General features: G+C 41.0%; 2 protein-coding genes across 4 annotated transcripts; one reads left to right on the top strand and one right to left on the bottom strand.

The window, feature by feature from the left end:
• Positions 1-6,053: 6,053 nt before the first annotated feature.
• On the bottom strand, positions 6,054-8,430 carry LOC147379922 (uncharacterized). The gene is made up of 5 exons (XM_086415526.1): positions 8,335-8,430; positions 8,135-8,267; positions 7,361-7,967; positions 7,135-7,214; positions 6,054-7,001 (listed from the first exon to the last, which is right to left on the bottom strand). The coding sequence occupies exons 1-5, from the start codon at positions 8,428-8,430 to the stop codon at positions 6,979-6,981; spliced, it is 939 nt and encodes a 312-aa protein (XP_086271652.1). The 3' UTR covers positions 6,054-6,978.
• On the top strand, positions 7,673-116,419 carry GPR156 (G protein-coupled receptor 156). 3 transcript variants are annotated; one of them, XM_086404304.1, is made up of 10 exons: positions 7,673-7,882; positions 35,492-35,944; positions 36,154-36,290; positions 86,185-86,320; positions 86,575-86,685; positions 91,652-91,777; positions 92,778-92,873; positions 95,401-95,637; positions 102,792-102,950; positions 113,382-116,419. In XM_086404304.1, the coding sequence occupies exons 2-10, from the start codon at positions 35,849-35,851 to the stop codon at positions 114,708-114,710; spliced, it is 2,427 nt and encodes an 808-aa protein (XP_086260430.1). In that variant the 5' UTR covers positions 7,673-7,882; positions 35,492-35,848; the 3' UTR covers positions 114,711-116,419. The 3 variants fall into 3 exon arrangements, with proteins under 3 accessions (XP_086260430.1, XP_086260443.1, XP_086260440.1); XM_086404317.1 differs by lacking the exons at positions 7,673-7,882; positions 35,492-35,944; positions 36,154-36,290 and adding an exon at positions 70,193-70,304; XM_086404314.1 differs by lacking the exons at positions 7,673-7,882; positions 35,492-35,944; positions 36,154-36,290 and adding an exon at positions 70,825-70,962.
• Positions 116,420-144,179: the final 27,760 nt, after the last annotated feature.

The raw sequence follows: 144,179 nt of genomic DNA on the forward strand, positions 1-144,179 counted from the left end.
TTTTGCCTCATGTATAATACTGCCCTGAACATGAGTATACAAATATCTGTTTGAATTCCTGCTTTCAATTCATTTGGGTATATACACAGAATTGCAATTGTTATATAGTAATTCTACATTTCATTCTCATCAATTAGGGTTTCTTTTTGAGGTAATAAAAGTATTTTAAAATTGACTATGATGATGGTTGTGCATATCTGTGGATATACTAAAAACTACTGAATTGTAAAGTTTAAAATTGGTGAATTGTATCATACATGAATAAACAAATTTGTCTCTTAAAAAAGCAAAACAGAAAAATATTTGCTTAAGAGCACTAAAGCTGCCCTTCTCAACTTCTATCCCCAAGAAAGGCTGGACAACGAGAAAGCTTCTCAACCTCAAAGGACTGGCAGCTTGCATCAACTGTTTTGGATTCTGGACATCTAGTTTCAGGGAGTCTCGTACACGTTAAAACTCTCCCTCTGGCTGTGTGGGGCCACAGTGCATTAAGCATTTGGTGACGAAAGTGGTTTGGAGAATGTCCATTTTATTAATTTAATTATTCTTAATATGATGTTTACTTATGTTTCCCACAGATGTTCCCCTTTGTATCTTGTTTCTGCCTGTCCCATGGAACTGACTGACAAGTAAGGCCTAGGAGACAGGTTCCTTGCTAAGACTCATAATGGCAGCCCTTTCCAATGGCCTCCCATGATTCCAGCAAGCACCAACAAAAGATGTCTCTTACCTTTAAAGACTTGCTGGGGATTGAAAAGTTAACCTAAGTGTCATTTAGGGACATGACTGTAACATGAAAAAATAATCTACTAATTACTATGACTCAGTCCTCCTGTTTCACTCAAGATCAGTATCCATACATGTAAGGACCAGAAATCTTCCCACTTGCTTCATATGAAATTATTCAATTTGTGTTCCTGAAATAGTTCTTGTTGTTGTTGTTCAGTTGCTAAGTTGTGTATGACTCTTCGTGACCCCATGGACTGCAGCATGCCAGGTTTCCCTGTCCTTCACTATCTCTCAGAGTTTGCTCAAACTCATGTCCATTGAGTCAGTGATGCCATTCAACCATCTCATCCTCTGTCACCCCCTTCTCCTCTTGCCTTCAATCTTTTCTAGCTTCAGGGTCTTTTCCAACGAGTTGGCTCATCACTCAGGTGGTCAAAGTATTCGGCTTTAGCATCAGCCCTTCCAATGAATATTCAGGGTTAATTTTCCTTAGAATTGACTAGTTTGATCTCCTTGCTGTCCAAGGGACTCTCAAGAGTCTTCTCCAGCACCACAATTACCTGTTGTGTTACTGGAATTCTGAAGAGCATTTCCCTTCTTTTCCAAAAATGATGCTGTTGCAGTTTTTATTTCTTGGAGTAGATGTCTCACATTAGCATCACCTTTAAGATTTTTTGGTTTGAATATTAACTTCATCTCTCTGAGCTTCTTCATTTTAAAAATAAGAATTTTGAACTAGAAAATTTCTAAAGTCTTTGCCAGTTTTGATATTCTGTAACCGTATAACAAGTAAATTACAAAGGAAAGTATTTATTTGGGGGACAATTTCCCCCCTCTTAAGACATTCGTCTTCTATTGGAAGATTTCTTTTCTACCTGGAGTCACTGACACTTAACCCCATTAGGCTCTAATGCCTCTAATTAGGCCAGAAATCAAGAAACCACACAGTCTAGTTCCAATCTACCTGTCCAGTTATCTTCATTGCTTTCCTCAAAGATCCTTCCAGTTCTATCAAAAGTAAACTGCTTACCTTGATTCTTGCCTCTGAGTTTGTGTGTGCACACATGCTCAGTTGCTCAGTCATGTCCAACTCTGTGAGACCTTCCTGCCAGGTTCCCCTATCCATGGGATTCTCCAGGCAAGAATACTGGAGTGGGTTGCCATGCCCTCCTCCAGGGGCTCTTCCTGACCCAGGGATCAAACCTGTGTCTCATGTCTCCTGCATTGGCACCTGAAAAGCCTTGCCTCTAAGTTCATGCTCATGTTATTTGCTCTACCTGGAATATCTTTTCCCACATTTGCCCTTTGAAATCTTATCCTTCTTAAATGAAGTCACGTTCCCTTTTCTTTCCCTGTTCCATATGGTCTTTGAAAACAGAAACCATAACATCTGTATCTTTAGTATTGATAGCAAAACTAAAACAGAAAATGATTCCAAAATATCTGATGATGACATTCTCATTTGAATTGTTATTGTTTAAATGTCTTAGCTCTACTACAAAAATGCAAATTTTTTAAAGGGCAAGGATCATGTACATAATCCTTTGAATTTCTCATAGCTCTTAGCAGTACATTGCACAAAATAAACACCAATAATTGGAATGCTAGAAGGAGAATCGTCTCTTTTGCCTCTGAGTTCTGAACAATAGAAATATAAATCCAGGAATCAGACTATAATCCAAATATCAGCTTTTTTTGGCTGTACTGTTCAGCTTGTGGGATCTTAGTTTTCTCTTCAAATTGAACCCTGGTGCTCAGCAGTGAAATCATAAAGGTCTAACCACTGGACCACCAGGGAATTCCCCAGGTATCAGTTTTTCATGGAAATGTTAGACTGGAGAACACAGCCTGGTTCAGAAGTCAAAATATACCTTTCACATTCCTTCATCTCAAATTGAACCAAACCACCCAAGCACAGGCAGAACTTATACAAATATAGATGCAGTCTGTTCTAGCTAGTCTACTGCATAAAGACAAGAAGACTGCATATCCCCTGTGGGTAAGATCATTCCACAGAAGGTGAAGGAAGAACATGGCTATGTATATGCAGTGAACCTTTTCTAAAATAACAATTGCACAAATCATTGTATTTCCCATAAGAAACCCTGGGAGGTGAAAGAACAAAAAGGACTGATGCTTTCTCCTTAATACTTCTGAGAAAGCAGAACTATGTTTTGGACCAAAGCAAGAAATTATGGAAAGGGAGGGGTTGTTAGCTCTTACATTTGATAGATAACAAAAGTATGTATGCCATTCTGATAATGGTCCATTCTAGAATGTACCATACACAAACCTGTCACAGCCTTCTACCTGGTAATGCAAATTGAAGCCAACACTAGAAGGTCAATTTGAGGTTAGGCATGGAGCATCTTAAGAAACTGAGCTAGGTGCTAAGTCTCAATTCCTGATGCCACTAGTTGGGTAGAGTGGGAAGTCTGAGAATTCTAATGGTTTTCAAGTCAATGTCAAGGTAAAAATCTAGGGCCTTCTTTTAAATTACAAGTGGAACAAAATTAAAAGGGAGTCAAGATGAGGAGACAAGAGGGTGAAGTATGGAGGCTATCTTTTTTAAAGAATGATTAGCATGAGTGACAGGCAGTGGGGGAGCTTTAGGAGCTTAACTTGGTCAGAGTTCCAGTGCTAACATCAATCCATTTTTTATCTACTATTAAAGGTTTTTAAGTCAGCTATTACATAGTCACAGAATTAAAAGAAATCACACATAAAGAGCTTTTAAAAAAAATGAGAATGATTTCTCACAAAATCTAGAATATCAATAAAGAGATTATTTTACAAAAGAATGAAGTTCAAAGTCTGAAGTTGAAAATTACAATAAGTGAAATAACAAATTCACTAGAGGGGTTTAACGGCAGATTTAACAGGTAGAAGAAAGAATCAGCATACTTGATGATGAGTCAACTGAGATAATGCAATCTGAAGAACAGAAAGAAGAAAAAAGAAAAAGAAAACCTCAGAGATTTGTGTGACACCATCAAGTGTCCTGACATAAGCATAATGGGAGTCCCAGAAGGAGAGGAAGGGGAGAAAAGGACAAAAATATATTTGAAAAAATGATAGATTAAAATTTCCAAAATTTGATGAGAAGAATTAACTTACGTATCCAAGAGGATCAACACACTGTAAGTATGATTACCACAAAGAGACCCATAACTGAGCATATTAGAGTCAAACTTTAGAAAACCAAAGATAGAACCTTTAAAGCAGAAAGAGAAACACAGCTCTTCACATCCAAGGGATCATCAGTAAAATTAGTAACTGACTTTCCTCAGAAACTATGGAAGCCAGAAGGAAGTAGGATAATATATTCAAAGTACTAAAAGGAAAAACCTGTCAACCAAAAATTCTATATCCAGAATTGGATATAAATGAGGAAGAAATTCAACCATTACAAGGAAACAAAAACTGAAAGAGTTTGTGGCTAGCAGACCTGCCCACAATACATGCTAAGGGAAGTCCTTCAGGCTGAAATAAGAGGGCACTAGTGTCACGACTGAAGCGAATTAGCAGCAGCAGCAGCAGTGTGTTAGTCACTCAGTCGTGTCCAACTCTTTGGGATCCCATGGACTGTAGCCTGCCAGGCTCCTCTTTCCTTGGAATTCTCCAGGCAAAAATACAGGTAGCCATTCCTTCCTCCAGGGGATCTTCCCAACTCAGGGATCAAACCTGTGTCTCCTGCACTGCAGGTGGATTCTTTACCATCTGAGCCACCATGGAAGCTAGGCAGTAGCTCAAATCCACATTGAGAAATAAAGAACACTGGTAAACATACTATGTAGATAAATACAAAAGAACACTATAAATTGATTTCTTGTTTGTAACTCTTCTCCTAATTGATTTTAAAATAAACTGAATGAAAAAGTAATTATAAAAGTGAGTTGATGAACTTATAGTGCAAGAAGGATACAAATAATACTTGTGTGAAAATATCACAAAAGAGGGAGGAGGGGATGGAGTTACACTGGAGCAAAGCTTTGTATGCTATTGAAATTAAGTTGGTATTACTCCAAATTAGATTATTTTAGGTATGGATGTTAATTACAATGCCCAGGGCACCCACAAAGAGAATAAATTTTAGTTTTTAAATTCTAAACAAATAAAAATATATACAATCAAAAGAAACAAGGCAGAGCTGAGGATTTTAGTGGTTTGGATTAAGGATAGTCATTTTAAGACAATGTCAATCTAAAATTAAGGATTCAAATTCCTGGAGCATAGAGTCTGTCTGTTCTAGTGTGGGTCATGCCCACCATTACGGTCAAAAGAGGAGTTTCTAGCCTGGCAGATCTTTAGAATTGCATGGGAGGCATTTTCCCAAATAAGTGGGTTTGGGCAAAAATAAATAAGTGATGACCATTAAATGGGTTAACATTTTGTTAAACAGAATATTAAAGAATCAAAATGGTCTATTTAATGTGACTGTGCCAGATAATAATACATAGAAATTTATATTATACTATAAACAGAAGTATATTTGTGAATGGGGCAATTTGGATTAATAGTGACTGAGTATGGGATAAGGATAAGAGAGTAGGATGGTATGTCAAAATTTTTAAATACTGAAATAGAAGATTGATTTCCCTAAGAAGTTTGAAACTTTAAAGTCTATTTTAGTTTTCCAAGTGCTATGTTGACTTGTGAAATTAAGGCATGTGATATTAACTTACCACAAACTGGAATAAGTTGTAGTTGGTTTTTAAATTCTAAACAAAAAGTAAATGAATAATTGGGAAAAGTATTTGCAAATCACATGACATGTTAACCTGTGACATACATATATAGTTACTATCTATAATATGTCTACTGCCATACCACCCTGAACACTCCCAATCTTGTCTGATCTCAGAAGCAGGGTAACATACAGGAAATTCTTACACTTCGAAAAGAAAAAGACCCATAACTCAAAAAGTAAAATGAACTAAGTATATGAATAAACAATTCATAGAACAGAATATCCAAAAGGGGAAACAGAAAACAAACAGCTTTACTAGTAGACAGTGAAATAAAAATTAAAGGAACAACAAATTATCACTATTCATTTAGCAGAATAGCTAAAAAATAAGTAAAGTAAATTGTTATGGTCTTTTAGAAGGCAATCTAGTAACATTTTAAATAGACCAATCTCACACCTGGAAATCAGTCCCTCAGAAATTAAATTACCAGGGCATTTGGATACACATAAAGGATGTTTATTTAAACACTGGTGCCAGTGGAAATTTTTTAAGAATTGAGTTAATTTTGGTACATCCATACTGTGGAACATTAGGCAGCCTCTAAAATAAAAGAATGAATCAGTGCTATACCAGTTAAACTGGAAGGATTTTTATGACATTGTTTAATGAGGAAAGCAAGAAGCAGAGAAGGGTTTACACTATGATTCCTCACTTTGTAAAATACACATATATATGGTTATATTAACATGCTTAACTTTTTTAAAATAGTTGAGAGGGGGAACAGTGAGGGAAGAGTCAGGTAAGAAAAGAGAATAATAAAAAAGGGTGTATCCTAAACATAACATACATGAGATAATTCCATTTGTGGATAAATGATGGATGGACATATGCATAAATATATACATGAAAATATGATCATCAAAACATTAACTGGTTATTTCAGTGTGTTGGTTTATTTCCTTCCTTATACTTTTATTTATTTGAATTTTTACAATAAGCAAAGTTTATATACATCCAAAGGATGGTTATTCATTTTAAAACGCATGTTGCCAATTGCCATGGGATTTAAGTTGAGTCAGAAACATATTATGCCTTGCAGGCTATGACAGTGGGGAGCCAAGAGGACACAGCCAGCTGTAACATACAGACCAACTTAGTAAGTGTTGTAATAGAAGCACAGAGTGTTGGGAAAGAGAAGTTAATTGATCTCTCAGATTTGACTGGGAATTTCTGGAAGAACATTGTTAAAGAAGAAGGCATCTCAGTAGGCTCTTGAAGGTTTGGGAACAATTCAACAGGTAAAGATGGGGATGAAGAGAAATCCAGAATAAATGAACAGAGTGAGCAAATCACACAGGGGCATTAAACATCCAGGATATATTCAAAGAACGGCAATTGGCCCAACACAGTATAACTGGAACACAGGTGTTGAGCAGATAGAAGGTTAGAATGGTAAGCTGGTTTCCAACTGTGAAAGTAGTTCAGACTGTATTCCACTTGCAGAGGGGGCTTACGGAGGGGGTCGGGGGCGGCCGCGGAGGTTTGTGTGTTTGTTTTTTCAGGAAAGCAGCATTCTTAGTTCTGTTTTGGGAGTGGGAAGAGGCAGGAGACAAGAACACCAGTTAGGAAACTTAAAATAATTAGGGCCAAGGTAATCAAGTTTAACAAGAGCAGCAATATGGGAATGCAGAGAAAGGAGAAAGATTCTACAAACCTTTTTGAGGTAAATAGGGCAGGCCTTGGTAGAAGATGTTAAACCTTTTGTGCCTGGCAGCTGAGGGCTTGGGGATACACCTATTTGAGAAAGAGAACACTGGAACTGAAAGTGGGAACCACGCTGGGAGAAAAATCCCACTAACTTGCAGAATATACAGGGGCTGTATATAAAAGAAGGGAGAGCTTCTGAGGTAAAATAAAATTATCAAGTTGGTCCCTCTCACTTTCTGTATGTTCCACAGGAAAGGGTCTGGCTGTAGAGAATGAGAGATCCGGGGAAAGTCCAGGGTAAAATCTCAGACATAATTCCTGCTCTTGGGAACTGGAGCATGGGCGTCTTTCTTGCCTCTCCGCCGCCGAGACCCCCCGGGGCAGCCCTGTTCAGGCGAAGGAGGCGCGGGGCGCGGGTCCGCACAGCCAGGAGCGGCCGAGCGCGGGGTCCGGCGCAGCGCGCGGGGCGGTGCCAGGAGAGGGGCGGGAGGCGCGGCCCCGCCAGAGCCCGGCCCGGGTGGCCCCTGAGGCACCCGACGTCCCGCGCAGAGAGCAGAGCCGGGCGCCGCCGTCCCGCCGCCTCCGCGCCCGCCTCCCGGCTCCCAGCGCGGTGATGGGCGCGGCGCCCTGCGGTACTGCTCCCGCCCCTCCCCGTCCCTTCCGGCCCCGCGAACCCGCGAGAGACCCGGGCACCGCCGGCGTTCTGCCGCCCAGCCGCGGGCCTGGCGCTCCTCGGCGGTCCAGGACCTGGTGAGGTGAGCGGCGCGCCCTGGAGGATCCCATAGTCGGGAGTTTGTAGGAGCGCTCTGTGGGCAAGATATGTCCACAGAACGGCAAAGACTTAAATTCTGAAGTAAAAAGTGGAAAGGGGGGAAGGGCGTTCTCTGCTTTGCAGAATCTGGGCCGCTTCTTTGGAAACGGTGAAGAAACTATCTTAGAAACTGGAGGCGAGCCCGGGGTCACTGACCAGGGATGCCCGTGGCAGTTTCCTGAGGAGAGAAGCGTACTGGTATTTGTCGGGAAGAGGGGCTGCGGCTGTTCTGTTTTGTTAAACAGGCGATAGCCTCCTGAAACGGAGGGATCCGAGAACGGCATGTAGACCCTCCAGAGGCTCTTCACGGGGCTTGTCCCCAAACCTGCCTGTCGGGGGGTGGGGGGGAAGTGCACCCTAAGGGTGCCAGGTGGCGAGTAGGGTGGACTCCCTCACGAGGGTTGTGAAGTCCTGAATACAGAACGTTTTATTGCTCTGCTTTCTGTCGAACTGCCTTGTTCTGGGCAGAGAGACGCCCGGGAGCTGCAGCATCCTTGTAACTCTATCTGAAACTAGAGGCCACTTGTTAGATCGGTGTTTGAATGGTGGATATCTTGGTGTACTTGCGGCGCTGCGGAATATGAACTTTGAAGTTTTTCTTTAAAATTGAGTTTTATTGTTATCATTTTAGAGTAAGAATCTGTGGGGAGAGACGTCATGGCATGCTCTCTTCCCTTTGTTGGTTTCCTAGGTACGTGCGTGTATGAATAATAGGCAAATTATGTCCTAGCCTATAATGAAACATTTTTCCTGGTGTAGTCCTTTAACCGGGGTATGGAGGGTAATATCAAATTATTCCATACCTACGTGAAGTGTGGATTAAAAGCTGGAAAATTTGTCATGTAATTGTATGAGGCAGCTAGGCCTGCAAAGGAAAACTAATTTTTCTCTGCTTCAGTCGTGTCCGACTCTGTGCGACCCCATAGACAGCAGCCCACTAGGCTGCCCGGTCCCTGGGATTCTCCAGGCAAGAACACTGGAGTGGGTTGCTCCAGTGCATTTCCTTCTCCAATGCATGAAAGTGAAAAGTGAAAGTGAAGTCGCTCAGTCGTATCCGACTCTTAGCGACCCCATGGACTGCAGCCTACCAGGCTCCTCCGTCCATGGGATTTTCCAGGCAAGAGTACTGGAGTGGGATGCCATTGCCTTCTCCTACCAATGGCTAAATGCAGCATAGAAGGCCTCCCTTCAGGCTGGGTAGCAGCCAGGCTTGCAAAACAGTAAGTAGCTTCTTCCTTTGCTGCAGTTGGAGGGAATGGATATGGAGATAAATGGCTGAGGATGTGGTAGTACACAATACAAGGCAGTTTGAGTCTGGAGAATAAAATGCCTTGGCAGGCTTTGCTTGAGTTAGAGATCTCTTGGGAGGCGAGTGGTGGCTCTCTGGTCCCAAATTTGCCAACCTAATTCCACTTTAGGGCCATCACTGTCTCTAGACTGCTCCCTGTATTTCCTCTTCTCTCACTCCAGCTTTTAGCGTCTCCCTGTTCCCCATTAAAGTCTAGGGTTGAGCCTGGCAGACGTCGAGTTATGGTGGCCTTGGGATAGAGAACTTCCAAGTCTAGTGAAAGCAGAATTGTGGCCCGGGGGAAACTTGGGGTGGGTAGGGTGAAGCAACTTCCAGCCTAGACTTCCAGCCTAAAAGACTCTCAAAATAGTGGCAGAGTGATAAAGACAGAAGGAAAGAGATTCTCTCAGGTGGACAGTAGGTGCTTAACAGTTTATTTCCTGCTCAGAATTTTAATATTTCCTTTTTTGTTGTTTGACCATAAGGGCATTTCCAGATGGGGTTGGGGGAGTATAGAACTCTGAAAAGTCCCTCCTTCTCCCAAATTTGCGTTTCTTTCTACTCCCTTGTAGGTTTTTAGAGAGTAAGTGGGGACAGGGGGCGAGAGAAGAAAGAAGCAGTGAGGCTCTGCCTTCCCACAGAGACAATGGACCATGGACTGACTTGGGCCCAGAAGTAGGATTTGAAAGTTGAAAAGAATGTTCCATGTTTCATTAAAAATGAGAGCCTTTATTATGCAGAAAGGCATTGAGAACCATGACATTCTCATTTAGTTACTGATGAGTTCTGCTTGATAAGGGATTCAAGTCTCTACTTCTCTTTTATTTTCCCTTCCAACATTTTATTGTGAAAAACTTCAGACATACAGAACTTAAATTGAAAGGTGGTCAAGAAACAGATGTGTGAAGGATATTAACATTTTGAGTAGTGGAGGAAAGGATCTTATTCTTCTGACTTTTCCCTAAGAATTCTAGGCATATCTCTTCATTGCTTCCTTTTTCCCATTCTTAAAACATGTGTGTGCTTAATCGCTCAGTTGTGCCTGACTCTTTTCGACCCCATGGATTGTAGCCTGCCAGGCTCCTCTGTCCTTGGGATTCTCCAGGCAAGAATACTGTGGAGTGGGTTGCCATGGCCTCCTCCAGGGGATCTTCCCAACCCAGGGATTGGACCTGGTTCTCGCTTATTGCAGGCAGATTTTTTACCATCTGAGCCACCAGGGAAGCATAAGTTGGATAATATCACTCCCCTGCTTAACATTCTCCAGTGAAATAAGATCCCTCACACTTTTAATAAAATCCAGCTCTCTACCAGGACTTATCAAAACCCTAATTGATCTGGCCTCTTTGACCTCATATCTTTCTCCTCACTTTACTTCTTCCTTGCTCTTTTCTGCCTGAACACTCTTCCCTCAAATATTTACACTGCTTCTTTCCTCAGTTAATTCAGCACTCTTTTCAAATGTGACCTCCTCCATCAGGTCTTCCTTGACCACCTAATCCAAAACCACGCTTTGTCACTCCCTGTCCTCTGACCCTACTTTAGTTTTCTTCACTACATTTACCATTACCTGGCATTGAATAGTATGTCTCTTTCTTTATTAATCATCTCTGTATTCCACCCCTCAAATGTAAGCTTCATAAGGACAAGAAATTTTTTGTCTTATTCACGGCATATTGTAAGCAATTAATAAATTAATAAATAATTGTCGAATTAATTAGATAATTAAATGACACAGATAAGACATTGCCTCCCATAAGGGTGGCATAACCCTTGGTAAAATACTAGAAGTCCTTGTAAGTGATTCAGGTTAATCAATATTTTATAGGTAAATGATGATCCTGGAGATAAGTAGCCACTCTTATCCCCACAGTGCTTTGAAGCTGAATCCTATGTTAGAAGCTGAGCTAGTTTTGACAAACCCTCATCCCAAACAAGATATAAAAAATTTCAATCCTAGAAATTTCCCTCATGCCCCTTTCTAGTTACCCGCCCCCCCAGAAGCAACCTTTGTTATGATTTCTTTTATCATAGTTTTGCTGGTTCCTGGACATCATATAAATGCATTCACACAGTATGTACTTTTATGTCTGCCTTTTTTCTCAGCACAGTGTCTTGAGATTCATCCTTGTGGTTGTATATTAATTGTTTATTTCCTTTTATTCCAAGATGGTATTCAACTGTATGAATATCTACTTTTTATTTACCCATTCTCTTGTTCATGGATACTTGGGTTGTTTCCAGTTTGGGGCTATTTTAAACAAAGCTGCCTTGAACATTTTATAGAGTCTACCTCATTTTAAGTCCTATGTACTTTATGTGAAAATCTTCATGCCACCAGTGCTGAGAGAAAGATGGCAAGATTATGGTGGCTGTGCCCAGTATGGCAGCCTGCCTGTACCCCAGCAAGCGCCTTCTCCAGACAGCCCCACTGGGTGCTGATCTCTCTCCCACTGCAGAGGGGGAGCACTTGAAAAATGCGTGTCCAGGCAAATTGGGGAGCCCTCAAGCATGCTTTCAGTGTTTCTCAGTCCCTAAAAGAGACTGTAGAATGCTGCCGCCATTGCTGTTGTATTCCCTGCCTCCTCTCAGCTCCCCATCCCAGTACAAATTGACTCTAATCAGCCATTGAGCATTCTGCTCTCAAGAGGTTTAAATATTTAAGAGTAAGAGTCTTGTTCAGAGCCTGATAAAATATTTATGTGTTTCCATGGGGCATTGGTTTTCATCTAGGCTTCTCAAAGTGTTTTTCGGAGACACTTGTCATAATCATGAGCTACTCAGACAGAGATAGATGATACAGCCAGAGAACATTGGTAATACTGAACCCGTCTTGCAGAGTGCCTTGCTTTCTAGGGATGGGGGAGAATGAGCATACAGAAAAACGGGCATTAATAGTATCTGGACCAGGAGACAGGCTGACAATAGTGACTTGGAAAAAGCAGAGTCTGTTAATGGAGTTCCCCTGAGGGTGTGAGCCCAGAGGGATGGTAGAAAGGAGCTTGTCAGCATGAGGAGGGATTATTTTAGATGGAATGCATTCATCCCAAGTAGAAGAATAAAGGAATAAGCCTTTAAAGGACACAGTTCCTTTGACACCAAGGTAGACAAAGCCTGTATAAGATAGCTATGCTGAGTGCTATAATTAAGTCATCACACCTGCTATGAAAATATGGGAGAAGGAGTGGAGGCTAGCGAGTGTTTCCAGGTTGGGGGAGAGAACTAGCTATCTCAGGAGAAATTGTTATTTTCTTCTCCAAGGAAGAAGTGCTTTTTGAGTCAAGTTCTGAAGGAGTTATGGCTCTCTGACTGGCAGCTGTGTGGCATGGAAGGCATTTCCAGACAGAGTAACTTGAGCAGACATTCGAGTCAGGGCTCTAGTGCTGGTGTGGCCTGAGTAAGGTGAAGAGGGGGTGTCAGGGAGGGTTAGGGCAGGTTTGCAGTAAGAGATAAAGCAGGAGAGCTAAAGGCCAACTTGTAAAGGACACAGGAGCATGGACTTTAGTCTGTTTGTTGAAGGGAATCATGTAACTCTTGATTAGGTCAGATTTTGAGCAATTCTTGAGCGGTGCCTGTAGCCCAAGCAAGGCCTTGAGGTCTGTTTATGTCTAAGGCACTTCCAGAATATTCTGCTATGTCCAATCCAGTCTAGAGCCTTTGTAAAATCTACTCTAAAGGATGTAAACAGAAGGAGGTCAGATTCATTCAGTATACTCCTGGGACTAGCCAGAAACAGGTCTCATCCATCACAAATACTCCAAGTCAAACTGAATTCATAGGCTGTATGCTGCATCCTCTGATGGCAGCATACATCCTCTTTCGTGGCCACTTTGCCTCAGTGGGGGCTAGCTGGGAGGGTCTAAGTACCCCTTATCACCTGAACCTAAATCTGAGTCAGTATACTTCAGGCTGGGTTGCAGGCAACAGAGGACCAAGTGATGAGACAGGCAGACCATTGCTACAGAACTCAGACTTTCTTTGACCCGGCTGCTGGTAACAGAGGATTGAGGCCGTGCAGATTGACAACCCATAGACAGGACCGTTCAGCCACCTACCACAAGTGTTCCCTTCAGATTCCTATTCAGAAGTGCCTCAGGATGTTTATTTTAATGAATAATGAAAATAGGGAGGGAGGAAAGGGTGTGAAACCTCTCCATCATCTTCGCTTTATGATGTTTGTAATAAGGAAGAGATAAGTAGAAGTGATGGTCCTGGGGAAGTCAGTCCTCAGCGCAGCAGTGAGGAACTTTGCCTATGTGTAGATTAGCTGCAGAGCTCTGGAATTCTGATGGGGAGAAGCGATTTCTTGGTGTGAGGACAGAAAAAGGCATGGAGGACCCCATAGAGAAACTTCATGATTCTGCTCAGGGTCTTGCTGTTTGTAACTTTTCTCTTGCGGTGGTGGGTACATGTTCCAGAGTGACACTGGAAACACCCAGAAGAGAATGCACTGGGCCTTCCCATTGCCTTCTGCCTATGCTGGAATGTCAGCCTCTCAATCAGTACTGTCAGCTCCCATCCTGATTTTCCCAGGGTAACTGGGAAGACCCTGAGAGAGGAGGCAGAAGCGGAAGTCTTAACTAGGGAAATAACAAGACTTCAGACTAACAATATCCTTCAATATTTAAGACATTCTTAGTTTTCTGCATGAAGTGAAATCTCCCAAGGGCCATGTTTGCTGTGTATTTCCTCCGAACAGGTGAAGAGGGTTCGTGCTTAACTGAGTGCCTTCTCGTAATGGACATTTCAGTGATTGTATGTTGTTCCCTGGCCTGCTTTTGGATGTTGTTTGGAGATTGGAGTAAAAAGGGAACAGGAAAAATGATGGCAGGAGACAGGAAAGGGAAGAGAGTAGTGACTGGCTGGGGTCCTAGGTACCCGATTATCTGCAAGTGAGAGACTGGGACGAAAGGAGATCAAATAACCACCCATGGGAATCTTTATGTGCAAATATTGCTGACTGCCAAAGTCAGTTGTGAAGAGAAAAGAAGGGCTGAGACATGAGGCTGCTCTCAGTCAGTCTGAGGAATATTAATACAGGCTTGACACACCAGAATACATAGCCACACCACAACCATGCAGATCCCAGCAGTAATATACTGTCCAAACCCCTTCACACTTCCATCACGTTCTCTCATATTCATTTATAATATTAGTTATGTATGTGAGATACTTGTAAAGATATACAAATGCAGACCTACTTTAAAAAGTAAGTATAAAGAAGCATTCTAAAATATTAGCAGCAGTGGGATTATGAATGATTATTTTTTTCTAACTTATCTGTATTTCCCATGATTGCTATTATAAGCATGGATTTCTATGATACTCAGTAAAACATTAAATAAAATAATCTTTCAAGGGACTCAGTACGAAGAAAGAAGAAAAGGCATACGTGGAGGACAGTAGGATTTTACCAGAATAGAAAAAAGATGTTGGAAAATGAATGAAAATCACAGAAGTGATTTTGTCAGGAAGACGGAGGGGAGAGTAGGTGGAGATTAGTAATGTTTTCTCTATTTACTGTTATTTACTAGACTTGTTATAATGAGTGTGTATTACTTTTATAATTTAAAAATGCAATAAATTTAAAATATAAAAAGAATTTATTGAGACTATTATTTACAAGTAATACCAGTGGAGTGTATAGTCACTTTCAGGCTGCTAACTTCTGCATATTTTTTGTTCATTGTTGAATATCATGTATTTCTTGCTGCCCCACCCCCACCCCCGCCAAGGATCTGGAAGCTTTTATCAGCATGAAGCCAAGTTGCCAACACTCTGCCAAATGTCACACCTCCAAGGCCTTAATGCCATTCTCTGGGCGACAACTGGAAGTCCCATAATCGGCTTCCAGTGGTCCACCAAGGTGCTAACACAGAGCACTTCGCAACTGGACAGCAGCATCTTTCCCAGAGTTTAATATTTATTCCTGAAGCTGCCAGGCCATCCTTATACATCACATCTCTGAAATATGAAACTGGAGCCAACAAAAGCTGTCAGTAGCTGGAGTAGTGGGATTTTTCCAGACAAAACACTGTTCTTCTCTCATTCAGCTTACTGACTCGAGCAGCCTCTTGGGAACCTCTGCGGCTGAGCTTCTGGAGAGGTGGATGTACTTTTCATTTCACAACCACTGGCCTTTTCCAGAGACATTGTCGAGTCTGTGCTTTAATTGGCTCCTTCTGAGGAACAGGTGGTGAGGCCTCTCTCCAGGAACAAAAGTTGCTGCCTACCTCTGTGTACCAGGATCAATTTAAAGCAAATGCTGGAGAACTGTACCATCCACTGGCATTACTTGTAAATAATAGTCTCAATAAATTCTTTTTATATTTTAAATTTATTGCCTTTTTAAATTATAAAAGTAATACTCATTATAACAAGTCTAGTAAATAACAGTAAATATAGAAAATGTTACTAATCTCCACCTACTCTACCCTCCGTCTTCCTGAAAAAAAAAATTTCTTCTGTCCTTTTCTACATTCAAATCTAGGTAGAGTTATTTTCTATTTCATATGTAAATGGGATCATATAATACCAGTTACTTTATGTTTCATTTTATTTATTATATTAAGTACATTACTATAGGTACATACATATAGTTGATCCAATTTTTAATAACTACATATATTCCTTTGGAGACATAATTTTTCCCATTATTTTTGTATTGATAGATATTCTAAGTTATCCTCCAGTGTTTTTTCTTTTAAACAAAACAAATTATGCTACAATAAATATTCTACATTTATCCTTACACTTTGGCTTGTATTTCCATAGGAAAATTCCCCAGATTGGCATTTCTGGGTCAAAGGGAACACACACAATTTTCCTGCTCACTGTGGGTCTCCCCTCCAGCAGCCGTTTCCCTCCCTCCTTTTGTCTTGCTCTCCACTCTCCCGCTGCATTTCTTCAGGGAGGCCTGTGTATGTAGGCAGGAGAGCCCTGCAGTGAGAACTCATCCTTGCCAAGTGTGGATTATATCAGCTCAATGGGGAGCAGGGTCTGCTGTATCTTGGTTGCATTGTGTGTCTATTGCTTCTGGTTGGCCAAACTATTTACAGTTCCCCTTGTTCATTTATTCCATGCTGAGGAATTATCCATGGTCTTCATCTGTGGCAGGAGCAGCCTAATCAGTGGGGAGGGAGGCGCTTTCAGAGAGAAAAAGTCGTTACAGTGCTTTCTCACAATGCCAAATCTGCTATGTTTTTATGTCCTTTCCTTAATAGTTGGATTGAGAAAAGTTCTTTGATTCCATCCCAGTCTTCTCCCTCTATTTTGAGGGATTTGGGGATTTTTATGAGTATATAGTCAATCAACTTCAGCTGATTACTTGACATGAGGATAATTAGTTGAGAAGGTAGGGGTCTTACACCTAAAGAATCAGTGCCACTCAACAGATGTAAACATTTTTAAACAAGTGATTTTACTTAGCCTGGTATGAGTAGTGAGCTTCCCAGGACTACTTGGTTTTCATTTTTAGTTTTGCTCTTGTTTGCCTGTAAAAATTCAGTCTAGCTCTCAAGACTGGAGAGGAGCAGGATTCTTCACCACACCAGGGCTAGAGAAAATATCAGAGAAGCATTAAGGGAAGCCAGTGAGTATGAACAAGGGAAATGTAAGTAATGAACTGCCAAAGTAGCAAGAAGTATATGGGGTTTTTAAATCCTCAGCTGCAGGCTGCTGTGTGGGCCTGTGAGCTCTTGGACATGCTATGGAGATCTGTGATCCTCTAGTTCTGTGTTCAGAATGCAAACATTAGCTAAGTCATCCTAGATGACTTCAAAATTATGAAGTCCTGTGACAGACATTTTGCTGTTGGCTTCTATAATACATGCTGCAATTTTTGCTTGGTAGCTTTGAAATGAATTTTTATGTCCTAGATTGAAAACTAAAGAAAGAAAAGAAAACCAGAATAGAAGTTATTGTCGTTAATTTCTAAGAAGAAATTTTACTTTCATTTGGACATGTATAAACCTGAAGAATAAGCATCATTCTTTGTATTAATACATACTTTTTCATCAACTTTTCAGATATGTACTGATGGAGTAAAAATGATAGTTAATAATTGACTATAGTCAGTCACTATGATAGGTTTGTCTCATAACTTAGGGATTCTATAATGTATCTTAATTGGTCTCATAGTTAATAGTAGGATAGTTATATTTTATACTGTTTTCATTGTGATTTGAATCTCTAAAGATTATCTTTAAACAGTTTTGTCTCCTCAGTTAAAAAAAAATTAAGGTGAAACATATTATAAGACATTAAGCATCTGCTTCTAGCCATAATGAACCATCTGGTAGTAGACTGTTGCTCCCACAGGGGACACCTAGAAAATCCAGATTTCCGTAATCTGTTTAAAGGCATAAAAGACCTACTAATGCCAGTGCTTGAGATCTAAAACCTCAGAAAGAAGAGAAATTCATTGAGTGCCCCATATTCTGGGTTGCATTTTCCCTTGAGACATTTGCCATTTGTTAAGTAGCATGTAAGGAAAAGCTAAGAACCCAAGCAAAAAGAAGCTACTGAGAGTCAAAGAAGCTGAGCAGAACATTCTGCAGCCTGATAGAGCTGGGGAGGGAAAAAAGGGGGAATTCAAGGACACTAAATGAGCTGGGACATAGAGGTCATGATCGTGGAAAGAAAAGAGACTCAGAGGAATTAGTGCAATAAATTTGAGCCATTTTCCTTACAAGTCATTCGCCAATGTATAAGTAGCACAGCTGTTGTTTAGTCTCTAACTCATGACAGGCTTTTTTGCTACCCCATGGACTGTAGCCTGCCAGGCTCCTCTGTCCATGGGATTATCCAGGCAAGAATACTGAAATGGGTTGCCATTTCCTTCTCCAGGGGACCTTCCCAACCCAGGTATTGAACCCACATTTCCTGCATTGGCAGAGCAATTTTTTACATCTGAGCCCCACCCGAGGAGCCCAAGTAGGAGCCCAAGGATTAAAAAAAAGCCAAACAGAAAGCAATGCTAAAAAGCTAAACTCATCAGAGCTAGTGCAATCTTACTGTGCTGAGGAGATTAAAATGGGAGTGTTGGGTCCACCAAAGTGGAAGGGCCTGAAAAACACTGATGGTTAATTTCATGTGTCTCCTTGTATCGCCAATTTATTTTGGAGGTATACCTGTGAGAGTGTTTCTGGAAGAGATTAGCAGTTGAATTAGTGAACTGAATAAAGCAGTTGGCCCACCTCAATGTGTGACAGAACATTATTGAGAGAAATTTAAGAAGACCTAAATAGACAGAGAGATACATCTTATTCACAGGTGCTATGGATTGAATGTTTGTGTCCTCCCCAAAATTAATAGTTGAAATCTAGTCCCCAGTGTGATGATATTTGGAGACTGGGCCTTTGTGAGATGATTAGGTCAGAAGGATGGGGAAACCTTCATGAATATGATTAGTGCCCTTATAAGGAGAGGCCCGAGAGCTGAATAGCTCTCTTTCCATCGTGTTAGGGTATAACAAGAAGTCAGCTATCTGCAGACTGGAAGAGGGCTCTTACCAAAACACAGTCATGCTGGCACCATGATCTTGAGCTTCCAGCTTCCAGAACTGTGAGAAATAAATTTCTGTTGTTTATAAACCACTTTTAATCTATGGCATTTTTTAAATAGCAAGTGATTAGATTATTAGAACATTATTATTAAGATGTTAATTCTCTCCTAACTGATCTATAGATTCAATATAATCCCAATCAGAATCCCAGATGACCGTTTTATAGAAATGATAATCTCATTTTAAAATTCCCTGGAAAATGTGCACTGTCTAGAATAGCTAAAACAACTTTCAAAAAAGGAACAAAGTTGAAGGATTATCACTCCTTGTTTTTTCTTTTGAATTCAAGAGTGGTTTCACAGGTGTATGGATATGTCAAAATTTATCAAATTGACATTTTAAATATTTGCAGTTTAATGTAATTTATACCTCAGTAATGGAGAAGGAAATGGCAGCTCACTCCAGTATTCTTGCCTGGGAAATCTCATGGGCAGAAGAGCCTGGCAGGCTACAGTCCATGGGGCTGCAAAAGAATCAGACAAGACTTAGTGACTAAACAACAACAACAATACCTCAAGAGAGCTGTTTAAAAGCTAATAGGAAAAGGGGATAAAATACAATTGCAAAATATTTTAAAATACCAAAAAAAGAACATAGGACAGATTGGGAAAATAAAACAAATAGTGACATAATAAATTTTAACTCATTTATGTCAGTAATTCATAAGAATAAATAGAATACAACTAAAAGATTATTGTACTAGATAAAGAGTAGACATATTAAAAAGGATTATTAAAATGTTTTAATTGGTGACAGAGTTTTTCATAGCTTTCATCCTTTTAATGCATCATGCTTTACTTGTGGGTAGCCACAAGTATTTGATTTATGAGAACAATATAAATAGAAACCTTAATTTAAAAAAAGTTTTATCCCTAGCTTCACCTGAGTTGTGATTTGAAATGAGCCTCCTCACTGGACATGAATGGGGTTTGTAGGAGAGGTTGACATGGGCTATGATTCCCCTTTCTGATTTTATATGTAAAATATTACATATTTGTACATGTTTTTCAGAAGAGGGTCAATAGTTTACATCAGTATTTCATGTCCAAAGAACTATTTAAGAATTATGGTTTGAAGAATGAATAAATTGAGTACTATTCTAGGTGTCTAATTTCTCAGTAGTATGTCTCTGAGATTAATTTTTAGTGAATAATTCAAATTCAAGTAGACTCAGATTCTCATGGTATGAATGCCAAATCAACAGGTGCAGCATCACCTGGGAACTCACTAGAAATGCAGATTCTCAGGCCCTACTGAATCAGAAACTCTGGTGGTAAGGGCCTGCAATCAGTGTTTTTAAAGGCATTTTCTAGATAATTCTGATGTGCACTAAAGTTTGATAACCACTGGGTTAAACTGTTCTTAGAAAAGTCTATTCTGTACCTCATACTTCCAAGCCAAATTTAGGACATTTTGATAAGAAAGTGGCTGCAGAATGGAGAAGGCAATGGCAGCCCACTCCAGCATTCTTGCCTGGAAAATTCCACGGCGGAGGAGCCTGGTAGGCTGCAGTCCATGGGGTCGGACACGACTGAGTGACTTCACTTTCACTTTTCACTTTCATGCATTGGAAAAGGAAATGGCAACCCACTCCAGTATTCTTGCCTAGAGAATCACAGGGACAGAGAAGCCTGGTGGGCAGCTGTCTATGGGGTTGCACAGAGTCGGACACGACTAAAGCGTCTTAGCAGCAGCAGCAGAATGAACAGTCTGCTGTTAATAGCTTGCATTTTCCATCTTTTTATCCTCAGAGAGCCTGTATCACTCCAGTGTCCAGATTAAAGTGGAATTTGGAGACACAGCATATAAAGTGAAAACTGAAAGTGTTAGTTGCTTAGTCTTGTCAGACCCTTTGCGAACCCCATGAACTATAGCCTCGGAGAAGGCAATGGCACCCCACTCCAGTACTCTTGCCTGGAGAATCCCATGGACGGAGGAGCCTGGTAGGCCGAAGTCCATGGGGTCGCTAAGAGTCGGACACGACTGAAGCGACTTAGCAGTAGAACTATAGCCTGCCAGGCTCCTCTGTCCATGGAATTCTCCAGACAAGAATACTGGAGTGGGTAGCCTTTCCCTTTTCTAGGGGATCTTCCCTACCCAGGGATTGAACCCAGGTCTCCTGCATTGCAGACAGATTTTTTACCAGGTAAGCCACCAGGGAAGCCCACAGCATGTAAGTTCACTCACAGAAATTCTAACAAAAAGATTCAGGGATGAGTCCCATTAATTCCAAGAGCCTTGGACCTCTGCTTCTTTTGAGGAGTTGGACATGCTTTCTCAATAGACTGAACCTCATGTTTTCACAGCTGTGTGGCACCTTCACAAACTTCTTTTGAAAGAATGCTCAGCATTACCATGGCTCTATTTGAAAGGTAGATTAATGAATTCACACAGCTTATGTTCTGGATACCCAAAAGGGCTGAGGTTTCAGCTATAGCAGCATAAAACTTGAGCCATCCAAAACCAGCCTCTGAAACCTTCAAATTTCCTTCTGTTGCCTGAAGCTTGATTTGTATGACACCTTACTGTTTCGCTGATGAGAAATACCATAGAGCACTTCACAGCAGTTCTCATTAAAGGAGGGCAGCCAAGTGGAATTCATTCTTGGCTCTTAGTAGTTTTCAAATGAGAATTTTATTGCATATTAATGAGCACTAATTGACATTTGTGACTGGTTTTTATGGAAAGCATGCATGTATAATTTGCATAATAGTACCTAAGTGCTTCTAGGAAACAGTGCAACTCTGGGAAGTTGGTGAGGGTTTTAGTATGTTGCTTTTTTTTTTTTTTTTTTAATTCCCAACTCCAGTCCCTGGCAATAGTGTGGAATATTAACAGGTCTCTAAGATCCATCTATAAAACAGTGGTGACTCACGCCCAGTTCATGTGGTTGTGCCAGTTTATACCCGAGTTCAAAAAGAGTCAGCAAACCACATCAGGGCAGGAGCAGGAGATGCTCTCACAGTAGTCAGGGGGATTTTCCAGCCCTTCTGTATGAATCAAACCTCCTGTTTCTGCTGAGTTATAGTAGTATCTAGATGTCCTGAGGGTTGTTCCTAGGAGTATAGTACTCCTATAGAGTTTAGAGTTTTCTAAACATCTCTGGGTTCACATCAACACATATGTACTGATCACCTGCTAAGTATCAGGCACTGTGTTAGGTGCTAGAGCAAAACCTCATTGTCTTGTTCCCTGCATTCCTAGCTCTTAGCATAGTGACCAGGACACAATAGTTGATCAATCAATATTTATTGAATTATTGAACATGGTCTCTACTATCAGGGATCTATAATTTCATCTTACAAAATCTGATCTTACCTAAAATACAAAGATCATTACTCTTCCTGTTAGAAGAAACAATGATTAAGAACTCAGGATTCCATTAGAAACTTTATAACAAGAAAGATCTATAACCTTGATTATATGACCCAAGTCTTCTGTACAGATGACCCTTTCCTCTACTGTGGAGATGAAAGAAGCCAGTACTTATTGACAATCTAGTATATTAGTTACATTTACGAACATCTTGGATATCATATGACTTAATCATCAACAAAACCTATGAGGTACAGATAGTATTACCTCATTTCACTGAGGAGGAAACTGAAGAATTGAAGTTAAGTGACTAACTTAAGCCATCATGGATAGAAAATGATGGAGCTGAGATTTAAATTCAGCCTTGGCTTTGCCCATTGTAATATCACTCATTATACCAAGTAGTCCAAGGATGTGTGAAATGAAGCCAAACTCCATGTACTGAGATGGAGGCTGAATTGGCCCAGGAACCCTGGGGTGTGCCCTGCATTCAGTTGACCTACTGTTTACAGCAAACCTGGTGCTTACAGCAGTGTTTTTCAGGTCCTATGGGGGACCCACTCCAATAGCCAGTCTGATTCATTTTACTTCTACCAAGAAGCCAGAAATGTTTAAACACTGTAAGCAAAGGGAGAAATCAGGTTTACTGGAAGAAAAGTTACAGGTTAATATCAAATTTAAAAGTTGAGTATGTTCTTCTGTAATCTTGAGCAAAAATGTTCTCCAGATTGTGGAGAAATCACTGACTATGAACTGAGAAGCCCTGGAGAGGAGAGGCTTTAGAACACAGGGATTAGGAAAGAATGGTGGTGTGGTCCAAGAATTCATACAGAGCCCCATGATCCAAAAGCTTTGTTTCCTCTAAGTTTCAAATTACAGTGGTGAATCAAATCCACTCTTCTTCCTCCCATCCTGTCCACCTCCCACCTCTGCCAAGGACATCCAGTGATTCCCTTCTGCTTCTAAAGCCCCCTAAGAGGGATGTGTTTCAAGCAGCCGTCTCTTCTGCCCTTGCTCTTCCCTCTGGTGAATCAAGATTCCCTGCATAGCCCTGCTTCAGGGTCCTAGGGATGATTACTCAGAAACCATGCAAGTATGTGGAAAACTTAATTGGAGGCACTTCAAAGGCTTTACAAGGAAACTTTTATTATTTCACCCTCTTTTATAAGGCAAATCTGTGAAGCAGATTAATTCAGTCCATTTTACATTTTGGGGGAGAAAACGTGCACGTTCCCAAACTTATACTGTCCCAGGAGAATGGTCTTTCGTCTTCCACATTGTTCCTTTTCTCTCTCAGACTTCCTCCACAAATGTCTACAGCCCTAGAGCTGTTATCCCTGTGGCCTGGCCTCTCCAATTGCCTATACTGGTCCTGTGCACATTCAGTGTATTCAAATCAAACTTGCCTTCCTTCTGGTCACTATTCCCATCTGGCACTCCCCATATACACACACACTCTCCATCTTCCCTTCCCCAAGTCCAGGCCTTTGCTCAGATATTCCATATACATTAAAGGCTAACTGTAGTTTCCTTTAAAGTCCTTTAGCTCAGTTGGTAAAGAATCCACCTGCAATTCAGGAGACCCCAGTTTGACTCCTGGGTTGGGAAGATCCATTGGAAAAGGGATGGGCTGCCCACTCCAGTATTCTTGGGCTTCCCTTGTGGCTCGGTTGGTAAAGAATCCGCCTGCATTGTGGGAGACCCCGGTTCGATCCCTGGGTAGGGAAGATCCCCTGGAGAAGGGAAAGGCTACTCACTCCAGTGTTCTGGTCTAGAGAATTCCGTCGACTGTATAGTCCATGGGGTCGCAAAGAGTCAGACATGAGCAACTTTCACTTTCAAAGTAATATAGAAAAAGTGCTGAAGTTGGGAGACCAGAGCTCTGTTCCTACACTCACAAGGTGATCCTGAACCTCCCAACCTCTGTGAAGCACTTTTCTGGCCCATAAAATGAAGAGATTGGACTTTATTATGTCTAAGATTACTTCCAGCTCCAGCCTTCTTTCCCTGACTGAACCGTCTGTTCACATACATGGAATATTTTCCCATCCTGATCTCATGTTCATGCTCTCTTAGAATTTACAATGGTGAGCCATCTTCTATGTTGTAGATCTGTGTGGCGTGTGATCTTTAGGAGAGCTTTAATCTCTTCTGCCCTGCTTGTACCTGCCTGTTGTCCTCACGAAGAGCAGTGTATGTTCAGGAAATAGAAATGAATTTTACTGCTAATGTAAGTGACCCATATTCAGCATGTTTGTAAATCTGCTAGCAGAACGCAATACAGTGCAATCAAAAACAGCTAAAATGCATTTTGCATTCCCTGCTGTTTATAATTATCCATATATCTGCTGTCTACATTAACATAGTTAATGGGGAGGTACTACTTCAGACAATATTAGCACCAGAAGGTTAGCGCCAGAAGGAACGTTAGTGAATATCTAGTACAATACTACTGGGGCTTCTCTGGAGGCTCAGTGGTAAAGGATCCACCTGCCAGTGCAGGTTCACAGGTTTGACTCCTGGTTCAGGAAGATCCCCTGAAGTAGGAAATGGCAACCCACTCCAGTATTCTTGCCTGGGAAATCCCATGGACAGAGGAGCCTGGTGGGGCTATAGTCCATGGATTTGCAAAAGAGTAGGTCACTACTTAGGGAGTAAACCACATATTGACTAAACAACAGTGCTCTTGGTGGTGATTTGAATAGATACATTTTTTATTAATTTGCATGTGGTTCTGACTTGCCTCTTCTTAGTGGATAATCTGAGGCTGAGATACTTCAAACAGTGTATCTATTTGTTCACATTGGGTGGAAATATCCCTATTACTTCAGTTGTCCCTTTTCCTGTTTTTAATATAAAGCATGAAATGGGTTGAAAAATGAAGAGGTAATGAAATCCGGACAAAAGGAAATTAGTCATAGGATAATAAAAATGAGCCAGAAATGCCTAACACTGCACAGTTGCTGTAAGTGAACCACATATTTGATTCCAAGCATCCCGGCAGCCAAAAGAGAAAGAAACATACTATTCATGACATTAAAATGTTCCAGAAAAAGATAACTTTTCCTGGTATTTGAAAAAAAAGAGAAATTTAAACCATCTGTCCTCATGGAGGAGCCACCAAGTCAATGTTATCGACCACACCTTCAACAATATTTTTTTTTCTTTTTTTTTTCTTCAACAATATTTTACTAATACCTATGATGCTAAATTCATTTATGCAATAATCATTTATTGTGTGCCTTCTATGTGCCATATATGTGTTACTGTATTAGTTATTTTTTGTTATTGTTCACTCAGTCATGTCCAACTCTTTGCAACCCCATGGACTGCAGCACACCAGGCTACCCTGTCCTTCACCATCTCCCAGAGCTTGCTCAAATTCATGTCCATTGAGTCAGTGATACCATCCAACCATCTCGTCCTCTGTCATCACCTTCTCCTGCCTTCGATCTTTCCCAGCATCAGGGTCTTTTCAAATGAGTCAGCTCTTCGCATCAGGTGGCCAAAGTATTGGAGCTGCAGCATCAGTCCTTCCAATGAATGTTCAGGGTTGATTTCCTTTAGGATTGACTGGTTGATCTCCTTGCAGACCAAGGGGCTCTCAAGAGTCTTCTCCAACACTACAGTTTGAAAGCATCAATTCTTTGGCTCTCAGCCTTCTTTATGGTCCAACTCTGACACTGGAAAAACCATAGCTTTGACTAGACAGACCTTTGTTGGCAAAGTAATGTCTGTGCTTTTTTATACACTGTCTACGTTTGTCATAGCTTTTTTCCCCCAAGGAGCAAGCATCTTTTAATTTCATGGCTGCAGTCACCATCCGCAGTGATTTTGGAGCCCAAGAAAATAAAGTGTCATGGTTTCCATTGTTTCCCCATCTATATGTCATGAAGTGATGGGACCGGATACCATGATCTTACTTTTTTGAATGTTGAGTTTTAAACTAGCCTTTTCACTCTTCTCTTTCACCTTCATCAAGAGGCTCTTTAGTTCCTCTTTGCTTTCTGCCATAAGGGTGATGTCGTTTGCATATCTGAGGTTATTGGTGATTCTCCTGGCAGTCTTGATTCAAGCTTGTGATTTATCCAGCCCTGTATTTCGCATGATGTACTCTGCATATAAATTAAATAAACAGGTTGACAATATACAGCCTTGACGTACTCCTTACCCAATTTGGAACCTGGTGACTGCAGTCATGAAATTAAAAGACGCCTACTCCTTGGAAGGAAAGTTATGACCAACCTAGATAGTATATTCAAAAGCAGGGACATTACTTTGCCAACAAAGGTCTGTCTAGTCAAGGCTATGGTTTTTCCTGTGGTCATGTATGGATGTGAGAGTTGGACTGTGAAGAAGGCTGAGCCGCCGAAGAATTGATGGTTTTGACCTGTGCTGTTGGAGAAGACTCTTGAGAGTCCCTTGGACTGCAAGGAGATCCAACCAGTCCATTCTGAAGGAGATCAGCCCTGGGATTTCTTTGGAAGGAATGATGCTAAAGCTGAAACTCCAGTACTTTGGCCACCTCATGCGAAGAGTTGACTCATTGGAAAAGACTCTGATGCTGGGAGGGATTGGGGGCAGGAGGAGAAGGAGACGACAGAGGATGAGATGGCTGGATGGCATCACTGACTCAATGGACGTGAGTCTGAGTGAACTCCGGGAGTTGGTGAGGGACAGGGAGGCCTGGTGTGCTTCGATTCATGGGGTCGCAAAGAGTCGGACACGACTGAGCGACTGATCTGATCTGTTCCATGTTTAATTCTAACTTGCTTCTTGACCTGCATACAGATTTCTCAGGAGGCAGGTAAGGTGATCTGGTATTCCCATCTCTTTAAGAATTTTCCAGTTTGTTCTGATCCACACAGTAAAAGGCTTTAGTGTAGTCAATGAAGCAGATGTTTTTTGGGAATTCTCTTTTCCAAAGATCCAATGGATTTTTCTTTTTGATACTTAAATTATCTTGTCATTGACAAGAAGCCTGTTGACTCCTACATCCATTTGACATGATTCTGTAGTCTCTGTAGTCTGATAATTTTTTATTTTCTAGCAAGGCAAAATATCCCAGTTTCATCTTGGATATTTCCAATTCTGTAATTTAAACTGGCAATTTCACTAAAGAAAACTGATTTCTTTTTAGTGAAAGTGTTTTGAGAGATTGCAGTCTGGGCACTTGGAGGGCTTATTGTTACAGATTGTACTTATTTCTGAACTTTGGTTGACAAACTGGGAAATATGAATATTTTAGGAAAAGAACACTTTGATTCCATAGTTATATTTCCCATTTAAATAATAGATGGAAAGATTTTACTTATTTTATATGTTTATCTTTTTTCTGTTACTTTGAAAATCTTAGTTTCCAGTGGCATGAACATAATTACTTATTTGCTTTACCTAGTAAATAGATGTGTCTATATGTGTATGTATGTATATGTATATATATAATGTATATGTATATATTTGCTTTACCTAGTAGATAGATGTGTCTATATGTATATGTATGTATATCCATCTCTATAAAATAGGAACAATATCCAATACCCACTTCATGTTGTTTAAGATTTCTTTGTGGTTATTTTTTGTCCTTTGATGTATAATCAAAATACTCTTATTTAAATTAATTCTGGGCTCCCCTGGTGGCTCAGATGGTAAAGAATCTGCCTGCAATGCAGGAGACCTATGTTCTATCCCTGGGTTGGGAAGATCTCCTGCAGGAGGAAATGGCTACCCACTACAGTATTCTTGACTGAAGAAGAGGAGCATGGCAGCAACAGTCCATGATGTCACAAAGAGTTGGACATGACTGAGTAACTTCACACTTTCAAATTAACTCTTCTTTATGTGGTTATATCATCAACTTGTTGATAGGTTGATTTGTTTCAGTTTGTTTCCTAAGTTTAGACATCAATTTTCTTTTTTTAATTTTGTTTTTAAACTAAGTAAACTATTTATATGGTTTCAGAGTCAAAACTATAAATATTAAGAGATCTGTTTTGCCTCTCTGTCTTCTCCTTGTTGTTCTTTTCCTTCTCTTATAGGTAATGCTGGTAATGCTTTTATTTTTTCCATTGTTTCTTTTGGAAAATGAGCCAATGACCTAAATGAGTTTCATCCCTTTTCTTACATAAAAAGCAGCATACTATATACATTTTGTTGCATCTTCCTTTTTTAAAACAATGTGATTTGGAAATCATAGTATATAGAAATTTACTCATTCTTTTTAAAGAATTGAGCTATTATTCATTTTTATAAACCAAGTATTATTTGTAGAAAAGCAGTAGGATGATTTTCTCAGGCGAGGGGGTACTAGAATGAGACAGGTAGATTGGAATGAATATGCCAAGGTATTAATGTGTAATTTTGGATGCTTATTATTTTCTTCCATGTACTTTTCTGAGTTTCAAAACTATCAATTAAAGAATAAGTTTAAATACAACTTCACACCAGAGCAACAAAGGAAAATACTCAGGAATCACTGAGCTATAAACATTTAATGGAATTAGATCAAAGAGGGAAGGTTTAGGTGAGTATGTACATGGGAAACTTCTATAGGTGGTCGTTGTTGTTTTTGTTGAGTCGCTAAGTCATGTGTGAGTCTTTGCAACCCCATGGATTGCAGCATGCCATGCTTGCCTGACCTTTACTGTTTCCCAGAGTTTGCTCAAAAACTCCTGTCCATTGAGTTGGTGATGCCGTCCAACCATCTCATTCACTGTTGTCCCCTTCTCCTCCTGCCCTCAATCTTTCCCAGCATTAGGGTCTTTTTCAATGAGTCATCTCTTTGCATCAGGTTGCCAAAGTACTGGAGCTTCAAGTCAGCATCAGTCCTTCCAATGAATGTTTACAGTTGAATTCTTTTAGAATTGACTGCTTTGATCTCCTTGCAGTCCAAGGGACTCTCAAGAGTCTTCTCCAACACCACATTTCAAAAGCATCAATTGTTTGGTGCTCAGCCTTCTATATGGTTTGGCTCTCACATCTGTACATGACTACTGGAAAAGCCATAGTTTTGACTAGATAGACCTTTGTTAGCAAAGTGATGTCTCTGCTTTTTTAATCTGCTGTCTAGGTTTATCATAGCTTTCCTTTCAAGGAATCATAGGCTGGAATCAAGATTATGGAAAGAAATATTAACACCCCCAGTTATGCAGATGATACCACTCTAATGGCAGAAAGAGGAGAGTGAAAAATCTGGCTTAAAATGCAACATTCAAAAAAAAAAAAAAAAGATGATAGAGATGGGCCTAAACAGAGAGCTCTCAGTACTCTACTCTCAGAGAGCTCTACAGTTACCTAAAATATGAGAAATTGCAGAAGAGAATGGAAGATGCCTATCCTCCCCAAATTTAGTTGCCTAACTGATCATTATTGGATGACTCTGCATAGAGCCATTCTTTTATCCTCAAAACCACTCATTCCCTGCAATAACAAGAGGGAGGTTAGCATGGAAAGCTCTCATAATTTTCACAATAGAATTAGACTTTAATTTTTTTAGGTTTATGTAGCCAAACCTGATATTCTCATTTAAAATGGTGTAACTCTTCCTCTGGCATTCCCAAACACTCTTGCCCAGGTCTGCCTTTTCCTCCATTGTCCTTAATATCTTCTAAATTCTATGTATGTATGTATTATGTCCACTGATTACTGTTTGATTCCCCTATTGTAATATAAATTCTTTAAAGGTAGGGATCTTTTTTTTTGTTCACCAGTGTATTCAGGAGCCTAGAATGGTGCCAGTCATGTTGTTAGTACTCTTAAAAGATTTATTAAGTGAATGGATATTGGAAGCAGTGGAGTTTTGGAGGAAAAGGGAATGTGTAACCATGAAGTTCAGCACTTATGTATTCATCATCCCCTTATCAGAGAAAGCAATGGCACCCCACTCTGGTACTCTTGCCTGGAAAATCCCAGGGATGGAGGAGCCTGGTGGGCTGCGGTCCATGGGATCGCTAAGAGTCAGACATGACTGAGCGACTTCACTTTCACTTTTCACTTTCATGCATTGGAGAAGGAAATGGCAACCCACTCCAGTGTTCTTGCCTGGAGAATCCCAGGGACGGGGGAGCCTTGTGGGCTGCCGTCTATGGGGTTGCACAGAGTCCGACACGACTGAAGTGACTTAGCAGTAGCAGTAGCAGTATAGGTGATTGATAATGAATGTAAAGAATTTGGTATGTGTGTGTTTTTCTAATAGGCACATCTTTATTAGCATAACTTAAAAAATTAAGAAACACAATTCTTTTTTATTTGCCCATACACTCACCATTTCCAGCACCCTTTATTCCAGATTTGCATGTGGTATCATTTTCCTTCGGCCTGAAGGACTTCCTGTAACATTTCTTGTAGTGCATGTCACTCAGACTTTCTTTTTCTGAAAATATCTTTATTTTACCTTGATTTCCTGAAGACATTTTCACTGGGTATTGTATTCTGGATTGACTTTTGTCATTCCACTCTTTTCTGGTTTACATAATTTCAAATTAGAAATCTGTTGTAAGCATTACTGTTGTTCCTCTATACAAAATCTGTCTGAATCAGAGATTTTTATCTTTATCATTGGTTTTCAGTAATTTCATTGTAATGTGTCTTGGGGTATGTGTGTTTGGGTGTTTCAGTGTTTCTTCTGCCTGAGTTTGGTTGAGCTTCTTGAATCTGTAGGTTTACCCTTTTCATTAAATGTTTAAAAAGTGTGGTCATTATTGCTTTCAAATATTTCCCCTCTTTTTTTCCCAGAGCTCCAATTACATGTATGTTATACCACTTTCTATTGTTCAGTATGTCACTGAGGCTACCTCCATATTTATCAATTATATACCTCATTTTGGATAATTTCTTTTGTTTTTAAGCTAAGCAGTGTTTTATTTTTGCAGTGTCTAATCTACTGTATTTTCTATTTTACAATTGTGTTTTAATCTCTAGAATCCTATTTGGCTATTTTTTATATTCTCCATTTCTCTTTTCATTTTGTTTATGTTGTGTTCTATGTCTTTGAGCATATTTATAATAGTTGCTTTAAGGTCCTTGTGTGCCAATTATATAATTTCTATTATTCCTGTATGTTTTTATTAAACTTTTTAAAATGTATTGTTATAGGTCTTTTTTCCTTTTTCTTCTTTGCATGCCTGGTAATTTTTTACTGATGATGGACATTTTGAGTTTTATGCTATTGAGTGCTGGATCTTGTTGTAGTCCTTTAATGAGCATTGGGTTTTGTTCTAGATTGCAGTTAAGTTTTTTGTAGATAAATTTGATCCTTTTTAAGACTTACTTTTAAACATTATGAGGGAAGGTCTAGAGTAGTTTCTAGTCTAGGGTTTATTTGTTCCATTTTTTTCCTGAGAATTTTATCTAATATCCTGTGTATCATGAGATCTGTCCACTCTGGTTGGTGGGAACACAAAGTATTTTCAACCATGTGTGAACTCCAGGAATTGTTCAGCTATTGTCTATCAGTGGTTATTTCTTTCACTTCAGATAGTTTCCTCTCACTAGATCAATACTCAGAAAAAGACTGAGAGGGTCCCCAGCAGATTTCCAAAGCACTCTCTTTCTTGGTATCTCCCTCTTCTTTGTTACTCGGCCTCACAAGTTTGTTTGCCTTGATGTCCATAACTCCAGTCTATTCTCCTTACCTTAGCAAGACTTCTAGGCTCTCTTTGAGTTTCCCTTCTTGTACCCTGGCCTGGAAACTTCCTTCAGGCAGTAACTTGGGGTCAGTTATAGTCATTGGGATAATGTTTATTTATATTTCGTTTTCTGTCAGTCAATTGTAGGTTCACCTCATTTGTTTTCCAAAGTCCTGTGAAATTTGTTATCCAGTATCTGAAAAGAGCTTTTCGGATATTTTGTCTGGTTTTTGAGTTGGTTATAGCAGGAAGGCAATTCCAATAGCAGTTAATGCTTCATGAACAGAAGCAGAAGTTCTACCAACTGCAAAACAACTTTTTAAAGGACAATAATTGTAGGACTAGTTTTTCAATAGCCAGAAATAATGTGTAAAAGGATAGGGCAGATTTTTGTGGAAAGATATGGGGACTGTTGTGGAGAAGGAAATGGCAACCCACTTCAGTATTCCTGCCTGGAGAATCCCATGGACAGAGGAGCCTGGTGGGCTACAGTCCATGGGGTCTCAAAGAGTTGGGGATGTCTGAGTGACTAATACACACACATGTGGGAGCGGTTGAGCGTTGTAAACCTATAAAGCACTGTCTTGCTCTTGGGAGCAGCATAGCTGATACAGTGTCTTTTTTCCTAATGACTGGGCAGGATTCTACATTCTGTCAAGTAAATTGAAAGTCCTGCCATGGTCTTGGATCTGCTACTGTCTGTGAACGAGACAGTTTACCTCTATAGACTTAGTGGGAGAGGCAAGGAAGGGGGTTGTTCTTGGAGGAGCCTGGCACACTTTTCTCTTTGTGCCTTGGATTCTTTATCTGTTTTATGGTCAGATGCCTTACTGTTATCCCCTCTGACATACCACTTCCCACCCACTTTCCCAATCACTCAATACGTTTTTGAAATCATTCAACTCTCTTCTTTCAGTGACTAAGCCATTCACTGTTTCACCAGCTCCTCATGTATGAATCTTTGTGAATGTGTGCTAATATTGAAGTTGAAAGCCTGCCCCATGGTGGAGCCTAGTATCATGGTTTATAAAGCTCCGACACTGGGTAGCCATTGATTGTAGGGGGGCCCAGCACTCAAATTTCCATACCATTGTGTTAGTCTGTCCACAAGTGACCTTTAGAATGTACTCAGAAATCTGTTCAAATGGACAATTCCATCATGTTCACAAAATCTCCCAAGAATGATTTGGGCTTAAGGTTGTTATTCCTTCTGAGATCCACAGTGTTGACCATGGTTTCTCTACCTTAGCATTATTGACATTTGAGAATAGATTAGTCTTTGTTATTTGGACCATTCTGTGAATTGTAGGATATTTAGCAGCCTCCTTGGCTTCCACCCTCCTCTGTTTTGACAACCACATCTGCCAGATGTCCTCTGAAGGTACAAAATTGCCCTAGTTGAGAGTCACTGGTATACACATGCTGTCGTGCGCCACACTCCAGAGAACCCATAGATATGAGACTCTAGAAACTAAACATGAAGAAACTTAATAGGACATTGGTGTCCTCTTGGGTGAGCTCAGTCCAGGTTGTCTGCCCCATCCAGGGTGTATACCAGAAGGACACTGACCTTGCAACGTAAACACCAGATTTGAGTCCTATCTCTGCAGATTTGGAGCAAGTTTCTCCACTTTTCTGCTCTTAAGTTTCCTTTTGTGAAAATGAGGAATGGTCTTGTTTACTTCACATGACACAGTTGCAAGAGCAAAATGAGGTTTTATGTATAAACACACGTCTATATGATATAAGGATACACAAACAAGGACTTAATAATGTTAAGGTTATTAACATTATAACCTTATTATAACATAATAATGTTAAGGTTCAAATATAAGTGTACTTATTTGCAAGTATGATTAAAAGGGTGATATAGGAAAAATGTCTCTTTTAATCCATCATGCAGTATAGTCTTTCCTGTGGTTTCTAATATTGCTCTATGCTAGAAGACATAGTAGGGGATGTCTAGCTTTTAAGAAAAAGAAAAAAAATGTCTTTTCAATTAAAAGACAATTAAATTTTAATTAATTAAAATTAAAATTTCAGGTTAAAATTTCAACTAAATTAAGATGCAAATAGTCATGTTTTTGGAGAAGGAAATGGCAACCCACTCCAGTGTTCTTGCCTGGAGAATCCCAGGGACGGGGGATCCTAGTGGGTTGCCATCTATGGGGTCACACAGAGTCAGACACGACTGAGGCGACTTAGCAGCAGCAGTCATGTTTTTATATATACTTCTTAATTTTCCATTCAGTAATCTGACCAGTCTGCACAAGAATTTAAATGTCTTGACAGGAGGTAGTGGCTTTTAGTTCTCTTGGGATTTCATTGTAATGAGCCTGGTAAATAATTCAGGAATATATGAGAGGCCAATATATGGGCAGCACCTGGTGCTATATTGTTCATGTCTAAGTATGCAGAATCCAAAGATGGCATTCTACACCTGTCACTATTATTCTGTCTTAAACACAAGTCCTATATTCAGTGGCTATTGAAATAATTGATATTTTTTCCTCTCCCAATTTTCCTCCATAGTGAAAGAAAAATGTGCTAAGCTGTCCCAGAAACACAAACCAGAAGTGGCATCCTCTTTAAAATTCCCACTGATAAAATTTCAAATCTGTTTTTCTTAAGAGATAGGTGCTTTAAAGAATTGGGGACATGTCTGCCTTTTCTGCTGGGATTAATTTGAGCCTCTCTGCATTTCTACTTTTGTTCTGCAAGGTAGAGCTTGTTTTTAGATCACAGTGTTCAAATTGTAGTCATCTTCTGAGAAAAGATGGGTACTCGCTCACTCTGTGGGAATTTTTAGAACCCTCAGTTTCTCTCCCTACTATCTGAGTAGCCTTTCTAGTAGTCTGACAGTTTTAAAAACAAATGAGTAAAAAACTCGATAAAGAGTTTGCGTATCCTTCTGAGATTTCATCTGACTAGACAGAATGCTCCTCCATTCGCTGAGTGAATAGATCATCACAGGACCAACCAACAGACAATGTGTGTAGACACTATGGGGCAGCTGAGCCCACTGTCAGCCAGGACCAGACAGAGCTTAATCCCTGAGGTGCATAGAAAGATCTTGGAAGGCCAGGGGGCGTTCCTAGTAGGGAAAAAAAGAAAGATGTGCTCACCTATGTAAACTAAAATTTTTGTGGTGCTGGGCCATGAAAGGATCTGAAGAGGGACTGTAGAGCTTTATATCTATAAATTGTTAGATGTGCTTTATCTTTTTTTTAAAAGTATTGTTTATTAAAGAGGTTTTGATATATATTTATTTAAATATATATTGTATTTTAAACTTTTGTTGTATATAAGGATGTATTATGTATAATTATGGAAAATAAAAATATGCTTCCCTGGTGGCTCAGACGGTGAAGAAACTGTCTGCAATGCAGGAGACCCAGGTTCAATCCCTGGATCAGGAAGATTCCCTGGAGAAGGGGATGGCCACCCACTCCAGTATTCTTGCCTGGGAAATGCCATGGACAGAGGAGCCTGGTAGGCTACAGTCCATGGGGTTGCAGAGTCAGACACAGCTGAGTGACTTTCACTCGCTCGCTTGCCTAAACCTTTGTTATATATAAGAATGTATTATACATAACTATATCTAATAAAAATATAGCTATTATAGTTAAATGTATAAAATATTTTAAAACCTCTGTAATAATCCATTTACATATATGTATGTGTTTATTTGAGTAAATTATATGTATGTAAATAAAACATTTATTTATTAACAGGTTTAATTGCTTTCCTCTCCTTCAGGACCTGTGTGAGAGTACTTGGAGCAGTGACTGCCATCTGGTGGCAAGCTAGAATCATCGCTTTGTGTGACCTAATGGTTACTAAGATGTCCACTCTTCACTCATGTGGTCTGCACTGGCAGCAAGGGACCAGGAGAGCCTGGAAGGTGTCTGATGTAGGAGCCTAGTGAAATAACTCTGTGCTTCCACCTGAATGGATTGTTCATCCCAGATTCTGAGCCAGGATCCAGCTCCAAAATGGCGCCTCTGAAGGAAAGATCTGAGTTGCTGTTGTGTTTTAGTCAAAGATCTGCTGGTTACCTACCAGTGGGTAACCAAGACTGTGAATAGGCACATACCAAGAGGGGCATATGATGACATGGAGCCTGAAATAAACTGCTCTGAATTGTGTGACGGTTTTTCTGGTCAGGAGCTGGAACGTAGACCCCTTCATGATCTCTGCAGAACTACAATTGTAAGTGAGCAGCCATGGGGTGTCAGGGCTGCTGCTTAGATATACATGTTGTTGTTGTTATTGTTGTTAATGATAGTGGTGGTGGAGGGGGGAGGGGTAGATGTTTATGCAGGACACCTGTGTCCCAACTCTGGAGGTAATGGGGGCAGTTCATGTTTGACCTATAGAAGAGCTTCATTTCTAACAGCTTCTCTTCATTCTGTTCTCAGACCTCTTCCCACCACAGCAGTAAGACCATTTCTTCATTGTCTCCTGCCCTTTTGGGTATTGTTTGGACTTTCCTAAGCTGTGGACTTCTCCTCATAGCCTTCTTTCTTGGCTTCACAATTCGCTGCAGGAAGAACAGGTAAGCAGCATGCCTAGTTTCTCATCTTTCATTACCTGAAACATAAAACCCAGAGTGTTGGTGTCATTTTGGCACCATGAACTGCTGGCTGGTGTCAGAAAAGCTTGTGTCCTACTGCAGCATTAAGCTATGTGAGACACTCCCCCTGACGGAGGCCTGGCTTTGCAGTACAGATCCATCTTGAGAAGGTGAAAGATCTTCCCAGTATTGTGCTAACTACAATATCAAAACAGCGAATGAAAAGTTTCTCTTCATGAAGGAAGGTGAGATCCTTCTGAGAAGATGTATTTGTATTAAAAACAGAGATCATGTAGAGAAATATTCCAAAACAACATTAAAGTTTATGGCAGCAGAATTGGAACCAGTCTGGGTAAGCTAAGATTCTGCAAAAATAGTGAAGCCCTGCTCCTGGCTATTCTGCTAGACAATTGTGACTAATTGGAAAGTCACCGGTTCATCCGGGTAAGTGTGTATGGCACCCAAGACTGACAAAAGGGACTTGAAGAGTCTTTCCTTCACTGCCATCCAGTCATTCCCTCAGGACCTACCCCATCTCTCCCGTTCTGCGCCGTCATTCTGCTCCAGCTGTCCCAGGCTGCCTCCCGAGAAGCCTTGCTCCAGCCCTCTCTTCCTGGCCCATAGGCCATTTCTGGTTGGATCCTGTTGTCAGATTTCAGCAACTCCCTCGGAGATGCCAAACTCATCTGGCTCCATATCAGCCTGACATTTTGTGGTAATCAGTGTGTTCTGCTCTATTGCCTGGGCTTGGCACTCAGATGAGGGTCATTTAGTTGGATTTGTCTATAGGTGTTTGGGGCGCCTCTGGCTATCTGAGGCATGGAGGATATGAAACTGTTAGGCAGAAGTGGCTTGATCTGCTGGGTCAACCTCAGCATGGCCATGAGGCATGGCACTCAGCCCTGGGGGTACCCCTGAAGCTTCCCCAGCCACTTTTCACTCTATTCCTTAGATACACTAAGCCTGCTCTCATCTTAAGACCTTTGACTTACTGTCCCTTTACTGTTCCCACTGCCTGAGAGTCTTCTCCAGATCTTCCCATGACTAGTCCTTCTCATCTGATAGATGGCTCAAAAGTCATCTCTTCAGAGAAGATTTCCCTGATCATCCTATCTAAGGTTACCTCTTTACAGAATGGCCACCCAGCCTCTACACCTCATGCCATATCCTATCACTCATTTATTTTCTTCACAGCAAGTCTCAGTCTCTGACATTACCATATTTGTCGATTTACCTGTTTATTGTCTGTATCACCCACCAGAATGTAAAGCCCACGAACACAGGAACCTTCTCTGTCATGTTCACCACTGTCTCCAGTACTTAGAACAGACAGGAACATAATAAATGCTCAGTATATATGCTTTTGCTTCCCTGATGGCTCAGTGGTTAAGAATCTGTCTGCCAGTACAGGAGACATGGGTTCAATCCTTGAGTTGAGAAGATCACCTGAAGAAGGAAATGGCAAACCACTCCAGTTTTCTTGCCTGGGAGATTCCACGGACAGAGGAAACTAGCAGCATATAACCCATGGGGTTGCAAAAGAGTCAGACACAACTGAGAGACTAAACAACAAAATATGCTTTCAGTCATCCTGGAAGGAAGGAGATTTAAATCCCAGCAGTGTCTGCTGCCAAGAAAATGACTAGGAAAATCACACATTTCAAGGTTAGAAAACTATGGAGTATCCTGTTTTCAGCTGCAACATATTTCTGTAATGCAAATTAGTGCCCAGTTGGCAAATAAGAAAATAACATCATTGGTTCATATATAATTTTTTCCCCCAGCAAATCAATAGTTTAAAGAATTGAGTGCTAATTTTTCTTAAGTTAAAGAAGGAAGCCTTAAGTTAAGAATATTGTGGCAGTGCAAGAAGTGGCTGGTTTAATGACTTGAAGAACTGGTATTCTACCTTACAATGTGACCCTATCTGATGAAGTTGTGGGAGCAGATGAAGACATGGAAAAGACATTTCTCTTGATTTTAAAAACAATGTGCTGTTGAAGACAATATAGATTCAAATTAGATTTTGATGACAGTGTTATCTATTGGAGGTATATGCCCTTAAGGACCTATCTCTTGCAGATTTAAGGCTATAAAAATCAACTGTGATCCTGGGTACAAGTGGTAGTGGACATCTACTGAGTACTAACATTTTAATTGAGATTATTATTATTTTATTAGTATTCTGGTTACAAAGTTAAATGTGTTTCAAATGTTATGGTCCCATACTATTTTCCCCATAACCCATTATTTTTATACACAGTTTTGTGGAATGCAAGGTTTTTTTAGAAGCGTTTATATGTCCTGTCAAAATAGGAACACTTATAAACAGTGTTATGCTAGAAGCACCTATATTTCTTTCATTCTGTTGAAGGTTTTGTTGCCTGTCCTGCCTGCAGCAGGCGCATGACTTGGCATAAAGAGACACTGTGAATAAAAACACATTTCACAATTAAGTAGCTTACAAGGTCAGACAGGGAAAGATAAAATAACCCAGTTTCAAGAGCGCTTTCTTAAACAGCAAAATTTGTTCAGAGGTGCAGCATCACAGTTAGATGTCTCATTTCATTCCATTTCTGTGGTCTCTAAATTTCTGCCTGTGATTCTGTGTGTGACAGAGTAAGAAAAACATTTTAATAAAATAAAAATAGTTTAGTAATGTTCAAATTCTGTCACTGATATTGCATTTTTATAACATTTTTAAATGTAGTCTACAAGAGAAAATCAGTAAAGATATAGAAGACTTGAACAATCCCATCAACCAACTGGACCTAATTGACATTTGTATAATCCTACACCCAAAAGCAGCAGAATACACATTCTTTTCAAGTATGCATGGAACATTTACCAAGATAAATCATCTTCTGGGCCATAGAAAAGGTCTTATTAAATTTAAAAAGATTCAAACCATAAAGAGTGTGTTCTTTGACCCACAATGGAATTAAACTAGAAATCCATAACAGAGAAATCTCTGGAATATTCTGAAATATTTGGAAACTAAATGTTGTTTAAACGCTAAGTCATGTCCAACTGTTTTGTTAGCACTTTAAAATGACCCATGATCAAAGACAAAATCAGAAAGGAAACTAGAAAGTATTTTCAACTGAATGAAAGTGAAAATACAACATGTCAAAATTTGTTGGATGCCATTAAAGTAATACTTTAGGGGAAATTAGAGCAGTAAACTCTATGTTATAAGAAGAAAGATCTATCTTAGAGAACAGAAAAAAAGGGTGAATAAGTCCCAAAATAAGCAGAGAAAAGGAATAATAAAGATTAGAGTGGACATTTATAAAAGAAAAAACAGAAACAAAACAAAACAGTGAAACCAAAAGCTCTTTATGAGGATCAATAAGATTGACCAACTTCCAGGTCAGGAAAAAAAGAAGATTAATTACCTAAGTAAGGAAGAGAGAGCTATCATCACTAAAGATTCTATATATATTAGAAGGATAATAAGTTACTGTCATGAACAACTATGGTAGGCAGACTCTAAAATGTTCTCTGATAAGGCCTACCTCCTAGTTGTCACACTCTTGTGAAATCCCTTCTCCTTGTGGGTGGGCTGGACTTGTTGATTTGCTTATTAATCACTTGGAATAAGGTTACAAAAAGGGTATGGGATCCCTTTCACTCTTTCTCTTACACTCTAAGGAAGTACACCTTCCATTTTGTGAGCTGGCCTGTGGAGAGGCCTACATGGCCAGGAACTAATGTTTCTAGTCTGTAGTCAGCAAGCACTTGAGGATTACTAACAGGCATGTCAATGAGCTTGAAAATAGATCATCTGAGGTCTGCTAAGGACAATGTGAATAAGCTTGGAAGCAGATTTTCCCCTTGGAGGACTACAGCCATGGCTCACCAAGAGGTATACTTGTGAGAGACTCTGAGCCAGAGGCACCCCGCTAAACTGTGCCTGTATTGCAAAAATATTACCAGTTTTACAAAATTCTTCTAAGAAACTGAAAATAAAGGAGCATTTCCTAATTCATTCTAATGAAGAAAACATTACCCTGATATCTAAATCTAACAGACATTAGAAGAGAAAAATCATAGGCTAATGAACATAGATCCAAAATTCTAAACACAGTTGTAACAAATTGAGTACAGTTCAGTTCAGTTCAGTCGCTCAGTCCTGTCCTATTCTTTTCGACCCCATGGACTGCAGCACGCCAGGCTTCCCTGTCCATCACCAACTTGCAGAGCTTTCTCAGACTCATGTCCATCGAATCCGTGATGCCATCCAACCATCTCATCCTCTCATCCTCTCTTCCTCCTGCCTTCAGTCTCTCCCAGCATCAGGGTCTTTTCAAATGAGTTAGTTCTTCACATCAGGTGGCCAAAGTATTGGAGCTTCAGCTTTAGCATCAGTTCTTCCAATGAATATTCAGGACTGATTTCCTTTAGGATTGACTGGTTGGATCTCCTTCCAGTCCAAGGGACTCTCAAGAGTCTCCTCCAACACCACAGTTCAAAAGCATCAATTCTTTGGCTCAGCCTTCTATATGGTCCAACTCTCACATCCATACATGACTACAGGAAAAACCATAGCTTTGACTAGATGGACCTTTGTTGGTAAAGTAATGTCTCTGCTTTTTAATATGCTGTCTAGGTTTATCATAGCTTTTCTTCCAAGGAGCAAGCATCTTTTAATTTCATTGCTGCAGTCACTATCTGCAGTGATTTTGGAGCCCAAAAAAGTAAAGTCTGTCATTGTTTCCACTGTTTCCTATTCAATTTGCCATGAAGTGATAGGACCAGATACCATGATCTTAGTTTTCTGAATTGTTGAGCTTTAAGCCAACTTTTTCACTCTCTTCTTTCACTTTCATCAAGAGGCTCTTCAGTTCCTCTTCACTTTCTGCCATAAGGGTGGTGTCATCTGCATATATGAGGTTATTGATATTTCTCCTTGCAATCTTGATTCCAGCTTGTGCTTCATCCAGCCTGGCATTTCACATGATGTACTCTGCATATAAGTTAAATAAACAGGGTGACAATATGCAGCCTTGACATATTTTCCAATTTGGAAGCTATCCATTGTTCCATGTCTAACAGTTCTAACTGTTGCTTCTTGACCTGCATACAGATTTCTCAGGAGGCAGGTAAGGTGATCTGGTATTTCCATCTCTTTCAGAATTTTCCACAGTTTATTGTGATCCACACAGTCAAAGTCTTTGGCGTAATCAATAAAACAGAAGTAGATATTTTTCTGAAACAATTGCTTTTTTGATGATCCAATGGATGTTGGCAATTTGATCTCTGGTTCCTCTGCCTTTTCTAAATTCAGCTAGAGATCTCTCCAAGAAAATTAGAGATACCAAGGGAACATTTTATGCAAAGGTATGCACAATAAAGGACAGAAACGGTATGGACCTAAGAGAAGCAGAAGATATTAAGAAGAGGTGGCAAGAATACACAGAAGAACTGTACAAAAAAGATCTTCATGACCCAGATAACCATGATGGTATGCTCACCTAGAGTCAGACCTGGAATGCAAAGTCATGTGGGCCTTAGGAAGCATCACTACTAACAAAGCTAGTGGAGGTGATGGAATTCCAGTTGAAAGTGAAAGTCTCCCCATCATGTCCAACTCTTTAGAACCCCATGGACTATACATATAAGTCCATGGAATTCTCCAGGCCAGATTACTGGAGTGGGTAGTTATTCCTTTCTCCAGGGGCTCTACCCAACTCAGGGATCAAACTCAGGTCTCCCACATTGCAGGCAGATTCTTTACCAGCTGAGCCACCCGGTAAGTCAATTCCAGTTGCGCTATTTCAAATCCTAAAAGATGATGCTGTTAAAGTGCTGCACTCAATATGCCAGCAAATTTGGAAAACTCGGCGGTGGCCACAGGACTGGGAAAGGTCACATTTCATTCCAATCCCAAAGAAAGGAATGCCAAAGAATGTTCAGACTACCACACAGTTGCACTCATCTCACACGCTAGCAAAATAATGCTCAGAATTTTCCAAGCATGGCTTCAACAGTACCTGAACCAAGAATTCCAGATATTCAAGTTGGATTTAGAAAAGGCAATTTGATCTCTGTTTCCTCTGCCTAAATCAAGTACAACCAATATCAAAAGAATAATTCATCATGACAGTGAAGTTTATCCCAGGAATGCAAAATTGTTTTTTATATCCAAAGATAATATAATACACTATATTTACCAACTGAAAAAGAAAACCATATGATCATCTCAATAGACATAGAAAGAGTATTTGACAAGATTCAACATACATTCCTGATAAAGCCTCAACAATCTAAAATAGAAAAGGACACCCTCAACCTAATTAATGAATCTGTGAAAATCCAATAGCTAACACCATTTTTAATGGTAAAAGACTGAATGCTTGCCCATTGCAACCAGAAACAAGATGTCTGCTCTCATCACTTCTCTTCTACAGTGGAGTGTGAAAAGAAATAAAAGCCACCTAATTTAAAAAGGAGGGCTTCCCTGGTGATTCAGTGGTAAAGAACCCACCTGCCAATAAAGGAGACATGATTCGATCCCTGGGTTCAGAAGATCCCCTGGAGAAGGAAATGGCAACTCAGTCCAGTATTCTTGCCTGGGAAACCCCATGACAGAGGAGCCTGGTGGGTCCAAGGGATTGCAAAGAGTCATACAACACTGAGCATGCATGCATTCAGTGAGTTACTGAATCACTAACTGTTACAGAAAGATGGATATATACATCAATAGAGCAGATAGAATCCAGAAATAAACCTATGCATATATGGGAAACTGCTTTTCAGTAAAGGTGCAAAGACAATTCAGTGGAAAAGGGACAGCCAATCTTTTCAACAAATGGTGCTGGAACATTTGTATACCCATATGCAGAAATGAACTTTGATCTCTATCTTGCACCTATTCAGAAATTAACTCAAAATGGATCATAAACCTACCTATAAAATCTAAAACTGTAAAACTTCACAAAGAAAGCATAGGAAAACCATTTTGTGACCTTGGAATAATCAAAGATCTATTAGATACAACAATAAAGGTAAAATCCATAAAAGAAAACACTGATGAATTGGACTTCATCAAAATTGGAAGCATCTTCTTTTCTAAAGAGAATCTTAAGAAAATTAAAAAGAATGCCACATAGTGGAAGAAGATCTGCAAGTCATGTATCTGATAAAGAACTTGTATCTGGAATATATACATAATGCTAAAAATTGATAATAAAAGAAATAATCCAACAACAACAACAAATGAGTGAAAGATTGAATAGACATGTCACTGAAGAAGATATATGGATGGCAAATAAACATGTGAAGAGAGAGTCATAAGGGAAATGCAAATTAAAACAAAATGAAACACTGTCACACACCTATTAGAATGGTTAAAATTTTAAAAGACTAACCAAATTAGGCAAGGATCTCATTCAGAATTGATGAAGAAATAAAAAGCTTTTCAGACAAGCAAAAGTTAAGAGAATTCAGTACCACCAAACCAGCTTTACAACAAATGTTAAAGGGACTTACATAGTCAAGAAATACAAGAGAAGAAAAAAGATCTACAAAATCAACCCCAAACAATTAAGAAAATGGCAATAGGAACATATATATTAATAATTACTTTAAATGTAAATGGATTAAATGCCCCAACCAAAAGACACAGACTGGCTGAATGGATGCAAAAACAAGACCCATATATATGTTGTTCACAAGAAACCCACTTCAGACCTAAAAACACATATAGACTGAAAGCGTAAGGATGGGAAAATATATTCCATGCAAATGGGAAGCAAAAGAAAGCTGGAGTAGCAATCCTTATATCAGACAAAATAGACCTTAAAATAACGAAGATTACAAGAGATAAGGAAGGACACTATATAATGATCAAGGGATCAATCCAAGAGGAAGACATAGCAATTGTAAATATCTATGCACCCAACATAGGAGCACCTCAGTACATAAGACAAATACTAACAGACATAAAAGGAGAAATTGACAGTAACACAATAATAGTAGGAGACTTTAACACCCTACTCACACCAATGGACAGATCATCAAAACAGAAAATGAATAAGGCAACACAAGTTTTAAATGATACATTAGATAAGATGGATGTCATTGATATCTTCTGGACATTCCATCCAAATGCAGAAGAATACACCTTCTTAAGTGCTCATGGAATATTCTCCAGGATAGACCACATCTTGGGTCACAAATCAAACCTCAGTAAATTTAAGAAAATTGAAATTGTATCAAGCATCTTGTCTAACCACAACACTATGAGACTAGATATCAATTACAAGAAAAAACTAAAAGAAACTCAAACACATGTAGATTAAGCAACACATTCCTAAATAACCAACAGGTTACTGAAGAAATCAAAAGGGAAATAAAAAAATTTCTAGAAACAAGTGACAATGAAAACATGACAACTCAAAACCTATGGGATGCAGCAAAAGCAGTTCCAAGAGGGAAGTTTATACCAAAACAATCCTACCTCAAGAAACAAGAAAAACATTGGATAGACAACCTAACTTTACACCTGAAACAATTGGAAAAAGACGAACAAAACCCCCCAAAATTAGTAGAAGGAAAGAAGTCTTAAAGATCCAAGCAGAAGTAAATGAAAAAGAAAAGAAAGAAACAATAGTAAAGATTAATAAAACTAAAAGCTGTTTCTTTGAGAAGATAAACAAAATTGACAAGCCTTTAGCCAGACTCATCAAGAAAAAGAGAAGAATAAAATCAACAAAATTAGAAATGAAAAAGGAGAGGTTACAACAGATAATGCAGAAATACAAAGGATTGTAAGAAACTATTATGAACAACTATATGGCAATAAAGTGGATTACCTGGAAGAAATGGACAGATTCTTAGAAAAGTTCAATCTTCCAAGACTGAACCAGGAAGAATTAGAAATTATGAACAACCCAATTACAAGCACTGAAATTGAAGCTGTGATAAAAAAAATCTCCCAAAAAACAAAAGCCCATGACCAGATGGCTTCACAGGAGAATTCTGTCAAATATTTAGAAAAGAACTAATGCCTATCCTTCTAAAATTCTTTCAAAAAATTGCAGAGGAAGGAATACTTCTAAATTCACTCTATGAGGCCACAATCACCCTGATACCAAAACCAGACAAAGACAACACAAAAAAAGAAAACTACAGACCAGTATCACTGATCAACATAGATGCAAAAATCCTCGACAAAATTTTAGCAAACAGAATTCAGCAACACATCAAAAAGCTTATACACCATGATCAAGTTGGGTTTATTCCAGGAATGTAAGGATTCTTCAGTATACACAAATCAGTCAATGTGATACACCATATTAACAAATTGAAAGATAAAAACCATATGATAATCTCAACAGATGCAGAAAAAGCCTTTGACAAATTCAGCTCCCGTTTATGATTAAAACTTCAAAAAATGGGCATAGAAGGAACCTACCTCAACATAGTAAAGGCCATATATGATAAACCTACAGGAAACATTATTCTCAATGGTGAAAAACTGAAAGAATTCCCCCTAAGATCAGGAACAAGACAAGGATGTCCACTTTTGCCACTATTATTCTACATAGTTCTGGAAGTCCTAGCTACAGCAATCGGAGAAGAAAAAGAAATAAATCCAGATCAGAAAAGAAGAAGTAAAGCTCTCACTGTTTGCGGATGACATGATACTGTACATAGAAAACCCTAAAGATAGTATCAGAAAATTACTAAAGCTTATCAGTGAATTTAGCAAAATTGTAGGATACAAAATCAATATACAGAAATGACTTGCATTTCTATATACTAACAATGAAAAATCAGAAAGAGAAATTAAGGAATCAATCCCAATTTACCACTGCAAAAAAAGAATTAAATATCTAGGAATAAACTTATCTAAGGAGACAAAAGAACTGTACACAGAAAATTATAAGACACTAATGAAATCAAAGACAACATAAACAGATGGAGAGATATTTCATGTTCCTGGGAAGGAAGAATCAATATTGTGAAAATGGCTATACTACCAAACACAATCTACAGATTCAACTGGATCCCTATCAAATCACCAATGGCATTTTTCGCAGAACTAGAACAAAAACTTTCACAATTCATATGGAAACACAAAAGACCCTGAATAGCCAAAGCAGTCTTGACAAAGAAGAATGGAGCTGGAGGAATTCAGATCATACTACAAAGCTACCATATACTACAAAGTACCATACTGGTACTTTGGTATGTACTGGCACAAAAACAGAAATATAGACCAATGGAACAAGATAGAAAGCCCAGAAATAAACCCTTGCACTTATGGGTACCTTATTTTCAAAAAAGGAGGCAAGAATATACAATGGGGCAAAGACAGCCTCTTCAATAAATGGTGCTGGGAGAACTGGACAGCTACATGTAAAAGAATGAAATTAGAACACTTCCTAACACCATACACAAAGATAAACTCAAAATGGATTAAAGACCTAAATGTAAGACCAGAAGCTATAAAACTCTTAGTGGAAAATATAGGCAGAACACTCGACATAAATCAAAGCAAGATCCTCTATGACCCACCTCCTAGAGTAATGGAAATAAAAACAAGAGTAAACAAGTGGGACCTGTTAAACTTAGAAGCTTTTGCACAGCAAAGGAAACTATAAGCAAGGTGAGAAGACAACCCTCAGAAAAGGAGAAAATAATAGCAAGTGAAACAACTGACAAAGGATTAATTTCCAAAATATACAAGCAGTTCATACAACTCAATACCAGAAAAACAAACAACCCAATCAAAAAGATGTAAACAGACTTTTCTCCAAAGAAGACATACAGACGGCTAACAAACACATGAAAAGATGCTCAACATCACTCATTATTAGAGAAATGCAAATCAAAACTGCAGTAAGATATCACCTCACACTGGTCAGAATGGCCATCATCAAAAAGTCTACAAAACAATAAATGCTGGAGAGGGTGTGGAGAAAGAGAATATTCTTGCACTGTTAGTGGGAATGTAAATTGATACAGTCACTCTGGAAGACGGTATGGAGATTCCTTAAAAAACTAGAAATAAAACCACTATATGATCCAGCAATTCCACTCCTAGGCATATACCCTCAGGAAACCAAAATTGAAAGAGACACATTATCCCATGGTTCATTGCAGCACTATTTACAATAGCTAGAACATGGAAACAACCTAGATGTCCATCTACAGATGAATGGATAAAGAAGTTGTGGTATATATACACAATGGAATATTACTCAGCCATAAAAAGGAATGCATTTGAGTCAGTTCTGAAGAGGTGGATGAACCTAGAACCTATGTTACAGAGTGAAGTGAGTCAGAATGAGTAAGATAAATATTGTATTCTAACATATATATGGAATCTAGAAAAGTGGTACTGAAGAACTTATTTACAGGGCAGCAATGGAGAAACAGACATAGAGAATAGACTTACGGACATGGGGAGAGAGGAAGAGAGGGTGAGATGTATGGAAAGAGTAACATGGAAACTTACATTACCATATGTAAAATAGATAGCCAATGGGAATTTGCTGTATGGCTCAGGAAACTCAAACAGGGGCTCTGTGTCAATATAGAGGGGTGGGATGGGATGGGAGATGGAGGTAGGTTCAAAAGGGAGGGATATATGTATACCAATGGCTGATTCATATTTAAGTTTGACAAAAAACAACAAAATTCTATAAAGCAATTATCCTTCAATTAAAAACTAAATTTAAAGAAAAGACTAGCTAAATTAAATATTGGAAATACTGCTGATGGGAATGTAATATGGTAAAATCACTCTGGAAAATAGTCTGGAAGTTTCTTTAAAAGTTTATCATATGGCTAACTGTAAGATCCAGTCATTCTGCTCCTGGGTTTTTATCCAGAGAAATGAAATTATATGTCTGTATAATTACTTATGTACCATGTTCACAACAACTTTATCTGTAATAGCCCCAAACTGGAAATAATGCATATTAATACAAATATCCATCAACAAGTGAATGGATAAATGAAGTATGGTATATCCATACAATGAAATAGTACTCAACCTTAAAATAATTATTAATACTCGGAACTGCATGGATGAGTATCGGAATAATTATACTGGGTGAAAGAAGGCAAAAAGGATTACATACTATGTAATGTCAATTATACAAAATTCTAGAAAACTAATCTCATTACATAATCTGTAGTGATAGAAATCAGATGAATGGTTGCCTTGCAGGTTAGGAGTAGCACAGAAGAGTAGGAAGGAAGGATGACCAATGGACATGTGGAAACTTTTGGGGTGATGTTTCATACTTTGATTGTAGTGAATGTTTCACAGGCATATATCAAAACTTAGCAAGTCATGTACTTTAAAAAAAATCATAGTTTATTGTATGTCAGTTACACTCAGTAAAGCTATTTCAGTTCAGTTCAGTCGCTCAGTTGTATCTGACTCTCTGCGACCCCATGGACTACAGCATGCCAGGCCTCCCTGTCCATCACCAACTCCCGGAATTTACTCAAACTCATGTCCATTAAGTCAGTGATGCCATTCAACCATCTCATCCTCCATCGTCCCCTTCTCCTCCTGCCTTCAGTCTTTCCCAGCATCAGGGTCATTTCAAATGAGTCAGCTCTTCACATCAGATGGCCAAAGTATTGGAGTTTCGGCTTCACAATCAGTCCTTCCAATGAATATTCAGGACTGATTTCATTTAGGATTGACTGGTTGGATCTCCTTGCAGTCCAAGAGACTCAAGAGTCTTCTCCAACACCACAGTTCAAAATCATCAATTCTTCAGTGCTCAGCTTTCTTTATAGTCCAACTCTCACATCCATACGTGACCACTGGAAAAACCATAGCCTTGACTAGACAGACCTTTGTTGGCAAAGTAATGTCTCTGCTTTTTAATAAGCTGTCTAAGTTGGTCATAACTTTGCTTCCAAGGAGCAAGCATCTTTTAATTTCATGGCTGCAGTCACCATATGCAGTGATTTTGAAGCCCCCCAAAAATAAAGTCTCTCACTGTTTCCACTGTGTCCCCATCTATTTGCCATGAATTGACGGGACCAGATGCCATGATCTTAGTTTTTTGAATGTTGAGTTTTCAGCCAACTTTTTCACTCTCCTCTTTCACTTTCATCAAGAGGCTCTTTAGTTCTTTTTCACTTTCTGCCATAAGGGTGGTGCCATCTGCATATCTGAGGCTATTGATATTTCTCCCTGCAATCTTGATTCCAGCTTGTGCTTCATCCCCCAGCATTTAGCATTATCTACTCGACATATAAGTTAATAAGCAGGGTGACAATATAAAGCCTTGACGTACTCCTTTCCTGATTTGGAACCACTCTGTTGTCCCATGTCCCATTCTAACTGTGCTTGTTGACCTGCATACAGATTTCTCAGGAGACAGGTAAGGTGGTCTGATATTCCCATCTCTTGAAGAATTTTCCACAGTTTGTTGTGATCAATAAAGCTATTAAAAACTCTTATTTAGAAGCATTCTTATTTATCTGAGAAGGTTCTCATGAGTGAGAAAAGTATACCATATTTGGTGTCCTTTTCCAAAGGGCCCTGCTAGGTAACCTAAAACCCAGCTGATAACTGTGCTAGATATTAATGACTGATATGGAAGAATGCACTCTTTTTTTCTAGATTCCTCATGCAGTTTAATAAGGACCAAATTAACTCTTGGAGCAAAGCAGATCTTTCAGTTCCAAAGGAAGGCTCTCCTGGTGCCTCTTCTGAAATGCACAATATAAGGGCAATGTTATAAATTCTGCATGAAGCTAAACTTGTTCAATTAAAAGTCTATCTTTTGTTCTAAAACCTTACCTCACTGTCATTTGTGATAATAATTGTTGATGGTAGTTACTGACATATTGTTACTTCTCAGAATCAAAAGTAACATTCCTCTAACAATCCCTAGTGTCTGGGGTCTGACTTCCTGAGATATCAAGAAGTTTGAGGATTGAGTGTGAGATTTTGAGTGTGAGTATGGGTGTGAGATTTTTCCCTACTTATGAATTAACAGCTTAACCTGTTACTGTTTTATGTTAAAAGACACGAGACTCTTGGGTCAGAAACAAAGTAGTTCATTACTCATGGTAAAAAGCAGTCGGGAGAGCCTCATGTTGACTTTGTGCTGGTTCCCATGCCCCTGGTCCCATGGGGATGATTCAGGGCCCATGATGGATGATGTTGCACACTCAGGGGGCTGCCATTAAAGGAAAGCAACCTAAGCCTGGGGAATTCATCACTTTTATAGTGAGTCATAACAAGCCTGTTCTTTGGTAGGGAGGGTATATTAACTCATCCCTCAAGGTTGCTCACTGCAGACACAACCCTGCAAAATCATCTGGGTAAAGAGCAGTCAGGGCCTTTCCTGTGGGCATACCCAGCAAGAATGTGTGGAGCTGTTCATGCACACGGCAGATTGCCTGTCCCAACACTGGGAACCCTGCATGGAGGCATCTGCTACCTCTGCCGGTACCCCGGGCTGGAGTGGCAGCCAGAGACCCAGATGCTGGTAAATGGCTGGAATATATTCATCCCTGTGGCCTGTTCACTCTACCATATCTCGTTCCTGAGTAGTGTCCTCATACAGGTCCTCTGGCAGAATCTAGCAAAGTTGAATTATGTTCAACATTCAGTGAATTCAGGCAGTTCATTCATGAGTTACTTCTTGTACCCTGCTCTATTTGTTCTCTTTGCCTTCAGAAAGTCCAATTACAATATGAATTATGGTTCTCAAGCATGTTTAGCCTTTCTAAGAATCTCTCTGACTCCCCAGGTTTCACATTATTTTTTATTATCATGAAAAGATCTCAGTATCCCCACACTTTTGAGAAGGATTAGATTCATCCTCAACTTTTCTTTATCCTTTGCATCCCTGAGCTCTCTGTATTATCACCTTAGTGAGTTTTATCTATCAATGTCAATAGTAAATATTTACTGAACACCTACTGTGCTCAAGATACTGTGTAAAATGTGATTAAGGATTCCTGGGAACATCAAAGGGATCACCTGGGTGGAAAAACACAAGCAAGTCCGAAAGGTACATTCTGTTTTTTAAAATAGCTTTTCAAAAAATAATGCTTTGTGGCAGAGATGGGAACTGTGCTCTTCTCATATCAATTGTTTCAGGCCTGTTTTCTGAGTGGTTTGAATAATTAGAGATGAAGGGGAAGTGACTGGCAAGAAAAGAAGGCAGTACTGATCTTGTGGGCTTCAACAAAGTTTGCTTTCATACTATGCCCTACAGGGATTTCTGGGATCTTCTCTATAATACTCAATTTGATGGTTATTGGCCAAGAAGGAAGGAGAGCCAGGTAGGCCTAGAATAAATACCACCCATATAGCTCATTTGGGGGATAGTGTGGCAGGGCCATGAATGAATGAGGCAGAGTGACCAGGGACAGATCCTATGAAGCCTTACCAAAAAGAGAGTTAAAGTTTGTAGCTGGGAAAAATTATGTCAGTCATCACATCCAAAGGATTGAGCATAGAATCAAAAATAGGTGGTGTATCATGTCAGAAGCCACTGGATTTCAGGAATAGTGCTGGAAAAGAGGTGCAAAGCTGAAATGAGGTGAAAAAATCTAGGGTTGTGATCAGAGATGATGTCTTCTTTGCGTACCAGCTATGGGTGAGTCAGCAGAAGATAATGAGGAAAAATCAAGATTAATGCATAGGAGTAGTTTCTAGAAAGTCCTTTCATGCTGTTTATCCTCCTTGAAGTCAGGCCTAAAATATCATCGCCAGATGAAGTAGACACACCCTCCTTTGTGTACCCATAATTATAGATAGGTACATAGTTACCCCATCACAACATACTGGTTTGGGATGAAGAGGGGGCTTTGTCTCTCCTCCCAGATAATGAACTCCTTGGCTTTAGGACCATATCTTATTGACCTTTGTATCTTCATTGTGCCTGAATTATACTCCGTGTTTCTTAATGAACAAATTGAATGGCCTAGAATATAGACTATGGTGATAAAGATAACTTCTTAGAAGACAGACATCTTCATTCTTTAACTTTAGTACATTATCAATTCTATATTAAATGGTGCCATAGATAAACAAGTGCTTTCCATTGTTCTTTCTCTCTCCTGGTGGTTGATCCCTCCAGGAGCCCAGGGAGTGACATCCAAAATCTCAGATTTCCAGTTCTCCTGGTTGTGGCCCTTCATACTGAACTATCCTTTCTGTCTTTGTCATATCACTAAAATCTGTCTGCTTTTAATGCCCTGTTGGCCACAGAGTTCTGAACTTTTAAAAGCCATCTCATAATTGTTTTGTGGTTGAGTCGCCAAGTCATGTCTGACTCTTTTGAGACTCCATGGCCTATAGCCCACCAGGCTCTTCTGTGCATGGAGATTTCCAGGCAAGAGTGCTGGAGTGGGTTGCCATTTCCTCCTCCAGGGGATCTTCCTGACCCAGGGATTGAACCCATGTCTCTTGACTCTCCTGCATTGGCAGGCAGATTCTTTATCACTGAGCCACCTGGGAAGCCCTTTAAATATGGGTTGAAGAACATAGAAAACAAGTTGTAAGGTAAAGACTTTTTCAAGCAAAAGGAACAGAATATGCAAAGGCCCTGAGATAGGAATATACCCAGTGTTCAAGGAAAGCAAGGAGGCCAATGTGACTCTAGCAGAGTAAATGAGGCAGTAAATAGGAGAAGTCAGAGAGGTTGTAGAGGCCAGATCCTGTAGGGTCTTGTAGGTCAAATGACTTTGGCATTTACTTCAAGTGATATAGAGAGTCATTGTAGGGTTTGGGACTGAGGAGTGACATGACCTGACTTACATTTAACAAGAAAACTGGCAGCCCTACTGAGAATAGACCTTTAACATTTAAAAATACCCATAGCATTCTTTTATCAATAACCTCAGATATGCAGATGATACCTCTCTAATGGCAGAAAGAGAAGAGGAACTAAAGAACCTCCGGATGAGGGTGAAGGAGGCGAGTGAAAAAGCCGGCTTAAAACTAAATATTAAAGAACTAAGTGATTTGGCTGCATCACTTCATGGCAAATAGAAGGGAAAAAGGTGGAAGCAGTGACAGATTTCTTCTTGGGTTCTAACATCACTGGGGATGGTGATTGCAGCCATGAAATTAGAAGACAATTGCTTCTCGACAGGAAAGCTTTGACAAACCTAGACAGTGTATTAAAAATCAAAGACATCACTTTGCTGACAAAGATCTGTATAGTCAAAGCCATGGTCTTCCCAATAGTCACATATGGTTGTGAGAGTTGGACCATAAAGAAGACAAAGTGCCAAAGAATTGATGCTTTTGAACTGTGGTGCTGGAGAAGACTCCTGAGAGTCCCTTGGACAGTAAGGAGATCAAACCAGTCAGTCTTAAAGGAAATCGACCCTGAATACTCATTGGAAGGACTGATGCTGAAGCTGACGCTCCAACACTTTGGCCACCTGATGGCAAACAGCCGACTCACTGGAAAAGACCCTCATTCTGGGAAAGATTGAAGGCAGAAGGAGAAGAGGGCAACAGAGGATGAGATGGTTGGATGGCATCACCAATGCAATAGAATGAACTTGTGCAAACTCTGGGAGATGGTGAGGGACAGGGAGGCCTGAAGTGCTGCAGTCCATGGGGTTGCAAAGAGTCTGACATGACTTGGCGACTGAACAACAATAGCACTCCCTTAAATAAAAGCATGCTCCTTGGGATACCTTGATTCAAGAACAGAAGTGGCTAAAAATGGAGTTTAAGCTGAATCAGCCCCCAAAATTGCAAAAACCAATTGTCTGACAAATCCATATATCACTTACTAGTTTTGTTTCTCTGAACCCTGACTAATACACTAGGGAAAGATGCAGTATCTCTACATGGAAAATCATTAAATATTTTGAGAGAATTTAAGTTCTAAATAAGTAAAGGATATATTATCTTTGATATAAGAAGGTCCAATACTGTCAAGATATAATTGCTCCCAGATTGGTATATGGTTTCAATGTAATTGCAGTAAAAATTCTGAACTTTTTTTCTTTTATGGTGAGACTCAACATATCAATTCTCAAATTTATATGGAAATTCAAAAGGCCAAAAATAGCACAGAAATAATGAACCAGGTGAGAAAACTTCTTTTGAATGTTAAGGGTTATTATAAAACTAGTAATTAATAACAGGCTCAGTCTGCTTTGGGGGCAGGGGTAAACAGAGACCAGTGTTACAGAACAGGGAGAACTCAGAGCCAAGCATGTATGGACACTTTTTAATAAATGATGCTAAGTCACTTGGCTATCCACATGGGGAAAATAGGCAACTTGAATCCTACCTCAACAAAATCATCTTCAGGCAGGCTGTAGATCTAAATATAAAACAAGCTTCAGGACGATAATGTAGGAGAATATTTTCATGAACTTGGGTCAGGAAAACATGTCTTAAATAGAACACAAAATGTATAGCTCATAAAAGAAAGACTATTAAATTGGTTTATATAAGTATCAAAAATATTTTCTATTCACTAAAGGACACCCTTGAGAAGGAAAAAAGCAAGCCATAGAATGAGAATATATTCATAATGTGTATATCATCAGAAGATTTTTATCCAGAATAAAAAACTGTGATCAATAAGAAAAACACAGAGAAAACAACTTTTAGATGAGCAAAGATATAAATTAGTAGCCACTTCAAAATAAATTACATCAAGGCAGCCAATGTACAAATGAAAAGTGCTCTACCTCTTTAGTCATTAGGGAAATGCAAAGTAAAGGCAAAATGAGATAACACTATATACTCACTTGAATGTCTACAATTTTAAAAAGACTGAAAACGTGAGTGTTGGGAAGGATGGAGAGCAGCTGGTTGTAAGAATTTACACATTGTTATAATGATTTTAGAAAGCTCTTCAGAATCTACCAAACATGAACATAATCATGTCCTTTGTCACAGCAATTCCAGCAAAAATTACATACATGTTTTCACCAAAATGCTAAAAGATGATGCTGTTAAAGTACTGCACTCAATATGCCAACAAATTTGGGAAACTCAGCAGTGGCCCCAGGACTGGAAAAGCTCAGTTTCCATTCCAATCCCAAAGAAAGGTAATGCCAAAGAATATTCAAACTACTGCATAACTGTACTCATCTCACATGCTAGCAAAGTAATGCTCGAAATTCTCCAAGCTAGGCTTCAACAGTATGTGAACTGAGAACTTCCAGATGTTCCAGCTGGATTTAGAAAAGGCAGAGGAACCAGAGATCAAATTGCCAACATCCGTTGGATCATCAAAAAAGCAAGAGTATTCCAGAAAAACATCTGCTTCATTGACTACACTAAAGCGTTTGACTGTGTGGATCACAACAAACTGTGGAAAATTCTATAAGAGTTGGGAATACCAGAGCACCTTATCTGCCTCCTGAGAAATCTGTATGCAGGTTGAGAAGCAACAGTTAGAACCAGACATGGAACAATGGATTGGTTTCAAACTGGGAAAGGAGTACTCAAGGCTGTATATTGTCACCCTGTTTATTTAACTTATATGCAGAGTACATCATGTAAAATGCTGGGCTGAATGAAGTACAAACTGGAATCAAGATTGCAGGGAGAAATATCAATAACCTCAGATATGCAGATGACACCACCCTTATGGCAGAAAATGAAGAGGAACTGAAGAGCCTCTTGATGAAAGTGAAAGAAAAGAGTGAAAAAGCTGGCTTAAAATTCAACATTCAGAAAACTAAGATTATGGTATCTGGTCCCATCACTTCATAGCAGATAGATGGGGAAACAATGGAAACAGTGAGAGACTTTACTTTTATGGGCTCCAAAATCACTGCAGATGGTGACTGCAGCAATGAAATTAAAAGATGCTTGCTCCTTGGAAGAAAAGTTATGACAAACCTAGACAGCATATTAAAAAGCAGAGACATTACTTTGCCGACAAAGGTCCATCTAGTCAAAGCTGTGGTTTTTCCAGTAGTCGTGTATGGATGTGAGAGTTTGACCATAAAGAAAGCTGAGTGCCAAAGGATTGATGCTTTTGAATTGTGGTGTTGGAAAAGACTCTTGAGAGTCCCTTGGACAGCAAGGAGACCAAACCCATTGATCCTAAAGGAATTCATTGCTGAATATTCATTGGAAGGACTGATGCTGAAGCTGAAACTCCAATACTTTGGCCACCTGATGCAAAGAACTGACTCATTTGAAAAGACCCTGATGCTGGGAAAGATTGAAGACAGGAGGAGAAGCGGATGACAGAGGATGAGATGGTTAAATGGCATCACAGACTCGATGTACATGAGTTTGAGCAAGCTCCATGAGTTGGTGATGGACAGGGAAGCCTGGCTGCTGCAGTCCATGGGGTTGCAAAGAGTCAGACGTGACTAAGTGTCTGAACTGAACTAAACTGACTCACCAAAATACGTATGCTAGAATGTCCTTATCAGCACTATTTCTAATAGGCCCCAACTGGAAACTACTGAGCTGTTCATCAACAGTTGTCTAAATGCATCATGGTATATTCACTGCTCAACTATAAGCAACCATGAGAATCAATAATCTATAGTTACATGCAACAATATGGATGACTCTTACAAAAATAATGTTGAGCAAAAGTAGCCACGCACAAGGATTGTACCCTATATGAGTCCACTTAATGTGAAATATGAAATCAGGCAAAACCAATCTCTGGACCTGTATGAGAAAAAAAAGTCTAAAAAAGAGTAGATATATGTCTAAGTGATATACTTTGCTTTACAGCAGAAAGTAACACAGCATTATAAATGAAATATACTCCAATAAAAATCTTTTTGCCCTCTGCCTCCCTCCCCTCCAATAAAAAATTTTAAAGGGTTAAACCATTTTGGAAATAGATAGTAGAAGTGGCTGCATAACATTGTGAATGTAATTAGCACAATTAAAAATGGCTAAATACAAAAAAACTCTTAGTTATGGAATATAAATATTACTTTTTTATTCTAAAAAAACAACCTTATGATGTTAGAAATCAGGATAGTGATAGCTCTGGAGGTTGAAGGGAGAGTTAGGGGAGCATAGTCACAGAAGGGAGCAAGAGGACTTCTAGCACACTAGTAGTGTTCATTTCTTGACTTGCATACTGTTCACACAAGTGTGTCAAGTTTCCAAAAATTCTCTGAATTGTATACTTATATGCACTTTTCTTTTATAATATTAGTTTCAGGTGTACAAAATAGTGATTCAAAATTTTTATGGATTTCACTACATTTAAAAGTATTATAAATCCCATTTGATCATGTATGTTCGTTTCAATGTATTATTGAATTTGGTGCTAGTATTTTATTGGGGCTTCCCTGGTGGCTCAGATGGTAAAGAATCCACCTGCAGTGCCAGAGACCTGGGTTCAATCCCTGGGTTGGGAAGATCCCCTGGAGAAGGGCATGGCAACCCACTCCAGTATTCTTGCCTGGAGAATCCCATGGACAGAGGAGCCTGGCGGGCTACAGTCCATAGGGTCTCAAAGAGTCGGACACTACTGAACAACTAAGCACAGTATTTTGTTGAGAATTTTTATATCTATGTTCATCAGTATTATTGGCCTGTAATTTTTTTTCTTGTGGTATCTGTCTGGTTTTTGGTATCAGACTGATGCTGGCCTCATAGGATGAGTTCAGAAGTGTTTCTTCCTCTGCAATTTTGGGGAATAGTTTCAGAAGGATGGGTGTCAACTCTTCTCAAAATGCAAAGAATTCACCTATGAGGCCATCTGGTCCTGGACTTTTGCTTGTTGAGAGTTTTAAAATTACTGATTCAATTTTATTACTGGTAATTGTTCTGTTCCTATTTTCTATTTCTTCCTGGTTCAGTGTTGGGAGAGTATACGTTTCTAAGAATTTGTCCATTTCTTCTAGGCTGTCTGTTTACTGGCATAAAAATAGTTTCCTATAATAGTCACTTATCCTTTGTATTTCTGTGGTGTCAGTTGTAATTTCTCATTTTTCTTTTCTGATATTATTGATTTGGGCCCTCTCTCCTTTTTTCTTGATGAGTCTGGCTGCTACTGCTGCTGCTAAGTCACTTCAGTCGTGTCCGACTCTGTGTGACCCCACGGACAGCAGAAGATTTATCAATTTTGTTTATCTTTTCAAAGAACGAGGTGTTAGTTTCATTGATCTTTTGTATTGTTTTTCAATCTCTATTCCATTTATTTCTTCTCTGATCTTTTATGATTTCTTTCCTTCTACTAACATGGATTTTATTTCTTCTTCTTTTTCTAGTTCTTTTAGGTATAATGTTACGTTGTTTGTTGAAGATTTTTTTGTTTCCTAAAGTAGCTGTGTTGCCATAAACTTCCCTCTTAGAAATGCTTTTTCTGCAACCCATAGTTTTTTTTATTGTTGTGTTTTCATTTTCTTTTGTTTTCAGGTTTTTAAAAATTTCTTTGATTTCTTCACTGATACATTGGTTGTTTAGCAGTATATGTGTAGAGTCTACATGTTTATGTATTTTTCAGTTATTTTCTTATAATTGATTCCTATTCTCATAGTATTATGGTCAGAAAAGATGCTTGATATGACTTCAGTTTTCTTATAAAGTAAATTTACTGAGACTTGTTTTGTGGCTTAGCAAATGATCTATCCTGGAGATAGTCCATGTGCCCTTGAAAAGATTGTGTATCGTGCTGATTTGAAATGGAATGTCTTATTATATATATATATATATATATATATAATATATATGTCTTATAATGTCTTACTGTATATATTATATATATATATAAAATCTTTTATATGTGTTCCTATGTTGGGCACATATATATTTATAATTGTTATACTTTCTTCTTAGATAAATCCCTTGATTATATAATGACCTCCTTTGTCTCTTGCTACAGTTTTTGTTTTAAAGTCTATTTTTTTTTTTTGGATATAAGTATTCCTGTCCCAACTTTTGTTTGATTTATATTTGCATGGGATACCTTTTCTCCGCCCCTATTTTCAGTTGTATGTGTCTTTATATCTAAAGCGAGTCTCTTATAGACAGTATATATACAGGTGTTGTTTTTGTATCCATTCAGCCAGTCTGTCTTTTGATTGGATCATTTATCCATTTTCATTTAAAGTAATTATTGATAGGTATGCACTTATTGCAATTTTGTTAACTGTTTTGGGGGTTTTTAGTTCAATTTTTTCCTTTTTTCTTTTGTTGACTTCCCTTTTGATTTGAAGACTCTCTTTAATGTTATGTTTGGATTTCTTTCTCTTCTTGAGAAAAGGAACATATATTTTATGACTTCATTATATAAAATATTTAGAACAGGCAAATGTATAGAGACAGAAAGTATATTAGTGGTTGCCTGTGGCTGGAGAAAAGAAAATTAAAATTGAGATACACATCAAATGCCTTAAATTTTTAAAGATAATGTTAAGATAAAGATGTGAAGCTATGAAATTCTTATCTGATCATGATGAGAATGCAAACTGGTACCACCGCTTTGGAAAGTAGTTTGGCATGTCTTCTTTTTTTTTTCCTATGAAAAGTTTTTTTCTTCCAGTTTTATTGAGATATATTTGACATACATCACTGTATAAGTTGTATAGCACTTTCCATCATCTTGTATAGATAAAAAATTAAAGAAATAGAAAAAGACTTTTCCCTTGTGATGAAAACTCCTAGGAGTCATTCTGTTAACAACTTTCATATGTAACATAGCAGTGTTAATTATATTTATCATGTTGTACATTATATCTCTAAAACTTTTCTTACATGGTGTATCTTCTAAAATTAGCAATTCATATACCTTGTGACCCAGAAAATCCAGTCTAAAGTATTCCCATGAGAAATGTATACACATTTATGCAAAAGGTTGTATAAAGAAATTAACAGTAGCATTATTTTATAGTCACCCTAACCGTCCTTTAGTATTAAAAGAAATAAATAAGTTATGGTATTTTCTTGCAATGAAATACTATTCAGCAATGAAAATGAATAACACCCAGAAACATAGCCAAATCTCACAAAGCCAGCCAGCCACAAAAGAACATGTATTCTTTTATGATTCCCCTTAAATAAAGTTTAAAAGCAGGCATAACTATAGTATTAAAAGTCAAGCTAGTGAAGAAAAAAGGCAGGACAGTGGTTTACTTTTAGGGAGGAATGAAAGAGTAATAATTATGAGTGAAGATTTTGAGGTATTAAAATGTTCTTCTTGACTTGGATGATAGTTACATAGATGTCTTTTATGATAATTCACTAAGCTAAACATTTATAACATGTGCACTTAAAAAATACCTTTCCTAGCCCAAGATTATTTTTTTAAAAAGTCAACCTGTCAGGGATCTACAAGTGTAGGAGTCATGAATAAGAAGTGGCAGTGTCTTCAGGGGAATGTTGAACAGGAGGACAATGAATCAGCTTCCTTCCATAAAGCCAGATGTCCACATGTGTTCAACTGTTTCACCATAATAGCCTTTCTTACTTTGATCAAATTACTGCATCAGGATTTGTTCTTAAACTTCCTGTTCTCTTTGCTTTCATAAATGTAGCTGAGCATCAGATTTTCACTTAATTTGGATGTTAATAAGATTAGACAGTAATCTGACATTAATCAGTTGCTGATCCTATTCTATTCCACTCTTTCCTACTAAAGAGCTTGCTTTCTGAGGGGAGGGAGATTTTCAGATAGTAAGCATTTTTTAGGAATTTTGAATTTTGCCATGATCAATGAAAAAAGATGCCACTTTCCAGCGCGCATGTGTGTGTGCACATGTTGGGAGGAAGTGGTGATCAGGATGCTAATCTATGCACAGTGACCTTTGTTTCTATCTGGCTGAGCAGATGTAGGAATTAATCATTGTCACTCCTGGATGCTATGGCTGCAGCTGTCCCCCACTGCCTCTCTGCCCCTGATAGATTTATTAATGTATTTTGTTTGCTGGAAAACATGCCTCAGCAGAGAAGAGCTGGCAAATTTAAAAAGCTTATCTCTGAATATCGTTTTATAGAAACATGTATTTTTCTGCACATCTTACTTATTCACTAAACTCTTTAAAAGAAGACAGAGAGAAAAGAAAAACAAACTGGTAATATTGTTTATGTAACATCCGAACAATTATGTCTCATCCTGAGAAATTTCACAGTGGACCAGTAACGTGACCGTAGAGCGAAGAACTGATTGTCTTCTAACTTCTGTACCCTTCTTTTTGTAACTGTCCCCCCGCCCTTTACTTTCAGTTTGTTCCTACCCCTGGAATCTAGGCAATCTTTGAGTCTAGGCACAAGAAAATAAGTGGTCTAGATTAATACCAAGTTCGTGTTGTAGCAGCTTCCACTAACAGCTTTCAGATTATAACTAACAGTATCTGAAGTCCAAGAAACCCCAGTGTGTAGATATCTCTAAAGTGAAAGAAAGTGAAAGTGAAGTCGCTCAGTCAAGTCTGACTCTTAGCGACCCCACGGACTACAGCCCACCAGGCCCTCCGTCCATGGGATTTTCCAGGCAAGAGTACTGGAGTGGGGTGCCATTGCCTTCTCCGTTAACAGCAGCAAGGCATATTATATTTACTTGGAGCTGGTATACTTTGTGACACCCTTAGTGCCCTCGGACACGGTGTGCTTGGCCAGCTCCCCAGGTAGCAGCAAGCGCACAGCAGTCTGGATCTCCCTGGATGTGATAGTCGAGCGCTTGTTGTAATGCGCCAGGTGCAATGCCTCGCCAGCGATGCGCTCGAAAATGTCGTTGACGAAGGAGTTCATGATTCCCATGGCCTTGGACGAGATGCCGGTGTCCGGATGGACTTGCTTCAACACCTTGTACACGTACACGGAGTAGCTCTCCTTGCAGCTGCGCTTGCGCTTCTTGCCGTCCTTTAGATATCCCTAAAGCCTCACCAAATTCAACCCAATATTTGCACCAGCCTGAATGGAAATCAGAGTAGCCACACCATTTTGGATGTTGGAAGTCAGTTCCAGAATTTACTGGGTCTGGCTTATCTATTTTCATTTTCCCCATCTCTCTATCAAATCAGCATACCCTAGGGCAGAGGCTAAGGGGGAGCAGCCTGTTCCTGTTCATAATCTGTTCATTCCTCTCTGGTGGTGCACTGCTAGCCAGAATCCTAGACCTCTCCCGTAGATACCTGCACTAGCCTGCAGTATACCCTCCCTTTTTGGTACCACCCCTCATTCACTGGGTCCTCTCCTAATTTTCTGAACTTCCTGACTTGGCTTGACTGACTTTGAGTCTCATGCACAGCTCACTATTTTGTTGACTTTTTCTGTATTTGTCTTCCTCAAAATGTTCTTCTGATTTTAGACATTCTTACATGTTCAATCCCTAAGTTATCATTGCTTGTTCTTCCTTTCATGTTCCCAGTATCTGGTTTATGTGTCTTAAGCTTACTCATCTGCCTAGATTCCTGAATTCAAATTCTTCTGGTCTGACTTTTAGCCACCATTTGAGCCCCAATTCTGACCATCTTTCTGTCTCTGAGAGTGATACTAAGCACCTTATTAGAAGACAGGTTAATCCTCTGGATATCAACTTTAGTGTTTGGCTCCATCTTCCACCCCGAACTCCTCACCCAAAAAAACAAGCCATCCAAGTGTCCATTGATAGATGAATTGATAAACAAAACATGAGATATACATGCAATTGAGTATTAGTCAGCTTAAAAAGGAAGTAAATTGACCCGTGTTACAACACAGTTGTATCTTGAGGACATTAAGTAAAACAAGCCACTCAAAAAAGACAAATGCTATGTGCATCTACTCATAGAGATATTGAGGGTAATCAAACTCATAGAAATAGAAAATAGAATGATTGCTGCTAGGGGCTGAGTGAAGGGAGGGAGAAATAGGAAATTGTTGTTTGATGGATATAGAGTTTCAGTTTTGCAAGATGAAAAAGTTCTGGAGATTTTTGTACAACATCAATATAATTAATACTGCTGCTGCTGCTAAGTCGCTTCAGTAGTGTCCGACTCTGTGCAACCCCATAGGTGGCAGCCCACCAGGCTCCCCCATCCCTGGGATTCTCCAGGCAAGAACACTGGAGTGGGTTGCCATTTCCTTCTCCAATGCATGAAAGTGAAAAGTGAAAGTGAAGTTGCTCAGTCGTGTCCGACTCCTAGCGACCCCATGGACTGCAGCCTACCAGGCTCCTCTGTCCATGGGATTTTCCAGGCAAGAGTACTGGAGTGGGTTGCCATTGCCTTCTCCATACTACTGAGCTTTAAACATGGTTAAATATGTTTAAACATCTTTTAAACATGGTTAAACCACTTTAAACATGGTTAAGATGGTAACTTTTATGTTGTTTTATTGTGTGTAATTTTATTTCCATTTTAACATAATTAAAAATTTTCTAAATTTTAAGCCAAAAAGTAAAAGATCCTATTAGTTGTGACTTATTTTGATAAAATACGCTATTATGGGACCGTTTCTTTAAAACTGTATTTTATTGCCTAGAGTATCTCTCAAGGGAATAATGAGAAGTATCTTCCTTAGATCACTACCTGTTTTGTGAAGTTGTCACTTTATTTTCATGTCCTAATTTTGCACATCTGAAACTTTAAATGGTACTCTCTTTCAAGTACTCCAGGATTTCCCTCCACTTTACACGAGATCTCTTTGTGATTAAATAGGTTTCAATCACGTCCCCATTGGTCTTCCCTCTGCAGACTGCAGAATGGTCTGTCCTCATTCTGTAGAGACTCTGCCATTCAGCTTTCCTTCCCCAGATTTTATTTTTCTCATATCCTTCTTTAGTAATGGTGACCAACGCCAGATGTTTTGTTCTGGCAACCTGTGAGACTTTACCTTGACTTTTGATTCTCACAAGAAAGGGAAGGAGGTGTGAGATATACAACAAACAATAGTAACATAGAAATGTTATTGGCAAGGAGAGGCTTTACTCCATGGGTAAGAATTCCTCAAACACATAACAATAAAACTGTACTTATCCTTTTGAGATATAATTCACATACCATGAATTTCATCTTTTTAAAGTGTACAGTTCAGTAGTTTTTAGTTCATTCACAGGTTGAATAATCATCACTATCTAATTCCAGAATAATTTCATTACCCTGAGAAGAAGCCTCATGCCTGTTAGCAGTTCTTCCTTATTTCTTCCCTCCCCTAGCCTCTAGCAACTATTAGTCTACCTTCTATCTCTATGAATTTTGCCTGATCTGGACAATACATATACATGAAGTCATATAACATGTAGCCCTTTGTATCTGGCTTCTTTCACTTAGCATAATCTAAGCATAATGATTACAAGGTTCATCCATATTGTAGTATGAAGCAGCACGTCCTTCCTTTCTATGGCTGAATAATGTTCTGTTGTATGGCTGTTCCACAGTTTGTTTATCCCTTCATCAGTTGATAGATATTTGGTTATTTCCCTTTTTGGCTGCTATGAACATTCATGTATAAGTTTTTGTGTGGACATTGTGTTTTCCTTTATCTTAGGTGTATATCTAGGAGTAGAATTTCTGGGCCATATGGTGGCTCTATGTTTACATAAGTGCTAAGCTGTTTTCCAAAATAGCTTATTACAATCTCACTAGCAATTTTTGAGGGTTCCAGTTCCCTCCACATCATTGCTGACACTTGTTATTATCTGTCTTCTTTACCTCTAGCCATCCTAGTGTGTAAAAAGTGGTTTTGATTTGCATTTCTCTGATGGCTAATAATGTTGAGCATCTTTTCATGTATTTATTGATCATTTGTGCATCTTCTTTGGGGAAATGTCCATTCAAATCCTTTCACTATTTTTAAAATTAGATTATTTGTCTTAGGAATGTACTTAAACCAGTGATTGGATTATATTAGAATCTCCTAGGGAGCTTTTAAAAATCCTGATGCTCAGGCTTCACCCTAGACCAGTTAAATGAGAATGTCTAGGGGTAGGACAGTAGCAGCAGTTTTTTCCAACTTTCCAGATGATTTCAGTGTTTGAAAACCAGCGCCTAAGACTAGGTAACCAAGCTGTTGATACCAGTATAGAAATGGTAAAGATTTAGAAACTTAGAAATTATGCCAGGTATTAAAAACTGAACTAAATGTGAATTATAAAAGCTTGATCAGGTCAAGAGATAGAAGAGAGCTTTTTAACAAATATTTTTGCTGGAATGAACTTTACTATAACAGAAGATTTCAAACCACCTACAGTTAGAAGAATGTCCTGGCTCTGGTTCTTGTCTTGTGACCAGGTGTTGGTTTTAGGAAGTAACCATGTGTGAGCCAATTATTATGAGTTATCATGACACATTCAATCCATAAGCCAAAAAAAGTGTCTCAATTATCCAGGGTTCAAAGGGAAACTGACAAAATTTGAGGTATTAGCTAGGAGACAATTGAAAAGTGGGCTTTTGAAAAGTCATAAGAAGATTGGAGACTATTTTAAGAGATTTTATTAGAAGTGTAGGAAAAGAGTAACTGAGAATTAAAAAAAGAAAAAATCTAAGCACTTAAAAAATGCGACAGTCATAGTGGCTATTGTGGAGGGAAAAAGACATTTCTCAAAGAATGTAAAAAGCTACCCAGAGGAGATCAGGGAGCCCACAGAGTGTCTGGTTAGGTACAAAATAGGAAAAAAGACTTTGAGAATCACCTTTGAAGAGAGTCCAAAACACATAAAGGGATTATTTAAATCTATTAAAAGGAAAGAGCTTGAATAACAGTCAGATCTTTGCTGTTAATAATGGGGCACAGAAAGTGCTCAGAGACCGAAAACAGTAAGTCTAAACTAATTACGTGCCTCTGAATTTATTGAGAAAGATACCAGAGTGCTTACTACACTCAAATTGCCTCCTGTAAATGGACCAGTAGTAGTTGATCAAATAGTTTTCTGTATTTTGTGTATTTCAGGTCAGGTAGACAAATAAATATTGATTAGCCACAGGGAACGGTTGACATTCCTCTTGAGGCTTTTAAAGGCCTCCAGAAGAAATTTTCCTCTTGGTCATGCCTTTCTCTGAAGCTATTGCCCCAGCCCTCTCCCTCCTATTTCCACCAAGCTTCTTCAAAGAGTGGTCTTCACTAGGTGCCTCCAGTTCCTCATCTCCAGTTCTTTCTTCAACCCATGTCCTAATTCCACTGAAATGACCCTTGACAAGGTCGTTATATCAACTTATTTCTTTTTAGATATCATCCTGTTTAGCCTCAAGCCACATAACACTTAACTATCTCCTCTGTTCCTCTGAAACCTTCTCTGTTCTTAACTTTACTATACCTAATTGTCCTGGTTTTACCTCTCTGCTTCTTACCAGGTGCTGTCACTGGCTCCTGTATTCTACCTACCCATTCACGATTGACATCATCCTGGGTGTGTGTGCATGCATTCAATCATGTCCAACTCTTTGCCATCCCGTGGACTGTAGCCTGCCAGGCTCCACTGTCTATGAAATTTTCCAGGCAAGAATCCTGGAGTGGGTTGCCAATTCCTGTTCCAGGGGATCTTCCCAACCAGGGATCAAACCCGCATCTCTTACATTGGCAGGCAGTTTCTTTACCACTGAGCCACCTGGGAAGCCCATCATCCTGTGTATCAGTCTTACTTCTTATGCTGTACTCCTCACCTGGCCTTAATCCCTCTTATGACATATCCCTGCTGCTGCTGCTGCTAAGTCACTTCAGTCGTGTCCGACTCTGTGCGACCCAATAGACGGCAGCCCACCAGGCTCCCCCGTTCCTGGGATTTTCCAGGCAAGAGTGCTGGAGTGGGGTGTCATCGCCTTCTCCAATGACATATCCCTAGCCCCTGCCTTTTTCAAACCCCACATTCTAACTTCATAGTTGATATTGTCAGATGGATGTTCCTCAGTCAATTCAGATTCGGTGACCAAAAACCAGATTCACACCTTACCACTAACCTTTTTCTACCTCCAATCGCACTACTATCCATCCATTCCTCATTCTGGATTTCCTTGTTTCCCTACACGTTCAGTTAGTCTCCAGGTCTTAGACATTTAATCTCTGAAATGTCTCTCAGATTGGCCTCCTATTATCCATCTCCATTGCTCACATGTAGTCCTGATCTACTTTTTATCTAAATTCTTGCAGTAGCCCTCTAACTGGTCTTGTCCATTTCCAATTCAACTTCTGCCCTCTTGTCAGCATTTTTTCAAACATAGACTCTATTGCCTACTTAACTCCTAAGGTAAGCATTTTTTTTGTAATCCAGCTTTAATCTACAATTTCTGTTTATTCCTTTTAAATAAGGTTACATTTTCATCACCTGGCCTTTGCTCATGCTCTTCCTTATTTCATGACTCTTCTCGTTTTTCACCTGATAAACTCCTTTTCACTCTTTAAGACAAACTCTAGTCCAACAAAATGTGGGCCTGGACCAGCATTATCAGTAGCATCTGGGAACTTGTTAGAAATATAAATTCTTGGGGCCCTACCATAGACCCTACTAAATCTGACACTCAGGAGGAGGATGACCAGTACTGTACTTTAAACAAACTCTTTTAAGTGATTCCTATCCATTCTAAAATTTCCAGAACCACTGTTCTAAGGCACAGTTCCTTTATCAATGCCTGCAGCACTTTGCCTATATTCTTAGTACTTAACTACATTGTTTCATGATCTTATTTCCTTATTCACTTATCTATATCCTCTGCTTCATACTGAGCTCTCAAATTCAAATACAAAATTTTTGTTTATTTCCTAGCACCTGCCACAGTGTCTGGCATACAGAAGATGCTTGATAAGAATTCAGAACCTAAAATATATTCTACTCCCCTCCAGGATTCAGTCCAGTTAAGAGTGCCTACAGACACACAGCACTGATATTCAGAAGGTGTCCAGAATTTCTACTCTAAAGGCTGACATGTGCCACGCATGTGCCCAAAGCACACATACTGACAAGAGCGAGAGTCAGCAAGGATGCAAAGAAACTGTATGTCTCATACATTGCTAGTGGGTAAAAGGGCACTCCTACTTAATCAAACATACACTAACTACATAATTCAGCAATCATACTCCTGGGTATTTACTAGAGAAATCAAAACTTATCTTCACACAAAAACCTGTACACAGATGTTTATAGCACCTTTATTTGTAATAATCAAAACCTAGAAACAACCCAGACATCCTTCAACAGGTGAATGGATAAACAAATTGTGGTACACCCATATAGTGGATCACTACCCAACAATAAAGGGGAACAAGCTGTTAACACATGCAACAACTGTGTTGATGGACCCCAAGGGCATTATGCCAAGAGAAAAAAAGCCAATCTCAAGATGTTACATAAAAAAAAAAAAAAGATGTTACATACTGTAAGAATCTATTTATATTGTATTCTAAAGAGATGAATTTATAGTAGTGAAGAACAGATTAGAAGTTGCATGGGTTCTGGTTGGAGGAAGGGTGTGACTCTAAACAGGGTAGTTGGAAGGAGGTTTGGTTTTGTTTGCATACTGAAACAATTTTGTATCCTAATTATGGTGGTAAATACATTAATCTATACATGTAATCAATTTTGTAGATACACACACACACACAGAGTGCATGTAAACACTAGTGAAATTCAAATAAGGTCTATAGTTTAGTTGATAGTATTGCACCGGTGTCAATTTCCTGATTTTGATAATATACTCTAGTAATATAATATGTTATCTTTGGAGAAGGCTGGGTGAAGGGTACATAGAAATTCTGTTCTGTTTTGCAATTCCCTGTGAGTCAAATAATTTCAAGAGAAAAAGTCTTTTGAGAAAAAGAAATTCAGGGATTTCTGGTGAAAGCTAAATTAGAAAGCCTGACACAACACTAAAGTGGGACCCAGGGAGGGAGGAGAGTTCACTGCCCAGTAGAGATGGGAAAGGAGGGATGTGGAGTGGAAATTGCCTTCGAGACCACTTGATAGAACATGGCCTGGGCCTGTTCGCTTCTCTCCAGCCTGACTATGGACTCCTTCTTGCTCGGGGAAGAGTCAGTACTGGGGTGGAGAGGGAGGTGAAAGCTTATTCCTCAGCATTTTCCGACCCAAGGAGGGTGGGAGGAAAATCTTTCCTCAATAGGCCTAGGTGGGGAAATGGAGAGTGGGATTAAGAAGTGTTGACCTCTAGAACTTCCCTGGTGGTCCAGTGGTTAAGATTATGCACTTCCATTGCAGGGGGTGCAGGTTTGATCCCTGGTCAGGGAACTAAGATCCCTCATGTTGGGTGACATGGACAAAAAGTGAAAATAAGTTTTTAAAAATATTTTAAATAGGGTAATGATACTATGTATCTCAGAATGCTGTGAAGATTGCATTAGGTAGTATAGAGTGAGCACAGCCTAGCACATATTAAATATATAATTGATATTGCCTACTCTTTTTAATATTATTCTGTATAATTATCAATGTTCTAAGAAGTAGAGAAAATATGTATTCAGATGATTCTGACCATAATGTAATTTTTGATGATTCAGAGGTGCTTCATGATCCTTCAGTACTTCAAACATCATGAAATCAGCAGTCAGATAATTTAACATAAACATAATAGTTTTTACTTTCTATCACTGGTTTCTTATCTGCTTTTTACTTTAGATACATTATCTCTAACCCTTATAGTACTCAGAAGGATAAGCATTATTTTCGCCAGATGACATGAAGAAGCCACCCAACCTTGGTTAACAGATCACCTGTCACACATAACTAGTCCATCTAGTCAGTCTGATTTCCAAGCCTTTTCCACAACATTATGTTACCTTGATATTAACCTTAGTGTGAATCCATGAAAGCTGCTTAAACACACACACAGCCTACCTAACAGTTGTTCCTTTCACATCAGATTATAGGACAGAAAATGCAACTCCTGTCACAGCCTAGGGCAAACACTTCCAGGCCATTGCTGGGGCCAAGACTTGGAGACATTAGACAATGATGGAAACCAAGAGCCCAAAGCCAGCTGTCACAAGAATTCAGTCTGGGGTTCCAGCCAGTAGGTCGAGCCAGGAGTCATAAAGGAACCCTGCCAAGGCTCAAGGTCTAGGCCAGCAATCATAATTGGAAGATGCAGGCAGTGCCCCAGCTGAAGGCACTCCAAGGGGCTCAGACTTCCGCTCTGTCTCCTCTGTATGGTAAATTCCAGCTGAAGGTGAGAAGACAGGTGAAAACCCTGGGGCAGCCAGCGCTCCTGCAGGACCTTTGAAATCAGGGTCAAGAAGGCCCTAGGAGAAGTTTGTTGATCAGTAGGAGGGCCTCGGGGCCCAGGTGGCTGGGATAGACTGAGGGTAAGAGAAAGATCACTGGAAGAAGCCAAGAATCAAGACTTCTGGATTAGCCGTTCCTGTGTGGTTCCTATTTGGCTGTAAAATTGCATAGAGATCCCTTCATCTTAAAATGAAGGAGTTGGGTTCACTCATTAATTTAAGCCATGTTTCTTAGAACCCTAAGACTCAAAACCTGTCCTAAGTAATTTGGGGTGGGGGTGGGGGTGGGGAGCAGCAAGTCTTGCCTCTAGAAGTCTCCTTTTTTCTTTTTGGAGTACCCTTACAAGACTCATGATTTATCCAGGATAACAGACATTTAGTAGGGTTCTACTAAGTTCAGAGCTCCAAAAACAGTGCGAGAGGCAAAGCTGAGTAAAACCCCGGCCCAGCATCATGAATTCCCAGATCTTGGCCCAGCAGGGTTGATTCTAGCAGTTGTAGTGGGGATTTTGCTCAGATTCACTAAGGCCCAAAGTTCTCATACCACAAACCTGAGGATTAGAAAGAAGGGGAGGAGGGAAGAGAAAACTCACAGCAGTGCAGGTGAGTCTGCCTCAGAGAGATCAATTTACATGTCACCTGGTAAATGATAATACTCTGGTTCACAGCAGATGCCCTGTGATTGGTGTTTCATGTGGCCAACTCTGCTTGTGCTTTTTGCTCTACTTAAAATCAGGGCATCTGCTCTGTCCTTTGAGAAGTGCTGCAAGTCTTCTGCTAGGAATTGCTCAAGGCCTTTCCCACAGCTAAGGGGAAATAGGAAGCTGAAATCCCTGCTTCATAAATTATAACACATGCCTACCTTTTCAGGTCTGAGGTATTTGACAGAAGAGAATTTTTTGTTTCTAGTGTTCCCTGCCTCCGTGGCATTTAAAAATACATTTTAAATATAACTACATGAGACATGGAAACTAATTTTTTTTAAACCTACGTGATGTGGCCATAATACTCCTAGTTAAAGCCATTCAAGCTCCCTTCTAGTAAGGATACTTTTTGGTACCCTTTTTTCCTCTCATCACCAACTTATCTTGAATTTATCAGTATGCATTTTCACCACTGACCTAAACTTGAGCTGGTATAATGAAGTACTTAACAGACATTGAGTCTTATATCTAAAATCCACATTTCAGCTTTAAAAATGTTTGTAAGGTTGTATTTTAAAATTAATCTTTAGGCCTGTTTATAGTCCCGGAGAGCTATGCATTATGAAATTTGTATTCTAGAAATTTATATTCATAGTACATAAAAATATCCATAATAAGCATGTGTTCATATACATAGATTTTGTAAATGTCCCAATGTATACTGAGAAAATAACTGGTACTATTAAATTCTTATTCTATTTTAAAAGATGACAGAATATGAAAATTGTCTTTGCAGTGAAAGCATTAGAAACCAGAGAGGTGGAGTCCTAATGAGCTGAGGACAGAAATTACATCTCATTTGCTTTCTTGTCTCCAGTTCTTCTTCATACCTTGACAAGTAGATATTTAAGAATTGTTGAATAAGTATCTGATGCAGAAAGTTCATTAAGAAGATAATAATGAATAAAACATGGAGACACTAAGGTCATCTGTTAAAGGGAAATTTGGGGGCAGGATATTTACCAAGTTTTATTTTGCACTTAATAGCTAAATATTTTGATTGATTGAGACGTAAATTCTAATGCATCTTTGGTAACCAGGTCAGCCTATTTTTCCTACTTAAGGTAGAGAAGCAGAAATGCAAAGTATGACTGGATATATTAATAAGCCAGAAACAGGGAAAAGAAGTTTGCTTCTGGAATAAGTTGAGAAGGAAGAGCTGGAAAGGGCCTTAGATTTCATCAAGTTGAAGCACTGCTAACCATTTAGCTCTTCTGCAGGCAGAATGTCCTTATTTATCCAGTTCCTCTCTAGCTTCAGTGCTGAATACAGGGCTGAATTGACAGAATCGTCGGTAGGGAGTTTGCTCTCTCTGTGTGAAACAAAGCTTGGAAGCACTTATGACTACAGGAAAGCAGGCAGATTTAGGGAGGCCAGGCTTACTCAGGACAAGCAGCGGGGCTGAGTGTTTCAGTTCATGACAAAACACCCTTGACTGCCTGCAAGGATGTAAAGAGAAGGCATGCATTGCAGCCTAGCTAGAAGCAGCAGCAAATCAAGATCAGCAGATTTTCTGAAGTCAGAATGGGATGCATGTTATTAACTTCTGAGCAGATGTCAGCTGAGATCCTGTAGTCTGTGTGGTCATGAAGATGAGGTCTTATCCATCAGTTGCTCGACAAGGGCTGTCATCACATCACTGGGCCTACATGGCTCTTGACACATGATGTAAGAGATATATCGGACAAAAGCGTTTCCTGGGGGAATTCAGCCAATGGAAAGGAATCTTTCAGATGGCCTGATTTCATTGGAGACAAGTGAACACACATGTGTGTGCCTGTGTGAATATACACACCTCCAAGATGCTGCACTTTCCTAGAAACAAAGAATGGGAGAGCAAAAAGCTTTATAAGCACCCCATTAGGATCCTTTCTCTCATTTATTTTTAGACTCCCTCAGCATCATACTGAGAGGGAAAGCTGAGGAGGGGCTCACCCAGATGACAAGGCTTTTCCATGAGGGTTTGGTATCTGGGATTTGCCAAGCGGTTAAAACCCTGTCTGTGGAAGTCCATAGCACCTAAAATATCTTGTCCCTTTTGTGTTCAGTAATGCCAGAGAGTTTTCAGCCATTCTATGAGGGACTAGTAGGCTGCAGTCCATGGGGTCGCACAGAGTCGGACACAACTGAAGCGACTTAGCAGCAGCAGCAGCAGGAAGGACTAAGGGGATCCCCCTAAAACTCCTACCTTTACCCAGAATGTACTCCTCTTATCTCAGCATACAAACATTGAACCAGCTCTAGACTCTCCCTCTGACTATCAGGGATCTCTGCTGCTTTATAGCCATTTGACTCACTTTCAGACAGATGAGAGCCTCATCCACCCACCTAACAGAGGAGAGAAATGCCAGGGAAAAATGAGATGAAGGAAGAGGACAATGGACTTTCCGTGTCCATCAGTGAATTCATTCATTTGTCTAACAAATGGTTATGGAATACTTGCTGTTTTTCCAAAGCCTGTCCTAGGGACTGAGATACAGACAAATAAGAAACAGCCTGGCTTTTGAGGAGTAGAAATTGTCTAGTGGAACAAACAAAAAGGTAATATAACATGACAATTGTGTTGGTGTACATATATCCTGGGGTAGTATAAGGACAAAGAGGAGGGGACCAAGCCTAGACTGAGGGCATCATCCAGACAGGCACGTGCTCTTATTCCTTTGAGTCCAGTGAAGTGAGTCACTCACAAAGGAAATATGAAGAAATACCTCATAGAACAAATAAAAGGATTGACTGGTAGTACAATAAGCTTGGCTGATTGATTTTGGTGCCAACAGTCTACAAGGTTATACAATATTCTCCCCCAGCAGTCAGCTGCCTAGATATAAAACAATGGATTGTAATTTTTAAATTTAACTATACTTGATTTACAATTTGTGATAGTTTCCAGTGTACAGCTTCAGTTTCTGCTGCATTATAAGTCATTACAAGATATTGAATATATTTCCTTATGCTATACAGTAAATCCTTGTTGTTTATCTGTTTTGTATATAGTGGTGTGTATCTGTTAATCCCATACTCCTAATTTATCCCTCCCCCACTTTCCCCTTTAGTAACCATATATTTGTTTTCTTTTTTTTTTTCCATTTATTTGTTTTCTATGTCTGTGAGTCTGTTTCTGTTTCATTGATAGGTTCATTTGTATCATATTTTAGATTCTACATATACATGATATACGGTATTTGTCTTTCTCTGTATGACTTACTTCACTTAGTATACATGATATATGGTATTTGTCTTTCTCTGTATGACTTACTTCACTTAGTATGATAATCTCTAGGTCCACCCATGTTGCTGTAAATGGCAGTATTTCATTCTTTTTATGGCTGAGTAACATCAGTGGATTGTACTCTTGATGCGAGTTTTGTTGAGCAGGTTGCACCAAAAGGTCCTATTTAGAAAGGGAATTGAGTGTTGTTGAGAGCCAGTTCAGATAACTAATCAGAGGTTTGAAATTGAGTAGAGAAAGGAAGAGAGACTGTGAGGAAGCTAAGGAACCAAGGAACTGGCCGCCCAGAGGCTTCAGTGGGCAAATGTATTAGATGTAAGCTTATGAGAGTAGAAGGCTGAGGACAAGAGACTCACTTGTTCATTCATCAAGTATTTATTGAGTAATTTCAGTATGTGAGATAGTGTTACAGGGCTGGGAGTACATCACGAACTGTTCTAATTGGCAAGTGGTAGTGTTAGTCGCTCAGTCGTGTCTCTTTGTGACCCCATGGACTATAGCCCGCCAGACTCTTCTGTCCATAGGATTCTCCAGTCAAGAATATTGGAGTGGATTGCCTGCCATTCCCTTCTCCAGAGGATCTTCCCAACCCAGGGATTGAACCTGGGTCTCCTGCATTGCAGGCAGATTCTTTACTGTTTGAGCTACAGGGAAGACCTAATTGGCAACAGAAGACGTTAAATAAGAAAAGTTATAATATGTAAATTATGTAACATGTTAGAAGGTGAAAAGGACTATGGTGGGATGGGTTTGGAGAGAATGGAGTGGGACAAGAAGGATTTGGAGTCTGGTGTAAGAGTATGATTTTAAGTGGGATTATCATCATAGGCCAGGTTGAGAGGGTGACATTTAAACAAAGACATGAAAGGAGAGTGGGAATGAACCACACACATACGTGAATTGAAATATTCCAGGCAGAGAGAACAATCACTTTGAAGCCTTAAAGTGTGAGAATGCCTGGTGTTTTCATGGAATAGCAAGGAGGTGTGTGGCATTGGATGGGCAAGGGGAAGAAGTAGGAAATGAGGTACAGAGAGAGCCGGGACCAAATGTGAAGGCATTGTAGACACTGGTAAAGACTTTGGCTTTTCCTCTGAGTGAGATAGAAAGCCATTGCAGGGTTTTGAGCAGAGAAGTGACATGATCGGTATGGCTGCTGTGTTGAAAATAGACTTTGGGAGGATCCAGAGTAGAATCAGTGGGAGTCCGGTTAGGAGGTTGGTGCAATAATCCAAATTGCAAAATCAGAGTTTGATAAGGGTGATGGCAACAGAGGTGGTGAGAAGTAGTTGGATTCTGGATATGTTTTAGGGATATAGCTAATAGGATTTCATGACAGATTGGATGTGGGAGGTGAGCTAGAGTTAAGTATGACTCCAAAATTTTTAGTCCAAGCAGATATAAAGATGAAGTTGCCATTATCTGAATGGGATGGGGAAAAATGTAAGAACAGGTTGAAAGGAAAACTAGGAGTTAAAATTTGGACTCATTGAGATCAGAGAGTGGAGTATTGGTGTTTAAATTTTCTGAAGTGGAACAATTTTGAATGATCTTAAGACCCAGGGTGTGACCCTTGGGGACGGGTATCTGAAAGTGGAATAAAGTGCAGTTGTTATAATTAAAGAATTTAAATTCTTAAAATTGAAAGGTTAATGAAATCTCTTAGGGTGGTCTCCTAGGATGGTGGCCCAGGCAGGAGAGAAAGAATAAGGACCAGGCTGCTCTCACCCTTATGATACAAAGTTTGACTATAAATAGCTACAAGTCACACAAATATTAGTTTGACATGTCCAGAACTGGGTTCAGATTTTAAGCTTAATACATTAGAGATAAACGATCACATTTGCTGAAATACAACAGATAAAATTATGATAAAGTCACTTGGAACATACCCAGATGAGTTAGATTTATAATCTCATTGTAGCAAGGATCAAAAACAGTGGATTAAAAAAACATTTAATAAATTTCACAATTTAATCTTAATTGTTTTGTTAAAAAGCTTTTTGGAAAGATACTCATATTTGGTTTTAGATATATTTAAACCTAAATACCATTTATGTAAATTCATGTAGCATTTTAGAAAGCATGGCCCTCTGACATTATAGGAAGGTTTTCTGATTGTCACAGCAAGCTCAGAAGTAACGTTAGCTCCTTTCACAGGCCATGTTTCCAAATTCTGTCCTTAGCATCAGTAAGAAGAAACCTCAGGATGACCAGTCTCCATAATGCCAAGTATAATGAAACTCCAAGGTCAGACACTGATATTTGATTAGGATTTTTAAAACATCATACTCTGAGCTGCTGCTAAGTCGCTTCAGTCATGTCCGACTCTGTGCGACCCCAGAGATGACAGCCTCCCAGGCTCCCCCGTCCCTGGGATTCTCCAGGCAAGAACACTGGAGTGGGTTGCCATTTCCTTCTCCAATGCATGAAAGTGAAAACTGAAAGTGAAGTCTCTCAGTCGTGTCTGACTCCTAGCAACCCCATGGACTGCAGCCCACCAGGCTCCTCTGTCCATGGGATTTTCCAGGCAAGAGTACTGGAGTGGGGTGCCATTGCCTTCTCCAATACTCTGAGCTGGTGAATGCTATTTATACATCTAAATTCATTAAAGATTATTGAAATGGTAATCCAGGTTTATACAGGTTCTACAGATATAGATGGATATTTACCTCTATGTACTGAGACCTTCGGAGAAGGCAATGGCAACCCACTCCAGTATTCTTGCCTGGAAAATCCCATGGATGGAGGGGCCTGGTGGGCTGCGGTCCATGGGGTTGCTACGAGTTGGGCGCGACTGAGTGACTTCACTTTCACTTTTCACTTTCCTGCACTGGAGAAGGAAATGGCAACCCACTCCAGTGTTCTTGTCTGGAGAATCCCAGGGACGGGGGAGCCTGGTGGGCTGCCGTCTCTGGGGTCGCACAGAGTCGGACATGACTGAAGCGACTTAGCAGCAGCACTGAGACCTTACTTGAGAACTGAGAAAACTCTTGTCTTGTACTTCCAACTAATAAATGAAAAAAAAGATAATGAGATAGTTATAAAATCCTTTAAAAAAATTCCCACATTGTTTCTGTCAGGAACCCCATCTGGGCTTTTTATGTCTTTATAAATGAAACACAGGTAATCTAGATGAGACTGGCTGTTTATAGGTAGATAATATTTAAATCTTCTTGCCGTGCAGAAATTAACGTTTGTGGTTGATTAAAATATTCAGTATATGCAGGATTCATCTTTTAGTTCAATAGAAAAATATAAATGACATTAGTGGTTGAATTCTTATTAAAGTATCAAAGACATTCTCCAGACTTACATAATTCACCTGCTGAATTGGAGATGATTCACCTTTCAGTGACTTCACAGGTATTAACTTGGCCAAACAAAACAGATAAATTGTCTTCCATTCATTTTTTTTTCCCTGAGGTAAGTTTTTAGTAAAACTAGGAAAATTATAAAAATATACATATATAAGTCCATAACATGTCCATTTGAAAATCAATTTGCATCAACTTTTGAGATGTGAAGACTATGTAATGTATATTTTGTTTTAAAACAAAACAAAACACTAAAATGAGTTCCTCCTAACTAAATCAAGAAGGGGAGGAATTCTAAATCAGGATTCATACAGTACTGAACTATACAAAAGAGACCTGATTGTACAGTGGTGTTCATGTAAAATGGTCCAGAGACGAGTTAAGAAAGAAACCTACCAATCAGTCATCTAGACAACACAGACATGTGGCTGTGAAAGCTGAACATTGGCTTGGTGAAAATCTCCTCGTCAGATATTCATGGCTGATGCCTAGGAGATTGTAAGAGGCTATGGGGAAGAACAGCCTCATTTCTTGGTCTTGCAGGAGACCACCCAGTGGTTGTACCACTGCCCAGGCTACTGGCTGCACTGCATGGCCAGTCCTGGCCAACAGTGCTCTGTTTTCTAAGTCAGTGTCAGAACTGGTCTCTCTGATGTATTGCTTTTCTTAACAAATGCTTTGTGGAGCTGCTGATAATCATTGTTACTTTGGTAGTCAGTATTCATCACATGGGCTTCCTGGGTGGCGCTGGTGGTAAAGAACCCAGCTGCCAATGCAGGAAACATAAGAGACATGGGTTCAGTCCCTGGGTGGAGAAGATCTGCTGGAGGAGGGCATGGCAACCCACTCCAGTATTCTTGCCTAGAGAATCCCATGGCCAGAGGAGCCTGGAGGGCTACAGTCCATTGTGTCGCAAAGAGTAGGACACAACTAAAGCAACTTTAGCATACACGCACATTCACTACATATTGCCCCTTATGGGAAAAGACAAAGAAACTAGGGACAATTACTCTCTTTCAGCCCACAGTTTAAAGACATGATGACTGAGGATGTAGACCTATTAGTAAGTGGATAGGTAGGATAAGGCTAAATCCTAAATGGGGATACAGGAGACTTAAGGTGAACAATAGAAAATTGTTCTTTATACATGTAGCTCTCTTGCTAAGTGATGAAGGTGATATTTTAAGAAGATAAATGTGAAAATAATGTACAAGATATATTAGGACAGGGAAGAACTGGTGTTACAGAGAGCTGAAGCTTATACCAAAAAACCTAACAGTTAATGTTTTTGCATTGCCTTAGAGTATTCAAGGAGTTTTAGCACAAACCTCATTTGATCCTCACAATACCCTGTAGGTACATAAGAAAGGAGATATTATCTTTATTTCACAAACGAGGAAACAGGAACCTAGACTAGTTAAATGACTCAATGAAAGTCACATAGCTGTGATTGGCTGAGCCAGGATTCTCATCTCACACCTGACTCAAGTTCCATTTCTCCTAACATGACTGTAATCTGGATAAATGTGACAGCAGTAGGAATAGTATGTGAGGGACAGCTCAGAGAGATTTTGAAATAACAACTGAAAGAAACGCAACGATTGAGTAGAGGTGATAAAGAAAGAAGTGGAGAAGGAAAAGGAAGAAGCAAAAGGTGATTCTCAGGTTTCTAAAGCCTGGAAGATGATGAGATTAATAACATTGTCAGCTATATTTGTAACATGCTTGCTACATGCTGGGGCCTGTCCATGCTACCACACACTTGGCTGTATTGCCTCATTGAATCCTCAGCCCTCACAACTCTTTGGTTTGGGAGGAGGAGAGTGTGTATTATTATTATCCCCTATTTACAAGGGGAATACATGAAGGCTGTTTTCACATTTGGAGGAAGAAAAAAAAAAAATTAAGGTTTTTACTCTAAGACTTGGTAAAGCTCAACCAGAGTCACTGGCCTATGGTGACTATACTTGGGGCTTGAGTTGCAGGCAGTTTTGGTGTTCTTGTGTGTGTGTGTGTAATTATGTTGCTGAGTATGAAATAATCAAGCTGGGCTGGTGGTAATTGTGATGGTTTTAAGTCCTGCACTGCTAAACTGTTTTTTTAATGCCTCCCAGATAAATACTTTGCCTGTCTTTAAAATAGGCTCTAGTATGTAGCTGGTTTTGCCTTGGCTCTGGTCTTCAAGGTGGTCAGTCAGGGAATCCAGGTAGATAGATAAGAATGCTTTCCCCCTCAGTAATTATTTTAAAATAAAGGTATAAGTACTCAGTAAAGAATCTGCCTGCAGTGAAGGAGACTCAGGTTCAATCCCTGGGTCGGGAAGATCCCCTGAAGAAGGGAATGACTACCCCCTCCAGTATTCTTGCCTGGAGAATTCTATGGATAGAAGAGCCTAGCAGGCTAAAGTCCATGGGGTCTCAAAAAATTGGACACAACTGAGCAACTGAGTGTAATAAGTATTATAAGTGTAATAAGTGTAATAAGTATAAAATTACCAAAGGACTAGTAGTATAAATACTGTGTTTATGCAGAATATACTATGAAAAGCTATGACAAACATAGATATCATTTTTAAAAAACAGAGACATTACTTTGCCAACAAAGGTCCATATAGTCAAAGCTATGGTTTTCCCAGTAGTCATGTATGGATGTGAGAGTTGGGCCATAAAGAAGGCTGAGCACTGAAGAATTGATGCTTTCAGACTGTAATGTTGGAGAAGACTCTTGAGAGTCCCTTGGATTGCAAGGAGATTCAACCAGTCAGTCCTAAAGGAAATCAACCCTGAATATTCACTGGAAGGATTGGTGCTGAAGTTGAAGCTCCAGTACTTGGCCACTTGACGTGAAGAGCTAACTCATTGGAAAAGACCTCAATGCTGGAAAAGATGGAAGGCACAAGTAGAAGGGGTCGGCAGAGGATGAGATGGTTGATGGCATCACCAACTCAATGGACGTGAGTTTGAGCAAACTCCGGAAGATGGTGAAGGACAGGAAGCCTGGTGTGCTGCAGTCCATGGAGTCACAAAAAGTCGGACACAACTGAATGACTGAACAACAGAATACATTATTTAGACTAAAACCCTTAATTATTGTATTACTTCTTAATTGTTAGTAGTTATTTTTATTTCTTAATTGTTATCAATCACAGTCCAGTTTAAGTCTGGTTTCCCCTTAGGTTAACCAGTTCACTCATTTGTACCTTGTCTACAACCTCTGTTGGTGCTGAGAGTATGTCTCAGACTCAGTCTACCTTTCCCTATAATCTTTAAAATGCTCTGAAACCTCAAAAATCACTAAAGGGTCTTCCCTAGTGGCTCAGTGGTAAAGAATTCACCTGCCAATACAGGAGACAAGGGTTCAATGCCTGATCTGGGAAGATCCCACGTACCATGGGGCAACTAAGCCCATGTGCCACTACTTTTGAGCCTGTGCTCTAGAGCCTGGGAGCCCTAACTGCTGAGCCCACATGCTGCAACTCCTGAAGCCTGAGCAGCCTGGCACCACTATACCATGACAAGAGAAGTCACCACAGTGAGAAGCCTGTGCACTGCAATGAAGAGGAACACCCACTCCACAACTAGAGAAAGCCCTTGCAGTAACTAAGACCCAACACAGCCAAAAATAAATAAATAAAAAAAAAATTTTTTAATCACTCGAGAAGTAGTCCTTCCCAAATTTCCTGCTTTCAGTCTCTGCTTTCTTTCTCTTTCTTTCCCTTCTTGGTCAGACAGAGAGAGGAAAACAGTTTACATGTCAAATAAAGTAAATAGTGCATGAAAAACTCTCCAGACTTTTTTCAAGTAGTGATGTGAAGTGAAGTCGTTCAGTCGTGTCTGACACTTTGTGACCCCATGGACTGTAGCCTACCAGGTTCCTCTGTCCATGGGATTTTCCAGGCAATCGTACTGGAGTGGATTGCCATTTCCTTCTCCAGCGGATCTTCCCGACCCAGGAATTGAACCCAGGTCTCCCACATTGTAGACAGATGCTTTACTGTCTGAGCCACCAGGGAAGTCCTGTATTTCAAGTAGTATTTTTCTGTAAAGCTCATTTTGTTTTTAATTTAATTTTTTATTGAAGTATAGTTGATTGGGCTTCCTTGGTGGCTCAGATGATAAAGAATCCACCTGCAAGGCGGGAGACCTGGGGTTTGATATCTGAGTCAGAAAGATGCCCTGGAGAAGGGAACAGCTACCCATTTTGGTATTCTGGCCTGGAGAATTCCATGGAGAGAGGAGCCTGGCAGGCAACAGTCCATGGGCTTGCAAAGAGTCAGACGTGACTGAGCAGCTTTCACTTTCACTTCACTTTCATAGGTGATTTACAGTGTTGTGTTAGTTTCAGGTATACAGTAAAGTGATTCAGTTATACATACATGTATATATATATATATATGGAACAAAGACTGGTTCCAAATAGGAAAAGGAATATGTCAAGAATGTATATTGTCACCCTGCTTATTTAACTTATATGCAGTACATCATGAGAAACGTTGGGATGGAGGAAGCACAAGCTGGAATCAAAATTTCCGGGAGAAATATCAATAACCTCAGATATGCAGATGACACCACCCTTATGGCAGAAAGTGAAGAACTAAAGAGCCTCTTGATGAAAGTGAAAGAGGAGAGTGAAAAAATTGGCTTAAAGCTCAACATTCAGAAAACGAAGATCATGGCATCCGGTCCCATCACTTCATGGGAAATAGATGGGGAAACAGTGGCTGACTTTATTTTGGGGGGCTCCAAAATCACTGCAAATGGTGATTGCAGCCATGATATTAAAAAATGCTTACTCCTTGGAAGGAAAGTTATGACCAACCTAGATATCATATTAAAAAGCAGAGACATTACTTTGTCCACAAAGGTCCTTCTAGTCAAGGCTGTGGTTTTTCCAGTGGTCATGTATGGATGTGAGAGTTGGACTATAAAGAAAGCTGAGTGCCAAAGAATTGATGCTTTTGAACTGTGGTGTTGGAGAAGACTCCTGAGTGTCCCTTGGACTGCAAGGAGATCCAACCAGTCTGTCCTAAAGGAAATCAGTCCTGAATATTCATTGGAAGGACTGATGCTGAAGCTGAAGCCACCTGATGCGAAGAGCTGACTCATTTGAAAAGACCCTGATGCTGGGAAAGATTGAGGGCAGGAGGAGAAGGGGATGACAGAGGATGAGATGGTTGGATGGCATCACCGACTCAATGGACATGGGTTTGGGTAGACTCCGGCAGTTGGTGATGGACAGGGAGGCCTGGCGTGCTGCGATTCATGGGGTCACAAAGAGTCGGACACAACTGAGCAACTGAACTGAACTGAACTGAACTGAAATACATATATATATATATACACACACACACACATATATACACATATATATGTATTACACGTATTTGTTCTCAGATTCTTTTCCCTTATAGGTTATTGTAAAATACTGAGTGCAGTTCTCTATGCTATACTATGCTATACAGTAGGTCCTTGTTGGTTATTTATTTTATATATGTGTATGTGTGTGCTCAAATCTCTTCAGTCCTGTCCAGCTCTTTGAGATCCTATGGACTGTAGCCTGCTAAGCTCCTCTGTCCATGGGATTCTCTAGACAAAAATGCTGGAGTGGATTTCCATGCCGTCCTCCAGGGGATCATCCTGATCCAGAGACCAATCCCATGTCTCCTGCGTCTCTTTCATTGCAGGCAAATTCTTTACCACTGAGCCACCTGGGAAGCTCATTCTATATATAATGGTGTATATATATTAATCTTAAACTCCTAATTTATCCCTCCCTCCTTTCCCTTTTGGTAACCATATGATTGTTTTATATTTCTATGGGTCTATTTCTGTTTTATATCTAAGTGAATTTGCATCATTTTTAATTAGAATCCACATGTAAGTGATATCTTCTGATATTTGTCTTTCTCTGGTTTATTTGACTTAGTGAGATAATTTAGGTCCAACCATGTTGCTGCAAATGGCCTTATTTCATTCTTTTTTATGACTGATTAATATTGCATTGTATGTACAACCACATCTTCTTTATCGATTCAGCTATCAATGGACATTTAGGTTGTTTCCATGTCTTGGCTATTATAAATAGTGCTGCAGTGAGCATTCAGTTCAGTTCAGTCGCTCAGTCGTGTCCGACTCTTTGCGACCCCATGAATCGCAGCACGCCAGGCCTCCCTGTCCATCACCAACTCCCGGAGTTCACTCAAATTCACGTCCATCGAGTCGGTGATGCCATCCAGCCATCTTATCCTCTGTCGTCCCCTTCTCCTCCTGCCCCCAATCCCTCCCAGCATCAGAGTCTTTTCCAATGAGTCAACTCTTCGCATGAGGTGGCCAAAGTACTGGAGTTTCAGCTTTAGCATCATTCCTTCCAAAGAAATCCCAGGGCTGACCTCCTTCAGAATGGACTGGTTGGATCTCCTTGCAGTCCAAGGGACTCTCAAGAGTCTTCTCCAACACCACAGTTCAAAAGCATCAATTCTTTGGCACTCTGCCTTCTTCACAGTCCAACTCTCACATCCATACATGACCACAGGAAAACCATAGCCTATGCAGTGAGCATTAGGATGCATATATCTTTTCAAATTGTGCTTTTCTTCAGGTATATGCCCAGGAGTTGGATTGCTGGCTCATATGGCAATTCTATTTTTTTGTTCTTTAAGGAACTTCCACACTATTCTCCATATTTCTGTACCAGTTTACATTCCCACCAATGGTGTAGGAGGGTTCCTTTTTCTCAATTACCTGTCCAGAATTTATTTTTTGTAGACTTTTTGATGATGGCCGCTCTGACTAGTGTGAGGTGATAATTCATTGTAGTTTTGATTTGCATCACTCTAATAATTAGCAGTGTTGAGCATCTTTTCATGTGCCTTTTGATCATCCCTATGTCTTCTCTGGAAAAAATGTCTATTTAGGTCTTCTGCCCATTTTCTGAGTGGGTGTTTTTTTTGCTATTGAGCTTTATGAACTATTGTATATTTTGGAGATTAATCTCTTGTCAGTTATACCATTTGCAAATATTTTCTCCCATTCTGAATTGTCTTTTTTGTTTATGGTTTCCTTTGTTGTGAAAAATCTTTTTAGATTTTTAATTAGATCCAGTTTGTTTATTTTTCTTTTTCTTTTCATCACTCTAGAAGATGAATCCCAAAAGATATTGCTACAATTTATATCAGAATATTCTAACTGTTTTCCTCTAGGAGTTTTATGGTATCTGGTTTTACATTTAGGTCTTTAATCCATTTTGAGTTTAATATTGTGTATGGTGTTATAGAATGTTCTAATTTCATCCTTTTACATGTAGCTGTCCAGTTTTCCCAGTACCACACTTTGAAGAGACTGTGTTTTTCTGTTGTATATTCTTGCTTCCTTTGAGCCTGTGCTCTGCAACAAGAGAAGCCACCATAATGAGAAGCCCAAGCACGGCAACTAAGAGTAACCCCTACTCACTGCAACTAGAGAAAACCCATGCAAAGCAACAAAGACCCAGCACAGACAAAAATAAATAAATACAAATTAAAAAAAAAAGAAATGTATTAATTAATTTTGTATTAATTTTGTATCCTGTAACTTTACCAAATTCATTGATGAGCTCTAGTAGTTTTCTGGTAGCATCTTTAGGATTTTCTGTGTAGAGTATAATGTCATGAACAAATAGTGACAGTTTTACTTCTTCCAGCTTGGATTCATTTTATTTCTTTTTCTTCTCTGATTGCTGTGGCTAGGACTGCCAAGGCGTTGTTGAATAAAAAGAGTAAGAGCAGCCATCCTTGTCTGATTTTAGAGAAAATGCTTTCAGCTTTTCACCACTGAGTATAATGTTAGCTGTGGGTTTGTCATATGTGACCTTTATTTTGTTGAGGTAGTTTCCCTCAATGCCCACTTTTTGGAATGTTTTTATCATAAATGAATGTTGAATTTTGTCAAAAGCTTTTTCTGCTGCTATTAAGATGATCGTATGGTTTTTATTCTTCAGTTTGTTAATGTGTATGGATTTGCAGATATTGAAAAATCCTTGCACCCCTGGGATAAGTCCCACTTGATCATGGTGTATGATCCTTTTAATGTATTGTTGGATTTGATTTGCTAGTATTTTGTTAAGGATTTTTGCACCTATGTTTATAAGTGATATTGGCCTGTAATTTTCTCTTTTTTTGTGGTATCTTTGTCTGTTTTTTTTTCTAATAGTTTACCTTACAGCTCACTTTTAAAGGTTCCAAACTGTATCTCCTTAGGAATCTACCTGCTAGTTATTTATTCACTAGGCTGCATAGAGCAGTCTCTTAGCAACCATAAACTTTAGGGAAAAATTCTAACTCTTCTGTTATACCACCTGTTTGGGGGAAGTTGGCCTTCTTTTAAGACTTGGAGTTATATAAGCAAGAAATGCTAGAATGTAATTCTTTCTGAAAATAAATTTAAATAAACCATAACAATTTTTCACAGGGTTGTAAAGCAGTCTTCCCTATGACCTTTTACTCCAAGACCGCATTGGAGATTTTGCTGGCAGGGAAACTTTGTACACTCCCAGGACAAATGTCATGACTGTAGGTGTCTTTCTTCCTGGTTTCCCATAGGATTGTGAAGATGTCCAGTCCCAATCTGAACATTGTGACCTTATTGGGCAGTTGTCTGACTTACAGTAGTGCTTACCTCTTTGGGATTCACAATCAAGGTGCTTTAGTGGGAAGCTCAATGGAAAGTCTCATTCAGGTAGGTGAAATCTTCAATTTTATTTTGAATATCATGCAAATTTTGATAATCTTTAAAATCATCTGCTCCTGTAGGTGTTGGTTATCTTTGTCCTTGGTGTGGGCTCTTTCAGAGGCAAACCCTGGAACCCTGAGTCAGTGAGGTCCACTTTCTGCCCCAGGTCCTCTGTGGACTGAAGCTTTGCAGATCAGAATGTATGGAGAACCACAGAGGTTTCTCTCATGCCTCTTTCTTCTGTTCCTTTCCATCTGTAGATAAGACTCTCCATGTTGTGCATTGGAACCTCCCTGGTGTTTGGCCCCATTCTTGGGAAGAGTTGGCGACTCTACAAGGTGTTCACCCAGAGGGTTCCGGACAAGAGAGTGGTAAGTAGGTAGCAAGTACACATTGCTTGATCACAGACAGTAGCTCCATTATTGATTAAAAGCTAGAGAAACTTGTACCAAATTACTGGGTCTGGCTCTTTTATGATGATCTGAAGTTCCTGCCCCTACTTCAAACCTTGGAGTCATGTGGCCTCATAAATTCCAAGGCTGGAAAGCTGTTTGTCAGTGCTATTGGGAGACAGGTCTTTAAACGAAAGTTCTGCTTCATATGCATCCCAGGCCCAGGTACTACTCTGGGGGATGTGTGAGCTGGCCCTTATCTGGCACCAGCCTGAAGGAGAGCAAGATGCCCAGAGGGTCTGTTGCTTGGCACGGGTGTGAGCTGAAAAGTGGGCAGAGGGATAGCGATTACAGAGAAGCTATAGCAAGTAAGCAATTATTCCTGTCTTTGAAGGCCAGTTCTTTTCCATACAAGAAGGCCATGCTCTGTACTAAGAAGGATGGGCCTGAAACAATGAGCAAGGAAGAACATATCCATTCAGACAGAATCAACCCTAGCAGCTATGCAGCAGCCAGATTACCTATGTGTCCCTGACATCAGATGTCATCCTAACCACGTTCCCTCATTTTATCATGTTTCCTGATGGAGCTGCCCAAACCTCAAAGGCTGATCATCAAACCCTTAGTCCGTATCAATCCTGTCCAGATCCAACATATTACTCAGTTGGAGTTTACTTCTCTGGACTGACAAGATTTTCTTTTAGCAAATCTTTTGTGGTGAATATTTATCAAAAACTCTGCTGTGAATAACCATACATATGAGAAACATTGCCTAAAGGACATCCATGCCTCTAGAACACTAATTCCTCTTTTTAAAAATAGCTTTGTTGTTGTTATTCAGTCACTAAGTCGTATCCAACTCTTTACAACACCATGGACTGTAGCATCCAGGCTTCCCTGTCCACTGTCTCCTGGAGTTTGCTTAAACTCATGTCTATTGGATGGCGATACCATCCAACCATCTCATCCTCTATCACCACTTTCTCCTCCTGCCCTCAATCTTTCCCAGCATCAAGGTCTTTTCCAATGAGTTAGGTCTTCACATCTGGTGATAAATAACTTTATTTAGAGATAATTGACATGCACTGAACCACATATATTTAAAGTGTATGATTTGATATATTTTGACATGTGTATATACTATGAAACGTGGGTTATAATCTGCAAGTCTCCTCATACACCCTTGTCATCTTCCTCTCTTGTTGAATTCTTATATCCCCTATTCCTGTACCCAGGCAACCATTGACCTGCTTTCTGTCACTGTAAATTAGTTTGAATTTTCCAGAATTTTATATAAATGGAATTATACAGTGTGTATTTTTATCTTTCTTCTACTTGGCCTAATTATTTTGAGATTCATCTATGTTGTTACTTGCATCAGTGATTCTTTCCTTACTATTGCTGAGTGATTTTTCAGTGTGTAGATAAAACTGCCGTTGGTTTATCCATTTACCTATTGGTAGGTGTTTGGATTTGTTTCTAGTTTGGGGCTATTAAAATAAAACTTCTGTGAACATTTGTGTATGAATCTTTGTGCAGACGTATCTTACTTTCATTACTGTTGGTTAAAAACCTAAGCATAATGTGGCAGCCTAGATGGAAAGGGAGTTTGGTGGAGAACAGATACACATACATGTATGACTGAGTCCCTTTGATGTCCACTTGAAACTATCACAATATTGTTAATCAACTGTACTCCAAAATAAAATAGAAAGGTTTTAAAAAAAGCCAAGCATAGAGTGATTAGATCATATAGTAAGTATATGTTTAACTTTTAAAAAAATTGCATGACAGTTTTACAAAGTGGTTGTACAATTTTATGTTCCCATCAATACTATGTGAGTCCCTTTCCTCTACTTCCTTCCCAACATTAGACTTTGTTGGTATGTGTGTTAGTCATTCTAATAAGTATGTGTAGTAGAATCTCATTGTATTTTAATTTCATTTCCCTGATGCAATGTTGACTATATTTTTATATGCTTATTTGCCATCCATATATCTTCTTTGGTGAAGTATCTGCTCAAATCAATCACCTGTTTTTTAATTTAGTTGATTTTCTTCTTATTATTGAGCTTTGAGGGTTCTTTTTACATTCTGGATATAGTCTTTTATCAAATGAATATAGGTATCTATACAAGGAAATCAAGAGGAAATCATCTGATTTGCAAAGATTTGCTTCTAGTTTATGACTTTTCATTCACTTAAGAATGTCTTTCAAACAGAAGATATTTCTAATTTTGATGGAGTTCAGTTTCCTACTTTGTTCCCTCATGGATCATGTTTTGGGTATCAGACTTAAGAAACTTGTCTAACCCAAGGCCTCAAAAGTTTTTCTTTTATGTTTACTTCTAGAAGTTTTAAGAGTTTTTTTTTTTTTTTTTTTACATGCAGGTCTATGATTCATTTTGAGTTAATTTTGAAATATGATGTGATTGAAGTCCATTTTTTATGTATGGATATCCAGTTGTTCTGGCACCGTTTGTTGAAAAGACTCCTTTCTTCACTGAATTACCTTTGCACCTTTGTTGAAAACTATTTGTCCGTAGATGTGTATAACTACTACTAGACTCTGTCTCATTGATGTCATTGTTTGACACCAATAGCATATTATTGTAGCTTTATATTAAATCTTGAGTCAGGGAGTATTAGTTCTCTCTCAGTGTTGTTTTGGCTAATCTGGGTTCTTTGAATTTCCATATAAATGTTTGAATCACTTTGCCAATTTCTTCAAATTTCAGCAGAGATTTTGATTGAGATTGTATTGAATTTGTAGATAAAATTATGGAGAACTGACTTCTTAACAATGTTGTATCTTTTAACCCATAAACACAATATATTTCTTCATTTATTTAGGTCTTTTCTAATTTCTCTTAGCAATTTTTTTGCAGCTTTCAGTGAAGGTCTTTCATATCTTTTGTCAAATTTATGTCCAAGTATTTTATATTTTTGTGATATTATACATGTTACTGTTTTTCATTTCACTTTACAATTTTTGTTGCTAGTATATGTGTATAATAGTAATACAATTGATTTTTAAGCTGACCTTACCTGCTGCAATCTTGCTAAATTACTTATTAGTTCTAGTAGCTTTTGTGTAGATTCTATCAGATTTTCTGCATAGATGAACATATCTTCTATAAAAGACATTTACTTTCCAATCTCTATGATGGCACTGACTAGAAACACTAGTACAGTGTTTAATAGAAGTGCCTTGAGTTGTTCTTGATCATATGGGGGAAACATTCATCTTAGTCAAAACTAATGTTAATTTTGTTTTATCACAATGTTAGCTTTATGTTAGATATTAGCTGTAGTTTTATCGTAATGCTCTTTACCTAATTGGGGAAGTTCGCCTCAATTCCTATTTTATTGAGTTTCTATAAAGAATTATGTTAGACTTTGTCAAATGTGTTTTTTGTATCTATTAACCATATGTTTTTTTCTTTGCTCATATGGTGAATTATATTAAATAATTTTAGGATCTCAAACCAATCTTGCATCCCTGAAACAAGCTCCACTTGGTCATTATGTATTATCCTTTTATGTTGTTAGATTCAGTTTCATAAAATTCTGTTTATAATATTTATATTCATTTCTTAAGGTATGTTGCTCTGTAGCTTTCTTTTCTTATAAAATCTTCACCTGATTTTGGTAACAGAGTATTTGTAGAATAAATTGGGAAGTATTCCCTCCAATTCAATTTCTGGAAGAGTTTGTGTGTAATTATATAATTGGCATAAGTATTTTATAGTGGTATGCTTCCATTTCCCCATCTTCCAATCTTTGTGTTGTTTTTACTTTTACATATGTTACAAGCCCCATACACTTGTTATTAATTTTTGTTTAAACAATCCATTACATTTTAAGCATATTTAAATAGTAAATATCAGTCATATATTTTTCTATGAAGTTAACATTTCCAGAGCTCTTGATTTCCTTGTATAGATACCTATATTCATCTGATATTTTTTCCTTTTGCTTCAAAGTTATCTCACATTCTCATTCAGGTGTGCTAATACTGAATTCTTTCAGCTTTTATCTGAAAAAGTCTGTATTTCACCTTTGTTTTTGAAAGTTACTTTTTCTGAGTATAAGATTCTAGGTTGAATTTTTTTTCTTGAGTACTTTTGAAGATTTCCACTGTTTTCTCACTTGACCTTGTGTCTGATGAGAAATCTGATGTCTTCCTTATTTTTTTTTTCTATACATGCTGTGTCATTTTTTGCTGGTTGATTTGAAATTTTTCTCCTTATCACTAGTTTGGAGCATTTTAATTCAGCAACTGATTCGTTTTTCTTATAAAAACCATGAATCATGTAACTAGTTGTGCTTCCTTCTTTTCATTGGTTGTCAAAAATGCAGAATTGTGTTTCTGCCCCAGTTCTTGAATGCTATGTGCTCTCCTCACCAGAGCATTCATCATAATTCTCCTTATTATCTCTTTTCCCTAATATTTTTCATCCTATTGCTATATACATTTTTAAAATTTTATTTTTCTAACCACAAAAATAACACAGTCTCTTTGTATTAAATCAAATGATTCACATATGTTTGAAGGAAATGCTAGTAGTCCCTCCTCCACCACCATTGTCTCTCAATCTGACCCTCCAGGTTAATGGTTGTTCATAGTTTAATATGAAAGTTTCCACATCTCTGTATGTGCTTGTATAAACATATTTAGAAATAATGGTGTATTTATTTTATAATATTCCTTGAATCCTTTGTGGGAAAGTCAGGATATGGAAAGGGCAAAGAAATGAAAACGATGATATGAACATAGAATCACTGAGTACACTTCATGTCTGTATCATCTTTGATGGCTGGCTTTGAAGTCCATTTGGAAGATTAACCCAGGAGCCTTTAGCTCAGAGCACACAGAACACTCTAGACTCTGTGTTGTATAGCCAGTGAGCAAAGGAAAGTTATGACCTTAACTCTTTTGCAGATAATCAAAGACCTGCAGCTTCTGGGGTTGGTGGCAGCCCTGGTGATAGCTGATGTGATCCTGCTCATGACTTGGGTGCTGACTGATCCCATCCAATGTCTTCAGATTCTCGGTGTCAGTATGACGGTGAGAGACCCAACCCCTGGAGAATCTAGTTCCTGAACTGGAGGGACTGGCTTCTGTGAGTACACAGAGGTCATTCTCCCAGGAGCATTCACTGTGTGGACATCCTCCCAACAAGAAGATAAATGACCCCTAGAGGATGGCAAGTCGGGAGTTGTGGCTGCCCTGAACACCTACCCCTTGTCTGCAGGGTCTGCTGCTACTCCCGCTACTCCTCCCACCCCAAGTGTTCTGCGGCATCCGCTGAGATGTCAGCACACAGGAATCTGCCTGGCAGTTAACTCCACTTCCACATTATCAATAATGAGAACTTACAGAGTTGCCTTACCCAATTGTTGAAAGGTAAAGGATTCTGAAGGGTTCTTTGGAGTCAGTCAACCCTGGTTCAAATCCCAGCTCTACCACTTACCAGCCATGTGTCCTTGGGAAAGTTATTTAACCTCTCTAAGTTTCTATTTCCTCATAAGTAAAATAGAGATAATAATACTAATACTACCTATTTCATAGGGCTGTGATGAAGATTAAGTGAAACAGTACAGGTAAAGAATTCAGCTGTGCTCAGAACATAGTGTTTAATTAATAGGAAGCATTATGTCTTCAGCCTCACAAAGGGGCTGAGGAATACAGTGGGATCTTGACGTGCAGATTCAATATTGAAGTTTCAACTATTAACAAATAGCAGGAGCAGGATGTGAAATAATTTGTAATTTTTCTGCACGGATTTGAATCACTGTGGTAGTAAAGCACATAAGAGGAATAAGCCCTCCTGGCCCCAAGCATCCACATGTTAGCCCAACTTGGTTGTCTTTTCCTCTAATTCATAGTTACTCTCATTTGGATTATAATGGAGTCACCTAAGCTAGTTTTTACATATTAAAGGAGCTGTAGAGGAGCTCACAATCCAGAATGTGTACAAAGATCGGCTGTGTATGTGTGTTCCAGAATGTGTACAAAGATTGGCTATGTAACTGTGGGTGCCCTCCTGACCCTATGTCCCTCCTAGGTGACAGGGAGAGACGTGTCCTGCTCTCTGACCAGCACACACTTCTGTGCTTCCCGGTACTCCGATGTCTGGATTGCTCTCATTTTGGGATGCAAGGTTGGTAACCTTATCTCCTTGGGATACTATCTCTCTGTTACCAATAAATGGATATGAAGAGGAATTACAGGAGTTAATGAGGGGATTCCTGCGAAGTCTGACTCAGTCCCTTCCTAGCTGACCCTGAACCTCATTTAACCTCTTTGAGCCTCGGTTCCCTTATATATAAAACGAGGATGATGTACCATCATCTCAGAACGGTTGTGAGTTTTGAAAGGGTTGATGCATGCTGAGTTTTCAACCACTCCTGGCCCATAGTAAGAGCTTAATAAATGAGTAGATGTTTCATTATTATTCTTCCACTGCCCCCGCAACCCCCAGCGGTTCTAAAAGCACAGTGCCTCTCTCGTTCTTCGAGCCCCTGTGGAAGAGCACATCCTCCCTGGCACAGAAACTCAGCTCTTCCCCCATAGCAACTCCCTCTGCGACTCAACTTGATTTATTTCTCCAATGCCTTTCATGTAATCCCATTTCCATTTTATTTTACTGCAATATATTTCTATAGGACAAAGAAAGAAAGGAGAAAGAGTGCTGAGCATCAGGAAGCTGACTAAGCCAGGACCCCATGGGCTCCCTGGTCGACAAGCAGTTCTGGTGGAGGACCACAAATCTGCATATTAAGTCCCCCAACCCCCCACCCGAGCCTGCCAACTGCCCCCTACCCCACACTTCTCAGCAGTGAGAGCGAATGACACAAATATCGGATGTGAGTCACTCAAACATGAGTCCTGCACATATAGATGCTTTATTCATACCTCATTATTTTTTGTCAAGAATTTTAATAGAGTTAAAACATTTTAATAAAATCAGATTGAACATTTCAAAACCATAGAGTTAATTTTACTAACCTTTGATTAAATTGCTAATGATATAACTCTGCCAAATGCCACCTGATAATGTCAGTTATCCAGAAGTCAGGCCCTACTGGCCTGCTGACTAGTATGTCCTCTAGTCATTGAAGATCTCAGGGTGGCCACGATTGGGGCTCTGGCCCCCTTTGGACACTGAGCATTTTGGGCACCAGATGACATCTCTACTGAGCTGACTCCTTCACAGCAGGCACAGCCAGTCCTCCAAGCAGTTGTCTTAGGGCCATCCCTATAGATGGAGGTGGTCAGATTGTGTGATTTCAGGGTCCCTGGCAGGTAGCCTGCTGATACCTGACCTTACTTTTATTATTAGTTCTCCCTCTAAATCCCCATCATCCCCACCCACTTCCTCCCCCATGGCATCTTCACATTCTATATCATAAAACATGGATATTTGGGAACTTCCCTGGCAGTCCAGTGTTTAAGACTCTGAGCTTCCAATGTAGGGGGCACAAATTCAGTCCCTGGTCAGGGAAGTAAGATTCTGCATGCCTCATGGCATGGCCAAAAAACAAAAATAATACACAACAAGAAAAACATGGGTATTTGTATGCTTGCCTTAAATCTCCCAACCACACTGAACTTCTCAAAAGCTAGAACCATGACTTCCACTTGGCAACACCATTTCCCTCCCTACAGCTACCCCTAGCATGGAGCTTTGCCCCTAATCAAGTAAATCTATATATTGAATCTATATATTACATATTATTGAATCTTTATGTCATATATTATTGATTAGAGCTTTGATTTCTATTTAAATGTAGCTCCTTCTAGGAGAAGCAGCACTTTAAGAAGCTGTGAGCCATTTTCTGTGTAGTACAAATGAGAAATCTGAGAGCAGGTTTACATTCATGACAAAGAAGAAAGAGTAGGGCCCTGGGCTCCTGGGGGCGGGGCAGGGAATGTCACAAAGAGGGTGAAGGGTATAGATGAGGCTGTTGCTGCCTGTGCCTGTCTCCCGGTCCTGTCCAGGTCCCAGCCAGCCTTTGTTCTCTTCTTTTTTCACTCTCCATCTCCCATAAACACCCACTGGCACAGAGCTGCTAGTAGCCTATAGAGATCCTTTGTGTAAATCAGAAAAAGGCATCCCTCTGGGCAGATGCAGTCTTGCAGGTGCAGGGCTTGGCAAGCAGATGGTGCCTTTGGGAAAATTAGAAAAAAGAGCGCCTTCCTTTGGTGCTGCCCCTGCCATGGCACATGCTTGACAAGTGGACCACAGGGCTAGTTCAGCCTCTGCACGCCTCTCAGCTCCATGCAGTGCAGAACCACACAGTGGATGCAGCATGGTGCACCCACTGCCCTCCCAGTGCCTGGCAGCTGGTTCTGTGGGGCTCCTACCCACCTGTACCACCCTGTCTTATACCTCATCCTGGAAGAGTCCTGTCTGATAGTTGACTTGCTGACCTCCGATAAACTAATTCTCAGAGAAGGAGAGGAAAACGAAATTTATTAAGCACCAAGAGGTAGTGGTGGTGCTGTTAAGCACTCTAAGAGTAGTCCCTTGTGTTATCTTAGTCAGTTCTCCTCACAGCAATGCTTTAAGGTAGTTATTATTATTCCTTTTTTACAGGTGAGGAAATCAGTCCCATCCTATTGCTCTTGGCCCCAAGCCTGGTATTTCACTTCTCTAAACCTCTGGTTCTTCTGTCCATCTCCAGGGCCTGCTGCTGCTATATGGGGCCTACCTGGCTGGCCTGACTGACCACGTCAGCTCTCCTCCTGTAAATCAGTCTTTAACCATCATGGTTGGGGTCAACCTCGTGGTACTGGCTGCTGGGCTGCTTTTTGTGGTCACCAGATACTTGTACTCCTGGCCCAACCTGGTCTTTGGACTCACGTCTGGAGGTATCTTTGTTTGCACAACCACAATCAACTGCTTCATCTTCATTCCCCAGGTATGCTTTAGGGAGAATTTGGAGGACCAGTTCACCCCCTCATTCCAGAGACTTCTCTGGGCATGACAGATTGTTTACTTTGTTTCCTAGTGAGAGTTTTTAGGTGCTTTTGATTAGAGAGGCAGAGGGAAGGTGGGGATCCTAGTGAGCTGGCTCCCTCTGTTCTTCCCTCCCCAGTGGGCAAGGAGGGCGGACCAGGGTAGCCAGGCAGTGGCACCATTTTCATGTGAGGGGCTGCCTCACAGACTTGCTTTTCTACCCACCCTCCAGGCCACTTCATGCAGCCCCAGTCCTCCCTTCATTACCACTGAGCCAAGCTAATGCCACCCTCCCTTCATCTTGATGATGTCATTTCTTATACTAGCTTGGAAATGAGGAACCTTTCCTTCTTTCCTGTTTGCAATTGCACATTCACCAAGAAAAGCACATTTGGATCTTTATGCAATTTAAAATGCTTTTTCTTTCATTTTATTAGAGGAAAATACAGAACATTCCTTTTCTTTTTACAGTAAGGAAAAATAAAAACTAAATTAAAAATGTGTTTCTTATTATGAGGATTAAGAAAAAAATCAAACAAGGGAGGAAGATAGAAGGAGAAATATCCAGAGGGCAAAGAGAAAGAAAAGGAGTCAGAGAGAGAAAGATGGAGGAATCCGTAGGCTGTGAAAGGAAAGTGATGTTAAATTACTCACGTTATGCCCCAGGGTACCACTGAGCCATGTTCATCCACATTAATGAACTTGGCATTAGGCACTTTTCCTGTGTCCCTTCTGGTTCTCTTCCTCCTGAGGCCTCCCTCATCCCACAACTCCCTCGGGATCCCATCCTGATGCCCTTTGCAGCTTCCAGTTGTCCATGAATGACTTCTCCATGAGGGAGCTAACTGGTAATGAAAGTGTTGGCTGATGCAGGGTTACAGTGTATTTATAAAAGGGAAGCATGCACTTTGAGACATGATAGTGTGAAACAGGCAGAGGCCTTTGCTCTTCTTCCCTTTCATAAATTCTCATTAAAATACTCAAGAGAATAAACAAATATGGAAAAATCTATAGCAGTAGCACTAAAAATCAAGGATGGGCATTGCTTCTGAGCAAAAAACTGGAGGAACTTTTGCTGAATCTTAATGTTATCAGAACTAGACTGAAGGAACCCATTGAGACCTGGGTCTTGTTTGTCTGGGATGTAGCAGAAAAGGGCTTTGAAAAGCCAGGGCTCTTCCTCCTTGTGACATGGGTAAAAGAGTGGGGAGACTTTTAGAAAGCCGATCCCTTAGGCCCTCTGGTCAACATTATTGATGGGTAACCCATCCATCCATTGCCAAACCCTTTCTTCCTTGATTGCCTCTACTCAATAGGCTGAAAGAGCTGAACACTTACTTTGCCAGCCTCCCTTATAGCTGGGTGTGCCCATGCAACACAGTTTTGAACACTAAAGATTTTCTGGGAGGCTTCTGAGAAAGATTTTGCTTTCCTAAAAAAGCTATGGGTGTTGAAGCATCACCTCTCTTCTGCCTTCTTCCTACCTTGAATGTTTGTGATGCTTGGCGCTATGGCAGCCATCTGGTGATAATGAGAATGTATTAGTATACCAGAAAACTATAGCTCTCCCCATGTAAGACTGTAAGGAGGAAGGAATCTATGAAGAGATTCTGCAGTTCACAAAAAGAGGACCACAAATTTCTGAAGATTTAGAGAAGCTGCCTTCCTCTGAAGTAAAATAGAAAGCTTTTAGAGGATATCTGATTAGTCTTGTCAGTAAGATTCAAAGAATATTGTCTGTCTTTGACTAAAGCAAACCATCATGAAAAGGACATAATCTTAGATCATGAAATATTAAATAAGGATGAAAAGGATTGTGTTAAATCAAAAACCCCAGTAGAAGCACCAAATAGGCAATAGGGCATGGCAAAATAATGAATTAGTGGCTTAACTTAAGGAAACAAAAAACAAGGACACAGGAAAAAAATGAGAGACTAGATAAGAAAATATGGAGAGCAGATCTAGAAATATGATTTAGAGCTAATAGGAGTCTCTGAAAGAGAAGAAGATAATTTAGAGCAGAAGTAATCACCAGGGAACTATTAGAAAAAAGCCTTCCTGTTCTAAAACAAAACCTCCATCTGAAAACTGAATCAGTAACCTCCCTAATGAGGCCCTACTTAGGTTTCTCTCTCTACACTCGCCTCTGCTCCTCTTGCATCCTAAGCCTCAGACACAAGATTTCCACGTTCCTCAGTGTTTAAATCTTCAACCCCTAGGAACACAGTGATATAGAGGTGCACTTCAATCTCATACACAGACATAAAAATGCGGGATGAAGTTTAGTTTGGAATCGGACTTCCAGGTTTAAACTAAGAACAAGCGCTTGATTTGTTGAAGTGGGAGTGGAAATCAAATTATTGGGGCAGGTGAACCAGAGCCGGGCAGATGGACCGTGTTGGCCTTTCTCTTTCCTTCTCTATCTCAGTCCTTCTCACTGTCTTGAGCTTCCTTTCTCATATTCTATCTTTTCTACTTTCTCTCTCATGCTTTTTCCTCCTCTTGAACTGAGCATGATCTGAAACTAGAAAATACATTTTATAGTCTATTGTATTTTAGGTTTAGGATGTAAATTGTTTCTCAAAATATAAAAGTAATGAGGTTTTTCGGGATTTTTGTGTGCCCTGAATTGATCTTCCCCTCTGACTTGGTGGGGTCTTCCCTGATAGCTCAGTTGGTAAAGAATCTGCTTTGCAATGCAGGAGACCCCGGTTTGATTCCTGGGTTGGGAAGATCCACTGGAGAAGGGATAGGCTACCCACTCCAGTATTCTTGGGCTTCCCTTGTGGCTCAGCTGCTAAAGAATCCGCCTACAATGAGGGAGACCTGGGTTCGATCCCTGGGTTGGGAAGATCCCCCGGAGAAGGGAAAGGCTACCCATTCCAGTATTCTGGCCTAGAGAATTCCATAAACTGTATAGTCCATGGGGTCGCAAAGAGTCGGACACAACTGAGTGACTTTCACTTCACTTCACTTCACTTCACTTCTGACTTGGTGGCCTTTGGTTGAAGATTCTACCTGTGAGACCTGAGACTGGATATTCCCAGGACCATAGGACCGCTGAGCAAATTTGGAGAAGTGTTCAAGGAGAGCCACATGGGAGGCGGAGGGAGGGAATAGGAAAGCTTCCTCCTTGCTCCTGAGCCTTGAGCCTAGACTGTGATGGGAGATATACCAGATGCAGACTGTGAACCAGGCAAATCAAAATGATTGGCCAGAGGGAACCTGGAAGAAATACCCCATAAAGGTAACTCAAACTGCCATGAGGGTGCAACTCAGGGACTCTCCCTCTGAGTCTGCCTATGTCTCTGTCCACATGTACTGTACTCTTTTTCCCTTAATAAATACTTCACTACTTTCTGTCTGTGGAAATTCTTTTTTACAAAGCCTAAGGGCCAGGGCCCTTGTCACTGACCACTGATCTAATGGTCAGGATCTGGTGCTTCACTGCTGCAGTCCAGCCTCAATCTCTGGCTGGGAGCCCAAGCTCTGCTCCAAGCCATTGCAGGCTGAGGCCACCTGAGATCAGGATTTTTGAGGGCAGAGCCACAGGCTCCTCAAGGGCAGATAGGTGGTGCTAGAAAGCTGGATGACCTGACTGAAGAGGCAAGTGGACCAAGTAGCGTTCTCCACAGGCCCTCAGGAAATGCCTGAGTATTTATGCCAAACGCTGAGGTCATCACCAGTGGTGAGCCAGCCTCTGCTTTTGTGACTTAAACGTGACCCATCCTTCTAACCACCCCTGTCCCCTCCCTCCACCTTTTGAGAGGCAGGCAGGTCCTGAGATAGGACATCATTTTATCTTCTAGACCCACAGAGTGTTTCATCTACTCCTCCAGGAAGTTACTCACAACTTTCTACTCTGCCTCACAGTCTTCTGTAAATGTCTCAGCACCCTTAGCAGACAGATGAGCTTTTTAAAGGAGAGCTTCCTTTGTTTGTTCACATATCTGTCCATCCATGTATTAACTGTTGGGAACATGCAGTTAAACATGGCCTCAGTCTAGGTCTAGTTGGGAGCAGATGTGAAGTGATTAATAACACATGAGTTAAGTGTTTAAGGATGTTACTCGATGCCAAGGAAGGGGTGCCCCAGGCTGTCTTGAGAACTCGGTGACACTGTCTCAGAAAATGATGAGCTTGGGCCTCTCTTGGAGGAGGAGAGGAGTTCACAGAGCAGACTGGGGAAGGTAGTGGGTGGCACTTCCAAGGAGGAAACCTTGTGACAGAGGCAGTGAGGTGTAAGAGAGAAGAGCTGTTTGGAATACCACAAGTCTTTGCTCTTTTCAAAGCACAAATTCAAACAAGGGTAAAGTGGCAGGAAATGAGAGAGGCACATGGGGTGAATGTCCAAAGGCACCCAGTTGAAGACCTGAGGCTTAATCCCACTATTTTGGTTTCCTATTGCTGTTATAACAAACTCCTACAAACTGAGGGCCTTAAGGCACACAGATTTAATATCTGATAGTTCTGGTGGTCAGAGATCTGACATGGGTCTTATCTGGCTGGAATCAAAGTGCCAGTGGGTCTGCACTGCTTCTAGAGGCTTTGGAGGAGAATCTGTTTCCAGGCCTTTTCCTGAGTTCTTCAACTCGCAGCTCTTCCCTTCATCTTCAGAGCCACAGCACAGCAAATTTAGGTATCTCTTTCTGTTGTCACATCTCCCCTCCTGCCTCCCTCTTGTAAGGACTTTTGTGATTACATTGGGCCCACCTGGATGATCCGGAATCTCATCTCACAATTTTAAACTCAATAACACTTGCAAAATTCCTTTTTCCATGTAAGATAACATATTCACAACTGCCTGGGATTGGAAAGGAAACATCTTTGAGGAGCCATTTTCTTCCTACCATACCCACAGAGCCCAGATGCTGAGAAAACAAGACTGCCTGTCCTGAAGGAAGGGCCATGGAGAGGTCCTGAAATTGTGACCTAAGGGTTATTTATAGCCATACTTCAGAAATCCTCAGGTCTTAAGGACTAGGACCTTCACAAATGGGGGATTAAGGGGGATGAGATTGGAGGGGCAGGGGCCTTTAGTCAGGGGCACCCTGACTTCACCCAGCCAGCTTAGGCTGTTCAGTTCAGTTCAGTTCAGTTGCTGAGTCATGTCCAGCTCTTTGCGACCCCATGAACCGCAGCATGCCAGGCCTCCCTGTCCATCACCCACTCCCAGAGTTCACCCAAACTCATGTCCATCGAGTCAGTGATGCCATCCAAGCATCTCATCCTGTGTCGTCCCCTTCTCTTCCTGCCCTCAATCTTTCCCAGCATCAGGGTCTTTTCAAATGAGTCAGCTCTTCGCATCAGGTGACCAAAGTATTAGAGTTTCAGCTTCAACAACAGTCCTTCCAATGAACACCCAGGACTGATCTCCTTTAGGATAGACATATCAAAAGTCTTGGAAGTATCCTTACACAAATGTTGAGCAGCTCCTTCAGCAGCTCTGCAGGGAAGGCTTGGGCTGGAGGTACTGGGGGTGGGGGGGGAGAGAAAGGAAAAGCTAGGGAGATGAGGGGCCCTGAGGGACCACAGAGATACTGTGACACTGCCAGGGCCAGTGCTAGGAGAGCAGCGCTGGAGGTCAATGACACCCACCCACAGCCATAGAGTGACCCTGCAGTGCTGGGCTCCAGTAACTCCTGAGCTGAGTGGTGAGATGACAGTGCCCTAGGAAGGGGGCATTCAAGAAGGGCATCTGACAGGGCAGGTTCCTGGCCTGACCCAGCACAGGTCACATAGACTTCTGATACCATGAAGGACTCATGCTGAGTTAACAGGGGACCCAAGAGGACTTACGGAGAACATTGTATTGAAATTGATGGTGGGATTTAGAATCCTATCTGAGACTTATGAAACTTACCTACCTTCCAAAGTCAGAGCTCAGTAAATGTCTGATGAGCGAGAAAAGACATCCCAGGATCCCTGGGAGCCACCCTGCAGACCCCTCAGCATCATTTCTAGAGCTAACGTGCCAAAGTGTCCAGAGCCCATTACTGGGGCTCTTCATTATGAGAATTCCTGGGGGAAAAGGAGATGCCTCCAGCACTGTGGCCTCCCCTGGCATCATGTCACTGGCATTCACCAGGAGTGTCTCCGAGGCTCAGAAGCATAGCCCTCTTAGCGAATGTCCTCTTCAGCCCCATGCCTGTTAAACTAAACCAACCTGTGCATCCATAGACCAGTTCTGAAAACCAGTATCTTCTGGAAAACATTCCCCAAGACCCTCACAGTTGACCATCAGTCTTCATCAGCTGCATTGAGAATGTGCAACGTGGCACAGCAACCTGGTTACAGCCATGACTCTGCTACTAAGTGTAGCCATGTGGACCTAAACAAGTCAAACTCCTTCTGAGTCTTTCTTGATTAGTCAAGGAAAAAAGATGGTCAGATCACAGACCTAATGTTGTCATTTTTATTGATTTTTACTGACATTTGTGGTTTTCTTTTTGTGTGAGCTTTGATTACTGATTTGGGTTAGAAGTCCTCTAGAGGGAACTAGTGGAGAAGGAAATGGCAACCCACTACAGTATTCTTGCCTGGAGAATCCCAGGGACAGAGGAGCCTGGTGGGCTACTGTCTGTGGGGTTGCACAGAGTCGGACACAACTGAAGCGACTTAGCAGCAGCAGCAGCAGAGGGAACTGGGCTTTCAGTGGCAGTAAGCACAGTCACTCAACAAATAAGAATAATGAAGAACAGCTACATATAACTAAAACCAGTTTCATTTGAAACCTATGGTGTTTAGCTTGCTTAATCCTGTTATAGCTCCTGAACTTTGGCTTAAGAATGTGGCCCCAGAAGTATGCCTCAGCCCTGGTTTTCTCTGACAGTCCAGCAGTGGGTCAGTTGATGGGTCCAGCAGAGATTGTTCTGTTTCACCAACCTGTCATCATCTTCCTTTGGCATTTTTTAAACACTATAACCTTAACATTCTCTAAACCTTCTGTTATTGCTGTTGTGAACTTTCCAGAATAAAGTACACTCTGAGGAGAGAATAATTTGTCCATTTGTGTATCTGTGACACTGTCATTCCTTGGTGTTTTTGAGAAACAGTAAGAGAATGTGTTTCTGGGTGTGTAATTAAATAAATAACATGTGTTCTTTTCTCTAACAGCTGAAGCAATGGAAGGCATTTGAAGAGGAAAACCAAACAATCAGACGCATGGCCAAATATTTCAGCACTCCCAGCAAAAGCTTGCACACCCAGTATGGTGAGGAGCAGAATTGCCACATTAGAGGAGAGAAAAACTCCATGGAGAGACTCCTCACAGAAGTAAGCCAGACCCCTGCCTACTGGCTTCTCTAGAAAGAACTCCAGTCATGCATTGGTGGGCCCCAGTTGCCTCATTGTTAACATTCCTTCTCTTTCCATTTCTCCACTTCCTGGCCATCCTGGTCTCCCTTCAGGTCAATTCAGCTCCTCAGTCGTGTCTGAGTCTTTGCGACCCCATGGACTGCAGCATGCCAGGCCTCCCTGTCCATCACCAAATCCCAGAGCTTATTCAAACTCATGTCCATCGAGTCGGTGATGCCATCCAACCATCTCATCCTCTGTTGTCCCCTTCTCCTCCCGCCTTCATTCTTTCCCAGCATCAGGGTCTTTTCAGATGAGTCAGTTCTTCGCATCAGGTGGCCAAATTATTGGAGTTTCAGCTTCAGCATCAGTCCTTCCAATGAATATTCAGGACTTATTTCCTTTAGGATGGACTCATTGGATTTCCTTGCAGTCCAAGGGACTCTCAAGAGTCTTCTCCAACACCACAGTTCAAAAGCATCAATTCTTCAGTGCTCAGCTTTCTTTATAGTCCAACTCTCACATCCATACATGACCACTGGAAAAAACATAGCTTTGACTAGACAGACCTTTGTTGGCAAAGTAATGTCTCTGCTTTTTAATATGCTGTCTAGGTTGGTCATAGCTTTTCTTCCAAGGAGCAAGTGTCTTTTAATTTCATGGCTGCAATCACCATCTGCAGTGATTTTGGAGCCCCCAAAAATAAAGTCTCTCACTGTTTCCACTGTTTCCCCATCTATTTGCCATGAAGCGATGGGACCAGATGCCATGATCTTAATTTTCTGAATGTTGACTTTTCAGCCAACTTTTTTACTCTTTTCTTTCATTTTCATCAAGAGGCTCTTTAGTTCTTCTTCACTTTCTGCATAAGGGTGGTGTCATCTGCATATCTGAGGTTATTGATATTTCTCCCAGCAATCTTGATTCCAGCTTGTGCTTCATCCAGCCTGGCATTTAGTACGATGTACTCTGCATATAAGTTAAATAAGCAGGGTGACAGTCTACAGCCTTGATGTATTCCTTTCCCGATTTGGAACCAGTCTGAAGTTCCATGTCCAGTTCTAACTGTTGCTTCTTGACCAGCATACGGATTTCTCAGGAGGCATATCAGGTGGTCTAGTATTCCCATCTCTTGAAGAATTTTCCACAGTTTGTTATGATCTACACTGTCAAAGGCTTTGACATAGTCAATAAAGCAGAAGTAGATGTTTTTCTGGAATTCTCTTCCTTTTTGTATGATCCAACGGATATTGGCAATTTGATCTCTGGTTCCTCTGCCTTCTCTAAATCCAACTTGAACTTTCTGGAAGTTCACAGTTCACATTCTGTTGAAGCCTGGCTTGGAGCATTTTCAGCATTAATTTGCTAGCGTGTGAGATGAGTGCAATTGTATGGTAGTTTGAACATTCTTTGGCATTGCCTTTCTTAGGGATTGGAATGAAAACTGACCTTTTCCAGTCCTGTGGTCACTGCTGAGTCTTCCAAATTTGCTGGCATATTGAGTGCAACACTTCAACAGCATCATCTTTTAGGATTTGAAATAGCTCAACTGGAATTCCATCACCTCTACTAGCTTTGTTCGTACTGATGCTTCCTAAGGCCCACTTGACATCACATTCCAGGATATCTGGCTCAAGGAGAGTGATCACACCATTGTGGTTATTTGGGTCATGAAGATCTTTTTTGTATAGTTCTTTTTTGTGTTCTTGCCACCTCTTCTTAAACTCTTCTGCTTCTGTTAGGTCCATATGATTTCTGTCCTTTATTGTGCCCATCTTTGCATGAAATATTCCCTTGGTATCTCTCATTTTCTAGAAGAGATCTTTAGTTTTTCCCATTCTATTGGTCTTCTCTATTTCTTTGCATTAATCACTGAGGAAGTCTTTCTTATCTCTCCTTGCTATCCTTTGGAACTCTGTATTCAAATGGGTATATCTTTCCTTTTCTCCTTTGCCTTTCGCTTCTCTTCTTTTCTCAGCTATTTAAAAGGCCCCATCAGACAACCATTTTGCCTTTTTGCATTTCTTTTTCTTGGGAATGGTCTTTATCCCTGCCTCCTGTACAATGTCACAAGCCTCTGTCCATAGTTCTTCAGGCACTCTATAAGATCTAATCCCTTGAATCTATTTGTCACTTCCGCTGTATAATCATAAGAAATTTGATTTAGATCATACCTGAATGGTCTAGTGGTTTTCCCTACTTTCTTCAATTTCAGTCTGAATTTGGCAATAAGGAGTTCATGATCTGAGCCACAGTCAGCTCCTGGTCTTATTTTTCCTGACTGTATAGAGCTTCTCCATCTTTGCCTGCAAAGAATATAATCAATCTGATTTCGATATTGACCATCTGGTGATGTCCATGTGTAGAGTCTTCTCTTGTGTTGTTGGAAGAGGGTGTTTGCTATGACCAGTGCATTCTCTTGGCAAAACTCTGTTAGCCTTTGACTTGCTTCGTTTTGTACTCAGCTTCTTCTGCATTACCGGTTGGGGCATAGACTTGGATTACTGTGATATTGAATGGTTTGCCTTGGAAACAGAGATCATTCTGTTATTTTTGAGATTGCATCCAAGTACTGTATTTCAGACTCTTTTGTTGACTTTGAAGGCTACTCCATTTCTTCTAAGGGATTCCTGCCCACAGTAGTAGATATAATGGTCATCTGAGTTAAATTCACCCATTCCAGTCCATCTTAGTTCGCCGATCCTAAAATGTCAATCTCTTGTTTGACCACTTCCAATTTACCTAGATTCATGGACCTGACATTCTAGGTTCCTATGCAATATTGTTCTTTATAGCATTGGATTTTACTTCTATCACCAGTCACATCCACAACTGGGTGTTGTTTTTGCTTTGGCTCCGTCTGTTCATTCTTTCTGGAATTATTTCTCCACTGTTTTCCAGTAGCATATTGGGCACCTACTGACGTGGGGAGTTTATCTTTCAGTGTCCTATCTTTTTGCCTTTTCATACTGTTCAATGGGTTCTCAAGGCAAGAATACTGAAGTGGTTTGCCATTCCCTTTTCCAGTGGACTACGTTTTGTCAGAACTCTCCACCATGACCCATCCATCTTGAATGGCCCTACAAGGCATGGCTCATAGTTTCAGTGAGTTAGACAAGGCTGTGGTCCATGTGGTCAGTTTGATTAGTTTTCTGTGATCGTGGTTTTCATTCTGTCTGCCCTCTGATGGATTAGGATAAGAGGCTTATGGAAGCTTCCTGATGGGAGAGACTAACTGAGGGGGAAACTGGGTCTTGTTCTGATGGGCAGGGCCATGCTCTCTAAATCTTTAATCCAATTTTCTGTTGATGGTGGGGCTGTGTTCCCTCCCTGTTGTTTGACCTGAGGCCAAACTATAGTGGAGGTAATGAAGAGAATGGTGACTTCCTTCAAAAGGTCCTGTGCAAGCACTGCTGCCCTCAGTGCTCCCAACCCTGCAACAGGCCACCACCAACCCATGCCTCTGCTGGAGACTTCTGGACACTCACGGGCAAGTCTGGTTAGTCTCTTGTGGGGTCACTGCTCCTTTCTCCTGGGTCCTGGTGTGCACAAGGTTTCCCTTCAGTTCAGTTCAGTCGCTCAGTCATGTCTCTTTGCGACCCCATGGACTGCAGCACACCAGGCCTCCCTGTCCATCACAGACTCCTGGAATTTACTGAAACTCATATCTATAGAGTCGGTGATGCCATCCAACCATCTTATCTTCGGTCGTCCCCTTCTCCTCATGCCCTCAATCTTTCCCAGCATCAGGGTCTTTTAAAATGAGACAGCTCTTCACATCAGATGGCCAAAGTATTGGAGTTTCAGCTTCAAAATCAGTCCTTCCATTGAACATTCAGGACTGATTTCCTTTAGGATGGACTGGTTGGATCTCCTTGCAGTCCAAGGGACTCTCAAGAGTCTTCTCCAACACCACAGTTCAAAAGCATCAATTCTTTGGCACTCAGCTTTCTTTATAGTCCAACTCTCACATCCATACATGACCACTGGAAAAACCATAGCCTTGACTAGATGGACCTTTGTTGCCAAAGTAATGTCTCTGCTTTTTAATAAGGTTCCCTTAGCAGCAAGCAAACCTCAGTGTTTCCCCAGCCACTGCTCCTGTTGCTGACCCTCACACACTTCATTCATTCATTGGACAGATGTGTGCCAGGCATTGTGCTAAGTGCTGAGGAACAAAACAGTCTCTGCCTTCATGAAGCTCATGGTGTAGTGGAGGAAATAGAGACTGATCAAGTAGCCATACAAGTATAAATGGTGATAAGAATTATGAAGGCAAGAAACAGAGTGGGAAGAAAGAGTAGTGAGTGGTGAGGACAGGAGAATCTAATTTAGAGTGGTCAGAAAAGACTCACTGAGCTGAGAGCTGAAGTTAACTATAGATTGACCAAGCAAAGAGTGCAGGGAAAAGCATTCCAAGTGTGGGGAACAGCATTGTAAAGTCCCTGAGTAGTAGTGGGTGCTACCGTCTTCTGTAGGATACATTCTTTCTTTACATAGCATGGTGCCCTTGTTTCCAAGATCTTCTGGGTTCCTTTACTATCTTTTCCAGGTACCAACTAGAAATTGTTATCATCCCACCAACCCAGAAAATTAAAAAGTATCTAAATATGGGGAAGAGAATGAATAGAGCCTTTGAATATCATAGTAGCACTAAGCAGGGAACAGGGCAGCCCCTAGTCCTTCTTTCTTTTGATCTTGAGCCAAAGTTGGCACCTCTCCCAGAACTGGGCAGAGTGGTGTGGGCTTGAAGAAAGCACATGGGAAAACTTGAGGAGGCATGGGGCCCAGAGGAATTAGTAGTTTTTTTCACACTAACTAAATTATATTCTATATAATTTTTTTAGTACAGAACATACCTGGGTAATGCTATTTGGGAAACTACACTTTTTTGTATTTGACTGACACTTGGGTATCAATAGTCCCTGTGCAAAAGGATGGTGTGATGGGGACCTACAAAATGCAACCTGTGAAAGAATTCAGCTCCCCAGGTCCCCTCAGTCTTTCACACCATTCCCTCTGTTCTGGATCATTTTTATCCATCAGAGTATACTTCATGTCTTTACTATTTATGAAGCAGTCAGGACCTTTTTTCAAAGCCAGATTTCTTCCCACCTGGCAAGGCAGTAGCATTGCCATTGATACTCTGAAGTCTTCAAAGAAGCTTTTTTTTCCTTCTCCCCCAGCTAAACAGAAGGCCAGAAACTTGGCGAGAACACCCAGCATGGTTTTCATTCACAATCAGCTCATGTTGGAACAGCCAAGTGGCCTGACTCTTTAGCCTTATGGTAATTTGTGATGTGCTTTTTGTACTCCTGCCATGCTACCCTGTTTCCCACGCAGTGACTGAATCTGCTGTGTCCAGAAAGATGCCTCGAGTCTGCAGAGGAAGAGCCATAATAGGGAGCAGATGCTTAGGCAGTAAAATGCTGGCCTCCTGCCCCCGACTCCCCACACCTGGAACATATTTCCAGAACAGGCCTGAGAACCAGAGCCCATCCCAGGGCCCTGTGGCAGGCCAGGAGAGGCTCCAGCATCTGCATCCCCACCTCCAGCCCTGCCCGGGACATAAACACAGGAGTCTGTCTTGCCTCCCTGAGTCCAGCTTCTTGGCTGCACTTCCCTCCTCTGCAGCCCCTCTGCCACCCTGGTGTCCTCCTACTTTCCCATGGTCTGGGTGGTTCATTTTCTCATTCTTCCCCCTTTTCCCTGTGGCTGGGGTCCCCAGAGGCTGTTTGGGGCAGCATCCACCCTCAGTTCCTAGGCTGTGTGGAAGCCAGCAGGTAAAACCCTCCCAGAGCTGGAGGGACTTCCCTGTACATTCTGTAGCAGAGGAAATTCACCTATTACTTTTCTTCCTTGAAGCACAGAAACAAGATATTCCATTTCTCCTTGTGGCCTGCAGCCTATGAAACATCCCCACAGATGTTTTGCTTCCCTGAGTGTGCCTAAAGTAATTGTTAATAAGCTCATTTCAATGCAGCCTCCATGGTCTGTCAGATTTTGGTCTCACAATGGCAAACCACGCCTCTGATTAGTATGCAGTCACGGTGAAAACAAAGTTCCACTTCCTTTTCTGTAAGAAGGGAGATTTACTGATTAGGCTGACTGTTTCTAAATCTGTCACCAGCCAGCTTCAGATGTTTGGTTTGCTGGAGAAGAGTATTCCTCCCGATCAAATGTTTATACTGTTTTCTTATAATGTGACAGGCTTCCCAGGTGGCACAAGTGGTAAAGAATCTGCCTGTCAGTGCAGGAGATATCCACAGACATGGGTTCGATCCCTGAGGTGGGAAGATCCCCTGGAGAAGGAAATGAAAACCCACTCCAGTATTTCTTGCCTGGAAAATCTTATGGATAGAGGAGCCTGGTGGGCTATAGTCCATGGGGTCACAAAGAGTCGGACACAACTGAGCATGCGCATGCCACACCATACACTGAGAAATTTGTAAATAAGGCACGAGAAGGCAGCACAGTTTGCTTGCTGGGGCGGTTGTCATCAGCTGATGGCTCCCTCCCAACTCTGTGAGACAGCAGAGGCCTCCTGAAGCCAGCCTGAGAATGTGGAAGGTGGGCTTCACAAGTAAAGGCTGGCGAAAAGAAAGAGAGTTGGGGTACCTCCAGTGCAGCCAGCACAGCCACCCACTCTGAGAGATACTTGGCACCACCCAGTTATCAAAGAGCCTGAGTGAATGCCTTCCTATGACTCACCCACTCTGCTCCTGGCAAGTCCTTGAATCACCTATGTTTCCCTGACAACACCCAGCCCTCACTGCTCTGCGCCTGAGAAGGGTGAACAGGCAGGCAGGCGCTCTGCTGGAAGTCCTTCCACTTACTCACCAGTTGCTCACTGGTCCCAGGACTCTCTCCCGAGGATAAGAGAAGCAGACTAAATCAGGATGAAACTGGGAGTACCATAGTCAGAAAAATCATCTCCTGCTTATGTCACCTCCAGGCTTATAAGTCCAAGCAATCTTGGAGTTGCTGCCAGAAGACTACTGTCAGACTAGTTTACTTAATTTACTGTTCCCTCAAAGAGTCACTTCTGGGCAACTCTTCCATATCTTTCTTAATTAATTTTTATTGGAGTACAGTTGCTATATAATGTTGTGTTAGTTTCTTCCATACAGCAAAGTGAATCTGCTATACGTATACATATATTCCTACTTTTTTAGATTTCATTTCCATTTAGGTCACTACAGAGCACTGAGTAGCATTCCCTGTGCTACACAGTAGTTAACTCTTCCATATCTACTCTAGAAGATACCACAGGTTTGTCCATAGGTGACTGGTGTCAGGAATCCTAAAGAAGGGAAACACCCTTTTATTTCTAGGGCATAATAAATGAATAGGCTTCTCAGGTGGCTCAGTGAGTAAAGAATCTGCTTGCAGTGCAGGAGTCGCAGGAAACGCAGGTTCGATCCCTGGGTTGGGAAGATCCCCTGGAGAAGGGCATTCCAATATTCTTGCATTGAGAATCCCATGGACAAAGGAGCCTGGTGGGCTACAGTCCATGGGGTCGCAAAGAGTCAGACTTGACTGAGCAACTGAGCATGCTTGCAATAGGGTAAAAGTCACTCAGTCATGTCCAACTCTTTGCAACCCCACGGACTATATGGTCCATGGAATTCACCAGGCCAGAATACTGGAGTGGGTAACCATTCCCTTCTCCAGAGGATCTTCCCAACCCAGGGACTGTACCCAGATTTCCCACATTGCAGGCAGATTCTTTACCAGCTGAGCCACCAGGGATACCCATGCTTGCAATAAATGGACATTTAATACTCACCCTGAACTTCTAAAGGGGATGGTAACAGTTCAGTCAGTTCAGTTGCTCAGTCATGTCCGACTCGTTGCAACCCCATGAACCGCAGCACACCAGGCCTCCCTGTCCATCACCAACTCCCGGAGTCCACCCAAACCTATGTCCATTGAGTCGGTGATGCCATCCAACCATCTCATCCTCTGCCGTCCCCTTCTCCTCCTGCCCTCAATCTTTCCCAGCATCAGGGTCTTTTCAGATGAGTCAGTTCTTCACATCAGATGGCCAAAGTATTGGAGTTTCAGCTTCGAAATCAGTCCTTCCAATGAACACCCAGGACTCATCTCCTTTAGGATGGACTGGTTAGATCTCCTTGCAGTCCAAGGGACTCTCAAGAGTCTTCTCCAACACCACAGTCCAAATGTATCAATTCTTCGGTGCTCAGCTTTATTTATAGTCCAACTCTCACATCCATACATGACCACTGGAAAAACCATAGCCTTGACTAGACAGACCTTTGTTGGCAAAGTAATGTCTCTGCTTTTTAATATGCTGTCTAGGTTGGTCATAACTTTCCTTCCAAGGAGTTCAGTTCAGTTCAGTCGCTCAGTCATATCTGACTCTGCGACCCCATGAATTGCAGCACGCCAGGCCTCCTTGTCCATCACCAACTCCCAGAGTCCACCTAAGCCCATGTCCATTGAGTCGGTGATGCCATCCAACCATCTCATCCTCTGCCGTCCCCTTCTCCTCCTGCCCTCAATCTTTCCCAGCATCAGAGTCTTTTCCAATGAGTCAGCTGTTCGCATCAGATGGCCAAAGTATTGGAGTTTCAGCTTCAAAATCAGTCCTTCCAATGAACACCAGGACTGATCTCCTTTAGGAAGGACTGGTTGGATCTCCTTGCAGTCCAAGGGACTCTCAAGAGTCTTCTCCAACACCACAGTTCAAATGCATCAATTCTTCGGCACTCAGCTTTCTTTATAGTCCAACTCTCACATCCATACATGACCACTGGAAAAACTATAGCCTTGACTAGACAGACCTTTGTTGACAAAGTAATATCTCTGCTTTTTAACATGCTGTCTAGGTTGGTCATAATTTTCCTTCCAAGGAGTAAGCGTCTTTTAATTTCATGGCTGCAATCACCATCTGCGGTGATTTTGGAGCCCCCAAAAATAAAGTCAGCCACTGTTTCCACTGTTTCCCTATCTATTTGCCACAAAGTGATGGGACCAGATGCCATGATCTTAGTTTTCTGAATGTTGAGCTTTCAGCCAACTTTTTCACTCTCCTCTTTCACTTTCACCAAGAGGCTCTTTAGTTTTTCTTCATTTTCTGCCATAAGGGTAGTGTCATCTGCATATCTGAGGTGATTGATATTTCTCCCGGCAATCTTGTTAGTGCTTCTTCCAGCCCAGTGTTTCTCATGATGTACTCTGCATATAAGTTAAATTAGCAGGATGACAATATACATCCTTGACGTACTCCTTTTCCTATTTGGAACCAGTCTGTTGTTCCATGTCCAGTTCTAACTGTTGCTTCCTGACCTGCATATAGGTTTCTCAAGAGGCAGATCAGGTGGTCTGGTATTCCCATCTCTTGAAGAATTTTCCACAAACCCTTCCCCAAACCCTCAACCATGTCATCTGCCCCAAGACCATCAGTTCCCCATGATGATCTCTTTCCTGCTCCACTGCCTTCAAACAGAAATTTCAGAAGGTGGACATCAGGTCTGAACTAGGCACACAGCTGCTGTAGCACCAGAGGGTTCTCAGGGCACACACACTCCTCCTCCTACTTCGTGCCCCATGGTCATGCAGTTAGAATGGCATATCTCTGTAGCTGTCACCTGCCAGCTTCCTAGGCACAGCCTGTTTATCACCTAACAGCCATACAGCAGGTAGGCAGCTCAGCTTCTCCAGTAATCCTGATGCTTGCATTTCTTCGGGAGATACCAGCAGCTGATAGTGTCACATGATAGTGTTGGCCTCCCACCCCATGTGTCAGCGAGGCAGGTGATAACACCAACCTGATATTCTCACTCCACCCTAAACCCCAGCTCCACCCCTGGCTCCAGTCTTGTCACACTGGCCCAGGAATCTATCATTTCCATATTCTCCCCATTTTCTAGGCTATTTAGCAAGAGGTAGGATGCTTGTTTCCCCAGTCCTTCATTCCCTTCACAAATGCCTCAAAGTCATCTGTATTTTGCAGAAGTGTGATTGATATACCCAGAGATGGGCCATCCCAAACACTGTTTAGACTGCAGTTCTGCAGAGCGACCTGACTCCCTCCTCAGTTCTGAGAGGGTCTGCAGCAGCCAGCAGGCAGCTAGACTGTGCCCCACCCCCACTCCCCGCAATCTCTCTTATTGCAGACAGTGCTACAGTTTGGGGACATATGGGGGGATTAAGATCATACAACAATAAATGATAGTTAATCTTCACTGAGCACATGTCAGTTTATTGCGCTAAACCCTTTATATGCATCATCTTGTTTCACTTCAAGAAGGTGCCTCCTCAGGGCCTTAAGATCACCAGCTAGTATTGGAGAAATGGATTTAAACTGAGATCTCTCCTCCATGGGAGACACTGTGAAAACCCTCAGCAGCATCTTTTGTTGATGGTTTTGCTTTTGTTTTATAGAAAAATGCTGTGATTGAAAGCCTCCAAGAACAAGTAAACAATGCCAGAGAGAAGCTGGTGAGACTGATGTCAGCAGGGTGCTCCTCTGACTTCCCAGAGGAGGCTGTGCCACCTGCCTCTTCCCACCACAAGGACATCCTGGCCACAGCCTCTGCCCATAGCCTGGCACCTCAAGGGCCTTCAGAATGTCTCTCTGACTCTCAGAATGATACCAGTGCGGCCACCCAGGACTCCCAGAGCACCTCAGTGCTGGCCTCAAGTGTACAAGGCCTCAGGGGGCCTGTGAAGGATACCAGCCCCTCCACAGGGCAGAAGAAGAAAATTTCTGACTTGAAAGACCTTTCTAATCCTTTACATTTGGGCTGCAGCCAGAAGCCATGGGCTGAGCAAAGCCAGACTGCAGAAAGAAGAGACCAAGTACCCATGGCCCTCCACCAGTGTCTCATGCAAAGTAAAGAAGGCTCTGTTCCCCAGAGACACGGGCAGGTAGAGAACTCAGAGGGGTCCCCAGAGCAACTGGGGTCAAGAGTCAATTCAGTGATCAGGGAGAAACTTCAGGAAGTCCTCCAAGATCTGGGCCTGGGCCCTGGGGCTCCCCTCCCCTCTTCCTTGTCTTGTCCCCAGCAGCCCTGGAAGAGCATCGCTGCCCACAGCCCCCAGAAGATGCCCCTCTCCAAGGAGCCGGGCTTCAGCCCGTCCATGGTGAGGAGAAGGAGGGCGGCACAGCGGGCTCGCTCACACTTTCTAGGCACTGTACCCTCCTATGTGGGGCATCGGGTAAACAGGGCCATTTCTGGGCAAAATGTACAGGACAGCCCCTGCCTGGACCCCCAAACTGCTGATCCCAGGGTAGCAAGACCCTCTTCTGGGAATCCTTTAGTACTCCCTGCTCCTCGAGGCAAGCCAGGCGCCCTAGAGGGCCACACACAGCGCCAGGCAGAGCCCCGGGGAGCCGAACGGAGCCTCGAATCCTTTCCCCAAAAGTCTTCCGGTTCTGGCCGGAAGCTGTGTCCTGCTGCCCCACGCCCATCCAGGGCCTCCCCCGACCTGCCTGGGCAGCGGCAGCCCCCAGGGTCCCCAGGCTGCCCCTCCCTGTCTTCTCCGAGTAGCTACCTTGACACCGAATCCAGCAGCTCAGACGAGCTCTTCTGCCGCTGCCACCGGCCCTACTGCGAGATCTGCTTCCAGAGCTCCTCTGACTCCAGTGACAGTGGCTCGTCAGATACCGACCCTGAGCCTGCGGGGGCGCTGGCTTCCTGGGAAAAGCTGTGGGCCCGCTCGAAGCCTATCGTGAACTTCAAAGATGATTTGAAACCCACACTGGTGTGAACAGCAGAGCAAGTCTGGATCTAGGGCTCTGTCGGGATAAGCCATAGCGTGGCCCGCAGTGGCCTTCAGGGAACAGACCAGTGCCCTTTCCGCATCCTTGCGCTCATTTGAGCACCATGGTACCTTGAGCACTTCCTGATATACACAAAGAGGGATATTGCCTGTTTTGTTACTACCTCACAGCATTCCTGTAAGAGACTCCAGCTGAGTGCCCATAAAAGATACCCTTTAGATTAAAAGGTGCTAAATGAGCACAAAGGGTCTTCTGTTCTGGTCAGCCTGTAATGTACAAAACTCTATATATACCAGATGGATGGCTGGGTGGACAGACAGATGGAGAAGTGGAAAGAAAATTCTTGCAGAACCAGAGTTGTGGACTGTAATTCATCAGATTGGGTTTTTGGTGGCCAACCTGCTAGGAAAATATCTCCTATGGACTTGGTGGTCCACTCTCGGCAGGGGGTGGTTTGTTTCTGCTCAAGTTTGTGAACAGCACCACCTCTCAGTCCTAGCTTCCAGTCAGACTCGTCTCAGAGCCACCTGTGCGTCTCTATTTTGTGTTCATGTCCTCACACCATTGTGGCACCTCACCACCATTGATGAGACAGTCAGGCAGCCCGGATCTCTCTCCTGGGCTCGGTTGGCACCTGAGGTACTGGTGCCATCGGATGGCACCCCCCTTCTTTGACCCTGCCAGTGGTGCAGTTTTGTGGTAGTGGGAAGTATGTATTGGCAATCCCTGTTGAGGTTGGAGAGGCCCTATTGGTCAAGAGGGTGCCAGCTGGGCCAACATGACCACTGATGGCTACATTGACCTGGAAATAGAAAACAGGAAAATAGAAAGGAAGAAATGGGGAAGATAAGAAAAAAAAACAGATTTTGCACATTTACCTTGAGTCTAGCATGACTAGACTCAGTAATTACTTATGATAACCCCATGAAGTAGGTACTCTCATCCCCATTTTACAGGTGGGGATTATGAGGCTTAAGAGGATGGAGGTGGCTTCCACAGCATCACACTGCTGGAGAGGGGCCCATGTGGGAGTTGGCCACAGCTCACAGGATTCCAAGTGCATACACTTCCCTGGGGCACATCTCTTCACTTGTTCCTCTGGGAGTGGCAGGCAGAGTGTGGCAGGCTGGACAGCAAAGGTAGTGTGGGAAGCTGCGGTGTGCTCAACCTGCAGTCCAGGATAACAAAACTGGGCTCCTCGCCTCAGTAAGCAGCCCGTCACTGCCTCACTGCCTTGGGAGCCCACCCACACCTCCCACAGCAGCCGGGGAGCTGGTGAGAGATAAGTACCAGGGTCTTGTCGGCTGCCAGAGCCACAGAGAAAACACAGCTGGGTCCACTTCTTTTGTTGCTGAGCTAGTTGTTTACAGGCTATTCCCTGCCTCTAACCTGGGTGTGTATCCGCATGTGTATACATGCTTATGTGCAGGAGCATGGGCCTAATTAGATACGTCCAGAGGGGAGCATTTGGCTCTAAATGTCTTGCAGAAGATGTTATCATGGACTCTCGTTGGCTGCCGACACCTTGTGAGTCTCCAAACACTGGACCAGGAGGCCCTCCTGGCAACACAGCTTCTTCTGTTGTCCACTTTTAAATACAAATATCATAATTTATTCTGCATGTGGGCTTGAAGTTTCTGCTTGTGCTATTTGTATGCTGTCCAAGTGATGCCTTAATAAAAGAAATGGCTCTCAAGGCAAGTCTCTTCAGAAATTGTAGTTTGGGGCTGGGGAGGAGGGGTACAGACAAGACTGAAGCACCCAAAGGAGTGGAAACAAAGCAGCACTTAGAGTTGCTGTTGGCTTACCATGGGATCCAAGTGCATTTCCCACCACACTTCCGCTGGTAAGATTCCTCTTACATCTCCATGTGCAGCTTCCTAGCCCAGGAACACCCATGAGTAGAGGAGACTGGACCCTTGACTCTTCCCACCCACTGGGGGTCCTGTGCTTGGGCTTCACCTCCTTCAGCTCCTTTCCCCCCAGCGCATCACCACTAGCAGCCTACTATTCCATAGTGTGTGATATGGCAGTCCTCTCACTCTGTCCGCTCCTACACCCTCAGTTCCCCCAGCCCAGCCCATCTATATCTCCATGCCTCTTCTATCTAGAATTCCTCTCTGTTTTGTGCACCTTGTGAATTACTCATCCCTCAAGGCTCAGGTAGAGCATTCACTCTCTCTTCAGCCTTTCCTGAGCATCCTTCAGGTAAAAACAACATCCCCCAGTTAAATGAAGAAAGGTGTTTTGGGGCCCATGTTCAAACTTGGTTGTAAAGAAGCTTCTATCATACATTTTACCTAGACTGACTTTGTAACGCTTGCTAGACTTTGTTGAAAAGATGGAGAATCTATCCTAATTTCCTTATTTATCATTTGGCTGGAAAACTGTGTGCCTAGCACACAACTACCTGCCCCCAAATACCCTCTCCAAATCTCCTGTTTACTCTGTGTGCCACCTCTACCCACGCTCCTCACCAGCTCCTTCCCTGGACCTTTTACTCAAGACCAGCTAACCCAGTGAAGGTCTTAAAGGGATGTATGTGCCATGACTTTGGGCCAACTCTTGATTGTTACAGTCCTGAAGAAAGAGCAGAAACTTGGTGCAGAGAAATCCTGGTGGAGGAAACACTGCCTCTGCTGCTGTCTTTGGGACTATGCCTGTCTCTATTGGTCTCAAGGTCTGACATGGAGCCAGCCTGTTTCTTACCTAATTAAGAAAGGTTGCTTTGCTGACTGAAATTTTGAGGCTGGAGGTGTCCATCCCAGTCCCAAAGTCTGCCCCTTTCCCTGGCCCAGGTCAAACTCTCTTTCCTTAAAGGATCAGAGTGGCCTCCCCGGAGCTCAGGAAAACAGAGCATCAGATGTCAGTTCAGTTCAGTTCAGTTGCTCAGTCATGTCTAACTCTTTGCAACCCCATGGACTGCAGCACACCAGGCCTCCCTGTCCATCACCAACTCCAGGAGTCCACCCAAACTCATGTCCATTGAGTAGGTGATGTCATCCAACCATCTCATCCTCTGTTGTCCCCTTCTCCTCCTGCCCTCAATCTTTCCCAGCATCAGGGTCTTTTCAAATGAGTCAGCTCTTCGCATCAGGTAGCCAAAGTATTGCAGATGACACCACCCTTATGGCAGAAAGTGAAGAACTAAAGAACCTCTTGATGAAAGTGAAAGAGGAGAGTGAAAAAGTTGGCTTAAAGCTCAACATTCAGAAAACTAAGATCGTGGCATCTGATCTCATCACTTCATGGCAAATAGATGGGGAAACAGTGGCACCAGATGTCAGAGGCATGTTTTTACCAAACTGTATCACTTGTAAAGTGGTAAAGAGAAAAGTCAACGCAGGTTGCACAAAAATCTCTTCTCTGTCTGTATTTATTATATTTAGATGTGTCTCCTTCACAGACTGCAACTTCCTAAAAGCTCTAAGTGTGTCTTCTGCATCTTCGTATCCTCTAGAGTAGCCATCAGAGAGCTTTGCACAAATTATGAACCCAATAAATGTTTTATGGATAGATTTCTGGGCAGATAAATGGATGAAACCAAGGAAAGCAAGGAAACAAAGGAAGGCAAAAAACCTGTAATGGATCTTGCGATGCAGCAGAAAGGGAGGCAGGGCCATCTGGCTTCACTGCTTTTCAATGAGGTAAGAGCAAGAAACATCACTGAAAGACACGGAGGTGACTGAATTCTGAAAACGACAGTACTTTAAATCTCTTAGGGGTAGGGGAGGTAAAGTGACAAGAGTTAATGGGAGAGAAACAAGGTTGCTGTAATAAAGGTGTTCTCTTATAGATGCTTTCCTCCCATGCTTGTAACTAAGTTACATGCAGTATTAGCAAGAGGACAGATCTGCTCATCTTTCTCAGCATCATCTCCCCCTTTCTCAGAGCCCCAAACAAAACAGTGTCTCTGTTCTCTCTGGCTGCTGCACTCTTCCCAGGAACACTATCTGGGCTTTGTTAAGGGAAGTCTAATGTAGAGGTGGCAACTTGGGGACTGAAAGCAGGAGAGAGGTTACTCATTGCCCTCAAACTTTGCTCTTCTTCACCTCCGGTACCCACTCTTCTCTCTTTCTCCCTGAATTATTTCTGATGTTAGCATCCCCCTGCCAAACTGCCTTGATTAAGAGAACTTCTTGGGATGTTCAGTTCACCATGGAGGTCATAAAGAGATAAGAAATGCCAGTGTCATAATGCAAAATAATCTGTTATGCACTTGACAAGATCTGGGTCAATACTCTCCAACCCTTTTCATTCTTTGACTTACCTTTGGATGTCTAAATATACTAGCAAGACATGTAAGCTCAGAGAATAAGTACTTGGGAAAGGCCTTGAAAAGGTCTGGAGGGCAGGAGGACAGGAAGTCCAGAAAACAGAGAGATGAGGGACATACGGTGAAGAAGCGTATGTGCTAAGTCACTTCAGTCGGGTCCAGCTCTTTGTGACTGACCCCTGGAAGCCTGTGACTGCCAGGCTCTTCTATCCATGGGATTCTCCAGGCAAGAATACTGGAGTGGGTGAAGGAGGGAAGAAAGTAAAGAACAAGAGATACCTGCTTAGCTTGGTCTATAGATCTTGCGTCTCTTGTAAGTGAACAAGCTGCTCTGGTCTGAACTGAGCAAAAGTGGGGCCCACTTCTATGAAGAAGGCCGGGAAATCCTTGCAGAGCCCTTTCTTCAGTGGATACATAACCATGGATTCATTTCTGTACTAGATTGTGAGCTACCTGCCTGCCACTTGTAATTATCTTCGTGTCCCCAGCACCCAGCACTGTGGTGCATGCACTGATGCTCAGCAGGTGTTTGTCAAAAGAAATCAAGACAAGAGTGGCCTCGCCAGAACTGTCTCAAGGGGGACCCCAGGGAGGCCATGCATAAGAGCCGAGGTCACCTGGGAAGCAGGGCTTAGATATCTCACCTGGGGTAAACAACCGTGCTGTTGATTCACTGAAGTTTAAATGCTTTGTGATGATGCCTGGACCCTTTCTCAAAAGAAGTCCTTTAAATAGGCTCGCCACTAATTTTGTACAGTAAATTTCCCCATGATCTACCAGGGCTTAGAGTCATCCATGGGACTGTGTGACTTTCAGCAAGTTGGTTAACTTCTTTGTGGCTCAGTTTCCCCAACTGTAAACTGGGATAATAACACCTACCTCACATAAATATGAGGGTTAAATAAATTAATATTAATTACTGATTTGAGGGTTAAATAAATTAATATTAATTATTGATTCGAACTATGCCTGGCACCTAGTAAACATTATATAAATGTTTGTCTTAGAATGTTGTTTGGGAAACACAGCTTTATATTTTAAAAGTCTCTATATGTTTTCTTGCTTTATACCAAAATCCCCATTCCTGTGTTCAATTTGTTCCTGATGGAAGGGTCTTCTAAAAAGATCTGGTAACATAAGGAAGGCCCTTTGGTTCAGCCCACTTCTAGGACAACAGAAAGTTCTCCCTGAACCCCTTCCAGGTCAGACTCACTGTGTGTGGAGAACACATTCACCTGCAGGACTCAAATATTAGCGCAGGCCTAGTGGTAGTTTCAGGTGAAAGTCAGGAAGTCTAATTTTATTAGGGTGGAGCCAAAAGACAGCTACTTTCGTTTACAGAATATTATGCCCTTTATAATAGAAAAAAATATGTAGGGAGCCTAGTATGTGTCAAGGAACCTACTATGTGACAGGGAAACCTGGTGTGTTGCAGTCCATGGGGTCACAGAGAGTCACACATGACTTGGTGACTGAACAACAACAGCAAAACTTTGTGTTACTAATACTTCTCTCATTAAGACTTAAAACAGCTCTACAGAGTAGTTAATGATTTCTGTTTTACATCATGTTTTACAGATGAGAAAACTGTAACTGGGAGAGGTTAGGTAACTTACCCAGAGTAACTTAGCTGGTTAGAGATGGAGCCAAAGTTTAACTGAAATCTGATTTGATTCCAGAGTCCTTTTTGGATGCCCCAGAGCATGTGCTCCACGCATGCTGTGAGAAGACAGAAGGAATTTCAACCTGGCAGGGCAGGGACCTAGGCTGAGGTTTTCTTAGGACACCAAGGTTTCCTTAGGGAAAGCAAGCTTGTCTGGTTCTGTAAGCCTATTGCAAAACCCTCCATTGCTGAGTCATTGAACAGGATCTTGAAGGCTGGAAGGGAAGTTTCTAAAGCTACCCGGTCACTTTTGCCCACTTCAGGAAGTTCAATGCCAAACACACATGATACTGAAAATAAGCAAGTCCCTTGTTTAGAAAGACCAAACCCAGTCCTCCAGACTGAAAGTTTTTTCTTAAGAGTTGTACACTCTAAGTGACACAAAAAGATGATGCTGGACAAGGATTGCAGAAAACCCCATGATGACTAGAAGGCATGCAGACCACAGGGCTTCTGGGGAGACTGGGAATGGGCCATGCAATCTCTTCAACCCAAGCCTCCACTCTGCTGAAAAACTTTCATTGCTCCCACTTCCTGCAAGATGAGCTCTCACCTTGGTTTGGGATTCAAGGCCCTCCCTTATGGAGCTCTACCTTCCCCCCCATTCTCAACTCGCTTAAATCTCTCCTCCTGTCTCCCACCAAATGGGTTTACTATATGGTGAGCAGAGCTTGCCAGCACCCTCCTCAACACTCACTTTTGTTCATACCAGCCCCTCTCTCCCTCCTTCTATGCACCCCAGCCTGAAGTGACCTCTTGTTCCCCTGACCAGTTTTAGCTGGTCTCAGAATTTATTATCTTGGGCAGTTCTATAAGTCCTTCACTGTTAACTTTTCACACGTTCATTTATTGCCTCTCCAACTAGATCATCAGACGTCAAAGCCATGTCTGATTTATCATCGCAATCCCACAACATCTTGCACAGTGCCCAATGCCTCAGAGATCTCAATCAGCATTTCTAGGTTTATTTTGAAGACTGATAAACTCACTCTTTGTTCTCACCTTTGTTTGTATCAAGTGGATCTTGAGCAAACAAAAAGGAATTTGGCAGCTTTTTTTCCCTCAGACTGTACTTGAAGTTTAGCATTGTAGAAGATCTCTTCTGTCTCGTTAGTTGAGAGTCCACTATATTCCAAGCATTATGATAGAACCTTGCAGATAATGCTGGAAGAAATTAAGCTAACAGGACCCAAGTAGTAAGATCCCTGAAAACTCTGGATGCAATTTCCCCAGCATCCTCAAAACAGACAAACAGACAAAAATCAGCAACAGCGAAAACCTCTCCTCTGGATGGTTCCCATCTATGAACATCTACAGGAAGCTGGAGGGTCCTAAAAAAAGAGGGAAGCCAGATTGTTTCTACTGTTGTTGCCACTGTTCCCACCATAAAATATAGTGGAGAACTGGAAACAACATGCAGGTCTGTCAACAGAGTCTTCTGATGTCCCAAGCAGGTACGTTTGTGCTCAGAAAGAGAGGTCCTACCGGAGAACGCAGCCAGCTGTTGTATTTCCAGCAGCTATCCCTGTCACTCCGGGACTACAGGAGTATTATGACTGGGTCTAGTGACCTGGGTCTTGAATGCAGAAGCCACTGCTGTCAATCCACATTCTAAAAGGATTTCTTTCCTCTGAAGCCCTGCCTGTAACTTCCAGGATATCTCGGAGCAAGGGAGGGTCTGACATTAGTATTTAAGTTCCCAAAGTAATTTTCTTGTGCAGCCAGAGTTGAGAGCACCCGGGTTTTGACTCTGATCTCCATACCAGAAAGAAGCTTCTGGGACCTACCACCATCTCTATCCTTGAAAGAAAGTGAAAGTGAAAGTCTCTCAGTCGTGTCTGACTCTGTGTGGCCCCATGGACTGTACAAGTCCGTGGAATTCTCCAGGCCAGAATACAGGAGTGAGTAGTCTTTTCCTTCTCCAGGGGATCTTCCCAACCCAGGGATTGAACCCAGGTCTTCCACATTGCAGGTGGATTCTTTACCAGCTGAGCATCCTTATGATCTGCGCAACTCCTATCCTGGAGTAATCTGACTCCTTCCTAAGTATACAGGTTAGGAAGACAGATGGATTATAGATATTCTCTTTTTCCCTACTCTCTCCTTTTCTATCCCTTCATCTCCTGTGGGTGGGTCCCTCCTCCTCTGGGAGGCTTTCCCTTACATCTCAGCCCATGGCACCCGCTCTCTGCTCCAGCAGTGATCCCACAGTCGCCCAGCTTACACTCACCTGTGTGAGGAGTGCAGCCCCTCATGTGGATATTCTTCACCTCTGAAGAATCTGAAATTACAAACTCCTCAAAGACAAGAGCCATTCTCTGAATGTCTTTATGTTTTGACAGGGATGAGCATGGAATGCTGTGTACACAGTAGATGTAAGAGGTGCTTTAGTATTAATGGAAGGTAAGAGGAAAGGGAACAAGAGAGGGCAAGTTCTTATTCAACAAATATTTATTGTACCTCTATTATGAAGCAGATGGAGAAACAGTAAACAAGTCAACAAAAGGTAAAATTTCTCAGATAGTGGTAAGTGTAATAAAAAATAAATAAACTGAGGGGTAAAGAGATAAGAAATGGATGAATAAATAAATGAATGAATGAATTTATCAAATGTCTGTTAAATGCAATCTCTATAAACATTTAATTCACATCCATCCAGGGTTTTCCTCACCAGCTTGCACAAAAGCGGAAAGGGGCCACTGAGTATCTATATTATTTTGCTAGGGCTGTGATAACAAAGTATCACAGATTGGGTGACTTAAAAAACAGAAATTTATTGTCTCAGTTCTGGAGACTAGAAGTCTAAAATCAGGATGTCAGCAAGATTGATTCCTTCTGAGAGTTGTGACAGATCCATTCCAGGCCTCTCTCCCTGGTGTGTACCCTAATGACCTCCCTGTAACTTAATTCCCTTTGTAAAGATTCTATCTCCAGATGAGGTCACATATGAGGTACTGGGGGTTAGGACTTCAAGATACAAATTTTGGAGTAACACAGTTCAACATATGCATGTGTGCATGCTGAGTCACTTGAGTCGTGTCTGACTTTTTGTGACCCTATGAACTGTAGCCGACCAGGCTACTCTGTCCATGGGATTCTCCAGCAAGAATACTGGAGTGGGTTGCCATGCCCTCCTCCAGGGGATCTCCCCTACCCAGGGATCAAACTCATGTTTCTTATGTCTCAGAACATACAGACGTTCAGAGAATGGCTCCTACATTGGCAGGAGGGTTCTTTACCACTAGTGCCTTCTAAGAAGCCCAATTCAACCCATAACAGTGTCCAAAGTTTTCAGCTTTCTACCAGGATCCACAGAGCATCCAGGGTTGCCACTTAACGATTAATTTGTTCCATTGTAAATTTCTTGAGAGTAGGAATTCTGTTGTTCATACCTATTTCTAAAGTCACTAGGACCACTCCTGGAACATATGAGGTATTTCACAAATGTCAGATTGAATTCATTTCTGTTCAAGAAAACTCAAAGCGAAGATGAGGACATTTACCCCTAAAAATCATGAAAGGTTGATAGCCTGCAGCAATTCCTGGAACTCCCTGAGTCAAAGGAAATTATGTTTCCATGACACAGAATCTGTCTGCTTTCTTAATTAGGGGTATTTGCATGATGAGAGGAGACTTGTTTCTGAAAGTCTTTGCTTTCCTCCTCTCAAATCAATGGCCTCTGCTTCTGACATCAGAATTATCTCTACAGCAACTACATGAGTCACAGAAAGAAGGTCTGACTCTCAGTAGGGGATTGAGCAGCAGGAAAGAGGGAAGCATCTTCAGATAGAGACCCCTTACTGAGACATACAGGAGAAAGGGAGGGCCCACAGCTAAGCCTCCCAGGTACCAAACGCAATAGAAACAGCAAATTAGTTTTAACCAAGTGTCTCCCCAGGCTTCCCAGGTGGCACCAGTGGTAAAGAACACACCTGCCAATGAAGGAGACCTAAGAGATCCAAGTTTGATCTCTGGGTCAGAAAGATCTCCTGGAGGAGGACGTGGCAACCCACTCCAGTATTCTTGCCTGGAGAATCCCACAGTCAGAGGAGCCTGGTGGGCTACAGTCCATGGGGTCACAAAGAGTCAAACCCAACTGAAGTTGACTTAGCAGCAGCAGCAAATATCTCCTCACCTTCAGGATATGCTGCTACTTCCCTTCCAGATGCTTGGTAAAGGTCTCCAAAGCCCCACACCAGCTGGGCCTCTCTTCCTCAGTCGCTGGACCAACTGTGAAAAGCTCAACATCCAACAACCCAGAATGAAGATACATGAAGATGTATGAGCTGTTACCGCCATCTTGCCTGATGCTCACTGAGGTCTATTATGGACTTCAGATATGGCATCTCAGTCCACCCATCTTGGATTCCCTGAACGGGGGTTTTCCAGACCTGAAGACATGCTTCCCATGTCTTCTTCCACCACTGAAATTGTTGAATGAAGATCTCAGCAAGGCTTTGTCAGAATGGGCAGTGTTATTAAGATCTGTTTATTCAGATCATCAAGAAAGAGAAGTTAGATGGTTAAGCAGGAAAGAGTTCCCATGCTTTCTCTTCCACCTGCAGCAGGTGTCTAGTCCTCCAGGTTGGACACCAAGAAAACCTGAAGAAAGACTTTTGGAAGATGATCCAGAAAGCTGAGGCATATCTATCCAGATTCCAACTGATATTAAAGGAGAGAACCTTTTTCCCATGCTGCTGTGAAGAGGCTGCTGAAACGCCACAGTGCTAGTGAACATGGTTAAAAACAATGAGGGGCTTGTTAGCAGTGTATCTGAGGGAACACCACCAAATCCTTGGACTGCAGCCTCCCTCGGGAGTTCTGGGGAGAGGACTTTTGCAGCAAATGCACATAGCTTATGATTACAGGACTTTCGACCTTCATTCTGGGAAGTTGGACTGGATCCTGTAAAGGCTGGGAGGAATTTGTTTTCCCCTGTGGCCTAAGTCTTGGATTAGTGTTTCTCAAATGGAGAAGATTTTCTCAGAGAACCGCAAGATCTCTTTGAGATTTTTTTTTTTTAATTTGGCTGTTTATTTTAGTGATAATATAAATTTTAGCTTGTTCTGAATCATCTGGATGACTTTTAGAATGCTCCATGAAATTTCAGTACCAGAGGTTGTGCTAGTGAATGTTTTCATAACAAATGAAGCCCAAATGACATCAGGGTTTATTGTATAAGTGAGGATTTTGAAATGGTTTGAATGTAAAAACAAAAAACAAAAAGCCTAGAAAACTAGTGGGAGAATTGAATCATCACATGGCAGATGGTCCTGATCTCACATGCTCTTTCAGAACCTTGTCTCTATCCCCTCTAGAGGTGGAGTCTATGTTTCCTCCCCTTTAACCTCAGTGGGTCTTTGTGACTGCTTCAACAAATAGAATGTGGTCAAAGTGATGCTGCATGGCTTCCCGGGCTAGGTCATAAAAATGATAGAGCTTCTTCCTGGCTCTTGCTTTCTGAACACTTGCCTCTGGAACACAGTTCAGACCCCATGGAGAGGCCACATGTCGGCATTCTGGCTGAAAGACTCAGATAAGAGTCAGAAGCCAGCGTCAAGTTCCAGGCATGTGAGTGAACAAATTTTCAGATCAGGGATTGGCAGATTTTTGACCTGTAGGCCAAATATGACTTATTGACTGTTTTTATGTTTTATTAGAACACAACCATGCTCACTTATTTGTCAATGGTTTCTTTCTATGTCTTATTTCTTTGTCTATGACAGACTTTAGTAGTTATAACAGAAATTCTGTGGTCTGCAAAGGTAAAAATAATTAACTATCTGATCTTTTACAGAAAAGGTTTACCATTGTCTTCATTATATGATTCCAGCCCCTGGTCTTCAAGCCAATCCAGGTAAGTCGTAGGGTGCAGACACAAGCTCTCCCCAAGCCTCAACCCAAATCAAAGATTTCTAAGCAAAATAAATGCTGCTGTCTTAAGCCACTAATTTAAGGATGACTTATATACGTGCCCAGTCATGTCCAACTCTCTGCAACCCCATGGACTGTAGCCCGCCAGGCTCCTCTGTCCATGGAATTTTCCAAGCAAGAATACTAGAGTGGGTTACCACTCCCTTCTGCAGGGGATCTTTCCAACCCAGGGACTGAATCTGTGTCTCCTGCATTTGCAGACAGATTGTTTACCACTGAGCCACCAGGGAAGCAGCTTATTTTGTAGCAATAGATGATTGAAACAGTTGTAAAAGCATACTAGATTCAAGAGGTCCTTGCCAGAGCAGATGATTTCATATTCAGATTCTACTGCTCAGAGCTTATCTTTGTATGTACCAAGTTGCAACAGTTCTTTAGCTTCCAGTATAGTAGGTAATTACAAATTTTTTTTTTTGGGTTCCCAACTTTAAGAGTTAGATTAGATGCCTCCTTTAATTCAGATTTCAATAACATCACAATGTTAATCTTATCGCTAAGAAAAGACAATTTTACATTATTATCAGTAAAACTTCATTAAAATTGGTCTTCAAGACTTGATTGCTGGCATCATTATTGTGAAGTGTGTGGTCTGATTATTCTGAACTATCAAACTAAGCTTTGATGTTACTAGTGACATTCCCTATAACATACTTAGGCGAACAGTTATTTTCTGTATTAAGATAAAGTCAAAATGCAGAAAAAAACTAAACAGAGCCAAAACCAAAATTTTTCTATTTTTAAACAACTTTGGGGTTTTGTTTTAGCAGAATATCATCTTTCATATTATATTTAATTATATAAAATTTTGTGGATTTTTAGATTTGGTTTTCTAATTGTCTAACCTGTAAATAGAGCTGTACACATACAATTCTATAACTGCTTTTACACATACATATATGTATGTGTGCGTGTGCATGTGTGTGTGTTTGAAACATCAGAACAGGCAACAGAGTAAATCTGTCATGTATCATTTTTCATTAAAAGAGGCCTGTACATACACAAAAGGACAAATATTTTATAATTCCACTTATGGTGGCTTAGACAATAGATGGTAAAGAATCCATCTGTAATGGTGGCTTAGACAGTAGACAGTAAAGATTCCACCTGTAATGCAGGAGACCCAGACTCAATTCCTGGATCAGGAAGATCCCCTGGGGAAGGGAATGGCTATCCACTCCGCTACTGTTGCCTGGAGAATTCCATGGTCAGAAGGACCTAGTGAACCACAGTCCATGGCATCATAAAGAGTTGGACGTGACTGAGTAACTAATGCTCTCATGCTTATCTGAGGTGCCTAGAATAATCCAATTTATAGAGACAGAAAGTAGAATAGTGTTAGTAGGGATTGTAAGAAAAGGAATGGGGAGCTACTATTTAATGGGTAGGAAATTTCAGTTTGAGGTGATGAGAAAGTTCTGGAGAGGAATGTGGTGATGGTTGCACAAAAATATGAATGCATTTACTGCTACTGAATTTAACACTTAAAACGGTTAAAATGGTAGATTTTATGTTATTGCTATTTTACCAAATTAAAGAGAGTAAGGGAGTAAGGGAACATTTCATGCAAAGATGGGCACAATAAGGATAGAAACAGTGAGGACCTAACATACAGAAGAGATTAAGAAGACCTGGCAAGAATACACAGAAGAACTATACAAAAAAGGTCTTAATGACCCAGATAACCATGATGATGTGGTCACTTACTTAGAGCCAGACATCCTAGAGGGTGAAGTCAAGTGGGCCTTGGGAAGCATTCTTACAAACAAAGCTGATAGAGGTGATGGAATTCCATCACCTGAGCTATTTAAAATCCTAGAAAGTAATGCTGTTAAAGTACTATACTCAATATGCCAGCAAATTTGGAAAAGTCAGTCGTGGCCACAGGACTGGAAAAGGTCACGTTTCATTCTAATCCCAAAGAAGGGCAATGCCAAAGAATGTTCAAACTATCACACAGTTGCACTCATTTCACATGCTAGCAAGGTAATGCTCAAAATTCTTCAAGCTAGGCTTCAATAGTATGTGAACCAAGAACTTCCAGATGTGTAAGTTGGATTTAGAAAAGGCAGAGGAACCAGAAATCAAATTACCAATATCTATTGGATTACAGAAAAAGCAAAGGAATTCCAAAAACATCTGCTTCATTGACTACACTAAACCCTTTGACTGTGTGGATCACAAGAAACTGGAAAATTCTGAAAGAGATGGGAATACCAGATCCCCTTACCTGTCTCCTGAGAAATCTGTATGCAGGTCAAGAAGCAACAGTTAGAACTGGACATGGAACAATGGACTGGTTCAAAATTGGGAAAGAAGCACGTAAAGGCTATATATTGTCACCCTGCTTATTTAACTTATACACAGAGTACATCATGAGAAATGCCAGGCTGGATGAATCACAAGCTGGAATCAAAATTGCAGGGAGAAATATCAACAACCTCAGATATACAGATGATACCATTCTGATGGCAGAAAGTGAACAGGAATAAAGAATCTCTTAATGAAGGTGAAAGAGGAGAGTGAAAAAGCTGGCTTAAAACTCAACATTCAGAAAAGTAAGATCATGGCATCTGGTCCCATCACTTCATGGCAAATGGAGAAAAAGTGAAAACAGTGACAGATTTTATTTTCTTGGGCTCCAAAATCACTGCAGATTGTGACTGCCGACATGATTAAAAGATGCTTGCTCCTTGGAAGGAAAGCTATGGCAAACCTAGATAGCGTTTTAAAAAGCAGAGACATCACTTTGCCAACATAGGTCAATATAGTCAAAGCTGTGCTTTTCCTAGTAATCATGTACGGATGTGAGAATTAGATCATAAAGAAAGCTGAGCAGCGAAGAATTGATGCTTTCAAACTGTGGTGCTAGAGAAGACTCTTGAGAATCCCTTGGACTGCAAGGAGATAAAACCAGTCAATCCTAAAAGAAATCAGTCTTGACTAGTCATTGGAAAGATTGATGCTGAAGCTGAAGCTCCAACACTTTGGCCACCTGATACAAAGAGCCAACTCACTGGAAAAGACTCTGATGCTGGGAAAGATTAAGGGCAAGGTGAGAAAAGGGTGACAGAGGATGAGATGGTTGGATGGTGTCACTGACTCAATAGACATGAGTTTGAGAAAACTCTGGGAGATACTGAAGGACAGGGAAGACTGGCATGCTGTAGTCCATGAGGTCACAAAGAGTCAGACACTACTTAGCAACTGAACAACAAGAAAGGATAGGGGAGTGCCCTTCCTTGGGGTGCTATACCTTACTTAAATAGGAGAAATCCCAGCTCAAACTAAAAGTAGCTGAGGATCTGTCTGGGACCTTTCCCTCAAGTCAAGATGCTTAACGTAGACCCTCGAGGTTTGAACACTCAGAAGGTGAAAAGAGGTCATTTGGAAATGGCACCAAAGAATCAGGGCCCTGAGAAAGAGCATCTGTTTCTCAGCCTAAGCCACCCATCCTTTTTGGTGAGGGGCCCCTGAAAGCCTCAGAGCCTGGGAGGGAGGAAGTGATTCAAGAGAGGAGCTGAGCATTCTAAAAGGAAAAGGCCTCCACCTGGAGGCACTCAGAAGTTTCAGCTGTAACATATCTTTTTGTTTCACACCAAATAAGAACTCCTAGAAGACAGGGCGGAGAAGGCAATGGCACCGCACTCAGTACTCTTGCCTGGAAAATCCCATGGGCGGAGTAGCCTGGTAGGCCGCAGTCCATGGGGTCGGGAAGAGTCGGACACGACTGAGTGACTTCGCTTTCACTTTTCATTTCCATGCATTGGAGAAGGAAATGGCAACCCACTCCAGTGTTCTTGCCTGGAGAATCCCAGGGACGGGGGAGCCTGGTGGGCTGCCGTCTATGGGGTCACACAGAGTCGGACACGACTGAAGCGACTTAGCAGCAGCAGCAGCAGCAGAAGACAGGCATCTTGATGCAATGCTGGAGACTGAGGAACCCTTCCAACAAGAAGTGGGGACAAATAGTGAAGGAAATGGGGCGATGAGAAGGGAGATTTGAAGGTAGGCATTGAAAGGAAATGATAGAGTACACTCTAGGTGCTAGATTCTAGGCTTTATATTCTTCTCTTTTAAATCTTCACAATAACATTCACTGTTTTTCATCTTCGGTTTTTAGAAGAGGAAACTAAGGTCAGAGAGATGAGCTAATTTGCCCAAGTGGTCACACAGGTCTCAAGAAGCCAGGATGAGAATGGGGTCTGCCTGGCTGTCAAATCCCCGGTCCCTGCCCCTTCTGCTTCCTTGTTGCAGCCTCCCTGACCTTGCTCTCACCTGCTCTGTAATGGCTCTGCCTCGCTACAGCCTCCTTATCCGAAATTACCCTTTTCCCAAGCTAAAAGGAGCCCCTGGGCTCTCTCTGAGTAATGTAAGAATTTGGCAAATAGTAAGGGACCCTGGAGAAGTGGAGTCTGGGGGAAACAGCAAGTCAGACTGCCCCCAGCTGGCACCAGAATAAGACTATGGCAGGGCCCCTCATGGTGCTAGAGGAGTCACCAAACATCATTTGGGAGCACTAATACAGGATTCTTTCTTCAGGATGTTTAACATGCTGGTGCACCTGGGAACCAAGCCCTTCTGTAAGAAGATTAGGCATGCTAAACATTCTTCATAGCCAAACAACAGCACATCCCTCTCTAGCCACACTGTTTGAAAATAGCTCTAAAAATAATATCATGAGCAGCTCCTGTTTGCCCCATCCCAGGAGAAGGTAAACAAGTAAAATCAAAGGCAGCTGCTGCTCCAGCAGCCTCTTCCTGTATTTGTTTCTTCTCTCAGTGACGACCCACTGCCCCACTCCCACCCCCACCCCTGCTTTTCCTACTCTCCACGGTTTGGCCATCAATTCCTCTCCTCCATCAAATTCGACACAGGTGAAGCATCTGTCACCAACATTTTTTCAGTGATTCTTTACACTTTACCATGAATTAATTTTTTGTGTATATGGCCCATTTGACATTTTCAGAGTTGGATCGATATTCTCCATTACCAAACTAAGGCTCAGGCCCTGAAAGTGGATAGAGAAGGTTAGGCTAAATGACTTGTAGAGGACATGATTCCACACCTGAGGCAAGTCCAGATGCCTCAGCGGAGCTCACACTTGTGGGTCTGGGCCACTAGGTGACAATTCCACCTCCCACTTCAGTGTTGCAGCTGGCCCTGGACAACAGGCCTGTCTCTGGAGCACCGAGTTCTGACTTGCGTATCTTTCTGGGGCAAAGATCTCAGAGAAGCTTATAAATACCTTTTCATTACAGCAACCGACTCTTTCTTCTCTACTTTTAACTTCACTGGAAACACTTCTAAAATCACTCAGAGAAACCTTTAAATGAAAAGAGAAAACCCTCATACCTCAGTAGGAATTCTATCTGACCAAATATTTTTCTGATACTAAGCAAGAGCCTTCACTACGTTGTGTGCTTTGGAAAACCTGGGTCCTGGGCATTCGTCTTTGGAGATGGCCTCTCATGCTAGCCTTCCTTTCAAGGTGGGCTGTCAAGATAGTCTGGTTAGACTACCCTCCCGTGCTTCCTTCTGTACCTGGAAAAGTCCTAGCTCCCCAGCCACTCTTCTGTGAAGCCTTTTTTGAGTCCTTTCCCAAACCTTAGCCTCACCTTCTCACCAAATATGATCAAAACAGATATTTGTCATGAGATTTCTCAAGCCTTAACACATCATTCCACTGTTATTTGTCCAAATGTGTCTTCCTCACTCAATGGCAAGTGTCTAGAGAGCAAGGCATAGTCTTAATTTATTTCTGATCCCCATAGTGCCCAGCCCAACAAGCTGCCATCCACCACCTGGAGAGCAGGTAGACATCAAAAAGAAGCCCTGCTACCTCTCTGAAAATGCCAGCTGTCAGAACTAACCATTATCCAGTCACTGAGCAATTTCACATCATCTCTTCTGCCCTGTCCTAGGGCCTAAAGAGCTGAATCACTAGATGGGTAGGTGAGGAATGGGGTGTGTTTAGGTTGGATTTGAGGAGGTGTATGTGTGGTGGTGTGGAAGTGCCTCACATATGGTTGGATTCCTTTTGACATTAATCTGCTCCCTTATCTCCGCTTGCTCACAAAGAAATATCATCTGTCTGGGAAAAGTGGCCAACTGGATGAAGGCCATTTCCGTCTGTCTCAAAGCTGACTTCCTTTCCAGCTGCAAGAAAATTGTCCATAGAAGGACACAATTCGGAATTATGTTCTGGAATATTTTCCACCTGCTCTGCTTCCTTCAGAGTCTTGCTACTCCAAGTGTGGTCCTCAGAACAACAGCATTAATATCACTTGGGAACTTTCTAGAAATGCAGAATCTCAGGTCCCATCCGGATATGCTGGATCAGAATCTACATTTCTACAAAAATCCCCAGGTGATTCATATGCACAATAAATTGTAAAACTGATCTACAGTGTACCTTGAGGCCACAGTGTTTCATAGTGGGTGTGGTGTCTCTGTAAACTCTGGGGTGCTCTATCTCATTGCAAAAAGTCAGGGTCACAGTGGGATAAGTCAAATTCTACGCACTTTAGGTGTTTAAGAGGGCCTGTTATTTGGCAATGTTTGGGCATTAAACAGCCCTGGCACATTTTTAGTTTATTGGGAGTTAACCATAAAACCCAAACTGGTGGAAACCTATACCCCAGACCATAGTCTCTTGCCAGATGCTCAAAATATTCAACATTAACCAGGCCATAATACCTGTGGTCACTGAGGGGAAGTATATAGACAAGGTAAGGACAAAATGAAGGTTTTCTGACAAGCATTGGAGAACCACTGCAGTCCAATGAGGTTTTCTTAGTAACTGCATCAGACAAATCTAAGAATTAGCAAGCCACTTGGGGTGAGAGTGAGGGAGTCACATGACCTGTGGAGCATTACAGCCTGGACTTACTTCAGTGATACTCACAAAATCTGAAGAAGCCCATGAACTAAACTGTGGTCAACCCCAGGAATCCTCCGCAGGGCAGTAGGCCCAGCAAGGATGGCCTGGGACTGACCTCAGCCACACTCTGGTTTCTGTAATTGGGGCAGGACACTGTTCCCAGGACTTCTTGAGGTCAGATGAGTTACGGGTCAGAGACGAGCATGTTCTCTGATAGGATGATAGGAATTCAATCCATCTGGGAGAGGAGGGCGTGCCACTCACATAAGTGTGCAGATTGCCCAGGGTGCATCCCTGGTAGAGGAACATCCACAGGGCAGACAGCAGGTGGCAGCCCGTGGGTGAGGCAGCCAGTGTGCATGGCTCGCTTAATGTGAGGAATGTCTTGAGGTTCTGCAAGGCATTGTGCGGACTTGACAATAAAGCCAGAGCTGGTGCTCAGGAGACAGGCAGAGACTGAGCTGTTGTGCTAAGACAGTTCCAAGAAACAGAACAAAGTGAAGCAAAGAAAGGAAGCATACTTTCATAGATTTTAATAAAGATTCAAAATAGAAATGGAAAAAAAATGAGGTCCGAGGCGATAAAAAGTAAGATGGAATTGAAACTTAAGACCTGTTTTGTTACAACCCAAATTTTACCCTGAGTTGACCTTGAGTGTAGAAAGCTTGTATCATTTAGTTTCTTCTTTTTGCCTTTCTCTTGGTATGCAGGAAGAGGCTCCTTGCCCCTCTTCTCCCACTCAGGTCCTAATGGAGCCCTTTGTTCCTCTATTTTCAACCACAATGGCTTTCCTAACAATTTGCCAACAGCCCCTGGTATGGAAGCTGTCATTGACCCATGAAGTATCTGGTCAGAAACTGTTCCCAGACCAATGTGAACAATGTGTGTCTTTAACTACACATTTCATATATACGTGTGTGTGCTGTGTGTATGCTAAGTCACTCCAGTGGTGTCCGACTCTGCAACCCTATGGACTATAGCCCACCAGGCTCCTCTGTCCATGGGATTCTCCAGGCAAGAATACTGGAAGGGGTTGCCATGCCCTCCTTCAGGGAATCTTCCCAAATCAGGGATTGAACCTGTGGCTCTTATGTCTTCTGCATTGACAGGTGGGTTCTTTACCACTAGCATCAAGCCTCATATATATAATATATATATTTTATATATAAAATTTTATGGTAACTTTAATAATATTTTCATTTAAAAATGTTTAATTTTGTGGTAACAACTTAATAAATTAACTATATAGTTGTTATTAAATTTTTATACTTTATTTAAACTTTGTTTGTTATAAAACCACAAAAATTACCCATAACCCCCTCACCTAAATAAAACCATTTTTCTCAGTCATTTCTGTGTGCCTTAGAATGACAAATAAACACGGCTGAATAGAACCCATGTTGTCCGAGGCCACACCTGTCTGAAATAAAATAGAGTCACAGTAATTGTGAAACTGGCATTTCTCTGGCTCTGCTGTCATCTTCAATTCTGGGAAATCTGACCACTCTCAAATTCCACCCACCTATTTCCGGGAGTCCCTAACCAAGGGTGGGGTGGGGGAGGTCTCTTCTGTTTTCCCAAAGAAGGTTTTTTCAGTTACAAAGCGATCTTTACTATTATCCCTCTCTCCATTCTTGTTCTGAACGTTTTGATGTTACCTCCTGCATGCCTCTCAAACTGTAACTTCTTCCCTAATATCTGTACCCCAAAGATAGCTGTGGCCCCCAGCCTTTATCTTTGTACAAGGCTCTCAATGCCTTACAAGACTTGGGGTCTCCACCATGATCGCTGAGTACTGGATGAAAAGGCAGACTGAGTGAATGATGGGATGCTGCACTTGGAATCACACAGTGAGATATACCCCTGGGCAGACCCATGACCATGCATGTGTGCTACATTGCTTTAGTCGTCTCTGACTCTTTGCAGCTCTAGGGACTGTAGCCCACCAGGGTCCTCTGTTCATGGGATTTTCCAGGCAAGAATACTGGACTGAGTTGCCATGCCCTTCTCTAGTGTCTGGTACACCCATTTTTTAGTTTTTAGTTCAGTCGCTCAGTCGTGTCCGACTCTTTGCAACTCCATGAACCACAGCACACCAGGCCTCTCTGTCCATCACCAACTGCCAGAGTCTACCCAAACCCATGATCACTGAGTTGGTGATGCCATACAACCATCTTACCCTCTGTTGTCCCCTTCTTCTCCTGCCTTCAATCTTTCCCATCATCAGGGTCTTTTCAAATGAGTCAGCTCTTCACATCAGGTGGCCAAAGTACTGGAATTTCAGCTTCAAAATCAGTCCTTCCAATGAACACCCAGGACTGATCTCCTTTAGGATGGACTGGTTGGATCTCCTTGCAGTCCAAGGGACTCTCAAGAGTCTTCTCCAACACCACAGTTCAAAAGCATCAATTCTTCGGTGCTCAGCTTTCTTTATAGTCCAACTCTCACATCCATACATGACCACTGGAAAAACCATAGCCTTGACTAGACGGACCTTTGTTGGCAAAGTAATGTCTCTTCTTTCTAATATTCTATCTAGGTTGTTCATAACTTTCCTTCCAAGGAGTAAGCGTCTTTTAATTTCATGGCTGCAATCACCATCTGCAGTGACTTTGCAGCCCAGAAAAATAACAGTCAGACACTGTTTTCACTGTTTCCCCATCTATTTCCCATGAAGTGATGGGACTGGATGCCATGATCTTAGTTTTCTGAATGTTGAGTTTTCAGCCAACTTTTTCACTCTCCACTTTCACTTTCATCAAGAGGCTCTTTAGTTCTTCATTTTCTGCCATAAGGGTGGTGTCATCTGCATATCTGAGGTTACTGATATTTCTCCCAGCTTGTGCTTCTTCCAGCTCAGCGTTTCTCATGATGTACTCTGCATATAAGTTAAATAAGCAGGGTGATAATATACAGCCTTGATGAACTCCTTTTCCTATTTGGAACCAGTCTGTTGTTCCATGTTCAGTTCTAACTGTTGCTTCCTGACCTGCAAACAGGTTTCTGTGTATGGTTGTGTGTAATCGCCAGTGCTGGAGAGATGGCTCCTCATCTAGTAAGCCCGTCAGAACTCAAGTGATAGAGGGTGGTGTTAAAGTAGGAAAGAATCTTAGAATTGCTTCAATTAATTAATTGTTTCAATTAGTTTGCAATCTCCTGCTGTAATTCTCAGTGGGCACAAATGGAGATACAATTCACAACCTGACATCACCATTAAGAACTGGAAAGGTGGATGGGTTTTGCTATTGGAATTCAAAGGATTGATTCAACTAGGCTGAGAGTCAGAGAAGTCCACACAGAACATGAGATATGAGCCTGGTTTCTGTTCAAACACTGCTTTGTCCAACTCTTTGCAACCCCATGGACTGCAGCATGCTAGGCTTCCCTGTGTTCACTATCTCTCAGAGTTTGCTCAAATTCATATCCATTGAGTCAGTGATACCATCCAACCAACTCATCTCTCTGTTGCCCACTTCTCCCCCTGCCCTCAATCTTTCCCAGCATCAGGGTCTTTTCCAATGAGTCAGCTTTTCCCATCAGGTGGCCAAAGTATTGGAGCTTCAGCTTGAGCATCAGTCCTTGCAATGAATATTCAGGGTTGATTTTCCTTTCCTTCCTGGTTTGATCTCCTTGCTGTCCAGTTTTTAGAAATAAATAAAATTGATGTGGGAAGGAGGAGCTAGTGAAAGCTTACTGTGTGGAGAAGACCATATGAACAGAGCACAGAGGCAGGAAAGCACAAGGCTAGTTCAGTGATCCATTTGGCTCTAACTATGGGGGTGAGACATGTAGCTGGAAAGATACAGGGACACTGAAGAAAAGTCTTAATGCCAGCTCAGGAGTCTGGATTTTTCCTAAAGGCACAGAGAGATAGTGAAAGATTTTCTGCACATGAATGACATAATAAAATTGGCATTTTAAAGAAAATTGTTCTAGTGCTTGGATTCAGAAAATATAGGAGAGAAAATCTGAAGGAAATCAAGACAAATATACTTATTGTACTGAGGACTTTAGATTTCTTTGAATCTTGCTTTAAATTGCTTGTTTAGGGCTTCCCTGATGGTCCAAACATTGAGAATCTACCTGCCAACTCAAGGGACATGGGTTCAATCCCCAATCCGGGAAGACCCCACATGCTGTGCGGCAGCTAAGCCCTGGGCACAACTGCAGGGCCTGTGCACTAGAGCCTATATTCCACAGCAAGAGAAGTCACCGCGATGAGAAGTCTGCACACTGCAACTAGACGTTAGCCGCCGCTTGCAGCAATGAGTTCAGCAACGAAGATGCAGCCAAAAATAAATAAATAATGAATAGATAAAAATAATTTTTAAAAAATTGCTTCTTTAAATATGGTTATTGCTAATTCCAGTGAATGCTTTGGATACAAATTATTCTTCACAATTTTTGAAACGCTACTTTTTAAATTAACATATAGTTGATTTATATTAGTTTTAGGTGGACTGCATAGTGATTCAGTATTTTTACAGATTATACTCCATTAAAAATTATTACAAGATAATGGCTACAGTTCCCTGCACTATATGATATATCCTGGCTTTTATCTATTTTATACATAGTAGTTTGTATGCCCTAATCCCATACCCTGACTTGCCTCTCCCCCTCCTCTCTCCCCTTCAGTAACCACTGGTTTGTTTTCATATCTGTGAGGCTGCTTCTGTTTTGTTATTTATGTTTATTTTCTTGATTCCATATATAAATGACTTTGTTATGTATTTGTCTCTCTGTCTGACTTATTATACTAAGCATAATATTCTGTAGGTCTGCCCTACATGTTGCTGTAAATGGCAGAATTTCCTTTTTTTTATGATATTTCTTTGTGTGTGTCTGTCTATATATACCACATCTTCCTTATCCATTCAGTCTGTTGATGGGCATTTAGGTTGCTTCCATATCTTGGCCATTGTAAGTAGTACTGCTATGAAGATTGCAGTGCGTGTATCTTTTTGAAATAGTGTTTTCATTTTTTTTTCTAGATATCTACTAAGAAGTAGAATTGCTGGATCATAAGGTAATTATATTTTTAGTTTTTTGAAGACCTTCCAAACTGTTTTCCCTAATGGCTGCATCAGTGTACATTCCCACAAACAATGTACAAGGGCTCTCTTTTCTCCACATTGTTGTATTTCACTTGCCAAGTAGTGTCCAACTCTTGGCGACCCCATAAACTGCAGCACACCCGGCTTCCCTGTCCTTCACTATCTCCCGGAGTTTTCTCAAACTCATGTCCATTGAGTCGATGATGCCATCCAACCATCTCATCCTCGATTGCCCCTTTCTCCTTCTTCCCCCAATCTTTCCCAGCATCAGGGTCTTTTCCAATGAGTCAGCTCTTTGCATCAGGTGATCAAAGTATTGGGGCTTCGGCTTTAGCATCAGTCCTTCCAATGAATCCTAAAGGTTGTTTTTCTTTAGGATTGACTGTTTTGATCTCATTGTTATCCAAGGGACTCTCAAGAGTCTTCTCCAGCACCACAATTAGAAAGCATCAATACTTTGCCATTCAGCCTTCTTTATGGTCCAAGTCTCACATCCATATATGATTACTGGACAAACCATAGCTTTGACTACATGGACGTTTGTCAATAAAGTGATGTTTCTGTTTTTTAAAGTGCTAGGTTCTCCACATTCTCTCCAACATTAGTTGCTTGTAATCTTTTTAATGATAGTCATTCTGACAGGTGTGAGGTGATATCTCATTGTTTTGAATATCATTCCTCTGATAATTAGCAATGTTGAGCATCTTTTCATGTGTGTTAAACATCTGTATATCTTCCTTGAAAAAAATGTCTATTTAGGTCTTCTGCCTATTTTTTGATTAAGTTGTTTGAATTTTTAGTATTAAGGTATATGAGCTATTTATGTAGTTTGGATATTAACCCCTTGGCAGCCATAGCATCTACAGTTTTGGTGGGGTTTTTTGTTTTTTGTGTTTGTTTGCATTCCATAGGTTGTCTTCTCATTTTGTCAATGGCTTCCTTTGCCATGCAAAAACTTTTAAGTTTAATTAGGTCCCATTTGTTTATTTTGTTTTTATTTCTTTTGCCTTAGAAGACAGATCCAAAAAATTTTTGCTATAATTTATGTCAAAGAGTTCACCTATGTTTGTTCTAGGACTTTTACAGTTTCAGATCTTACATTTAGGTCTTTAATCCATTTCAAGTTTATATTTGTATGGTTTGAGAAAATGTTTTAATTTCATTTTTATATGTAACCACCCAGTTTCCCCAGCACCATTTGTTGAAGAGATTGTTTTCTTATTGAGTATTCTTGCCTCCTCTGTCATAGGTTAATTGACCACAGGCGCATGGGTTTATCTCCATGCTCTCTATTAGGTTCTATTGGTCCACGTGTCTGTTGTGCATCAGCACCACTATGTTTTGTTTTTTTTTAATTTTATTTTATTTTTAAACTACAATATTGTGTTAGTTTTGCCAAATATTGAAATGAATCCACCACAGGTATACCTGTGTTCCCCATCCTGAACCCCCCTCCCACCTCCCTCCCCGTACCCTCCCTCTGGGTCATCCCAGTGCCCCAGCCCCAAGCATCACTATGTTTTGATTATGTAGCTTTGTAGAATAGTCTGAAGTCAGGAAGGGTGATACCGTCAGCTCTGCTTTTTTCTCTCAAGATTGTTTTGACAATTTGGGATCTTTTGTGGTCTCCATATGAATTTTGGAATTATTTTTTCTTGTTGTGTGAAAAATGTCATGGGTATTTTGAGAGGTATTGCATTAAACTTGTAGATTACTTTGGGTAGTATGGACATAGAATATCAGTTCTTCCAGTCCAAGAGCACAGGATAATCTTTGTTTATTTGTATCATCTTCCAATTTGCTTCATCGATGTTTCATATTTTTCAGATTATACTTTTTTCACTGCCTTGGTTAAATTGATTTCTAGATATTTTAATCTTTTTGATGTAATTTTAGCATGATTTTTAAAAAACTTTCTATTTTTGTGGGGGGGAGGGGGTGTGGCTGCATCTTGCCACTTGCGGGGTCTTAGTTCCCCAACCAGAGACTGAACCCAGGCCCTGTCAGGAAAACCACTGAGTTCTAGCCACTGGACCAACAGGGAATTCCCCTTAGCTTTCTCTTTCTGATAGTTCATTATTAGTATATAGAAATACAACTTTTTTCTCTAAATTAATCTTGTATTCTGAAACGTTACTGAATTTGTTTATTAGTTCTAATAGTTTTGTGGTGGAGACTTTAGATTTTTCTATACAAAGTATCAGGTCATCTGTGAATAGTGACAGTTTTAGTTCTTCCCTTCCAATTTGTATGCTTTTTATTTCTTTTTCTTGTCTGACTGTTATGGCTAGGATTTCCAATACTCTGTTAAATAGAAGTGGTAAGAGTGAGCATCCTTATCATGTTTCTAAATTTAGAGGAAAGGCTTTCAGTTATCCACCATTGAGTGTGAGTTTAGTGGTGGGTTTGTTATAAATGGCCTACATTACGTTGACATATGTTCCCTCTATATCCACTTTGATGAGAGTATTTATCATGAAATGATGTTGAATGTTGTCAAATTATTTTTCTGCATCTATTGAGTTGATCATGTTATTTTTATCCTTCCTTTTGTTAATGTGGTGGTGCACACTGATTTGTGAATGTACCATCCTTATATCATTGGAATAAATCTAACTTGATTTCTTTGGATCTTGCTCTAAATTGATTGTTTAAATATAGTTATTGCTAATTCTAGTGAATATTCCAAGTACATATTATTCTTTGACAATTTAAAAATTTCTATTTTTGATGCAAAAAATTACTGAGTGGAGTAGCACTCTTTGTTATTCCCTTAACCATATTTATAGGAAGGTCAGCTGCTTAAAACATCAGACTATATATAATTTACCTGTTAGTACACTAGAATAAATAGCTTTTAGTAACTATAAATTCATCAGAGAGAGTGTAAAAAGGGCATGTATTTTGGGCTGAACTGCTGGTAAACAGCATTTGCTAGCATTTTCTGCTAGCAAACCAGAAAATGTGAGGTAAATGTGTTTCAAATATGAAAGGTATACACATTCAGATGAGTTCATGAATTTTTTTTCCCTCAAATGTGTAAAATATGTGTGCATCTATTTTTCTTATTTACAAAAATAATGGTCTTTCTCAAAGTGCTTACATGGATGTTATACCTTTGTTTTGATTTAGTTTGATTTGGTTTTGTATGGGTTGCGGTTTTTTGTTTTGTTTTGCTTTATTACTTTTTGAAACAATTACAAAAGTAAAGAAAATGTTTTCTTTTTATCTTGCCTTTCTGTATTTGGAGAACTCCCTATCTGTAAGTCTTGATGGGAGCAAATCTTGCAGATTCTCACTTTCCAGTTTCTTTGTCCTTGAGTGTGGGAGAATGCCCTAAGATCAGTCAAACAAATGTGAACTCCCTGGACCTTGAAGAATGGGTTATCACAAAGAAGCACATGTCCATTTTTGGTGGCAGGTGAAGGCAGAAGAGCTTCCGGTTAGCAGCAGTAGTATCCAGCACTTAAAGCTGGGCAGCACCGTGAGCTGTGGTGACCAGGAGTTAGTGGTAGCAACAGCAATTCCTTATCAGAACAGTTCCTGGTTCAGTTTGGGGTTCCCTGGTTATTTCCTTCCTCTTAAACTTGTTCTTACAGATTGTGAGTTCTGTGAGTTCCCAATGTCCTTTAAATAATTTCCTTTTCCCCTAAAATCAGCCTTGGTCAGCCTCTGTTGTTTGTAAGAACCTTGGCTGATATGTATAAGTTTATTGTTTAAAAAAGAAAGAGAAGGCAAAAAATAAAACCACACATAAGCTCCTTTATCATAACAACCTTTAACATTTTATTTCTAAAGGAATTCATAATTTGTTCCATACATCCATTTGAATTGAAATACATATGAATCTATGACACCCACTCTTGTTCTCCTCCCTAGTCTCTTTCAGCCCTTCCTGCTCAGATCTAAGAGTTTCCTTGGATCTCGATATCCATGCATGTCCTTTCTTGGGTCTGACATCATCTATGGTTGCCTTGAATTCTAGCCATGGACCACCTTTAATTTCACCCTTTCCTCAGAGACTTTCTACCATCAATTGTTCCATTGCCTTAGGCCAGTTCCTGATTTGTGATTTGATGTTTTCAGTCCCACTGATGGATCCAGGTGAGGATTCTTGGTCAAAGTATCATTTCTCCTTGTACTCAATGGTATGAGTACCCTATAATTCCAGCAAGCCAGAAAGGTAGCAGAAAAAAATCATCAAAATCTGGGTATTATATCAAATAATACAACCTGGGAAAATGATGGGTTTTTCCTCTTTGCAGTTGTCTATACTAAAAATTTACGTATTTTTAAACAGTGTAATAACTATGATCACATGCAATCCATTGAAAGCTAACATAGGGTTTGTCTACATTAATAAATCCATATTAGCATAATGATTTTTAAAGTATATTTTAGTGTACCCCAATGTTCATCGCAGCACTGTTTATAATAGCCAGGACATGGAAGCAGCCTAGATGTCCATCAGCAGATGAATGGATAAGAAAGCTGTGGTACATATACACAATGGAGTATACAGTTCAGTTCAGTCACTCAGTCGTGTCCGACTCTTTGCGACCCTGTGAATCGCAGCATGCCAGGCCTCCCTGTCCATCACCAACTCCCGGAGTTCACTCAGACTCACATCCATCGAGTCAGTGATGCCATCCAGCCATCTTATCCTCTGTCATCCCCCTTTCCTCCTGCCCCCAATCCCTCCCAGCATCAGAGTCTTTTCCAATGAGTCAACTCTTCGCATGAGGTGGCCAAAGTACTGGAGTTTAAGCTTTAGCATCATTCCTTCCAAAGAAGTCCCAGGACTGATCTCCTTCAGAATGGACTGGTTGGATCTCCTTGCAGTCCAAGGGACTGTCAAGACTCAGCCATTAAAAAGAATACATTTGAATCAGTTCTAATGAGGTGGATGAAATTGGAGCCTATTACACAGAGTGAAGTAAGCCAGAAAGAAAAACACCAATACAGTATAATAACGCATATATATGGAATTTAGAAAGATGGTAACGACAACCCTGTATGCGAGACAGCAGAAGAGTCACAGATGTATAGAGCAGTCTTTTGGACTCTGTGGGAGAGGTGGGGGGATGATTTGGGAGAATGGCATTAAAACATGTATAATATCATATAAGAAATGAATCACCAGTCCAGGTTCGATGCAGGATACAGGAAGCTTGGGGCTGGTGCACTGGGATGACCCAGAGGGATGGTATGGGGAGGGAGGTGGAAGGGGGGTTCATGATGGAGAACACGTGTACACCCATGGTGGATGCATGTTGATGTATGGCAAAACCAATACAATATTGTAAAGTAAAAAAATAAAATAAAACAAAAACAAAAAAAATAAAATTAAGTATATTTTAAACCCAACTGAACTTTTTCACCCCCCTTTACAGGGTGACATTAATTGTTCCAACTGATATAAGAAGGATAGAAAGAAAGACTGAGAAGTCAAACCATCTACCAGTTATTGGGTGCTATTAATTGCAGAATGGGCCCCTTTGTTTTAGATTTTAGGGATTTTTAATGATATCAAGAAAACACCACCCTCTCCCTACCTACAGACTAAAGGTCCATGAGTTTTGGTTGGGGAGGAAGAGAAAGGAAGAAGAAGGAAGAAATGATGCAGGATAAGCAATATATAATGTT

This window comes from Bos grunniens, chromosome 1 (assembly GCF_055505025.1).
Source record: "Bos grunniens cultivar Pamir isolate PY7600 chromosome 1, Bosgru_T2T1.0, whole genome shotgun sequence".
Classification (NCBI taxonomy): Eukaryota; Metazoa; Chordata; class Mammalia; order Artiodactyla; family Bovidae; genus Bos; species Bos grunniens.

Coding starts and splice junctions, on each gene's coding strand:
- LOC147379922 (XM_086415526.1), bottom strand. CDS start 8,430: ATGCTGCAGCTCCCGGGCGTCTCTCTGCCCAGAACAAGGCAGTTCGAC. Junction 7,215..7,360: donor TCCTGTGGAACATACAGAAA/GTGAGAGGGACC, acceptor TTTCTCAAATAG/GTGTATCCCCAAGCCCTCAG. Junction 7,002..7,134: donor GCCCTATTTACCTCAAAAAG/GTTTGTAGAATC, acceptor CTCCCAAAACAG/AACTAAGAATGCTGCTTTCC.
- GPR156 (XM_086404304.1), top strand. CDS start 35,849: ATGGAGCCTGAAATAAACTGCTCTGAATTGTGTGACGGTTTTTCTGGT. Junction 35,945..36,153: donor ATCTCTGCAGAACTACAATT/GTAAGTGAGCAG, acceptor TTCTGTTCTCAG/ACCTCTTCCCACCACAGCAG. Junction 36,291..86,184: donor ATTCGCTGCAGGAAGAACAG/GTAAGCAGCATG, acceptor GGTTTCCCATAG/GATTGTGAAGATGTCCAGTC.